Source organism: Phyllobates terribilis, unplaced genomic scaffold (assembly GCF_046119375.1).
Source record: "Phyllobates terribilis strain yellow unplaced genomic scaffold, ASM4611937v1 Scaffold_1__5_contigs__length_1240528914, whole genome shotgun sequence".
Lineage (NCBI taxonomy): Eukaryota > Metazoa > Chordata > Amphibia > Anura > Dendrobatidae > Phyllobates > Phyllobates terribilis.
In genome coordinates, this window is record NW_027362761.1 from 1113985198 (window position 1) to 1114129376 (window position 144179).

Below are 144179 nucleotides of genomic sequence, written 5' to 3' on the forward strand. Positions count from 1 at the left end.
GCGGACAGCACTCAGACCAATGTTATTCATTGGGGCAGTGCAAAGTAATATCTCATTGACAGAATCTGCATGTGAAATGAATAGCAACATGCACTAGTTTCTTCCATAAATCGAATGAGACTCACCCATTCAAGTCTATGGGTGTGCATAAAAAAACTGGATATCCATAAAGAGCTACAGTACAGCATTACTGAGTGAGTGTGCTCGTTTAACCCTATAACCGAGCACGCTCGGGTGCTTACCGAGTAGCTTCGGCGTGCTCATATATTATGTTCGAGCCTCTGCGCCTGCATGATTTACGTCTGTTAGACAGCCTCAACACATGCAGGGATTGCCTGTTTGTTAGGGAATCCTCACATGTTGAGGCTGTCTAACAGCCATAAATCAAGCAGATAAAGTTCAGATATACGTCACTCCAGATAGGTTATGGTGCACAGAAAGGAAACCACTCCTAAATATTAAAAAATATAGAATCCGCAACTCATTCAATGATAAGTTATCTGACTGGTGGTCATTTAGATACAAAGGTCGGGCAACAATTGGAGGCTTTGCAACACTTTCAATTTATGGCAAATCAAATTGTAAGGGCTAATTTGAAGAAGCTCTCAAGTTAGAATGTCAAAAGATTCGCTCATCACATCCTGTGCGGATATTATCATGTATGGTACACACGTAGCCCCTTATACATTTTTATATACCAACCGAGTTGGGATGTACAAATCGAGTAGCACCATCGGCCACAACAGTGGTTAGTGCCCGCTGCACCGGGCACGGAGCACCGCCGCCTGCTAACGTCCGCCACTCTCCTTTACATCAGTTGGCCTGACGCCACGTCACGCCGTAATGAAGAAGTCACGCCGAGCCGCGGACTTCGGCAGGCAAGAGGTGGCGCTCCCACTCCCCTACCACAGCCACAGAATGGGAGGTGCGAATCATCCAACTCTACAAACCAGTCATTGCCAAAAAGTGAACGTCCTTCCACAAGTCAAATAAATTAGTTTATTGGAAAATTGTACATTTTGAAATGTAACAGATCTAGTGATTAAGATTTGACCAGGCAAAAAAAACAAAAAAAAAACAAGAGAAAAATATGTCGAAGTATTGGCAAAAGGGGAGTAAGACATACATATCTGTAGTAGCAAAAGTATTATTAGTTTAAAAGTGGCATTGTGTATGTTACAACATGTACAAATCTCTTGTAGTAGAGAAACGAAAAAAAATCTGCAAGTTAAGAGCGATACAGGCCCCCACTGCGGTTATCAGTCACCTGGGCAGTGTGAGAGGTTTATGGCGTACAGTACATTTTAGCAATACCCATGGTGTCAGTTCGGAGCTATGAAAATGCATGTGTGTCTGTAACACTCGGACAACAGGGACCATAAACGTTACTTGTTGTTGGCACATCTGCATGCTAATGTAGTCAGTGGGTCGGCCCGAGATACAGTAATTACCTCCAACTCCAACATAGTAAAAAGTATAGCAAATCCAGTCACCCTTTGCCTGTAAACAATCCTTAAAGCACCAATCTAAGTGCATTAACTCCTGTAACGATCCACAATCATCGCTTGCATAAAAGATCAAGAGAGAGCCCTCTTGTTATATAATATCTACATGTATCCTACAGCTCTGTGAAATCACAGTGAAAGCCCTGGAGAAAGAAAGAAAATTAAAAAAAAAAAAAAAGAAAAAAAAATAACAATAAAAACACTCTTTACAGCAGGATGTCAATCTGTAACAGTAAGGATAGGTGAATCTAAGCCTCCCCCATACAAAAATGTATGAGTGTCTTCTTCTGGAAACAGTGTCGATTAGAAACTCTAGGCTCTACTTAAAAACCCACTTGAATTAAAACCCTCTTATCTGTCATTTTACAAATCTATAACTATTTCACTTGCAAATTTCATTAGGTTTTTTTTTTTCCCCCTCCAGTCTTGGGAGGGAAAAAAAAAAAAAAACCTCAAACAAACTGTAGTGCAATTAGTTACTTAGTCCGCAATGTAAAATGTCCTAGCTGTGTGGAAAGATAAGAAGATGCTCCAGTAAACAAGAGATTGGGTGAGCCCCGACGTAGGCTAAAGTAGTCTTGTTAGTGCTGGGAAGTCCAAAGTGGCTTCTTCACAAAATGAAAAAAAAAAAATATGAAGAACTAAAAACCTAAAAGCAGAAATAAATAGACAAAAGTGACTGTAAACAGATCCACTTTCCGTTCAACTTCAGTGATTGGCATTGACCTTCACAGTCGGTAAAAATGGTAAGACGAACCTCGGAGCATCACACCCAGAACATCCAAGTCTTGAAAAACTCCACAAGGAGTTACATTCTTAAAACGTTAAGACGCTTCATCCATTGTCTTTAATCCCTTCAAGTCATTTACTTTGAGATTTTCTTCAGCAGGACTTTAATTTTCGATTGATTTTTTTCTCGCTTTCGGTCGATTTTTTTCTCGCTGTTCTGAGAAGAAAGGTCGTGTGGCGTGGTCTTTAGGACAGGAATACCATGAACTTCTTGAACTGGCTTGCTGTCATTTGACGTAGGAAATGAAGGATGGGGTGGCTTGGAGATGGGTAAAACACTGGAGAGTTGGTGAAAGCTGCAAGATTTCTCCAAAATACCGTTGTATACTTTACTGGCTGGGCTAAAGACCATGCTTTGGCTTTCTGTCAACCCTGTGGTGTCAGGGGAGGAGGCTTTAGAAACATCTGGGCTGACAGGAGAGTCTGTGGAGAGAGACTCCTCGCCCGAGGTTTCTTCTTTTGAGATCTTCCGTGAAGGCTGCTGCTGAACCTCCAGACTTGATGGAGGTGACTGTCTTCTTCCAATCGAAGAGTTTAATGAATCACACTCTGAGCTCGTATCTTGAGCTTCCCTGAAAATACAGGAGAAAAAGAAAAAACATGAAATTTCACCAACTTTACAAAAAGTTTACATTTTTAGAGTAAACTGCATAGACGATCCCAATTCTGCAAACAGGATGTAAACTATGGAATGTTAACCCCTCAGAATTCTACGACTTAGACATTTTTCATGTCATGAACGGAAGTTCATTCCTGCTCCATGAAGGATATATACATCATGCTGATACATGCAGTTGGGCTGCCATGTTTGCAACTCCTATTAGATCCCAAGTATGGACCTGTTCTAATTAATGGGACCTGTGCACAATACTCATTGGGCATCGGATGCCTGCACTGCCAGTGTGCTATAGCTTCTCCCCACGCCTGAAGTCGGAGTATGGGAGAGAGTGGGTGGACGCCCTTCTAACATGAAGAAGCATAGCAAACTCCCACAATTGGCTGGCCGGATATGTTTCTGTATTACGATGACATCAGCAAGGGCTCTAATGGTTTCCACTCATCATTAAGAACTGCTGATTTCTGGAACAGGGAATGCTGCCTGCTCAGAATTTATTTTTATTCTTCACATTGGGGGAGCATTTCCTACAAGACGCTGGTCATTTGGTGTGTAGGGCATCCCATCCCACCTCCTCCCCAACCTCATCACCACACACTCATCCCAGCCCTAACCCATATCTTCAACTTATCACTAACTTCTGGTACCCTCCCTTCTGCTTTCAAACATGCCACAATTACAGCAATCCTGAAGAAGCCATCCCACGACCTGACCTCTATATCCAGCTATCGACCCACACATCCAACTAAAAAATATTTCCAAAATCCGTCCCTTCCTCAACCCTCAATCTACTAAAATACTAGTGCATGCCCTCATCATTTCCTGCTTTGACTTCTGCAACATCCTCCTCTGTGGCCTACCTGCTAACACTCTCGCACCTCTCCAGTCTGTCCTCAACTCTGCTGCGCAACTTTTCCACCTCTCTACTATCTAATACTTCGATTCTCCCCTCTGCAAAACCCTTCATTGGCTCCCAATTCCCCAACGTATTCACTTCAAACTACTAATACGGACCTACAAAGCCGTCCATAATCTGTCTCCCCCATATATCTCTGAACTAATCTCCAGATATCTCCCACCATGTAATCTCCGGTCCTGCCAAGACCTCCTCCTCTTCTCCATTCTCATACGTTCCTCCCCCAATCGCCTGCAAGACTCCACCCAAGTATCCCCGGGATTCTCCTCCATCCTCTGGAATTCTGTGCCCCAACACATCCGATTCTCCGCTATATTCAGAATTTTCAAGCGGAACTTGAAAACCCATGTCTTCAGAACAGCTTACAGCCTGCAATGACCCCCTCAACCTACTGCTTCCTTCCACATTATCATGTAAGGCTGCAAGGGCAGGGTCCTCTCTTCTCTGTCACTATTGGTTTGATCATTGTAATTTTTGTCTGTGTTTTGTCTGCAACTCCCTTCTCATGAACAGCACCATGGAATCAATGGTGTCCTAAAAAGAAATAATAATAAGGCAGCGCATCACAATGCCAACGTTCATTAATAACTTTACTTTTTTTTGTATCATAACCCCACCCACTCTCTGCTGCTTAAATGCTTGCTTGGCCCCTTCTTGGCAACTCCATCCAAGCCAGGAAGGGGCTGCTCCCGTCACTGGAATTAATGGGGAATTATGTAGAGAGGCACAGGAGCCAGATAGGCACTATATACCAACAACCTATGGAGAGTTGTTGAGGGAGAGCACAGGCCACCATGCCATAACCTTCCCCAAAGAGGGAGGGCACAAAGACTGCCAGGCACAATCACTGTGCTGGGCTTCGGACAATTATATGGGGCACTAGAATAGCGGGGCACATTAGACATTTATCATGCACAAATTTATATTGTGCTCTTAGTGTGTGTGCGTGTGTGTATACACTTTGGAGACTGGTGTATTATAGGGCTATTTACTGAGGGGTAATTTAAAGGGGTTGTACCAACTCGAGAATGGGGCTCTGAAATGCCATTACACATTACATGTCCAAGGTACTGACATAAATACAGTTCTTGGTAATCCCCAGCCGTCCTACAGACGATATATGGAAAAGTGGGGCGCATGCATTGCCACCACTTTAATTCTAACAGGACATTTCAAAGTCCTGTTCAGACAATTGTTGGTGGTGCCAGAGGTTGGGGTCAGAAAAGTAGTATTTACAAGGAATTGTAAATTGTCACCTATTCTGTGGATAGGAAATACAAGTAACTTTGGGACAACCCCTTTAAAGGAGTAATGGCAATATTTAGTGCGGGTCCCATTGTTTGAAGACATTTACTGTGGCGCTTTAGGGGTAACTACTTGTATGGCAGTATTTATTGCAGGGGTATGTAGAGGGGTATTTACTGTATTTGGCAGTATTACTGAAGCACAGTATGCATGTGCTATTATTTTAGGGGACCCTTGGTGTATTGTAGCAGTTTTTTTGTACTATGGTTATTTGTTCTGTAACTTGGCAGAGGCAAGTTGTAAATGGAAGAAGTTGTGGTGGCGGTCTGGGCCATATGGAGAAGATGGAGAAAGTGAATGAATCCAGTAAGAGAAAATATCAGCTGCAAGTTGGATGTAATAGATGTTTATTTGTAGTCTGGGGGGTCCCATGTAAAAGTCGAAGCAGTCAGTGCTCTCCCGTGATGCGGCTGATGTGAGGCGTCATAACAGTCACAGCAAGCTTCCACTGTATTGTTAGAAAGTCATTACAAATGGCGTATTTTTGGACTCCTGCCTGACTTCATCTCATCAGCTTCGTTCCTATTTGCCCAGCTCTACTACTCTGGCAGTAATAATAGCCTTCATATACGGTTTTCTTTTTCTTAAGCCACAGTATGAGAGTAATGCTCGCATAGTAATACTATTCAGTGGCATTATGGGAGTGTTATTCAGCACTTTATTGTGTATTGTAGTATTTAGAGGTGTGGCGGTATTATTCAGTTATTTTATGATAACACAATTTACAGATCGTGCTTCTCACAATTATATCTGCAGTTGCAGTAGCACAACTGATAATGATCATTTTATTGCTAATCCCTCATTTCTTTTCATTGACCGGGAGCAAATTAATGCTATAGATGCCCAAAATGAGCAAACCGTGACAATAATTCCCCAGTGGATCTTGTAGTAGCACGCTGGTCTGAGATCCTAGGGCAGCATAAGTTGTACATGGCCCTGATCAAGATGAACAGATGCAGCAATGTAAGAGCATTGGACCCGAGTGCAGCCTGTTCTAAATAGCCACGACAAAAATAGGCAGCAAATCTGATTTATAGCAGGATCTTGGGAAGCTGTTGGCACCTGAGCAATAAAATCTACACCATGCCCCAAAGTTTGACCAATATATAGCAATATAAGTGTTTGTTAGTAGTCATGCAAGTTAGAAGTTTCACATTAGTGAGGTTATATGGTTACTAGAAAACTTTGATACAAATCATAGATCATTAGAAAATGCCAAAGAAGGATCCTAAATGTTTGGCAGGACAGAACGATGTGAACAAGGATTAGAAAAGGATCTGCATGATCGCGGTTTGATATTGCAGTTCATCTCAATGCAAGAATATAGGACGGCTCTGCAATCCAAAACACAGAACGTGGAAGGGAGTCCTGCCGTACGGGGAACACAGCAGAGCGTTCCTTTTCTAATGCTTGATCACACCCTTTATGTCTTGGCATACTATCTTATAGGAGTATTCCCAAGATGTCTCTTGAGCAGCACAGAGCGATGCAATCTCCTTACTTCCTTGTTTCTGTAGGAGCAGGCACTCCTAATTAAGTGAGGTCTCTGGTGAGCAGCAGCGCTGTAGTATTAGTAGAACTATAAAGCTCAGCACAAGTTCTGCTATAACACATTCAGCTATCAGTGATTTGTTATGGAAGCTACACTGCTATCACTACATTTACACAAAGATAACAGGGAATTTTGAACAAGCACACAGCTCCAGAAAATGAGAGCCCTGATTAGGAGATCTGCTCTAAACGCTGGCGATTTTGCAAAATTAATAAAAGCATGCTGGCCAGGAACTGAGAGGGAGGGAAGTGAGCAGCTAAATGCTGTATAGAAATGAATGGGTTGGAGAGAGATGGCTGATATGTTCGAGGTTAAGCGCTCTTCTGGAATGTAACTACTGTGCTCTCTTCTCCAGGGTCAGGGCAGGGTCTAGTGGCCGAGCTGCATGGAAACATCTGTACACCATGTAAGATAAAAGCTCTCATTGAAGCAGAATGAAAGCAATTAGACAGACAGTTAACAACTGACTTGCTTTTTTATAACTAAAGCAATTTAATAACTTGAGAATACCCCTTTAAGTAAAAAACCTAAGTGATCAGAAACTTAGAAACTAGTATGCACATGCTGTAAAAACTTTCTGCAGTAGATCTTGCTACAGATCTGCATGTGTACATTATTCTTCAGAATCAACAAAGGTTTTATTCTGCCACATTGAAAAGAATGACATTTGTAGAAAAAATCCACAACAAAATTTTACATGCTACAAATTGTAAAATCTTCATGGCACATCTGCACCATATAAAAGGAGAAATATATCAAATCTTCCCCACTGGTGACTGGTACTGTAATACTCAGATTATTTTACCTGCACAAATGTGCAAGTATTATCTGCAGAGGTACTATCTGCAAGTTAAGTACCACACAAGCAATTGAGATTTTTCAGACTTCATTCACAGGCTGTGGACTTTTCATGTGTGGATATAAACTTTGCTGTGGATTTGTACAAAGATGTGCGGCTGAAAATATGTCTCCTAAACTGATTTTAATGTTAAGGTCAGGAAAATGACAGAACACAGGTGCAGTACAGACCAAACGTTTGGACACACCTTCTCATTTAAAGATTTTTCTGTATTTTCATGACTATGAAAATTGTACATTCACACTGAAGGCATCAAAACTATGAATTAACACGTGGAATTATATACTTAACAAAAAAGTGTGAAACAACTGAAAATATGTCTTATATTCTAGGTTCTTCAAAGTAGCCACCTTTTGCTTTGATGACTGCTTTGCACACTCTTGGCATTCTCTTGATGAGCTTCAAGAGGTAGTCACCGGAAATGGTTTTCCAACAATCTTGAAGGAGTTCCCAGAGATGCTTAGCACTTGTTGGCCCTTTTGCCTTCACTTTGCGGTCCAGCTCACCCCAAACCATCTCGATTTGGTTCAGGTCTGGTGACTGTGGAGGTCAGGTCATCTGGCGTAGCACCCCATCACTCTCCCTCTTGGTCAAATAGCCCTTACACAGCCTGGAGGTGTGTTTGGGGTCATTGTCCTGTTGAAAAATAAATGATGGTCCAACTAAACGCAAACTGGATGGAATAGCATGCCGCTGCAAGATGCTGTGGTAGCCATGCTGGTTCAGTATGCCATCAATTTTGAATAAATCCCCAACAGTGTCACCAGCAAAGCACCCCCACACCATCACACCTCCTCCTCCATGCTTCACGGTGGGGAACAGGCATGTAGAGTCCATCCATTCACCTTTTCTGCGTCGCACAAAGACACGGTGGTTGGAACCAAAGATCTCAAATTTGGACTCATCAGACCAAAGCACAGATTTCCACTGGTCTAATGTCCATTCCTTGTGTTCTTTAGCCCAAACAAGTCTCTTCTGCTTGTTGCCTGTCCTTAGCAGTGGTTTCCTAGCAGCTATTTTACCATGAAGGCCTGCTGCACAAAGTCTCCTCTTAACAATTGTTGTAGAGATGTGTCTGCTGCCAGAACTCTGTGTGGCATTGACCTGGTCTCTAATCTGAGCTGCTGTTAACCTGCGATTTCTGAGGCCGGTGACTCGGATAAACTTATCCTCAGAAGCAGAGGTGACTCTTGGTCTTCCTTTCCTGGGGCGGTCCTCATGTGAGCCAGTTTCTTTGAAGCGCTTGATGGTTTTTGCAACTGCACTTGGGGACACATTCAAAGTTTTCCTAATTTTTCGGACTGGCTGACCTTCATTTCTTAAAGTAATGATGGCCACTTGTTTTTCTTTACTTAGCTGCTTTTTTCTTGCCATAATACAAATTCTAACAGTCTATTCAGTAGGACTATCAGCTGTGTATCCACCAGACTTCTGCACAACACAACTGATGGTCCCAACCCCATTTATAAGGCAAGAAATCCCACTTATTAAACCTGACAGGGCACACCTGTGAAGTGAAAACCATTTCCGGTGACTACCTCTAGAAGCTCATCAAGAGAATGCCAAGAGTGTGCAAAGCAGTCATCAAAGCAAAAGGTGGCTACTTTGAAGAACCTAGACTATAAGACATATTTTCAGTTGTTTCACACTTTTTTGTTAAGTATATAATTCCACATGTGTTAATTCATAGTTTTGATGCCTTCAGTGTGAATGTACAATTTTCATAGTCATGAAAATACAGAAAAATCTTTAAATGAGAAGGTGTGTCCAAACTTTTAGTCTGTACTGTAGGTGTAGGAATTGTTAGCAGTAAGAGTCCACACACAAGCAAGCAACTGGTCCTAAAAATTTTTTTTTTTTTTTTTTTTTAAAATCGCTGCATGTACAGAAAAAAAAAAAAGTGTTCAAAATACTAAACATGCATGTAATGTCCAAGTACTAAAAAATGAAGCACGGACAATTTTTTTGTTTGTTTTTTTTAAAGTTTCCCAACAATACCGTTGGCGCCCATAACCATTAACCAGCTCGTCCATGTGACCACACATGGCCGTCGGAGGTGTACTTGCTTCTGCGTCGTGTGGTTTCCAGGTAGAGGGTTGCTACTCTAATCTAGTATTTGGGAATACAATCTACCTTTTCGGCACGTTAGCGTGACTTAATTTCTCATACCACTGCTTTTCTGCAATGAAATAGATGGCATCCTCCTCCTCCTCGGTGCGGTAGAGAGCAGGACAGCTCGAAACTGACAGAATGTCTGGATCAGGCGACTGCAGGACGTGCTGAGACTGGGGGGAAGGTGGAATTACACTACGTCGAGGACGACACATGCTGCTGCTCCGTGCCAATGTTCCATGAGTTTTCAGAATGGAACCTACACAGACAGGAAGGAAATTTTAATCAGACAAAAGAAAAAAAAAAATTCAATACACATTAGATCATATGATGAAAACACCCAGGAAAGTAATACACCAGCGACCATTAAAAGAATGACACAATGTAGATATTAAAAAAAAAAAAAAAAAAAATCATTAATTCTTTACTGGACCATCTCCAATACATTTTCAGTGTAGTTTGCATATGTGGACACTAGAGGGCCCTCTAAACAAGGTAAACTGAACACATGGCATTGTTCTCTATTATGTGCTAAAAGTCGCAACTTTTGAGTATAAATCTATTACCTGCATCATAGCATAATAGTAGGGGATGCAGAGAGTAAAACTGCAATTACAAAGGAAGTTGCACTCAAATTTTTAGAAAATTAATTCCAAAAGAAAAATATAAAAAAAAAAAAAAAAAATCTACAAAGGAAATAAAATTGAAGAAAAAAAAAAAACGTCTTATTGTAAGTCTCAACATCTACACTCAATGTCTGCAGCTAGGATGGGAAAATGGCGGAAAAATAAAATATAAATATTTTAAAAAGTCACCAGTTAGATTACTTTCCTGGTGTTTTAGAATATTTGGAGACCTCAATGATGCCAAGAATGGAGGAGATGTAAACATTAGTAATGCGCCCCCTTATACTCCAGCCTTTACCATTTACAGGGTTACAGGATTATTCGGTGAAAAAAAGTTATCCACCACCCCTGGAATCGGTGGTAACTTACTGATTGGTGGGTGTCTGACCACCGGTACCGTGATCGGCAAACCGAGGACTTACAGAACCCGTTACAGAATGAAGCAGCAGGTTGGACACCCGGACGCCACTCTATTCTTTCTCTATGAGGATCCGAAAAAGTCGAGCACAGCCCGTGGCAGCCCCATAGGGAATGAGTGGCGCAGGGGTCTGGGATGCGCACGGTCACTCCATTCCCTAATCTGCCGATCAGTGCAGGTCCCAGCAGTCGGACTTCACTGATCAACATGTGAACACCTAGAAGTCTTAGCAAGTAGAGGTGTGCAAAGGGAAAAGAGCGGTGACCTTCTAATCACAAGCTCTGGTTAGGCTCCAGATGACCATATGCCATACTGTGCCCCCTCCTATACCCATTCTGGCCATACAATCTGCGCATGCACTTTTTGTAATAGGGTTTTTCATTAAATAAATATTTTGGACCATTTGGATCCTACAGGTTCTATGTATCACAGTGCCTAGCTGACAGCAGAATGAGTTACCAGTGAACTTTTATCTATCCATAAATCAGCTTAAAAGTGTTCAGGAGAAGACAGATGACCGGTTTAGACTTCTGTCAGATGAGCTCACTGACTGATCTACTGTACACACAGTGATACATAGAGGCAGGGGTGTACATAGAAATCATGGGGCCCCATACCGTATTATAGGCCCCATAGCCTAGCCCTCCATACAGTATTATGGGCCCCACACCGTCCTCCATACAGGGTAATGGGCCCCACACCGTCCTCCATACAGGGTAATGGGCCCCACACCGTCCTCCATACAGGGTAATGGGCCCCACACCGTCCTCCATACAGGGTAATGGGCCCCACACCGTCCTCCATACAGGGTAATGGGCCCCACACCGTCCTCCATACAGGGTAATGGGCCCCACACCGTCCTCCATACAGGGTAATGGGCCCCACACCGTCCTCCATACAGGGTAATGGGCCCCACACCGTCCTCCATACAGGGTAATGGGCCCCACACCGTCCTCCATACAGGGTAATGGGCCCCACACCGTCCTCCATACAGGGTAATGGGCCCCACACCGTCCTCCATACAGGGTAATGGGCCCCACACCGTCCTCCATACAGGGTAATGGGCCCCACACCGTCCTCCATACAGGGTAATGGGCCCCACACCGTCCTCCATACAGGGTAATGGGCCCCACACCGTCCTCCATACAGGGTAATGGGCCCCACACCGTCCTCCATACAGGGTAATGGGCCCCACACCGTCCTCCATACAGGGTAATGGGCCCCACACCGTCCTCCATACAGGGTAATGGGCCCCACACCGTCCTCCATACAGGGTAATGGGCCCCACACCGTCCTCCATACAGGGTAATGGGCCCCACACCGTCCTCCATACAGGGTAATGGGCCCCACACCGTCCTCCATACAGGGTAATGGGCCCCACACCGTCCTCCATACAGGGTAATGGGCCCCACACCGTCCTCCATACAGGGTAATGGGCCCCACACCGTCCTCCATACAGGGTAATGGGCCCCACACCGTCCTCCATACAGGGTAATGGGCCCCACACCGTCCTCCATACAGGGTAATGGGCCCCACACCGTCCTCCATACAGGGTAATGGGCCCCACACCGTCCTCCATACAGGGTAATGGGCCCCACACCGTCCTCCATACAGGGTAATGGGCCCCACACCGTCCTCCATACAGGGTAATGGGCCCCACACCGTCCTCCATACAGGGTAATGGGCCCCACACCGTCCTCCATACAGGGTAATGGGCCCCACACCGTCCTCCATACAGGGTAATGGGCCCCACACCGTCCTCCATACAGGGTAATGGGCCCCACACCGTCCTCCATACAGGGTAATGGGCCCCACACCGTCCTCCATACAGGGTAATGGGCCCCACACCGTCCTCCATACAGGGTAATGGGCCCCACACCGTCCTCCATACAGGGTAATGGGCCCCACACCGTCCTCCATACAGGGTAATGGGCCCCACACCGTCCTCCATACAGGGTAATGGGCCCCACACCGTCCTCCATACAGGGTAATGGGCCCCACACCGTCCTCCATACAGGGTAATGGGCCCCACACCGTCCTCCATACAGGGTAATGGGCCCCACACCGTCCTCCATACAGGGTAATGGGCCCCACACCGTCCTCCATACAGGGTAATGGGCCCCACACCGTCCTCCATACAGGGTAATGGGCCCCACACCGTCCTCCATACAGGGTAATGGGCCCCACACCGTCCTCCATACAGGGTAATGGGCCCCACACCGTCCTCCATACAGGGTAATGGGCCCCACACCGTCCTCCATACAGGGTAATGGGCCCCACACCGTCCTCCATACAGGGTAATGGGCCCCACACCGTCCTCCATACAGGGTAATGGGCCCCACACCGTCCTCCATACAGGGTAATGGGCCCCACACCGTCCTCCATACAGGGTAATGGGCCCCACACCGTCCTCCATACAGGGTAATGGGCCCCACACCGTCCTCCATACAGGGTAATGGGCCCCACACCGTCCTCCATACAGGGTAATGGGCCCCACACCGTCCTCCATACAGGGTAATGGGCCCCACACCGTCCTCCATACAGGGTAATGGGCCCCACACCGTCCTCCATACAGGGTAATGGGCCCCACACCGTCCTCCATACAGGGTAATGGGCCCCACACCGTCCTCCATACAGGGTAATGGGCCCCACACCGTCCTCCATACAGGGTAATGGGCCCCACACCGTCCTCCATACAGGGTAATGGGCCCCACACCGTCCTCCATACAGGGTAATGGGCCCCACACCGTCCTCCATACAGGGTAATGGGCCCCACACCGTCCTCCATACAGGGTAATGGGCCCCACACCGTCCTCCATACAGGGTAATGGGCCCCACACCGTCCTCCATACAGGGTAATGGGCCCCACACCGTCCTCCATACAGGGTAATGGGCCCCACACCGTCCTCCATACAGGGTAATGGGCCCCACACCGTCCTCCATACAGGGTAATGGGCCCCACACCGTCCTCCATACAGGGTAATGGGCCCCACACCGTCCTCCATACAGGGTAATGGGCCCCACACCGTCCTCCATACAGGGTAATGGGCCCCACACCGTCCTCCATACAGGGTAATGGGCCCCACACCGTCCTCCATACAGGGTAATGGGCCCCACACCGTCCTCCATACAGGGTAATGGGCCCCACACCGTCCTCCATACAGGGTAATGGGCCCCACACCGTCCTCCATACAGGGTAATGGGCCCCACACCGTCCTCCATACAGGGTAATGGGCCCCACACCGTCCTCCATACAGGGTAATGGGCCCCACACCGTCCTCCATACAGGGTAATGGGCCCCACACCGTCCTCCATACAGGGTAATGGGCCCCACACCGTCCTCCATACAGGGTAATGGGCCCCACACCGTCCTCCATACAGTGTAATGGGCCCCACACCGTCCTCCATACAGTGTAATGGGCCCCACACCGTCCTCCATACAGTGTAATGGGCCCCACACCGTCCTCCATACAGTGTAATGGGCCCCACACCGTCCTCCATACAGTGTAATGGGCCCCACACCGTCCTCCATACAGTGTAATGGGCCCCACACCGTCCTCCATACAGTGTAATGGGCCCCACACCGTCCTCCATACAGTGTAATGGGCCCCACACCGTCCTCCATACAGTGTAATGGGCCCCACACCGTCCTCCATACAGTGTAATGGGCCCCACACCGTCCTCCATACAGTGTAATGGGCCCCACACCGTCCTCCATACAGTGTAATGGGCCCCACACCGTCCTCCATACAGTGTAATGGGCCCCACACCGTCCTCCATACAGTGTAATGGGCCCCACACCGTCCTCCATACAGTGTAATGGGCCCCACACCGTCCTCCATACAGTGTAATGGGCCCCACACCGTCCTCCATACAGTGTAATGGGCCCCACACCGTCCTCCATACAGTGTAATGGGCCCCACACCGTCCTCCATACAGTGTAATGGGCCCCACACCGTCCTCCATACAGTGTAATGGGCCCCACACCGTCCTCCATACAGTGTAATGGGCCCCACACCGTCCTCCATACAGTGTAATGGGCCCCACACCGTCCTCCATACAGTGTAATGGGCCCCACACCGTCCTCCATACAGTGTAATGGGCCCCACACCGTCCTCCATACAGTGTAATGGGCCCCACACCGTCCTCCATACAGTGTAATGGGCCCCACACCGTCCTCCATACAGTGTAATGGGCCCCACACCGTCCTCCATACAGTGTAATGGGCCCCACACCGTCCTCCATACAGTGTAATGGGCCCCACACCGTCCTCCATACAGTGTAATGGGCCCCACACCGTCCTCCATACAGTGTAATGGGCCCCACACCGTCCTCCATACAGTGTAATGGGCCCCACACCGTCCTCCATACAGTGTAATGGGCCCCACACCGTCCTCCATACAGTGTAATGGGCCCCACACCGTCCTCCATACAGTGTAATGGGCCCCACACCGTCCTCCATACAGTGTAATGGGCCCCACACCGTCCTCCATACAGTGTAATGGGCCCCACACCGTCCTCCATACAGTGTAATGGGCCCCACACCGTCCTCCATACAGTGTAATGGGCCCCACACCGTCCTCCATACAGTGTAATGGGCCCCACACCGTCCTGCATACAGTGTAATGGGCCCCACACCGTCCTCCATACAGTATAATGGGCCCCACACCGTCCTCCATACAGTATAATGGGCCCCACACCGTCCTCCATACAGTATAATGGGCCCCACACCGTCCTCCATACAGTATAATGGGCCCCACACCGTCCTCCATACAGTATAATGGGCCCCACACCGTCCTCCATACAGTATAATGGGCCCCACACCGTCCTCCATACAGTATAATGGGCCCCACACCGTCCTCCATACAGTATAATGGGCCCCACACCGTCCTCCATACAGTATAATGGGCCCCACACCGTCCTCCATACAGTATAATGGGCCCCACACCGTCCTCCGTACAGTATAATGGGCCCCACACCGTCCTCCGTACAGTATAATGGGCCCCACACCGTCCTCCGTACAGTATAATGGGCCCCACACGGTCCTCCGTACAGTATAATGGGCCCCACACGGTCCTCCGTACAGTATAATGGGCCCCACACGGTCCTCCGTACAGTATAATGGGCCCCACACGGTCCTCCGTACAGTATAATGGGCCCCACACGGTCCTCCGTACAGTATAATGGGCCCCACACGGTCCTCCGTACAGTATAATGGGCCCCACACCGTCCTCCGTACAGTGTAATGGGCCCCACACCGTCCTCCGTACAGTATAATGGGCCCCACACAGTCCTCCGTACAGTATAATGGGCCCCACACAGTCCTCCGTACAGTATAATGGGCCCCACACAGTCCTCCATACAGTATAATGGGCCCCACACAGTCCTCCATACAGTATAATGGGCCCCACACAGTCCTCCATACAGTATAATGGGCCCCACACAGTCCTCCATACAGTATAATGGGCCCCACACAGTCCTCCATACAGTATAATGGGCCCCACACAGTCCTCCATACAGTATAATGGGCCCCACACAGTCCTCCATACAGTATAATGGGCCCCACACAGTCCTCCATACAGTATAATGGGCCCCACACAGTCCTCCATACAGTATAATGGGCCCCCACACAGTCCTCCATACAGTATAATGGGCCCCACACAGTCCTCCATACAGTATAATGGGCCCCACACAGTCCTCCATACAGTATAATGGGCCCCACACAGTCCTCCATACAGTATAATGGGCCCCACATAGTCCTCCATACAGTATAATGGGCCCCACACAGTCCTCCATACAGTATAATGGGCCCCACACAGTCCTCCATACAGTATAATGGGCCCCACATAGTCCTCCATACAGTATAATGGGCCCCACATAGTCCTCCATACAGTATAATGGGCCCCACATAGTCCTCCATACAGTATAATGGGCCCCACATAGTCCTCCATACAGTATAATGGGCCCCACATAGTCCTCCATACAGTATAATGGGCCCCACATAGTCCTCCATACAGTATAATGGGCCCCACATAGTCCTCCATACAGTATAATGGGCCCCACATAGTCCTCCATACAGTATAATGGGCCCCACATAGTCCTCCATACAGTATAATGGGCCCCACATAGTCCTCCATACAGTATAATGGGCCCCACATAGTCCTCCATACAGTATAATGGGCCCCACATAGTCCTCCATACAGTATAATGGGCCCCACATAGTCCTCCATACAGTATAATGGGCCCCACATAGTCCTCCATACAGTATAATGGGCCCCACATAGTCCTCCATACAGTATAATGGGCCCCACATAGTCCTCCATACAGTATAATGGGCCCCACATAGTCCTCCATACAGTATAATGGGCCCCACATAGTCCTCCATACAGTATAATGGGCCCCACATAGTCCTCCATACAGTATAATGGGCCCCACATAGTCCTCCATACAGTATAATGGGCCCCACATAGTCCTCCATACAGTATAATGGGCCCCACATAGTCCTCCATACAGTATAATGGGCCCCACATAGTCCTCCATACAGTATAATGGGCCCCACATAGTCCTCCATACAGTATAATGGGCCCCACATAGTCCTCCATACAGTATAATGGGCCCCACATAGTCCTCCATACAGTATAATGGGCCCCACATAGTCCTCCATACAGTATAATGGGCCCCACATAGTCCTCCATACAGTATAATGGGCCCCACATAGTCCTCCATACAGTATAATGGGCCCCACATAGTCCTCCATACAGTATAATGGGCCCCACATAGTCCTCCATACAGTATAATGGGCCCCACATAGTCCTCCATACAGTATAATGGGCCCCACATAGTCCTCCATACAGTATAATGAGCCCCACATAGTCCTCCATACAGTATAATGGGCCCCACATAGTCCTCCATACAGTATAATGGGCCCCACATAGTCCTCCATACAGTATAATGGGCCCCACATAGTCCTCCATACAGTATAATGGGCCCCACATAGTCCTCCATACAGTATAATGGGCCCCACATAGTCCTCCATACAGTATAATGGGCCCCACATAGTCCTCCATACAGTATAATGGGCCCCACATAGTCCTCCATACAGTATAATGGGCCCCACATAGTCCTCCATACAGTATAATGGGCCCCACATAGTCCTCCATACAGTATAATGGGCCCCACATAGTCCTCCATACAGTATAATGGGCCCCACACAGACCTCCATACAGTATAATGGGCCCCACATAGTGCTCCATATAGAATATAATGGGCCCCACATAGTCCTCCATACAGTATAATGGGCCCCACATAGTCCTCCATACAGTATAATGGGCCCCACACAGACCTCCATACAGTATAATGGGCCCCACATAGTGCTCCATATAGAATATAATGGGCCCCACATAGTCCTCCATACAGTATAATGGGCCCCACATAGTCCTCCATACAGTATAATGGGCCTCACATAGTTCTCCATACAGTATAATGGGCCTCACATAGTTCTCCATACAGTATAATGGGCCCCACATAGTCCTCCATATAGTATTATGGGCCTCATTTAGTCCTCCATAAATAAAAAAAATAAACAAATACTCACCTCTCCCCGTTTTCCTGCTGCTCCGGTCTCTACAGCACGTCTTCTGAGCCTCTGCACTGCTCAGCACAGAGGACGCTATGTAGTGACATCATGAAGCCCTCTGTGCTGAGAAGTTACAGAGCTCAGAAGCATTAGGGAAAAGATGGGAGAAGGAGCGTCAGCTGACATCTACCTCGCCCATCATTGTTTTCTACTGTATCGGCATGCAGGATGCCAAAACAGCTGAAAGTATGATGCGGGAGGAGGGGGAACAGTGCCGGCGTTGGCACCGGGCCCCTCTTGGCGGTACGCCACTGTATAGAGGATGAAGAAGCTAAGAACAATACCCCTGGAATAGTCACAATGGTGGAGTTCTTTCCAAGTCAGTATTATATGCCATTCCTCTTGAAAGTCACAAATTGACAAATGGGTGTATCCTGTTCTCCTTGTCAATAAAACATATCCCTACTGTACACACTGTCCTATCAGCGTAGACCAGATCGGTGTGAGAGGGCATCATACTGACATGATAAAAGGTTACACCTAGTCACAGGAACAATCAGCACAATGCACAAGAAAAGACCATCCAGAATTCTTACATTATGGGACATATAAGGATTTATTTAAAAAAGAAAGTGTATAAAAAAAATAGCCAAAAAGCTTTGTTTTTTTATCGATGCAGCCCCCATTGCAAAATAAAAACAACAGATACTCATGGCCCGTACCGTGGCTGTTACAGTGCTGTAGGTGCCAGGTCTCCCGAGGATAGCATAGCACTGTGGTGCTACGTGAGCCCTGCAGCTAATCAGGGGCCACTACTAGGCTGCTGAGATGTCACTTCCTTCAGGGATCACAACGTTACTCCAGCCTCGGTACACCCGGTCCAGACATACCTAGAACTGCGCCAGTATGGGAGGGGAGCAGAGGGGATTTTTATTCTACAAGGGGCACTACTTCATTTAAAAAGGGGGATTGTCTAGGTAATGGACAACCCCTTTAAAACAAAAAAGAAACATTTCTGAAGCGCTGAGTAACTCGATACTTAAAATCTCACACACAACCTGAATACGTGATATGGTCACAGCGAAATCCTGTGAGCGCAAGTCTCTCGTCAGGTAGAAAACTGTATTAATAATAATCCCTTTGTCTACAGACGACAGCGATCCAACTCCCCGACCCTCCCAGCGGGTACGTGACTAACCGGCTTTTCTCAGGAGAATATTAGGATTAGTAATTACCATTAACCCCTGCTGTAGGACTGCTGAAGAAAAGAAAAACTTGAGTAATAAAAAAAAATAATATTTCTAAAAAAAAAAAAAAAAAAAAAAATGCTTTTACTGTTTGACTGCTTTTTTTTCTGTACACGGACAGCAGTCCGCTCACAAATCCTTTAGTGTGAATGTTCCCCGAGAAAGAGGATCTGTCATCTGCAGCCTCAGGCTTGGGCTGGTAACAGAAAATCATTATCTCTCCACAAAGGAAGGAAGGAAAGAGAAAGTGCACATTTCTACTCTATACTAATTACAGGCAGTTTAATGACTGATTTATTGGGGTAAGTGCTAGAAATGGGAGTTCAGCGAGACTGGACATGTAGCAGATACAACATGCCCTGCCCGAAATGATGTCATCTCTTTCAGTGACATGACATCACTTCCTGTCTGTGATCGCGGTCTCATCTCACCTGACCTGTAGCTGGCCCTATACATCAGATCTCTAGCCATCCTCCCATAAACAGGCACATGCATGCTCAGGGCAGTGTGCACGATTCATTTACAGGGAGACATTGTCTCTGGCGGCAGCTACCTCCAGGAAATAAAGGATTGTCGTGTGCCCGTCTACATTTTGGACGGACGCCTGCCATTTACTTGCACAACTTTTGTCTGTAATTTGGGCCAGACTAGTACACATTCTGAGTTTTTCTTTCCATTTGGACTTTCTAGGGCTAAATTATTTTTTTACTATGAGCCAAAAAACTAAACAGGCAGGCAGTTGCTAACTAGTTACCGCACCTGTCGACGATTCAGCAGTCCCACGTCAGAGCAGCGCCTCTTCAGTCAACAGGACGTGACTGCCACAATCCTGACAATTGACAGCCGTCTCCCAAATGCAAACTTCAGGTGAATGTACCCATAGGGTTAATCATTTCATCATTCTTGTAACCAACATAAGGGTAACACTATATACATAAATATATTCTGAAATCTTTAAAATTAGAAAACCAATAGTAGCTAAAGTGCAAAGTATGATACCACATGCCTGTGTGACACTACACGTGGATAAAAGAGTTAACTGTTCAAATACAGATCATAATAATAATCTTTATTTTTATATAGTGCTAACATAGTCCGTAGCGCTTTACAAACATCATCATCACTGTCCCCATTGAGGCTCACAATCTACATTCCCTATCAGTCTTTGGAGTGTGGGAGGAAACCGGAGAACCCGGAGGAAACCCACATAAACATAGGGAGAACATACAAACTCCTTGCAGATGTTGGCCTTGGTGGGATTTGAACCCAGGACCCCAGCGCTGCAGTGCTAACCATTGAGCCACTAAACAGTGCTAACCACTGAGCCACAATGCTTCCCTATGTAAGTATATAATTAAATTACTAGATATATAAGAGATATTTCTAAACAGGTAAAATGTCTCGTGTAAAAGTTTTAGGAAGGTGTGAAAAAAAAACCCGCTGCAAAGTAAGAATGCTTTCAAAATAAGAAGTGTTCATCGTTTATTTTCATCAATTAAAATGGAAAGTGAATGAACCAAAGAGAAATCTAAACCCAATCACTATTTGGTGTGACCACTCTTTGCTTTCAAAACAGCTTCCATTGTTCAAGGTACACACAGCAACAAGGCAAGGAGGAAGCTCCAAACATCTTGGAGAACTAACCACAGATCTTCAGTAGATGTAGGGCTTTTGTAAAGCCTTGTCTCTTCGTGTAATGCCAGATAGACACTTTGCATTTTGTTACATGATAAAAAAGAAACGATGAACACTTCGATTTTTTTAAAGAATTTTTTATTTGCAGCATTTTTTCCCACACCCGCCTAAAACTTAAGCAGAACTTTGCATGTACTGTGCAAATCTCCAGATGGGCAGTGAATTTGCTGCTTATGGAGGGAGAACTTCCTTACCGTGGAACTGGGAAATAATTGGAGGTGTATCTTCATCCAAATCATCCACCCCCCCAGCTATCGGGTAAGGAGGAATGGAGACTCTGGGCATGACCACCCAGCTGTGGTCAGAGTAAAGCGTAGACGTCAGGTTCGGCAAACCAGAATTGTGCACGATCTGAAAACCGCACATTTTCTCAATCTGTTGCCATCGGTAAAGTCGCTCCCGCAGACACGTGGTTAACTCAGAAAGTGCTTTCCTGTAGGAAGAAGATTGAAATGTCATTGTAGAAGACTAACATGGCAATGTAGTAGAGCAGAGTTTGTCATCAGGACGCCAAGGAACTCCAGGTCATCTCAAAACATAATCTCAGCTGCGAGAATCACCAGGAAGCAAAAAGGACACATGATGGATACAGCGTTAACAGTGCATGTCATTCATTCATTCATTCATTCATTCATTCAATGACACTCCTGGGATAGGTCATAAATGTCTAATACATGGGGGGCTACTATTCTGTATTTTTGTTGGTGCTGAAATTTTTCCTTTAGTTGAATGCTCAAATATTAAATCCCCATCCTAATAACAGGCTAAAAACTGCCTTAAAGGAAAGATACAATCAGAAAATGACCTATGGTTTATATCAGATTTGTGTCTTAAATATGTGTTTTCATCTTTTGGAGGAAATTTTTTTTCCCCATACCATAAGTTGTATTAAAAATTGAGATATTGAAATTTTTACCCTGGAGCTATTTTACACTAACTTAGTTTTCAGGAAACACATGTACATAAGCCACAACGATCAGGCTCTGACCAAAATTTTTCTATGGAAGCATCTAATGAGCGTGTGCAAGGAGGGGGAGCAGGGTGAGGAGCGGTCTGGATCCTGTGGTATCAGCTGTGTATAGAGGTGTTACCGGTCACTATAATCCTGCATCTACTGACAACTGTCATTGCTGACAACTCTTCTAGAAAGGGCAAGAAAATAGTCTAAGAAAAGCCCCAGTGGCCACTTTGAAAATTGCAGGATTACTCTTTTTTTAACTTAAGATCGTGACATGGAAAAAAAAAATATTTAACAATAGATAATTTTCTGATGATGGCTTCCTTTTCAATACAGACATTTAGAAAGCTGGTAATCTGCATTCCTGAAGCAAAGATGCATTAAGAAAAAAATTCAGAGCAAAGGGATCCACAGCTTTAAATAAGGCCATTAACTTATAAGGGTAGTTCGGTTAAAACAAGTTATCAGCTATCCACTATATAGATGATAACCTGCTGATCTGACCACTGGGGCCTGCACCGATCAGCAGAACAGGGAACATTTATAGCAATGAGCATGCTCAGGTCGGTGCGCTCTGCAATCTCTATGGGGCCGCCCTCTGCTGTGCCGCTCTGCAATCTCTATGGGGCCGCCCTCTGCTGTGCCGCTCTGCAATCTCTATGGGGCCGCCCTCTGCTGTGCCGCTCTGCAATCTCTATGGGGCCGCCCTCTGCTGTGCCGCTCTGCAATCTCTATGGGGCCGCCCTCTGCTGTGCCGCTCTGCAATCTCTATGGGGCCGCCCTCTGCTGTGCTTGGCTTTTCCCGGCAGCCCCAAAGTGAATGAATGGAGCAGAGGTCGGACATCCAACCTGGTGCTCCATCCTGTAACTAGGATTAAAGTTCTTTGTCTGCTGATCAATGCGGACGACAGCGGTCGGGCTCACACCGATCAGCAAGTGGTTACCTGTTCTATGCATAGGTGATAACTTGTTTTAATCTGACAACCCTTTTAACGGTTAAAAATAACCCAGGTAGAGGTTCACATTAACCATCACCATGACTGAACATACTTTGCCTCAAGAATTTTATGGTCCACCTCATCCAGCGACGAGCTGTGTGCGACATGTAATGTTCCAAAAACTGTGCTCCTCTTCTTCTTTATTTTCTCTGCCTAGAACACAAGAAAGAAACAAAGGGATGGAGTATTCAGGAGCCGCAAACACACACAGCATTTTAGATATAAGCCTAAAAACATTGGGATTGATTCATCAAGACTGGCATGGTGCAAGCTCATACGCCAGTCTTGACAGAGTGAGCGGTGCGCGCCTCTGTGCGCCGCTTCAGAAATGCTACTCCAGTCAGGGACAGGAGTATAATTTGTGGGGTAAAAAACGCCAGCAGATTTAATTATTTTGCTATGTAGATGGCAAAACAAAAAGGCAGAAGCAGTGCGAGGCCGCTTCAGTCTTCTCATGGTCCCCAACTCACGCACGCTAGAATGTAGAGTATGATTCTCTGTTAAAATCGAATGCCACATGGATGCCATCCGATCATGACGTGTGTAAAATTATGAAGCCCCCATTACAACTTGTGATTGTCATTCACCAGTTATGGGACAAAGGCAGAAGAACTCATTGTGCCAGTCATTATAACAAGTCGTCCTGTACAATCACACCGCTGTCTGACCCCATAGATGTCCCTGTGTAGAGGCGGCAGATGTATGGGATAACAGGTCTACGCTCCGAGCCCTTACCTCATCTTTAGCTATCGCCAGCTGCATTTCTGCGTTCTGCTTCTTGATGTTATAGTACTGTACTTCCACCTCATGCGTTAATTGCAGCCATTTCTGAAGTGTATCGGGCACAGACCAATTACTCCTCAGCTCAAACTCCTTTTCGGCCTTCTTTAGGGCCATGCGAACCTGCAAATATCAAGTATTTATCTCCACGTTATACAGTGAGCTTCAGCGGTAATCTCACCCCGGCCCACCTAGAAGAAGCTCCTTCATTATGCACCAGAGTTTCTTCTGGATACCAGCTCCTAGAAGGGTCAGGTCCCACCAATCTCATACAATCATTTCCCCACTGATGTAAGGCTCTGGTCTACAGTGAAATACTTTTAGAAAGATTTTACTGGACTCGAATAATAAAAAAGCTGGACTTGTCCCTATGGTGTTTATGGTCACAGCTAGTCCTTTTGGCCATAGGCTGAGCCAGGCCCTGAAGAAGGAGAGCCACTCTGTAGAGATCCTCAGCTCAGAAGTGCACATTGGGAAAACTTCTTCTCGTACCAGTTGGGATATATAGACAAGACTGTCTATGTGACAACCCCTTTTTAAGAAGCTTTCCAGTGCCAATACGATATCCCAACACTAGGATTCCCACTGATGCCGAGAACAAAGGTGCCCAGTGCTCCCCTGCCATGGAGGAGGTGGGTACATGTGTGCGGTCGCTCTATATCAATGAATGGAAGAGACGGCTGATGTATCCTGATGTGGAAGCGTATATACCTGAACCAGCTCCTCTTCTGCATACTTCAGTCTGCTGAGCTCACATTCTGCTCCTTCCCTCAGTTCTCGGAGACGTTGAGCTTCTCGCTTGGCGTCGCTGATCTCGTCCATTAACTTGCGCTCCAGATTTTGTTTTTCTACAGCTACGGTCCGGTTCTCTTCCTGAGCTTTGTCTAACCTTAAAGAGGATGAACAAATGTAAAATAATATTACACTTACAGATGCTCTCGGTATGAATATAGTGAACATCACAAAAAAATCCTCTAGTCCTGCAGAAATATCTACAGCCAACGATCACAGCAGTCAAAAGTAATGTGCTGTGGATGTGGACGGAAAATAAGAAAACCGTTCAAAATCAGTATCTTGATATTAAAGAGGTAATCTCCAAAAGACAACTCCTGGGCATATGACCCTCATAGGGGAGGTCCCGGCAAGAGCCCAATAATGTACATAGTAGTGTCACAAAGCGTTATGTTGCAAAGCCTACACAACGTGCAGCAGTAAAGTGTGTCACCCGGTAAGTGAATAACATATCCAGCGCTTTAATAGATTTAGCCATCTATATCTATATACAATAAATTACCAAAATTTGTAGTCCTAGCAAATAATGTGTCCCCAAATGGCACTCATTATAAAACAACCAAAGAAAAAATATGCCAGGACAGAAATAAATCAATATATGAAAATATCAAAAGTTTATTAAATATAAATTTAAGAACAATCGGCACAGACAGTCCCAAAATACTAACAAAAATTAAAATTGATGTGGGAAACCCCTACAAAAGTTATATACAGTACAGACCAAAAGTTTGGACACACCTTCTCATTTAAAGATTTTTCTGTATTTTCATGACTATGAAAATTGTACATTCACACTGAAGGCATCAAAACTATGAATTAACACATGTGGAATTATATACTTAACAAAAAAGTGCGAAACAACTGAAAATATGTTTTATATTCTAGGTTCTTCAAAGTAGCCACCTTTTGCTTTGATGACTGCTTTGCACACTCTTGGCATTCTCTTGATGAGCTTCAAGAGGTAGTCACCGGAAATGGTTTTCACTTCACAGGTGGCCCTGTCAGGTTTAAAAAGTGGGATTTCTTACCTTATAAATGGGGTTGGGACCATCAGTTGTGTTGTGCAGAATTCTGGTGGATACACAGCTGATAGTCCTACTGAATAGACTGTTAGAATTTGTATTATGGAAAGAAAAAAGCAGCTAAGTAAAGAAAAAGGAGTGGTCATCATTACTTTAAGAAATGAAGGTCAGTCAGTCCGAAAAATTGGGAAAACTTTGAAAGTGTCCCCAAGTGCAGTTGCAAAAACCATCAAGCGCTACAAAGAAACTGGCTCACATGAGGACCGCCCCAGGAAAGGAAGACCAAGAGTCACCTCTGCTTCTGAGGATAAGTTTATCTGAGTCACCAGCCTCAGAAATCGCAGGTTAACAGCAGCTCAGATTAGAGACCAGGTCAATGCCACACAGAGTTCTAGCAGCAGACACATCTCTTCAACAATTGTTAAGAGGAGACTTTGTGCAGCCGGCCTTCATGGTAAAATAGCTGCTAGGAAACCACTGCTAAGGACAGGCAACAAGCAGAAGAGACTTGTTTGGGCTAAAGGACACAAGGAATGGACATTAGACCAGTGGAAATCTGTGCTTTGGTCTGATGAGTCCAAATTTGAGATCTTTGGTTCCAACGACTGTGTCTTTGTGCGACGCACAAAAGGTGAACGGATGGACTCTACATGCCTAGTTCCCACCGTGAAGCATGGAGGAGGAGGTGTGATGGTGTGGGGGTGCTTTGCTGGTGACACTGTTGGGCATTTATTCAAAATTGAAGACATACTGAACCAGCAGGGCTACCACAGCATCTTGCAGTGGCATGCTATTCCATCCGGTTTGCGTTTAGTTGGACCATCATTTATTTTTCAACAGGACAATGACCCCAAACACACCTCCAGGCTGTGTAAGGGCTATTTGACCAAGAGGGAGAGTGATGGGGTGCTACGCCAGATGACCTGGCCTCCACAGTCACCAGACCTGAACCCAATAGAGATGGTTTGGGGTGAGCTGGACCGCAGAGTGAAGGCAAAAGGGCCAACAAGTGCTAAGCATCTCTGGGAACTCCTTCAAGATTGTTGGAATACCATTTCCGGTGACTACCTCTTGAAGCTCATCAAGAGAATGCCAAGAGTGTGCAAAGCAGTCATCAAAGCATAAGGTGGCTACTTTGAAGAACCTAGAATATAAGACATTTTCAGTTGTTTCACACTTTTTTGTTACGTATATAATTCCACATGTGTTAATTCATAGTTTTGAGGCCTTCAGTGTGAATGTACAATTTTCATAGTCATGAAAATACAGAAGAATCTTTAAATGAGAAGGTGTGTCCAAACTTTTGGTCTGTACTGTATGTATGTATGCACAGGGCAGAGTCTGTGCATACATACAAATCATACAGACAAATGAAAAAAAAACATACATATACACATATAAATAATCCAAAAATATAATAAGGGTTAAATACCATCATGAATAATAAGCTCACCCACCAAACACCTGACGAGCGTTTCGCCAACGCTTCGTCAGGGGTTTATCTATATACAATATAATCATATATCATTTCAATAACATCTTCTATCTATGAATACCAACAGCAACAAGCAAGTCAAGCTACTAAAAGAAAGAAAACAGTCCAGGTAGAAGAAAGAACATTAAATCTTAGGAGAGAAAATGGAAATATTCGTGCAATCATATGGCCACAATGGACAAAAGGTTAAAGGGGTTGTGCAGATATACGCTCCTGCTCCATCTGCCCTCAGGCGTGGAGAGAGGCTGCTGTACACAGGTGAGACATGTGCAGAGCCCTAGCAAGTATTGTGCAATGGTCCTAGACAATCATACAGGTGTGGTGTGCAGTACTGGCTGGTGTCAGACTATCCTCCCCTGGTGCAGGTGCGTCTCCATACTTTATGCCAGATAGTGCAGGACACTATACACATCACTGTCCGCAGCTCATATACTGAATTTACATGTGAATGTAGAGCGGCGGATGCTGAACTGATGATTTGCATTAGGATGGATTTTTTTTTTTTTTTTTTTAAACACAACTTCACTTTGCTTTTTTTAACATTCAAGGAGGAAGCTGAAAAAGCAGCGAGACAAAAAATGAGAAAAAGCAGGTTTTCTTTGGATCTCAGTAAGGCCAGGACCAGATGAGCATATTTGCGGTCAGTGTGCCATCCATGTGTGCTACAGATGGCACACTGACCAACAAAAAATCCTGCATGCGCCATTGTCATCCATCTTAAACATGTAATGGCAGCCTGGACAACCCCGGCCCGCACACTACACTCACCTGATGACATAGGTCCTTACCTTTCCTGTAGCTCCAGCAGACTCAGCTCGGCTTTCTGCAGCCCTTCCAAGTCTTTCATCATCTGTGCTATATGCTCCTTGGAAGTTTTGTTCTGTGTATAGGCAAACCAGCAGCCACCAATGCCAATCACTATAGATATGGTCAAGACAAAATCCTTCACCCAGTTATGAGGGGGGCCTGAAAAACAAGGACCTCCATAAGCCACACTGATAAAACGCTCACTGGCCAGTCATTAGGAGCGGAGCCCCAATACTCACGTGTTAACGGTCCGAAGAGGACCACATCCAACGCCTTCAGATGAAGCTTCTGTCGGTGGCTTCGATCAATGATCTTCAGCTGCGAGATCATGAATAGCGGCTCGTTCACAGCTATTCTGTTGGCAAAACAAAAGTAAACTTTCCATTTCCATTAGAATTTATCAATAGAACAAGATAAGTTGTAGCAATGCTGCCCATACAGCCACTATTACCCAGGCTGGAAATAAAAAGCAAAACACATTGCAGTTTTGATAAGGAGCGAAACAATGTCAGTGCCATCTCTCCTTACAGAAGTGGCCCGAGACTGGTGCAAGAGGCTACAGATCAGCACCCAACCGGTCAGAAGAGGGCGCATCGTGGAGGAGGAGAAGACATGGAAAAGTTCTACTGAACATCCGAGAGAAGGGGTGGGTAGTCCTGTTGTGACGACACTGCTGGACAGGAGATCAAGATATGCTCAAATAGAGCCTGTCAGCACAAAATGACTGCAAACAAAGCACAGAAGCTTGGTGCACCCTCAGAGTGACACCTTCCCATTTTGAACAGAGCACCATTCCAAAGAGGTGGCAAAGTGCACTTAACTGGTCGGCTACTCCAAGGGTGCACTGAGCAACTGTTTTGGTTTGAACAGTCATTTTGAGCTTCTGGATTTCCTCTGGCTATGTTCACATGTCCAGTAGTTATTTCCGGTTTTGAATCCATTTTCGGATGACAAAAAATACAAAATAAAACATTCGAGTGCAGGATCTAATCAACTTGGGGCCCAATATTTGATCGATGAGGGTGCAACACCCGGTACCCCTGTGAATCAGTTACTCCTGATGCCGGATGAAAGCGCTGCATATCCGCCCCTCAAAATCAATAGGGAGCAGATGTGCAGTCCCCGGCTGATGCCACACTACAGCAGACGGAGAAGCTCCACTCTGGCCACTTCCAGCGTCGGGAACAAGATAGGCCATCAATGGAAAATTCCCAGACAACCTCTTTAAAATAGAAAGACTGGAAGCTTTTCAGAAAATTTCACAGAATATTAGTCCACAAAGCAAGCCACTTATTCATCTGTTCACGGGATCAGGAAACTATGAGGCCACTTTACCTTGGTACAAACAATGTATTTACCTCCTAAGGGACTGCACAAAGGATGATCACAATCACCTGCCCGTGCTGGACAACCACCTGCCCGTGCTGGACAACCACCTGCCCGTGCTGGACAACCACCTGCCCGTGCTGGACAACCACCTGCCCGTGCTGGACAACCACCTGCCCGTGCTGGACAAACACCTGCCCGTGGCGGACAAACACCTGCCCGTGGCGGACAAACACCTGCCCGTGGCGGACAAACACCTGCCCGTGGCGGACAAACACCTGGAATGTCTTGTTTGCCATCTGTCAGACAGATACAATGAGGAGCACAAGATTGGCGTATCCGAAGAAAATACTCCCTTCTCCGCTAGTGTGGTCAAGTACATAATTGGTGGATGAGGGAGAAATCATGGTTTGAGGTCACTTTCCATGGTTTGGGATTAAGCCTATTAGTTCCAGTAAATGGAACCGAATGTGATGCAGTTATAGATAATTGCCTACACCTTAATGTGCTTTCACCGTAAAGTTAACAATTTAGGAAAGGCAGAGGACCAGGCGGATCTACTCTGTATCATTCATGAAATTCGATGCGATATAGAGGTGTCCATGTGTTTTAGGCCACGATGTGCACGCCCTTCAGTTGGGCTCTTATGTCAAGCAATTAGGTTACTTGGCTTTATTACATGACTTTCACCAACAGCCCTAAATAGTAAAGGTTAAGAAAACAGGCAATAACAAGTTAACTTAGAAGAGGTTGTCCACTACTTTTACATTGATGGCCTATCCTTAGGTCATCAATGTCTTATCGGTCAGGGCCCGACATTCGGTACCTCTGACAATCAGCAGCCGAAAGTACTTACTTGTGGAGCTGGCCATCTATAAGTAGTGGCCGGGGCTTGTTACTGCACATTCGCCTCCTATTCAAATCAATAGGAGGCGGATGTCTAGTACCCTGCAGCGGCCACTACAAGTAGACAATCAGCTCTGTAAATAGGTACTTCGGGCCAGCAGCTGCCAGCACCGATAGCAGATGATCGGCGTGGGCTGCCGGGTGTCGGACCCCGGCCGATCAGACATTGATGACCTGTGCTAAGAATAGGCCATCAATCTAAGAGTAGTGGACAACCTATTTAACATCCTCTAAATTTTTGCAAAAGTCTCAAGACGTTTCCACTAGAGGGAAAAGAATGAGGTCGTAGTAACCAACAATTTTACAGCCACACTCGCAAGGCCAGTAATTACCATGAAGCACTATCTTCGGACACCTCCCACACATCTCACTTTTCGATTTCAGATAATATGCTCATTAATAGCAATATAATATTTTATTTATTTAGAGGCAATACAGTTAGGTCCATATATATTTGGACAGACAACATTTTTCTAATTTTGGTTCTAGACATTACCACAATCAATTTTAAACAAAACAATTCAGATGCAGTTGAAGTTCAGACTTTCAGCTTTCATTTGAGGGTATCCACATTAAAATTGGATGAAGGGTTTAGGAGTTTCAGCTCCTTAACATGTGCCACCCTGTTTTTAAAGGGACCAAAAGTAATTGGACAGATTAAATAATTGTAAATAAAATGTTCATTTCTAGTACTTGGTTGAAAACCCTTTGTTGGCAATGACTGCCTGAAGTCTTGAACTCATGGACATCACCAGACGCTGTGTTTCCTCCGTTTTGATGCTCTCCCAGGCCTTCACTGCGGTGGTTTTCAGTTGCTGTTTGTTTGTGGGCCTTTCTGTCTGAAGTTTAGTCTTTAACAAGTGAAATGCATGCTTAATTGGGTTGAGATCAGGTGACTGACTTGGCCATTCAAGAATATTCCACTTCTTTGCTTTAATAACCTCCTGGGTTGCTTTGGCTTTATGTTTTGGGTCATTGTCCATCTGTAGTATGAAATGACGACCAATCAGTTTGGCTGCATTTGGCTGGATCTGAGCACACAGTATGGCTCTGAATACATCAGAATTCATTCGGCTGCTTCTGTTCTGTGTCACATCATCAATAAACACTAGTGACCCAGTGCCACTGGCAGCCATGCATGCCCAAGCCATCACACTGCCTCCGCCGTGTTTTACAGAGGATGTGGTATGCTTTGGATCATGAGCTGTACCACGCCTTCGCCATACTTTTCTCTTTCCATCATTCTGGTAGAGGTTGATCTTAGTTTCATCTGTCCAAAGAATGTTCTTCCAGAACTGTGCTGGCTTTTTTAGATGATTTTTAGCAAAGTCCAGTCTAGCCTTTTTATTCTTGATGCTTATGAGTGGCTTGCACCGTGCAGTGAACCCTCTGTATTTACTTTCATGCAGTCTTCTCTTTATGGTAGATTTGGATATTGATACGCCTACCTCCTGGAGACTGTTGTTCACTTTGTTGGCTGTTGTGAAGGGGTTTCTCTTCACCATGGAGATTATTCTGCGATCATCCACCACTGTTGTCTTCCGTGGGCACCCAGGTCTTTTGCATTGATGAGTTCACCAGTGCTTTCTTTCTTTCTCAGGATGTACCAAACTGTAGATTTTGCCACTCCTAATATTGTAGCAATTTCTCGGATGGGTTTTTTCTGTTTTTGCAGCTTAAGGATGGCTTGTTTCACCTGCATGGAGAGCTCCTTTGACCGCAAGTTTACCTCACAGCAAAACCTTCCAAATGCAAGCACCACACCTCAAATCAACTCCAGGCCCTTTATCTGCTTAATTGAGAATGACATAAAGAAGGGATTGCCCACACCTGTCCAGTCCATGAAATAGCCTTGGAGTCAATTGACCAATTACTTTTGGTCCCTTTAAAAACAGGGTGGCACATGATAAGGAGCTGAAACTCCTAAACCCTTCATCCAATTTTAATGTGGATACCCTCAAATGAAAGCTGAAAGTCTGAACTTCAACTGCATCTGAATTGTTTTGTTTAAAATTCATTGTGGTAATGTCTAGAAACAAAATTAGAAAAATGTTGCCTCTGTCCAAATATATATGGACCTAACTGTATATCCCATAGCTCATGTACAGACAAAAACATTGCAGAGTAAGGGTATGTGCACATGTTCAGGATTTGCAGCAGAATATTACAGCCAGGGTCTACACATATCCAGATAAAAAGTGCTACTAGGTGCATGGCAGGAGTGGGAACAGATGATAGAAAGGACCAAATTCTGACAAAAAAAGAAAAGGGAGAACTGAGAGCACTTAGCGGTTGATGTCATAGGCCATTACCATATTGAGTATGGTAGTGCATTCCAGAGAACAGGTGCAGCACAAGAAAAGTCTTGGAGACAGGAGTGGGAGAGCTGGATTATAAAGGATGTCAGATCATTAACAGAGCAGAAATTATGGGTAGGATGGTAGACAGAAATGAGGGAGGAGATGTAAAGTAATGCAGAACTATAGAGAACTTTGTGATGGAGTGTGATAAGTTTATGATGTATTTTGTAGCAGATGGGCAACCAGTGCAATGACTGGAACAGGGTGCAGTCATCGGTGTAGTGGCTGGACAAGAATTTGAGCTTAATTGTTGCAATCATGATGCACTGGTGAGTGGCGATTTTAGTAAATGATTCATAGAGAGTTGCAGTAATCCAGACAAGAATGAATCAAAGCGATGGTAAGAATATTTGCAGTTTAACAGGTGAAAAAAAATGGGTAAGATTCTGAAGGCGGATATTTTTGAGGTGCAGGTGACAAATGATTGATGGGATACAGGGAGTGAAGAAAAAATCTGAGAAAAAATATAGGTCAGTAAGAGTGCTCTCTGGAAGCTACGGTAGATCCTAATAACACGTGGAAATATCAGGTGAACGTAGGGTAGTAAAGGGAAAAAACACAAGAAGTTCCATTTTGGAAAGGTTCAATTTCAGGTAAAAGGATTACAGACAAAATCATTGGTATTTTGTATCTAATGCAAGAACACAAAGACCAAGACTTCTGTAAATTAATGATATGTACCAAGTCAGAAGTATCTAAAAATACCAAGAAATCAATAAGTAACTGGAATTTATAAAGGCCCTTTAATATGCCTACACACCATCTTATCTTAAAAAATGGAGAAGTGTATGTATATTCACACACAAAACCAATATAATATTTAGCGTCACAACAAAGATGAAGGACAGTACCTCACTGCTTCAACGAGATCTGGTTGTGGCACATTTTAGGATCACCAAATGGGCATGCACAACTTTGCATAACTTACACAGCCCCGGAGTAGCGAAGTCTAACTAACATGGTAACAAAAACTGGGCATGCTGCCCCCAAAATACTGCAGGATTTAATTTACCAAATGGTTTAAAAAAAAAATCTAAATATCAGCAACAGGTGTTATGTCGGCCAAATGCTCCTTCAGCTGATGGTCATCTCTCCTGAATCCCCTATACATGAGAACTTGGCTCACCTAACCAATGCTGTATTTTTAAATGTGGAAAAGGGATTAGAGGTGTCTGACGGTGGCTGATCTCTGGCAACAAGAGGGTTGGGCAGATCATTGTCTCCTATGAGGATTATGACGAATCCTACCTTGGTAGAGTTGTTCCTTTGACTGTGTTTTCCCGGAAGGTCCTCTCATACTGCGGGAGCTCCACAAACTCAAATAACCACTGCAGAGTCTCTTCTTCTGTCCAGTTGTGAACTGTGGGAAAAGTAGAGTCAATGTTATGGCTAATCCATCTACTTTTAGCAAACTTTCATTATTTTACACTCATACCTTTGTGTCCAACTACTCCATTTTACAGCTGACGCCATACAATACAGGTATTTGCTCAGTGATGTGGGTGTAGAACCCACCACCCACAAGTTAAATCAACACATCGCAAAGTTAAGGATGACAAAGGTCACATTTACACTTCAGACTTTTGCACGCCTGGGAGACTTTACATATTCTCATATTTCACTACAAGGGGTAGAAAACAACTGTCAGCGCCTGCATCCATTTTACCGTGAAATTCATCTGCACACTTACTTTCACACAAAAATGAATGGTCGTCTTTAGCTCTTCCGTGTTTTTACAGATCCACTGATATAAAATGTAAATGATCATTACTTTGCATCGTTAATCTAGCTGTGGGGAGATTTATCGGCCAGGAAATGCATCTTGGGAAAACATGTATGCTAATGTGCTCCTCTGGTAGGACGCAGTCTACCTATTGAAGAAGCTACCCAACAGGTCAATGTCCGAAGGTTGACGGAGCCTTGCCACTCCCAAATTCTGAAAGTTACACAAAGGACTCAGCCCCAATGCAAATCATACTAGTAATATACATTTTTGTGCATTAGTGACCAAGAAATCAACTTAATGTATATGCAAATTAGAGAGCTTCACCCAGAAGTGCAGCAAGCGCACGGCTTCAGTGACGAGGAGAAGGTGGAGAACATCAATTACGTGCGGCTCCTGACGTCATTCCATCAGTGGACAGGTAAGCAACGTCTGACAATCGGGATCAGGAGGGGTGATCAAATGTAAATGGAGATGCAAGGGTGCACTGAGGCCCTGGCCATGGCAAGAGTAAACTAAATCCTAATTTGTATACGAATACATTAATGCATTAAAACGTGTAATGTTGGTATGATTTTTTTCTTGGGGCCAAGTCCTCCACATAAAGCAAACAAAGGTATCCACCCCATTTGGATGATCTCTGCTCGGACAACACAATAATTCCCGAAAATGTCATGGTCCAGATGACTAGGATTAGTAACAAGTAATTTGTGCAAACATGGATATAGTTTTTAGGTGTATTAGTAAACTTTCTACGGTTTGCAAGAAAACTAGAACAATTTAAATAACTCATCACAACTAATATAAAAGGTTGTTTCTCCAAATTCAGTCTCAGAATTGTTCAACTCCTTCATGACAAGAGTCCTCAGTACTTCGTAGAGCCGCTTTGGCTGTTATGACCTGCTGTAGACATGATGCATAGCCAGATGCCAGCTACTGAAAGCGTTCCTGAGGAACCTTGACCCATGTTTGTAAATTTTGCTTATACCTCCAATTTGCAATGGGGGTGAAAAATTTTGATTGCATATACACATTCATGGCGCAAATAAATACATTTATAAACACAAAAAAGTACATTTTAGTAAAACAGGGAGTACTTTGAAGAATCTAAGGTTTAGCACATATTCCAGTTAGTTTCACACGCGTTTCTTTACTTCTTGTTTCCATTTGTGCTCCTTTGTGGTTTTGCTGCCTTTAGTGTGAATCTATAAAGTGCACATTCCAATAAAAACAAAGAAAACCATTAAAATGAACAAAGACGTCCAAACTTTTGACCAGTACTGTATGTATTATTCATTTTATTTTATTTCTTACAATGTGAAGTTTATGTAAAAGCTTGGAGGTTTATGGGGCGTAAATCACCTGACAATTCCCCTTTAAAAAAAAGGTACAATCTAAAAAGTCAACATTTACTCCCGATACTGTAGGTGTTAAAAATCCATATCACCAAGCCCATCAGGAATGTGAAAAGTATAAAGTGAGGCTGGACGCCTTGGCACGGGGACCATATAAGGTAGAAGAGTTTCTCCTGTTATTCAATTAAATGGTCTACAAGGGAGATTACCGCTGGAGCCGTTCTGCACGGGGATTAGGATTTTTTTTTTAAGCTTTTCCCTTTTCCAAACTGTTTTAAAAATATACATGGATTCCAAAACTGAAGATGATTACCTCTATGAGTGAATATTCCATTATGTCAAAGAGGGAAGATCACAATTTTAGGATAGCTGATGAATTTCACATGTAAAGCCCCATGGAATAAATGGCGCTATCACAATAAATAATAATACAAGAGGAAAACAGAATACCCAACATCATTCATTGGGGTGAGTCGGGCACCCGAGAAAACACCATGACATACAAAAGAGTACAGATAAAGTCACTCAACAAATCAAGCTATACAAACTGAGATACAGCACTGTACCTCTATTCAATTAGACTATGGTCACAAACCTAAAAAGGTGTTGTCAAGAAAATATAAATTATTGAACCTGTCACTAGGTTCATGCTACCCCTTACCCCTACCTCAGGCAACGTGAATCAGAGCCAGATTATACGACATGTACAAGTTGAAAAGCCGGCCGGGGACTATAGAACTTGACTATAGTGGTGTGGAACCAGCCGGCTTCTTCCAGCCCCAGTGTAACAGGCCAGAGTACACCCCGTCCAGACTATACCTGGGGATAAAGAGGCCTAGGCTGGATTATACCCCAGGGTATAATCTCTGGACCTGATGTCACCTCCTTACTAACCTGAATCCCACAATGTCTGTCCGCTATTTCATCCTTCTTCTCTGACAGATTTCTAAAACTTAATATGGATAAAACTGAATTCATCATCTTTCCCCCATCTGACCTATCCATCAAAATCAATGGCTGTCCACTTTTCCCAGTCTCACAAGCTCTCTGCCTTGGGATAACCCTGGATTCTAACCGCTCCTTCAAACCAAATATCCAAGCCCTTTTCAATTTCTTGCCGACTCCAACTCAAAAACATCTCCCGGATCCGCACATTCCTCAACCACGAATCTGCAAAAACACTAGTGCACGCACCATTATCTCCCACCTCGACTACTGCAACGTCCTGCTCTGTGGCCTCCCTTCCAACACTCTCGTACCCCTCCAATCTTTCCTAAACTCTGATGCCCAACTAATCCACCTGTTCCCCACTATTCCCCGGCCTCTCCTCTCTGTCAAATGCTTTACTAGCTCCCCATTGCCCAGAGACTCCAGTTCAAAAATGTAACTATAGCAGACAAAGCCATCAACAACCTGTCTCCTCCATACATCTGTGACCTCGTCTCCTGATGCATACCTACACGCTACCTACGATCCTCACAGATCGCCTTCTCTACTCCCCTCTCATCTCCTCTTCCCACAATCACATACAAGATTTCTCCCGTGCTTCCCCCTACTCTAGAACGCTCTACCAGATAGCATCAACACTCTCGTCTACTGTGGAAACCTTCAAAAGGAACCTGAAGACTCACCTCTTCCGACGAGCCTACAACCTGCAGTAAACATCGTTCCACCATACCGCTGAATGACCAGCTCTACCCTCACCTACTGTATCCTCACCCATTCCTTGTAGATTGTGAGCCCTCGCGAGCAGGGTCCTCTCTCCCCTGGTATCAGTTTGCGGTTGTGTTTTTGCTCAAGATTATGGTAATTGTTTTTGCTATGTATGCCCCCTTTTTCACATGTAAAGCACCATGGAATAAATGGCGCTATAATAATAAATAATAATAAACTGACCTAGGCCAAAACTATACCCCTCCAGAATATACCACTCTATTTTCTGAGCCCTTGTAAAGAAGATAGATTTTAGATCCCATTTCTTAATAACTTCAAAAGGACTTCCCTGTAGTGGAAAGGTATTTGTGTTAATCACATGATGAAGATTGATCTCACAATACAATGTGACTGGGAAGTCTAACATCTGAGGTGTGTGATGTTTGTTGTAATGACTCAGATGTTAGAGTTCCACAAAGATAAAAGATGACTTGCACACTTCTCAGTAGTATTTAGGCTGTGTTCACACGATGCGTATTTCATGCGTTTCCGCGGCGTTTTTGCAGTTGCGTAAACGCCGCGGAAACGCATGAAAAACGCATGGTAGAAGGGCAGCAATGTTCCCCAATGGAAATCCGCATGTGCTGTGCCCATGATGCGGATTTTTCCGCAGCGTTAACGCTGCGGTCAAAAATCCGCAGCATGTCAATTAATTTTGCGGAAACGCGGCGATTTCGCCGCCATTGACTTGCATTAGAACGCGCCAATTCCGCAAGACAGCATTTGTACTTGCGTAATTGGTGCGTTCTAATGTGCGGATGGTACCCGGGTGTGGAGGAGAGGAGAGTCTCATCCACACCCAGGTACCATTAAAAAAGCTGTAAAAAGAAGAATAAAATAAAAAATAAATAAATGTATTCTTACCTTCTGTCGGCCCGCGCAGCGCTCCCGCTTGGTTCCCGGCACTTGCAGTGAGTTGTAGGACCTGCGGTGACGTCAGAGTCATGTGACGGGTCACGTGACGCTGACGTCGGCAGGTCTTTCAATTCAAAGTTGCCGGGAGAACGGAGTGAGTAGGACAGCGCGGGCCATCGGAGGTAAGTATATACACTCTCTCGGTTCACACTGTATAAATCCATGCTGTTTGCATGGATTTATACAGTGTGACCTAGTTATCAAGCACTTTCCAGGTGATGCTAACATCGCCTGGAAAGCGCTTGTCAATCTGCATGCGGAAACGCATGTGAATCTGCATGTGGATCCGCATGTATTCTGCAGGAAAAACGCATGCACAATCTGCATGCGTTTTTTCTGCCAGGGAGATGCAGAAATGATGCAGAAATTTTCTGCTTCATTTCTGCATCGTGTGCACATACCCTTACTTATTAAATTAAAAGTACTTCTCTAAACCCTTAAGGCCCTGTCACACATAACGAGATCGCTAGCGAGATCGTTATTGCGTCACCAAAACAGTGACTCATTAGCGATCTCGCTAGCGATCTCGTTATGTGTGACGGGGCCTTTAGAATGCAATTGTAACTTGATCTGATCACTTCACTGGTTTTCTCACCTCGTCTCTGATTGGGTGAAAAGTGTGCAGATCTCTTTCTAGCATACTCACACACACAGCTGCTTTCTCCAACACCAAACTCTTTAATTTTGCCTACCATGGAAGACCAACTGTATGACCGGCTTTTGAGATTCTTCACTGCAACAGAAAATCACACTGTGGACCCCACACCCATTTCAGATGATGTAAACCCTGATGTGCTAAATACACGGACAATCATTTATAAAAAAAAAAACTCCACTCAAGTCAACCGTCAGCATTAACATCCACTCTGCCCAAGAACACCAGAAGCGTGCCTTTGATCGCCGACACACCAATAAAGAAATCACTGCTGGCACCATTGTTTATATCAAGAATCAGCACCAAATTCATCGCATGGGTTCAAAGATGGAACCACGCTGGATTGGAAGAAAGTATCTTAGCACAACTCTTGGCCTTACGTTTGGTAAGGTTGTATACCATGGATGCACAAGGGACCTTGGACAACCATGGCGTATATAAAAAACCAAAAGGTGATGGGAACTGCTACTTCCGGGCTATCAGTTACATCCTGACAGGAACAGAGGACAACCACTTCCTTCTCAGAGATGAAGTCATCCACTACCTAAAAAATGACTTGACACAAAACCTGCAGAACTACTTGAGCCAAAATGTGAGTGAATATATTAACACCTCTGGCACCACTCATGATGGAGTCTGGGCAACTGATACAGAGATCATGGCCACAGCTAATCTGTTGAGTTGTGACATCGTTATCCACACAAAAGTTGGTGACTCCATGGATTGGTTGACCTATCCTGCAGGCTTCAATCTGCAGTCCTCAACAGAACATGCACTTTATCTTGAAAACAAGCAGGATAGTTTTGATGTTATCAGTGTTTAACTTTGAACGTTTCTATTGTAGAGAGGACTTACTAGTCTTAGAAGTTGAAGTTTCAGGACGTCATGACTTTTATATTATGAGCAGTCAAATTAGTTGAATATTACGTTACAATAGCATTATAATGTTCTAGATATGTGCTTTTATTTTAATGTGAAGTTTTTGTGGTTCAATTAATAAAAGTCTATGTGTTTAGAACTTTAAGATTTAGGTCAGTTATTTTCTCGCACAGCTTATCTGACAAATCCGAACCCCCATTAAGATGTTGGAAAATTAAGTAATTCTTGTGTATATAACTCAACGTTGCTGATATCAAGGGGGTATAAAATGGCCTAGGCCAGTTTATTCCCTGGGGTATAATCCAGCCTAGGACACTTTAACCCTGGGTATAGTCTGAACTCTGGGTATACTCTGGCCTGTTACACCGGCTCCAGTTGATTGACTTGTCTCTTCCAAGAGTTTACATTGCAAATTGTCTCGTCAGAGAGGAAGAGGACCAGAACTCTAGTGCCACCTACAGGAAGTAGCAATCCTAAAAGTCAATAGTGACCCTTTAATGAGCCTTGTCACATGACTTCAGATAAAAGCCAAGACCAGAAACTCAATTTGCAGACACTGTGTTGTGGGGTACTGCCCCTTGTCAGTGCAAAGTGTGAGTTGTGGTTTGGCTGCGTGAGAGGGGTCAGACCGGTATCTAAGGGGTAACATTTCTCCTTGTGGAGAGTGACATGCTAAGCATGTCACGGTGAGGAGACTTAAAGCCGCAATGCTTCTCTGAGAAATATGCAAACTGTCTCTTCAGAGAGGAAGAGAACCAGAACTCTAGTGCCACCTACAGGAATAAGCAATCCTAAGAGTCAATAGACAACCTTTAACGAGCCTGATCACATGACTTTGCACTGACGAGGGGAGGGGGGCAGTACCCCGAAACACAGTGTCTGCAAATTGAGTTTCTAGTTCTGGCTTATTTCCCAAGTCATGTGACAAGGCTCGTTAAAGGGTCACTATTGACTTTTAGGATTGCTACTTCCTGGAGGTGACCCTAGAGTTCTGGTCCTCTTCCTCTCTGAAGAGGCAATTTGCATATTTCCCAGAGGAGTATTGCAGCTCCTCACTGTGACATACTTAACATGTCGCTCTCCGCAAGAATTGTTACCTCTTAGATAAAAATTTACATCGAGAGAGACCTGTCAATTGCCTTGTGAGGGAAGAAGCAGCCAGCCAGGGGGCACACCGGACTAGATAATGCTAAACATGGCTTCAATCAAGAAGCCAGGCTCTAATTAATGCTGACTGTGATATGGGCGGCCTCAATCTAGTGACATGTTCCCTTTAAAAGCAATATACTATACTATAGTATACAATATACGATACTCATACATGACAGTTTTCTCCACATCCAAGAAAAATTTTCAGATGAGTTTGGTTAGAGTGGCGTCGGTTTTTCCAGGTGTAGAGGGAAGAAAAAAAGAAAAAAAAAAACTCCACCTTGTCCATTCTGTCAGTCTGTGAAAAGCGGACTGCACTCTGATATCATCAGAGTGCAGCCCGATTTTTTCATGAACACACAGATTCGCATTGCTGATTTTGATCCGATATTTGGATCAAAATCAGACCTGTCTCTGATTTTTTTTTTCCCACGGACCACGCAGTCCAAGGAAAAAAAAATATAACTCCAAATAAGATCCTTGTGATTAGTGAGGTGGGCATTTCTGGCCATTTATGGTGTGTCGAGGACAGGAGCAGGAAGTAGAATCTATTAGGGGCTAGGCAAGCACCGGCGGTAAGAGGTGACCGTGTCTGATCCTTTTTGTTGATCATTTATATTCCCCGCACATCGCTCTCACATCAGTAGCGCTCGTCTGAAAACTTTTTTTCTCTGTTTTTTTGGTGTGGAATTAATCCCACAAGAACACAAGCCACAGCTTGCCCAGATTTAGTCACTGGATAATGACTACAATCATTCATTGTGCCCCATTTATCCAGATTAATATCAGAACATTGCTGTGGATCACACTTACAGGCTGTACTTCAGTGCGGGATGTTTGCCTGCATGGATTTCCTTTCATGTTGGACTCCATAGTCGGATTCTTTACTAGAGCAGTGTAATCCCTTGTTTATTTGACCCTATGTTAGGAGGAGCGGAGAGTTAGGAAGTGCGATATCCAGACACGTTTTATGGTGACATTGTGGAATAATATTTTCTGGGGATCTAAACAAACCCTCAGCTCTTGTGGAACATGACTAAAACGCAGAATAAACCATTAATGGGCTCCTCCCGCTCATAATAATCAGCATCAAGAGCCAGCAAAGCTTACAATAAATGGGGGTCCAATCCCTTATATCACATGTCAAATTCTGGCTCGCGGCCCAAATCTGGCCTGCAGACAGAGTATATCTGACCCACGACGCCGGGCGGGCTATCCGCCAAACATTGCACTTTCACCTGGTAAAACACTTTCAACTATATCATCCTAGAAGCCAATACAGTTAAAAGCAATGATGGAGAGAGGAAGGTCAGCCGACGCTCCACCCCATCATCTCACCTCTCCACCTGATGTCTCAGTGCAGCGGGCACGATGACCAAGAGGAGATCGGAGCAGCGGGGAAACGGCAGAGATGAGCTGCGGGACCCATTATTCTGTATGGAGGACTATGTGGGGGGCCCATTATATTCTGTATGGAGGACTATGTGGGGCCCATTATATTCTGTATGGAGGACTATGTGGGGCCCATTATATTCTGTATGGAGGACTATGTGGGGCCCATTATATTCTGTATGGAGGACTATGTGGGGCCCATTATATTCTGTATTGAGGACTATGTGGGACCCATTATTCTGTATGGAGGACTATGTGGGGGGCCCATTATATTCTGTATGGAGGACTATGTGGGGCCCATTATTCTGTATGGAGGACTATGTGGGGCCCATTATATTCTGTATGGAGGACTATGTGGGGCCCATTATATTCTGTATTGAGGACTATGTGGGACCCATTATTCTGTATGGAGGACTATGTGGGGGCCCATTATTCTGTATGGAGGACTATGTGGGGGCCCATTATACTGTATGGAGGACTATGTGGGGGCCCATTATATTCTGTATGGAGGACTATGTGGGGGCCCATTATATTCTGTATGGAGGACTATGTGGGGGCCCATTATATTCTGTATGGAGGACTATGTGGGGGCCCATTATATTCTGTATGGAGGACTATGTGGGGGCCCATTATATTCTGTATGGAGGACTATGTGGGGCCCATTATATTCTGTATGGAGGACTATGTGGGGCCCATTATACTGTATGGAGGGCTATGTGGGACCCATTATTCTGTATGGAGGGCTATGTGGGACCCATTATTCTGTATGGAGGACTATGTGGGGCCCATTATATTCTGTATGGAGGACTATGTGGGACCCATTATTCTGTATGGAGGACTATGTGGGGCCCATTATACTGTATGGAGGACTATGTGGGGGCCCATTATACTGTATGGAGGACTATGTGGGGGCCCATTATACTGTATGGAGGACTATGTGGGGGCCCATTATATTCTGTATGGAGGACTATGTGGGGCCCATTATACTGTATGGAGGGCTATGTGGGACCCATTATTCTGTATGGAGGACTATGTGGGGCCCATTATTCTGTATGGAGGACTATGTGGGGCCCATTATATTCTGTATTGAGGACTATGTGGGACCCATTATTCTGTATGGAGGACTATGTGGGGGCCCATTATATTCTGTATGGAGGACTATGTGGGGGCCCATTATACTGTATGGAGGACTATGTGGGGCCCATTATACTGTATGGAGGGCTATGTGGAGCCCATTATTCTGTATGGAGGGCTATGTGGGGCCCATTATATTCTGTATGGAGGACTATGTGGGGCCCATTATACTGTATGGAGGGCTATGTGGGACCCATTATTCTGTATGGAGGACTATGTGGGGCCCATTATATTCTGTATGGAGGACTATGTGGGGGCCCATTATACTGTATGGAGGACTATGTGGGGCCCATTATACTGTATGGAGGGCTATGTGGGACCCATTATTCTGTATGGAGGACTATGTGGGGCCCATTATTCTGTATGGAGGACTATGTGGGGCCCATTATATTCTGTATTGAGGACTATGTGGGACCCATTATTCTGTATGGAGGACTATGTGGGGGCCCATTATATTCTGTATGGAGGACTATGTGGGGGCCCATTATATTCTGTATGGAGGACTATGTGGGGCCCATTATACTGTATGGAGGGCTATGTGGGACCCATTATTCTGTATGGAGGACTATGTGGGGCCCATTATATTCTGTATGGAGGACTATGTGGGGCCCATTATATTCTGTATGGAGGACTATGTGGGACCCATTATTCTGTATGGAGGACTATGTGGGGCCCCATTATACTGTATGGAGGACTATGTGGGGGCCCATTATATTCTGTATGGAGGACTATGTGGGGGCCCATTATATTCTGTATGGAGGACTATGTGTGGGCCCATTATATTCTGTATGGAGGACTATGTGGGGCCGATTATACTGTATGGAGGGCTATGTGGAGCCCATTATTCTGTATGGAGGACTATGTGGGGCCCATTATATTCTGTATGGAGGACTATGTGGGGCCCATTATACTGTATGGAGGACTATGTGAGGCCCATTATTCTGTATGGAGGACTATGTGGGGCCCATTATTCTGTATGGAGGACTATGTGGGGCCCATTATATTCTGTATGGAGGACTATGTGGGACCCATTATTCTGTATGGAGGACTATGTGGGGCCCCATTATACTGTATGGAGGACTATGTGGGGGCCCATTATATTCTGTATGGAGGACTATGTGGGGGCCCATTATATTCTGTATGAAGGACTATGTGGGGGCCCATTATATTCTGTATGGAGGACTATGTGGGGCCCATTATTCTGTATGGAGCACTATGGGGAGCCCATTATACTGTATGGAGGACTATGTGGGACCCATTATTCTGTATGGAGGACTATGTGGGGCCATTATTCTGTATGGAGGACTATGTGGGGGCCCATTATATTCTGTATAGAGGACTATGTGGGGCTCATTATATTCTGTATGGAGGACTATGTGGGGGCCCATTATTCTGTATGGAGGACTGTGTGGGGCCATTATTCTCTATGGAGGACTGTGTGGGGCCATTATTCTCTATGGAGGACTGTGTGGGGCCATTATTCTCTATGGAGGACTGTGTGGGGCCATTATTCTCTATGGAGGACTGTGTGGGGCCATTATTCTCTATGGAGGACTGTGTGGGGCCATTATTCTCTATGGAGGACTGTGTGGGGCCATTATTCTCTATGGAGGACTGTGTGGGGCCATTATTCTCTATGGAGGACTGTGTGGGGCCATTATTCTCTATGGAGGACTATGTGGGGCCATTATTCTCTATGGAGGACTATGTGGGACCCATTATTCTGTATGGAGGACTATGTGGGACCCATTATTCTGTATGGAGGACTATGTGGGGGCCCATTATATTCTGTATGGAGGACTATGTGGGGGCTCATTATATTCTGTATGGAGGACTATGTGGGGCTCATTATATTCTGTATGGAGGACTATGTGGGGCTCATTATATTCTGTATGGAGGATTAAGTGGGGGCCCATTATATTCTGTATGGAGGACTATGTGGGGCTCATTATATTCCGTATGGAGGACTATGGGGGGCCCATTATATTCTGTATGGAGGACTATGTGGGGGCCCATTATATTCTGTATGGAGGACTATGTGGGACCATTATTCTGTATGGAGGACTATGTGGGGGCCCATTATATTCTGTATGGAGGACTATGTGGGACCCATTATTCAGTATGCAGGACTATGGGGGGCCCATTATATTCTGTATGGGGGACTATGTGGGGGCCCATTATATTCTGTATGGAGGACTATGTGGGACCATTATTCTGTATGGAGGACTATGTGGGGCCCATAATACTGTATGGAGGACTATGTGGGGCCCATTATTCTATATGGAGGACTATGTGGGGCTCATTATATTCTGTATGGAGGACTATGTGGGGGCCCATTATATTCTGTATGGAGGACTATGTGGGACCATTATTCTGTATGGAGGACTATGTGGGGGCCCATTATATTCGGTATGGAGGACTATGTGGGACCCATTATTCTGTATGGAGGACTATGTGGGGCTCATTATATTCTGTATTGAGGACTATGGGGGGCCCATTATATTCTGCATGGGGGACTATGTGGGGGCCCATTATATTCTGTATGGAGGACTATGTGGGACCATTATTCTGTATGGAGGACTATGTGGGGCCCATAATACTGTATGGAGGACTATGGGGGGCCCATTATTCTGTATGGAGGACTATGGGGGGCCCATTATTCTGTATGGAGGACTATGGGGGGCCCATTATATTCTGTATGGAGGACTATGGGGGGCCCATTATATTCTGTATGGAGGACTATGGGGGGGCCATTATTCTGTATGGAGGACTATGTGGGGCCCATTATTCTGTATGGAGGACTATGTATGGCCCATTATTCTGTATGGAGGACTATGTATGGCCCATTATTCTGTATGGAGGACTATGTATGGCCCATTATTCTGTATGGAGGACTATGTGGGGCCCATTCTGTATGGAGGACTATGGGGGGCCCATTATTCTGTATGGAGGACTATGGGGGGCCCATTATTCTGTATGGAGGACTATGGGGGGCCCATTATATTCTGTATGGAGGACTATGGGGGGGCATTATTCTGTATGGAGGACTATGTAGGGCCCATTATTCTGTATGGAGGACTATGTATGGCCCATTATATTCTGTATGGAGGACTATGTGGAGCCAATTATACTGTATGGAGGGCTGTGTGAGGCCATAATACTGTATGGAGGATTATGTGGGGTCATTATACTGTGTGGAGCACGGTTTGTGGCAATTATACTGTATTGTAGGGGCTGTGTGAAGCAATTATACTGTATGGAAAGTAATGCAGGGCCCGTTATACTGTATGAAAGACCATGTGGGGCCATTATACTGTATGACGGGCTGTGTGAAGCAATTATACTGTATGGAAGGTAATGCGGGGCCCCGTTATACTGTATGAAAGACCATGTTGGGCCATTATACTGTATGGAGGGCTGTGTGAAGCAATTATACTGTATGGAAGGTAATGCGGGGCCCCGTTATACTGTATGAAAGACCATGTTAGGCCATTATACTGTATGGAGGGCTGTGTGAAGCAATTATACTGTATGGAAGGTAATGCGGGGCCCCGTTATACTGTATGAAAGACCATGTGGGGCCATTATGCTGTATGGAGGGCTGTGTGAAGCAATTATACTGTATGGAAGGTAATGCGGGGCCCCGTTATACTGTATGAAAGACCATGTTAGGCCATTATACTGTATGGAGGGCTGTGTGAAGCAATTATACTGTATGGAAGGTAATGCGGGGCCCCGTTATACTGTATGAAAGACCATGTGGGGCCATTATACTGTAAGGAGGGCTGTGTGGGGTTCACAGTTGGAGAATCATACTGGGATGGGGTTACCATTCTTTATTGAGGTTGGATTGATTGAAGGAGTAGGGTCATCATACTGTGCGTGTGGATTGTACTCTGGAGGAAACGGTAGAGGTATCATACTGTGTTGGGGGAGGGGGGGGCACTTTTGCATCATACTTTATTATCAATATTATTCAAGGTTTTTTAGCCTTTATTATTACATTTAAATTAGGCCATTGGCCATATGCTTTTTTTTTACTGCTCTTACATAACATATTATATTGTTCCAATATTCTATTCTAAGATCTATTATTTGTTCATGGGGCAACTAAGTTTGTTTCCATATGAAAAAGTTCATTGTTAAATTTGATAAGGAAAAACTCCTCTATTGTAAAAAAAAATTTCAATAGATATCAAGGTTGGCCTGCAACTTTGTCCAAGCTTTTAATTTTGGCCCTCTGAGTATTTGAGTTTGACATCACTGCCTTATATGCAGGTGCAGATACTTACAATAAGGGGTGTTAGAGAACTTTCTTTAGGGTATGTACACATTATGTATTTTAGATACAAAATTTTTCCAGCAAAAAAAAAATTCAGAAAAATATTGGTGGACTTTTTCATTTATACAGCTATTCAGTTTTTTGTGTTGGCTTTGCGGTCGTAGTTTTCCTTCTTCTATATTTTTTATACTGTATGTATTAGTAGTGAGCGGCAAGTGGGCGCTGCCAGAAGTGCTCGAGTCACTTCATTTAATCGCTTTGAAAAACCTCAAAAAAGACGGAGCAAGTCATTTTTACATTGCTCATATTCCCCAACACACTGTCACACGGACATGATGACTGGTAATGACTGCAACCAAAAGAATGCTTCTACCTGCAATCAATTTTGGCCCCATCATGGGCACATCTTGACTGTAGAGCACCATGACCCAAGTCTTGAAGATCAATCATCAGAACAGCCCTTTAACAGCACCCCGCTTCCTTGCCTCCTGGATTCCTGCTTGCTAGAGGCGGTGTGATCCTGCATCGTCGTGCAGCGAGCCCAAAACTGTGCAGCGAGCCCAAAACTGTGCACTCTCTGATGCTGCAAGAAGCGGCAGCTTTGCTTCTGCAGCACCACAGGATCAGGGGGACTCTGAACCGGGCTGGATCCAGTGATCTGGACAGTTTCAAAGCAGCGCTTGCAAGATCCGTAGCAAAAAAAAAAAGCTTGTAAGTGCTGCACTCTATGCCTAGGAAACCAGCAAACTCTTACACTGCAGAATGGCCGGTAACCCGGGCAATGAGCAATAAATAAAATAAAAAACTGGGTTCATGAGAATGAAGAGGATTTTTAATAAGAGGTAAATTACAAAGTTGCATGTTTAACAAGCATTTCATTTGATTAGGAGAAAAGGCCTTTTAAGGTTAATTTAGTCAAGTTATTCAGGCTTGCAGAGCGGCATTTTCAATATTAAAGGACAGATCTCTGGCGTGTTATGCCAAAATACACAAACATTGTTTTAATCAGCTCCTAGGATGATATGTGCACTGGATTACTATTAATCAGGAAGATTACATATTACCTTCATATTTGGAAATTATTTTTAGCTCTTTTGCCCCTCCGCTGACCCACCATACACCTTTGTAAATCACGCATTCTTCAGCTTAACTCTTCCATTTAGAGGAACCATGATACAGAGTTTAATGTATATGCATGTTTTATTATAATAAATCTTTCATTACGTTACAGTTGCTCCTGTGTACCGACCTCTGGCTATTTCTGCCTGTGTGTGCCCCAAAAGTAGGGAATAAGGCCAGACTGTCCTTATGTGACGCCCGTCACGCATGAGGAAGCTAGGGTGTGTGAAAATATATATATATTTTTTATTATTATTTATTAGCAAGGACAGGATGGTGAGGGTTAAGTCCTAGCCCTGCAACTCTTGATTAGGCCCTGCAGTGCTTTGCGAAGAACCAGGAAATGAGTTCAGCGTGCTCTGCTGCAGGGGAGTCAGTCTGCTGGATGTAGAAGAGGAGAGTGTGTAAGCTCACGAGTGACCAGTCAAGATGTGAGCTGTAGCAGGGAGACAACTCTGAATGGAGTGACTGAGGAGTAGTCAGCTGAGGAGCAGAGCAGTGTTTGGTCCTAGAGAGGAAAGAACAATTTAAAGAAGTTGTGCACTACTGTAGACTACCCCCCCAATGTATCCCCCAGGGGCCCCTAAGACTTTTTGTAAACACCTTCCGTTGCAGATAATGCCTATGAGCGGCGCTATCAGTGGCCGCTCACAGGCATCACGTGACCCCGCACTGATGTCACGACAAGTGAGGCGTGACTCAGAGCTGGGGTCACCACGGTGACTGCTGGGTTGTGGGCGGGGTTAACCCCCCGTGTCACACCCAGCATCCACCGCACGCTTTCCCAATTAATGAGGAGAGGCAGAGCGCGCAGTGGATGCCGGGTGTGACGCAGGGGAATTACCCCGCCCACAGCCTGGCATCCACCGTGGAACCAGGAAGAAAAAGACCCCCGGCTGCTGCCAGCACTTGTCGTGACCTCAGCGGATATCAGAGCCGGCAGCAGCCGGGGGTCATGTGAGTCACAGGCATTACCTGCAACAGAAGGTATTTACAAAAAGTCTTAGGGGCCCCGGGGGGATACATTGGGGGGGGAGGGGGGGGGAGGGGGAGGTGGGGTAATCTAAAATAGTGGCCAACCCCTTTAATGGTGAACAGTCTTTCAGAGTGTGGGAGCTGGAGAGATCTCATACGGATGGGTTTGTGGGTGGACGTGCACCTGCCAAAGTACTGACCTGACATATGTACTGTACTTTTACCGCTGTGCATTCCTTTGTGCCGGAACACCGCTGATTTGTGTTAAAGTCCCTCGGTTCATGGAGCTAATAAACCTTGGCTAGTTGGATTAAAAACATTGCCTGTGTGAACACTGCCTAATGTCTACCTCAAGCACTACTTAAGCAAAACCCTACAAAATAAATTTTATAATACACACACACATAAATATACATATTTACATACACTGCTCAAAAAAATAAAGTGCACATTTAAGCAACGCAATGTTACTCCAAGTCAATCACACTTCTATGTAATCAGCCTGTCCAGTTGTGAAGCAACCCTGATTGTGAATCAATTTCTCCTGCTGTTGTGCAAATTGAACAGACAACCGGTAGAAATGATAGGCAATTTGCAATATGACCCCTATAAAGTAGTGGTTCTGCAGGTGGTGACCACAGACCATTTGTCTGTTCTCATCCTTTTTGGCTGTTTTGGTCACTTTTGCATTTTGTCATTGCTCTCACCCCTGGAGGTACAGTAGCATCAGGCAGTGTCTACAGTACAACCCACAGAAGTTGCTCAGGTAGTGCAACTCATCCAGTATGGCACATCAATAAGAGTTATGGCAAGAGGGGTAGCTGTATCTGTCAGCACAGTGTCCAGAGCATGGAGCAAATACCAGGAGACAGGCCAGTACACCAGGAGATGTGGAGGGGGCCGTAGGAGGGGAGCAACCCAGCAGCTGGACAGCTACCTCCTCCTATGTGCAAGGAGGAACAGTGCCAGAGCCCTGCAAAATGACCCCCAGCAGGCCATCAACATCCATGTGTCTGCTCAAACTGTCAGAAACAAACTCCATGAGGGTGGTATGAGGGCCCGACGTCCACAAGTGGGTGTTGTGTTTACAGCCCAATACCGTGAAGGGCAATTGGCATTTGCCAGGGAACACCAAGCTTGCTAGATTCCACATTAACGCCCTGTCCTCTGCATGGATGAGAACAGGTTCACACTAAGCACATTTGACAGAGTCAGGAGACACCATGGAGAACGCTCCGGTGCCCGCAACATCCTCCAGCATGACCGGTTTGGCAGTGGGTCAGTAATGGTGTGGGGAGGCATTTCTTTGGAGGGCTGCACAGACCTCCATGTTCTAGCCAGAGGTACCCTGACTGCCATTAGGTACCGAGATGAGATCCTCAGACCCATTGTGAGACTATATGCAGGAGCACTGGGCCCTGGGTTCCTTCTGATGCAGGACAATGCCAGACCTCATGTGGCTGAAGTGGGTCAGCAGTTCCTGCATGATGAAGGCATTGAAGCTATGGACTGGCCTGCCCATTCCAGAGACCTGAATCCAATCGAGAACATCTGGGACATCATGTTTCGTTCCATCCAACATCACTTTGCACCACATACTGTTCAGGAGTTGACTGACGCTTTAATCCAGGTCTGGGAGAACATACCTAAGGAGAACATCTGCTGCCTCATCAGGAACATGCCCAGGTGTTGTAGGGAGGTCATACAGGCACGTGGAGGACACACACTACTGAGCATCAGTTCCTTGTCTTGAGGCATTTGGATCAGCCTGTAATTTGATTTGTCCCTTTGATTTTGAGTATTCATTTTGATTTACATTGATCATTCTTATGGTTTTCAACAAGTGATGCGCGAATGTGCTCGGATAAGGGGTTAACCGAGCACACTTGCATCCTGAGTATCTTCGGCGTGCTCGGAAAACATGCTGGAGTCGCAGCGGCTGCATGATTTGTGGCTGTTTGACAGCTGCAACACATGCAGAGATTGCCTGACAAACAGGAAATCCCTGCATGTGTTGCAGCTGTCCAACAGCCACGAGACATGCAGCCGCAACGACACGAGCATGTCTTTCAAGTACGCCGAAGATACTTGGTTAGGACTCAAGCGTGCTCAGATAACGCCTTATCCACAATCACTATTCTCAAAGCTTTCCACTATAATGAATGAAGTTTTGCAACAGGAATATTTCATTCAGTGATATCTAGGATGTGGTATTTTAGTGGTTCTTTTATTTATTTTTTTAGAGATATATATATATATATATATATATATATATATATATATATATATATATATATATATATATATATATATATATATATATATATATATATATATATATATATATATTTATATATATATTAGCAGCACCAGAAGACACGCAACAATGCAGGATTCCATACTGTGAGGCATGGCATAAGCCAAGGTTGATTTGTACTTTGAGTGAATGTTCCTAACCCCCAAGTCTTGTGATAGATGTAATGAGATGCGTGCTACCATCATGCAGTTTTGCAGAAGTTTTGGGGCAGTTATGAACGGCCACTTTATATACCTATTACTTGCACAAAAGTGTGAGAACTTGCATTGTAGGCCTTGTTCAATCACACCATAAAGAAGCCATGCACCCTTATTTGCCAAGTCTTCCCTTGGACAGCAACGCCGCTGATGATTGAGGGGGAGCAGGAAACGGGACCCAAACCATCACCCACGTACCACTTAACGCAGTGTGCCACTTTTTCTGGGGTGCAAGCATGGTTATACCAGACCTTCATGACCTTGACAATGAGGAAAGCAGCACAGGCGCAGAAAGTTTCACTAAGATGGTTCTTTATGTCAGAGAGGCATTACATGCTCCTCCATCATCGGCCATTGTTAGGATGGGATCGGTGGTACTGTCCAGGGAAATGGAATTCAATAAGCAAAAACATATTAGGTTGCCTTTATTCTTTTGTATATAGAAAACGACCAAGCCCTTTAACCTAATAAAGGCGCACAAGCCCACACATGGCGTCACGTTGCAAATTGTTCATCACCTTCAGATGTTTTCCAGCTCTTCCACAGGTCCTCCACGGTGATGTGTTTGTCCTCCCTGTGCAAGTGGTTGTGCTTGTGAGAAGCGTCTTTGTAATTCATGTCTTCACGTAGGAACTAGAAAAAAAAAGTGATACACGTTAGAAAAAGGTAATGTAGCTTGATGGCCAAGACAGTAAGTACAGGCAGCACAGCTACACAGCGTAGTACACTTAAGACTAAATATTACAATTTAGATGCTGCTCTCACTACAGCAGGGGCTGAATTTACAACTTAAGGGAATCTGTCAGTAGGATCGTCCCTCCTAAGCCGTCTATATGGGCATGAAGGTCATAGGAAGCTGAATAAAATGATACCTTGATATCGGCGATCGGAGGTCTTGTTCCAGAGAAATCCACGCTTTTTTAAGTATGTAAATGAGCTGTTAAGATCTATGGGCCGGACAAAAGATCTCCATGAGAATCTGCCTCCGGAGATTTACATGAAAGGGGGAGTTACCAGTGTGAGACATATAATGACTAATGGTCCGCTCTTCTGATCTACATGTCTCACACTGGTAGCTCCCCCTTTTAAGTAAAATAATCTCTGAAGGTAGCTTCTAAGGAAGATCTATGTCCGGCCCATAGATCTTAACAGCTCATTTACATATTAATAAGATGTGGATTTCTCTGGTATGAGACACTGGATCGCAGATATCAATGTATAATTTTATTCAGCTTCTTATGACTTGTGTGCCCATACAGACTGCTTAGGAGGCTTTATCCTATTGACAGATGCCCTTTAAACTATAAAGTTATAACTGATGACTTAATTCTTGCAACTTTCTCACTGGCCACTTATGCTAGAGATCACACTTCTTATTCTGTACAGAGGACTTTTCAGCAGTTTCATTATCACAGACCAGATCACAAAGACACCACACTTTATATTACTAGATAAGACACGTTCCTCCATTCACAATAGGCGATGGTCACAGCTCACCACCTCCTTCTCCCTTCACAATGAACTTTCCCTGGATTAGACCATGTCTAAAAAGCTCTCCTGTAAATCAGTGAGTCAGCGCCAGTCTATAGCTGCCTGTGTGTATGTGGCTGCTGTAAAACATATCTCCAAATACTGTTAAAAGGCTCAGAAAATTAATATAAAATGAGAAGAAAAAAAAAAAAAAGAAGAATACCAAAAAAAAAATAAATCATGAATATGTAAGTGTCTGGCTTTAAAACTCAAAAATAAATATATGTGATGCATTCCTTTTAATTCATCAAAATGTGGCTTCGGCTTTTGCTACTAGAAACTTTTAGAAGGGCACAGTGCTAAACAGTCAGCTGGTGATACCAGATTGGGGGCGAGCAAAAAGTATCACACTTTAATGCGTTCAGCAATCCGGTTTTGTGGGGTGCACATAGGGAGACTTTTTATTGCGGTGGTGTGAATACTCTGACGCTCCGTCCAGACATAAGCAATAAGCAGCTGTTATTGGAAGCGAACGTCAGCAGCCTGAGAGTTAACAGGCAGGACAGTAGCGACGTGTTAATTGCAGAATGGGAAGATTTCATTACAAAATCTCGATTTTTAAAATGTGTGAAGCACAGTATTTGTGAGAAATGCACAAATCTGACAATAGGGTAAAGATGTACAAGCAAAGTCATCCTGCTGTCAGGTGCAAGTGAGATAATGGGAAACACGATGCTCTGAGCCGTAAAATCTCCCCCATTACTGATGGAAGCTCCTGTCCCTGACTGGGTGGTCCTGACTGTTTTCATTGAAGTAAAATACAAGAAAGTGAGAAAAGAATGGAAATGTTACCTACAACCAGTGTCGGACTGGGTTGGCAAAAGCCCACCAGTAACATTGATTCTTGGGGCCCACTTTTCAGCTACATGCAAAAATAATCTGACCCTAGTATGCAAATTTACTCTTGCTTCTATGTAATATTAATTTGGCTAGCATGTTTAATGAATGATTAGATTATACTTTTTCAGAAAAATTGTTGATCAAGTGTAATAGCACTACTCATTAGCACTCCTTCACAAGGGGCCTACCGGAGGATTCTCCGATTTCACCGTGAGCCAGTCCAAGCCGGCCTACAACTGTGCATGGGCTAAAAACACCAGTGTACATCTCATGGTGACATATACACTGAATGGTAAAGGCAGAAGGGTAGAAAACCCAAAAAAGAAATATCTCCGATAACAGAATATCTGTCAAGGAGATCTGTCAATCTTGCATGGGACTGCTGCTGTGGCTAATATGTAGTTTCACCCTTTGGAGGTATTGAATACAGATAAAAATGCCGGTCATGTTGTAATTTTTGATTGTGTTCATTTTTATCAAGTGGGAAAACTTAAATCCACATTACCCAGTCACGTTGGCATGAATTTTCATATAATGTTTACCTGCCTCATCAGGTCTGAGATATTTATTTAGTACTGTATAATTCGTATTGTGAAAAATGCTGACAGATTGCGTACGTACACATGACATCTTTTTCAGGTGGGCGAACCCACCAAGTATTTCAAGAGGAAGATGTTTCCAGCATTCTTTTTCCCCTTAAGTGTCTTTTTATTTGGTATCCAGAGTGGTTTTTTTACATTTGCATTTTTTCCCAGTATTTTTATGCTATTTTCCAGCCTTTACTCAAAGAAATAAATAGTGGTTTTTCAAGCAAAAAAGTTTGCAAAACACTCAAAAAAAATGCCCAGGGTGTCTTTTAAACCTTCCCACTGACTTGTACTACAAAGTGTAGAGGGTCTTCAGAGCAGAAAACACCTGAAGAATGGTCCGCTTACTTCTTTTAATCTTTGGAAACCTGAAGAGGTTAGACGATCAGAAGGATGAACATATGAACAGCAAGTCGTTGCTACATTCTTTTGAGCGTTTATGGACGCGTTTCGCAACAGACCTGATGAAAAAGATGTTGTGTGCGCATGCATTTAAGGTGCTCATACACAATCGTTTTTTAAGAAAAAAAAGAAACAGTAATCCAGCACCAAGGAGTAGATCAGAAACTCCAAATTGATTTTAAAAAATCCATTAAAAGTATGTGATAAAAGAGGAAATCCAGAACATAATAAAAACTTGTGTTTCAGACTGTAACAGGTCCTTACTCCGTTTTCTAAACCTACCAATTTCAGTATAACCAGCAAACCATTAAAGAGGTTTGTTCACACTACAACCTCTGCATGCGCCAAGAAAGTTATGTTTGAAAATCGCAAAAAAGATTCTTGCAAAGGTGAAGCCAGAGACTCTAATGAAGCATAAAAGCATTTCTAAATTTCTTAAAAAAAGAACAAAAACACATATTTCATAAAGATGGTAAGAATAGCTATGACTCCACCAAGCTTCATGTGATCCCTGTCTAGTCCCCCAACAGCTAGTTTAGGTGGAAGGTAGGGTCAGACTTGTTGGATTGCTCCACTGATTACACACAGAGCCAGATTCATCATATTCATCATCTGCAATTCACTGAAGTTACTTTTTTTTGTCTTATAGTATTTGCTGTCTTTTTGTTGTTTGTTGCTGTTCTTAATGAACACGTAGTTCATGAATTTGAAGCAAAATAAAATGTTTATTTTGCCTTTAGTCAATTTTTGTGACTTTTTAGCAGCAAAAGTCACAAACCTTAAAAAAAAAAAAAATTGAACTGGATGAGCAAAAAAAAAAAAAAAAGTGTCATTTGGTAAAAGTCACATTTCATCAATCTGTCTAAAACATCTAGATAAACAAAGTTGATAAAAAAAATAGAAAAAAGGCTTAAAAAAAAAAAAAAAAAAAACGACAACATAGAAAATTGGACATGAACATATAGAGTATGGCACGAATACAAAAACCACTAAAAAATGAAGCAAATTACTCCAGAAAAGGGGAGAAACAGCAATGAAGAATCCGCATCATACATTGCATGTGTATATCAGTAGAATAGCTGCCGGATATTATATCTGCGGACTGCACCTTCCCTCTTATGTTCATGAAAATTACTTCGTAAAACTTATTAAACTTCTATCAAGTGTCCCGCAGCCCATTGTGACCAAGGATGAACACAATTTTTGGTCGATTTTCAAAAGATAAACATTAACAAGCAATGAAGGGAGCTCTAATGAAGTCTTCTGAAAGTCATCGGATGCCTCAGTGTCTTCACAAGCTTCCCAGGAATCTCTATCAGTAGTATTCTTGTATGGACAACTGCTACTTGGGACATGTGTTTTTCCCCAGGATTCAAACTCAACCTCTATCATGGCAGACAAACTTTAGCGGTGAGCCACAAGCTGCACTGCTAAGTTTAGGTGGATTTTTTCTGCCCAAATATCTAAATAGTATTCTTCTTCCTCACAGGCATAATGTACTGGTACATAGAGATACATCTCTTTATACCAGTACATCTAAATCTACATTTCTATGAAAAGCAATTATAATAATCATTTTAAATGCACTTTTTTTAAAAAATAATCACAAGCCAATAACATGGACACATTTGGTATCCCTGTGATCATAACCTGTACAACACAATGCACAGTTTATTTACAGTAAAGGGGAAATGGTTGAAAAAAATGCTCAACTCAAATGTAACACTTAAATACGTGTTTGGCAAAATGACCTACAGCTCATCTCATAGAAGACCTTATATTGTGAAGCTTATGTAAAAAGGTTATGGCTGTTACATCTATGAATGAACAAAAGAAAAATCGTCAGCACAATTGCATCACAAAATGTCACTGTGTATATGCAAGTGCGTATTTTATTTGTGTTTTCATGTGTGTATTATTTGTGTGTGTAATGTGCAGGCACAGGTGTGCATATTTTATGTGTGAACCTAATGTGAATATGCAGAAGGGGCCTGACGGAGGGTGGGGGTCCTGACCAGTCCTGCACAGGGGTCCTTCACTGTCCGTCTTCATCCCTATAGTCTTCATGAAACAACTCCGGTACATGTAACCACAGGAAAGCACAATTCCTTTAATGAAGTATAAATGGGAGCAATAATAAGAACCATGAACTAATTTGTAAAATTAGTCAAAAATACAAAAATTAATAATGTGATATTACAAAAGCCTATTTTAACTTTTTTTTTTGCTATAGCAGTAAAACATGGTGCATTATGTCTACCGTATGTAATGCAGGTCCTAAACCTGGAAAATTAAATGAGCTGTACAGTATTCGCTTAGTAAATCAAAACCCTATTAACGGGAATGAAACACAGCAAAGAGACACGATAACGATTATTAATGGATTCTTGCGGCCACATAAAAATCAATAGCACTTATGGAAACTACGTATGAAACTAATAAAGAGCTAGTCGGAAGTAAAAAAAGAAACAGGAAAGCCTGTGACATCTGCGGGCAGGTTCTGAATCATGTCACCACACCATGACGGAAACATTAACAACCACGCACTTCCTCCTACTGTATACTATGAATGTGCATGGATACATTTTCCAGGAGCCGATAGATAAGAAAAAATAAATAAAAAATCAGAATACCGTGGTAAACATTCTCACCGGATATACGTCTGCACTGTTCGGTTATGTAGCTTCATTATTCATGCTATAGTGCACCTAGTAATCAGGAGGTATCATCCATACTGCGGTATTATATCTGAGTACAAGATGGGGGTTTTAGGAAACCAGAAGTCTGCAGGCACATAGGGTATCTGTGTACGAGGCATGTTACATCTGATAGCAGATGTCAGAAATATTCCCCCAAGTACTGCTTCTAGCAAGACGGGTCACCGGGTCATGCTTTAGGGGAAAATATGGATCCTGAGGACAAAAGGGAAAATAATCACAATGGTCCAGAGTGCTCCCTACACTAGACACCCAGCCACACACATTGTATTACCATAGGGCCTCCGGCAGACCACGCAAGAGAACGCGTTACAAGGACGACCAGCCAAAAAAAATAAATAAAATAAAAAAAAAAGGACATTTAACGAAAAGCATTGTTCACATAGTAGTTTTTCTGGGTAGTCTGCTCTCCTGATAGGTCTGTTTTAGTTCATACTTGTATTCTTAATAACAATTTTGTATTTATTTATTTTTTTTAAATTGATGTGTGTTGTTCCTCTGTTATTCCACCAGGAAACAAATACATGGTCATCAAAGCAAAAGGTGGCCGCTTTGAAGAACCTAGAATATAAGACATATTTTCAGTTGTTTCACACTTTTTTGTTAAGTATATAATTCCACATGTGTTAATTCATAGTTTTGATGCCTTCAGTGTGAATGTACAATTTTCATAGTCATGAAAATACAGAAAAATCTTTAAATGAGAAGGTGTGTCCAAACTTTTGGTCTGTACTGTATATGTGTGTGTATGTGTATATATATATTATGTACACATATATACACACATATATACACACTGCTCAAAAAAATAAAGGGAACACTTAAGCAACAGAATATAACTCCAAGTAAATCAAACTTCTGTGAAATCAAACTGTCCACTTAGGAAGCAACACTGATTGACAATCAATTTCACATGCTGTTGTGCAAATGGAATAGACAATAGATAGAAATTATTGGCAATTATCAAGACACCCTCAATAAAAGAGTGTTTCTGCAGGTGGGGACCACAGACCACATCTCAGTATCAATGCTTTCTGGCTGATGTTTTGGTCACTTATGAATGTTGGTTGTGCTTTCACACTCGTGGTAGCATGAGACGGACTCTACAACCCACAGAAGTTGCTCAGATAGTGCAGCTCATCCTGGATGGCGCATCAATGAGTACTGTGGCAAGAAGGTTTGCTGTGTGTGTCAGCGTAGTGTCCAGGGACTGGAGGCGCTACCAGGAGACAGGCCAGTACACCAGGAGATGTGGAGGGGGCAGTAGGAGGGCAACAACCCAGCAGCAGGACCGCTACCTCCACCTTTGTGCAAGGAGGAACAGGAGAAGCACTGCCAGAGGCCTGCAAAAGGACCTCCAGCAGGCCACAAATGTGCATGCGTCTGCACAAACGGTTAGAAACAGACTCCATGAGGGTGGTATGAGGGTCTGAGGTCAACAGACGGGGGTTGTGCTCACAGCCAACACCGTACAGGACGCTTGGCATTTGCCACAGAACACCAGGATTGGCCAAGTCGCCACTGGCACCCTGTGCTCTTCACAGATTAAAGCAGGTTCACACTGAGCACATGTGACAGACGTGACAGTGATCTGCTGCCTGCAACATCCTTCAGCATGACCAGTTTGGCAGTGGGTCAGTAATGGTGTGGGGTGGCATTTCTTTGAAGGGCCGCACAGCCCTCCATGTGCTCGCCAGAGGTAGCCTAACTGCCATTAGGTACCAAGAGGAGATCCTCAGACCCCTTGTGAGACCATATGCTGGTGCGGTTGGCCCTGGGTTCCTCGTAATGCAGGACAATGCCAGACCTCATGTGGCTGGAGTGTGTCAGCAGCTCCTGTAAGATGAAGGTATTGAAGCTATGGACTGGCCCGCCCGTTTCCCAAACCTGAATCCGATTGAGCACATCTGGGACATCATGTCTCGCTCCATCCACCAACGTCACGTTGCACCACAGACTGTCCAGGAGTTGGTGGATGCTTTAGTCCAGGTCTGGGAGGAGATCCCACAGGAGACCATCCGCAACCTCATCAGGAGCATGCACAGGCGTTGTAGGGAGGTCATACAGGCACGTGGAGGCCACACACAATACTGAGCCTCATTTTGACTTGTTTTAAGGTCATTACATCAAAGTTGGATCAGCCTGTAGTGTGTTTTACGACTTTAATTTTGGGGGTAACTCCAAATCCAGGCCTCCATTGGTTAATAAATTTGATTTCCATTGATGATTTTTGTGTGATTTTGTTGTCAGCACATTCAACTTTGTACAGAACAAAGTATTCAATGAGAATATTTCATTCATTCAGATCTAAGATGTGTTATTTCAGTGTTCCCTTTATTTTTTGAGCAGTGTGTAATATATTATATATATACTGTAATGCAGCGGCTTGTTACATTGCTAAATGTCCAGGGGGTGTGTTCTGGCTGACCATGTACCTCCCCTCAGGTGACTGATCACATGACTGACATCATCACAGGTCCTGTGTGCACAGAAAGATATATAAATCCGGGTGGTTTTTAAACAGTTGGAGAGGCAAGAAGCTAGATCCCTGTGTTTGGGACGCCAGTAGCCCTGGAAGGCAGGTGGCTTTGAGACCACGGCTGGGGAGCCTTAAAGCCACAGCTGTGGCAGAACAGAGCTGAGAGAAGCAGCTAAGACCCAGCAAAGGTAAAAATGGTTCTTTATATGGACATTGATGCTGTACCTTGCTGAAGTCGGTATCTGAAGCCAAGCGGGCATGGCTGCCACTGAAAGGCTCTAGGATATTACATGTGTAACATTCCTGCGAGCCACTGAGATGGACTATGTTATAAGCAGTTTATGACGTGTAATAAAGTGCTGGACTTTAGTTTACTGGAAAACGTGGCTTGTGTGCTTTAATTGACCCGGTGAAGTGAGTGCCCCCCAACATGATCAATAGCGCTAACTTACAATACGTATATACACAGACACAGACACACACACACACACACACAGTGAGGGAAATAATTATTTCCTTCACTGTACACATACAGTACATTTCCAGAAGGCATAAGAAGAACTATGCAATATAGTATTTATAAGGGAGCAGTCATGTTGAAAATAGTATCTGATCTGCAGGCAGGATGTTATAGAGTAGGAGGAGCGGATCAGAAAAACACACTTTTTTGTGGTAAAGTTTGAGGAAACCTTGCTTTTTATTCACCGACATGCCTGGAGTTTATTTGCATATGAGTCCAATGGGTGGTCCTACTCAGTGATTGGCACTCTTATCTGAGTAAGACCTCCCTCTGGACTGCTATACATACAAACACCAGGGATTTCAACAAATAAAATACAAGTTACACAGAATCTTTTCCAATAATCCTATACATCACTCTGCTCAGATCGTCCTCTATACCATGAAGCCCACAGTTCAGACTGTGGGCGGTCTTACCAGTGATTGATATGCTTAGAAGTAGGAGTCAGATACATTGACAGCTGTCAATCACTGGTAAGACCACCCACTGGACCTTTGAGTCAAGAATGACCAGGGATTTTAACGAATAGAACAAGTTATGCTGAATCTTTTCCCACAAAACTACATATAACATCCGGTCAATAGATTACACAGTATTTTGGAGTCGACATTTCCCTCTGGTAGATGAATGGGCTAACAACATTGACTCTGGCTACTAGAAGTACTATAAAAAGGTGTTTTGGGTAGAGGAACCCCCTGTACGACATCCAGACACTGAACACATGAGCAGAGGTGGTGTTATTGAGACAAGCCCTTTAATTATAATGGCCATAAACATTGGATAAATTCAATGATTTTGGCACGATCTGCCGATCATGTATCCCTCCTTGACGGTAGATAATTCCGAAAAAAAGAAGAGTCATGTATGTTTAATTTCAACAAGCCGGATAGCTTTGTTTCCAGGGGAATTTAAGCGCCACCGGAGATGTCTGACATTGACTTACTCCCCTTTCCCTATCGGAGAACACATGCACCCTCATTTGGACTAAGCATACATGGCTATCCTGGAGGGAAAGTCTGAATGCACAGCTGTTGGCCAGGGTATGGCCAATGAAACACACCTCTCTCCCTTTGCATCACACATCCAGAACATGGAAGACACAGGATTGTACTATACAGGGAAGACGTGTGTTTTTCATATAAACATCATACTAACGGCACACAGAAGTACGAGGCTGGGTGAGCATGGACATGGGAGCACATACACAACACAATGACAACTTACTTTGTAGCTAGCTGGGAAGCATGAAAGGGAAATCAAAATCATAGTTTAATATCATAAAATGCATTCACATGACATGTAAGAGCGCCTCGAGATCGGAGCGGGGGTGGAAATGGCACCAATGAAGCAGGTGGCCAAATGGTTGGGGGTCCACTGTCATCTTTACAGCAGTATCTTACTACCAATTAGATAGCGGAGGGTATAAATCAGGTATGTCAAACTCAAATACACAGAGGGCCAAAATAAAATTTGACAAAGTCGCAGGCTAACCTTCATATGTATTAACAGCCCCACATAGTCCTCCATACAGAATATAAAGGGCCTCACATAGTCCTCCACACAGAATTTAATGGGCCCCACATAGTCCTCCATACAGAATATAATGGGCCCCACATAGTCCTCCATACAGAATATAAAGGGCCCCACATAGTCCTCCATACAGAATATAATGGGCCCCACATAGTCCTCCATACAGAATATAAAGGGCCCCACATAGTCCTCCATACAGAATATAAAGGGCCTCACATAGTCCTCCACACAGAATTTAATGGGCCCCACTTAGTCCTCCACAGAGAATATAATAGGCCCCACATAGTCCTCCATACAGAATATAATGGGCCCTACATAGTCCTCCATACAGAATATAATGGGCCCCACATAGTCCTCCATACAGAATATAAAGGGCCCCACATAGTTCTCCATACAGAATATAAAGGGCCTCACATAGTCCTCCACACAGAATTTAATGGGCCCCACTTAGTCCTCCACAGAGAATATAATAGGCCCCACATAGTCCTCCATACAGAATATAATGGGCCCCACATAGTCCTCCATACAGAATATAATGGGCCCCACATAGTCCTCCATACAGAATATAATGGGCCCCACATAGTCCTCCATACAGAATATAAAGGGCCCCACATAGTCCTCCATACAGAATATAAAGGGCCTCACATAGTCCTCCACAGAGAATATAATAGGCCCCACATAGTCCTCCATACAGAATATAATGGGCCCCTACATAGTCCTCCATACAGAATATAATGGGCCCCTACATAGTCCTCCATACAAAATATAATTGGCTCCTACATAGTCCTACCATACAGAATATAATGAGCCCCACATAGTCCTTCATACACAATACAATGGGCCCCACATAGTCCTCCATACACAATACAATGGGCCCCACACAGTCCTCCATACACAATACAATGGGCCCCACACAGTCCTCCATACACAATACAATGGGCCCCACATAGTCCTCCATACACAATACAATGGGCCCCACATAGTCCTCCATACACAATACAATGGGCCCCACATAGTCCTCCATACACAATACAATGGGCCCCACATAGTCCTCCATACACAATACAATGGGCCCCACATAGTCCTCCATACACAATACAATGGGCCCCACATAGTCCTCCATACACAATACAATGGGCCCCACATAGTCCTCCATACACAATACAATGGGCCCCACATAGTCCTCCATACACAATACAATGGGCCCCACATAGTCCTCCATACACAATACAATGGGCCCCACATAGTCCTCCATACACAATACAATGGGCCCCACATAGTCCTCCATACACAATACAATGGGCCCCACATAGTCCTCCATACACAATACAATGGGCCCCACATAGTCCTCCATACACAATACAATGGGCCCCACATAGTCCTCCATACACAATACAATGGGCCCCACATAGTCCTCCATACACAATACAATGGGCCCCACATAGTCCTCCATACACAATACAATGGGCCCCACATAGTCCTCCATACACAATACAATGGGCCCCACATAGTCCTCCATACACAATACAATGGGCCCCACATAGTCCTCCATACACAATACAATGGGCCCCACATAGTCCTCCATACACAATACAATGGGCCCCACATAGTCCTCCATACACAATACAATGGGCCCCACATAGTCCTCCATACACAATACAATGGGCCCCACATAGTCCTCCATACACAATACAATGGGCCCCACATAGTCCTCCATACACAATACAATGGGCCCCACATAGTCCTCCATACACAATACAATGGGCCCCACATAGTCCTCCATACACAATACAATGGGCCCCACATAGTCCTCCATACACAATACAATGGGCCCCACATAGTCCTCCATACAGAATATAATGGGCCCCCACATAGTCCTCCACACAGAATAATGAGCCCTACACAGTCCACCATACAGAATAATGGGGGGGTGGGTGGACCAAATACAATCACCCTGAGGTCCAGTTTGGGCACGCGGACCAGAGTTTGACATGTGTGGAATAAACTTCAAAGTTTTCAATTACTGATCGATTTTTAGAAAGAAATAATTAGGTGCTCAATAATGAGCTATGGGATAAGAGGGGCCCATATACAGTTCTTGCTCAGGGGTACTCCACTGTTCGTGTCCGCCCCTGGATCACATATTATGACGGGCAACCAGAGTAGCTCATTGCCTTGTGGAGGGGGCATTTATATTGGCAAATGGTGGAAATACTCAATATAGGAAAGGAATATTCAGCGGTGAACAAGATAAGACCGTGCAGAACCATGAAATGGCAGCGTACATCATGGAGCAGAGATGAAGCTGGTCTGGGATGTTCTTGGCTTTGAGATGTATTTTAGTGACAATAAATATAACCGCCACACCATGTCCTGCAGACAGTCCCCTCTGGCTGTGTGGTTCTGGTGGCTAACATTCACAGTTGGGCTCCTAATACCAGGGACCAACAGATCGCAAAGTGTATGATGGGAGTACTAATAAACTAATTGTCCAGTATGTGTACCACAGAGTCTCAAGGGCTTGTCTCGTGACAATATCAAAGTCAGCATGCCCTCTGAAAACAAACAGGATTTCCCCCGCTCTATAAGACGGAGAGTGTATCCAAGCATTGTATGGCAGCCATTCGTGTTACATTTTCAGTGCAGCACCAATAATAATGGGGGCACAGCCTGACCATGTAACGGTTTTGTTGGACTTGAAGGAGCTACATGCACATATAAATAGTTTGGGTGAGAAATCATGCCGACAAATTCCCTTTAGGGTTAAATTCCCACTATGAGTTTTTGACGCTGAGCATAAAACTCAGTATGTTGCAGTTCAAGCAGATTGGATGGGGTTTATAGAAATCTCGTACCCAGCGCAAACTCGCCTGTAGTGTGAGAATCCGAATTCCGCAACATGTCAATTTCTCTTGTTGGTACACTGAGATTGGTGTGGATTTTCCCCACAGGTGAAAAAAACTCATCTGCAACAACAAAAACTCACCACTCATCGTGGGAACGTAGCCTGAAGTGTCACTCCAATTTCAGGCATCCACAGGATGTGCGACAGGTAACGGCCCCCCCTCCTTTAGAAGCGACAATAGAGACGACCGCCTCTCTGTCGCTGCGGCTGCAACATTGGGAGTCATCTGTCGGAGATAACGTGGTTCTGAGAGCCGGGAGCCACATCTATCAGATCTAAGATACTCTGCGGATATGACAAATGCCTGAGATGAGAATAATGTCTGAAGCAAGTGATCACTGTTACTATACTGTTAGGAAAGCTTATTGGGGTTGTCCAGTGAAAAATTGTCGCCCTTCCCAGGACAGATGAAAACTCATTTATTGGTGGGATCCGACGGCTTGGACCCACACTGAACAGCAGGATGGATCTGCAGGGCACATGCTTGATCGCCGATCAATTCATTCTCTAAAGAACTGTACTCTGCTTTTTCCAACAGCCCCTAGAGAATGTATGGAGCGGTGGTCTGGCACTCGGCTTCTTATGGCAGCCCCCAGAGAATGTATGGAGTGGTGGTCTGGCACTCGGCTTCTTATGGCAGCCTCTAGAGAATGTATGGAGTGGTGGTCTGGCACTCTGCTTCTTATGGCAGCCCCCAGAGAATGTATGGAGCGGTGGTCTGGCACTCGGCTTCTTATGGCAGCCTCTAGAGAATGTATGGAGTGGTGGTCTGGCACTCGGCTTCTTATGGCAGCCTCTAGAGAATGTATGGAGCGGTGGTCTGGCACTCGGCTTTTTCCGGCATCCTCTAGAGAATGTATGGAGCAGTGGTCTGGCACTCGGCCTTTTCCAGCAGCCCCTAGAGAATGTATGGGGGGGTGGTCTGGCATTCGGCTTCTTATGGCAGCCCCTAGAGAATGTATGGGGGGGTGATCTGGCATTCGGCTTCTTATGGCAGCCTCTAGAGAATGCATGGAGTGGTGGTCTGGCACTCGGCTTTTTCCGGCAGCTCCTAGAGAATGTATGGAGTGGTGGTCTGGCACTCGGCTTTTTCCGGCAGCACCTAGAGAATGTATGGAGCGGTAGTCTGGCACTCTGCTTTTTCCGGCAGCTCCTAGAGAATGCATGGAGCGGTAGTCTGGCACTTGGCTTCTTATGGCAGCCCCCAGAGAATGTATGGAGCGAGGGTCTGGCACTCTGCTTCTTATAGCAGCCCACAGAGAATGTATGGAGCTGTGGTCTGGCACTCAGCTTTTTCAGGCAGCTCCTAGAGAATGTATGGAGCGGTGGTCTGGTATACGGCTTTTTCCAGCAGCCCCTAGAGAATGTATGGAGCGGTGGTCTGGCACTCGGCTTATTCGGGCAGCTCCTAGAGAATGCATGGAGCAGTGGTCTGGCACTCGGCTTTTTACAGTAGCCCCTAGAGAATGTATGGAGCGGTGGTCTGGCACTCGGCTTTTTCCAGCAGCTCCCAGAGAATGTATGGAGCGGTGGTCTGGCAATCGGCTTCTTATGGCAGCCCCCAGAGAATGTATGGAGTGGTGGTCTGGCACTCGGCTTTTTCCAGCAGCTCCCAGAGAATGTATGGAGCGGTGGTCTGGCAATCGGCTTCTTATGGCAGCCCCCAGAGAATGTATGGAGTGGTGGTCTGGCACTCGACTTCTTATAGTAGCCCCCAGAGACTGTATGGAGTGGTGGTCTGGCATTAGGCTTCTTATGGCAGCCCCTAGAGAAGGTATGAAGCGGTGGTCTAGCACTCGGCTTTTTTTGGCATCCTCTAGAGAATGTATGGAGCAGTGGTCTGGCACTCGGCCTTTTCCAGCAGCCCCTAGAGAATGTATGGGGGGGGTGGTCTGGCATTCGGCTTCTTATGGCAGCCTCTAGAGAATGTATGGAGCGGTGGTCTGGCATTCGGCTTCTTATGGCAGCCTCTAGAGAATGTATGGAGCGGTGGTCTGGCATTCGGCTTCTTATGGCAGCTCCTAGAGAATGTATGGAGCGGTGGTCTGGCGTCATAAATACCATTTCGTAATTTGCAACAGAGCTAAAAGGTATCTCGTTGGGGTTAAAAGCTCCCCATTCTGCAGATCGGTGTGGGTCCCAGCAGTCGGCCCCCCTACTGGACAGCCCCTGTAACACCTCATTCTGTACATCCTATAATCCGTGGCTATGACCTCCTTTGCATTTAGCAGTCTGCCCAGTGCCAACAGTACTTTATATTCAGTATAGCCGTGCTGTAATGAATGAGTCAGTGTTCGCTCTCCCCACAAGTCACCTCCATGAGCACATTACATCACCACCTATGATTCATATGTCATGTACGGCACTGGGAACGTGGAACGAAACAAGTGATCAGAAGAATCAGTCTAAAAGCCTGTGAACGAGAAATAAAGCGTGTCAACCACAGACCTGAGCAGAAAGTGATTCAGGCCATGCCCGGTACACAAGCCCTGCTCTATACAGAATGCCAAAAATCCTGCCAGCCATTAGCAACGCTGACGAGACCCCCAGAGAAGTGGATGAATCATAGCAGATACGGCAAAATCTGCAGCCTCCTGTCACACATTACTCAGAGCTCTGAACAGGAGACTGACGGAGGCTCTCCAGAGAAAAACCTCCATATAAGAGGATATGCTGCCTCCTGCTTTTACCACCAGACAAGTACCTGTCCAAAATACAAGATGTGCGGCTCCAGCCCCCTACATGCGCCTCCCCAAACTTTCCCAAGCACTAGGTGCAAGTCACAGTACATATGAATATATCCCCCCTAAATATGTCAGGATACAACCCCCTGATCCTCCCATGATACAGAATTTCTGTAAATCTCATTTTACATCATGAAAAAAATAGTATTCAGCTCACCCAACTGTACAGTAATCCTGCACGGACAGTCGGCCGAGTGTAGTCACTCGGCGGATAAAATGCTGCCAAGGCTTTTAAAGCCGCCACCACATTCATTTATGCATTTCAGGCATGCATGGCACCCTTTGTAATAATGACGATCAGATGGCTGTGCAGGTTGGATTATAAGTCTCTGACAAACTAGCTTCTGTCTACGTGGTAAAAATGCAACAGTAACGAAAAACTCATTAAAATCCCATATATTACACCTTTGCTATGTGTCACTAATCTGGAAAGGCACATCTATAAAAAAAAACACTACAGTGATCGCAGCTATAATCCCTCCCCCAGCATCTTGATTGACAGCCTGCTCCACACACAAACTTACACGGATTTTACTTTCCACGCCTCCAGTGTCTACATTATCCACAACCTGTAGTTCCAAAAATGTGGCTGTTCTCATACTGATCGATAAACCACAGGTTCATGGGATCACTGCTCAGATATGTTATCATCAGGTCCGGTATGGCCGCCACAATGAAGGGTAAGTCGTCAATGTAGCGGCCGTACCAGACCACAGATGTCATGAAGGGATTCGCATCACAGTATGAATACTGTCTTTCCCAGTATGCCATGTGTATATTTTGCTCCCACTTAACACTACAGAAATCTAAAAGGGAAAATTCACAATTAAACTGGAAAAAATAGGTTTTTACCTTCATAAAATGACATAAATAAGATCTATTGTCCATACAAAGAAAAATTGCTCTATGGAGCAAGAAATTCCTGTGATGCTTAAATGGCGGCATCATGTGGGATGACTGTGCACAGCGAGTATGCCATAATCCATATAAACGTTAATATTTCCTATTGTCCATAGTATTGAGTACTTATGTAGTGTCCTGAATATACCCAAGAATAAAAGTAATCAACGATTGTGGAGGGGGAAAAAAAAAAAAATCTGCCCAGGAACAGAGGATTTCATTACGAAAACCTATATTGGCTGCGATAAGAAGAATAAGGAACCTGGTTTGTGAAAAGGAGCGGGATCCACAAATGTGGTGAGAAGTACGATGACTTAAGCTTGTTCAGGGGTAATGTGACCCCCGAGTAACCAGTCATCTACCACCCATTTCCCAGAGTATTCCTGTGTTGGACTGTGAGATCTGTTGCGATGTGTTGATTTCACACAACAGATTTTGACATTAAGGTCTTTCATTATGGCCATCAACTGCACCAGAACCATAATGAAAAGTTTTTCTTTTTGCCATTATGCCAATTGTAATTTTTATCTTTTTTTTTTTTTATTTTTTATGCACACGTCATGGCCAAGCCCTTTCATCCCATTTACTTGTACATCTTTGTGAGGTCCCAGTGCATAAAGCGGGCTCAGGAGCAGTGCCCGCCCAAGAGCAGGCAGATGCCAGCTGTGTTACATAGATGGTATGTAACTGTAGCGAGAAACCAGATCTTGCTCCGGTCACTGGGGATTAACCATTCAAATGCCGCCATCAATGACTAAAATGACGTCATTGCCGGTGTGCGCCCATCAGCCCCCATCATACGGTTATAGCATGGCAGTGAGGAGACTGTAGGAACCTCCAGTAACTATTTGTCGTCCTGTGAAGCTCAGCCACTGTCTGAGCTTCATATTAGAACCGTTATTTTTTTTTTAATATGGTGCAATACTTTGGTATGGCAGTAAATAGCATTAGCGATTTAACAATAGTGGGTTCAAGTCTCCTAAGACTAAAAAAAAATCAAAGTAAAAAAAAATAAATTTTAAAACATACCAAAAAAGAGAAAAAATAATTCAAATCCACCTTCCTTTATTCCAAATTTTATCTTCCCATAAGGAAACAAAAAACACACAAAACAAATGTGCAGCTGCTGTAGTAGTACGTACAGTGAGAATCTCATACTCCCAGGTCATTTTTACAGCACAATGAACACTATAGGAAGAAAAGACAATTTAATTGCACTTCGGATATTTTTTACATTTTCCAGTACATTGTATGTTAAAATGAACGGGGTCGTTCAAAGCTACAACTCGTCCCGCAAAATTCAAGTCTTCACTCGGCTGTGTCAACGCGAAAATAAAAAAAGTTGTGTCTCTTGGAAGAAGGGGAGGAAAAAAACTGAAATGTAAAATTGACCAGTGGCGAAAGGGTTAACCCAACTTATTTTACTTACTAATATAGCGCCATTAATTCCCCAGCACTTTACAGACGTGATAATCACTGACACCATTGGGACTCACAATCTAGATTCCCTATCAGTATGTCCTTAGAGTGTGGGAGGAAACCGGAGAACCCGGAAGAAACCCACACAAACACAGGGAGAACATTCAAACTCCTTGTAGATGTCGTCCTTGGGATATAATGTATATGTTTTATACCTACAGTGGTGGCCAAAAGTATTGGCACCCCTGCAATTCTGTCAGATAATACTCAGTTTCTTCCTGAAAATGATTGCAATCACAAATTCTTTGGTCTTATTATCTTCATTTAATTTGCTTGCAAGGAAAAAACACAAAAGAGAATGAAGAAAAAATCAAATCATTGATCATTTCACACAAAACTCCAAAAATGGGCCAGACAAAAGTATTGGCACCCTCAGCCCAATACTTGGTTGCACAACCTTTAGCCAAAATAACTGCGAACAACCGCTTCCGGCAACCATCAATGAGTTTCTTACAATGCTCTGCTGGAATTGTAGACCATTCTTCTTTGGCAAACTGCTCCAGGTCCCTGATATTTGAAGGGTGCCTTCTCCAAACTGCCATTTTGAGATCTCTCCACAGGTGTTCTATGGGATTCAGGTGTGGACTCATTGCTGGCCACCTTAGAAGTCTCCAGTGCTTTCTCTCAAACCATTTTATAGTGCTTTTGGAAGTGTGTTTTGGGTCATTGTCCTGCTGGAAGACCCATGACCTCTGAGGGAGACCCAGCTTTCTCACACTGGGCCCTACATTATGCTGCAAAATTTGTTGGTAGTCTTCAGACTTCATAATGCCATGCACACGGTCAAGCAGTCCAGTGCCAGAGGCAGCAAAGCAACCCCAAAACATCAGGGAACCTCCGCCATGTTTGACTGTAGGGACCGTGTTCTTTTCTTTGAATGCCTCTTTTTTTTTCCTGTACACTCTATGTTGATGCTTTTTCCCCAAAAGCTCTACTTTTGTCTCATCTGACCAGAGAACATTCTTCCAAAACGTTTTAGGCTTTCTCAGGTAAGTTTTGGCAAACTCCAGCCTGGATTTTTTATGTCTCGGGGTAAGAAGTAGGGTCTTCCTGGATATCCTACCATACAGTCCCTTTTCATTCAGATGCCGACGGATAGTACGGGTTGACACTGTTGTACCCTCGGACTGCAGGGCAGCTTGAACTTGTTTGGATGTTAGTCGAGGTTCTTTATCCACCATCCGCACAATCTTGCGTTGAAATCTCTCGTCAATTTTTCTTTTCCGTCCACATCTAGGGAGGTTAGCCACAGTGCCATGGGCTTTAAACTTCTTGATGACACAGCGCACGGAAGACACAGGAACATTCAGGTCTTTGGAGATGGATTTGTAGCCTTGAGATTGCTCATGCTTCCTCACAATTTGGTTTCTCAAGTCCTCAGACAGTTCTTTGGTCTTCTTTTTTTTCTCCATGCTCAATGTGGTACACACAAGGACACAGAACAGAGGTTGAGTCAACTTTAATCCATGTTTACTGGCTGCAAGTGTGATTTAGTTATTGCCAACACCTGTTAGGTGCCACAGGTAAGTTACAGGTGCTGTTAATTACACGAATTAGAGAAGCATCACATGATTTTTCAAACAGTGCAAATACTTTTGTCCACCCCCTTTTTTAGGTATTATATCCAATTTGGCTTTAGGACAATTCTTTTTGTGTTTTTTCATTGAAGACAAATTAAATGAAGATAACAATACCAAAGAATTTGTGATTGCAATCATTTTCAGGAAGAAACTGAGTATTATCTGACAGAATTGCAGGGGTGCCAATACTTTTGGCCACCACTGTACATGGATATAGGAAACAGACTGGAGATTACTCATTGACTTATGGGAGAGGGATGTAGGCATGCTCTGTCAACAGGTAGGGGTAGGAGGTGGGCTATGACAGGATGGAAGATCCCATGTACCTTAATAGATGATACTTTTCATTGTAATCCTTCCACTGATTATCATGAGATGACTGCTGAGAAGTGATCTCTACATAAGGAGTGTCAAGTCTATTAGGTCAGTGGTTATGGCAAAAAGTGTAAGATTTCCCAATATTTTTTATTTTACAAGACAGATATGGCGAATTGAAAAAGAAATATATAATTTTAACAATAAGTCTTGTTTGTTCCTCTACTGAGTGGAAGCAACAGCAGTAGTGTGAACACAGCCCAATACAGTCAGGTTATAAATAAATGTGTATACCTTCAACAATAAGTAAGACCAGGACAACATGGTGACTTTGGCCACGACATACTGTAGGTCAATGCCACAGTGCACTGTAATGGAAGTGAACTAAGCCTTGATGCCACCAAAAAAGTGGTGCGTCACAACCAGAGCTGCTGAGTAGTCGCAATGTCATATGATGGGCATGCAACTAGAATGGTATAACACAATGACAACAAGTTACTCATGTACAGCTGATCTCTATTAGGGAAAAAAATACTTAATATATTGGATGTTAAACACAGTTGTCAGAGGATTCAGAAAAAAATAACATCCAAAATATTATGAAGTATTAGCCTGGGTGGATTGTTGAATATGACCATCTCATTTTTCAGTTCTATTGCTTATAATTTTTTGTTTTTGATCCATGTATATTGCTAAATGAATTTCAATATAGTTTTTTCTTTTTCTAATTTATACTGTTCGTTATTATTTCATAGTTCTGAAGAAGGTCAAAATGGGCAGCACGGTGGCTCAGTGGTTAGCACTGCAGTGCTGTGATCCTGGGTTCAAATCCCACCACGGACAACATCTGCAAGGAGTTTGTATGTTCTCCCCGCGTTTACGTGGGTTTCCTCCGGGTTTTCCGGTTTCCTCCCACACTCCAAAGACATCCTGATAGGGAATGTAGATTGTGAGCCTCAATTGGGACAGTGGCAATATTGTCTGTGAAGCGCTGTGGAATTAATGGCGCTATATAAGTGAGTAAATTAAATAAATTGGCCGAAACGTTAATATTTGCAAACAGTGGATAATGTGTACAAAACTATTGATTTTTGCATCAACTTTGGAGTGCCAAATTCATCTTTTCACCATGTCCTGGATTGTGCACTGATTTTTGCCCCATTTCCACGTCCTGTACTCTAGTAGATTGACGATCTCCGGTGCAGAATCCACGGAGTAAGACAATGGCCGTAGAGTATCTGATCTATGACAGTGGTTGGCTCATGACGCAAGAAAACTCCTAAAAGAAAAAAAATGACTGTAGCGAATAAGCAAGAATATTAGATTAGTCAGAGCCAGGACCTTTCTGGTACATACATAAGGTGGACTCATGGCAGGTTCTCCACGCAGATGTGCTACCAGTACCAACCATGTGGATGATTTATGAAAGGTCATCCACATATTATGCCGCAGCTAAAATCAAGAGTGGTAGTTCACTCATGCTGCAGGGTGAAATGTGAAATAAGACTGCAGCATTTCCACAACAAAACCCACCCAATTTGGTGCGGATTTTACAGTAAAATTTCTACTGTGGAGAACCCTCTTCAGTTCCATAAAGGGGTTGTTCGTGAGTTGAAGAACTCAAACGAGCGGCAGAAATGCAATCTTATATTTATAGAAAAACAAACAAAAAGAAAACAGGGTGGAGACCACTAGAGGATTGATGCATGAGCTGGGGGTGTTGGAATTTAAAGTAATTTCAAGGAATTTTTCAGAATATGCCATCAGGTGTGTACATGAGGGTTTCTGTCCATTGGATGTCTTGTGGCCTCATTTGACACCAGTTTTCCAATCTTCAGGCTCTGGCTCTAATTTTCAGTTCTCTCTGAGCTAGAGGGTGGAGACTAGTTACTATGATGTCTCTTATATACAAATGCACAGAGACATGAGGGATTCATGCTTTCCTGTCTATTCAGCACATGTATGTCAGCAGCAGCAGCATGAAACACTAAGTTACTTACCGGTAATGTGTTTTTCCTGAACCCATGACAGCACCACAACGAGAGAGGGGATCCGCCCTTCCAGGACAGGAAACCTACAGAATAAAAGGGCGGCGCCTCTCCACCACCTCAGTTGTTTACAGAGCATGAGAGGACACTACTTAATAGTTATATATCCCATGATTTTTCCTTCTACACACCACGTGAATCAAACACCATGAAGGAAAAGAAGTGATCAACTTCTACCAGTGATGAGAGGGAATATAAGGGTGCTGTCATGGGTTCAGGAAAAACACATTACCGGTAAGTAATTTAGTGTTATCCTATCACCCATGACAGCACCTACGACGAGAGATTTACAGAGAAAAAATTCTAAAGTTAGGGTGGGACCACAGCCTGTAGAACAGTTTGCCTAAAGGAAAGGACAGCAGAAGATCCCAGATCAAGCCTATAGTGTCTATAGAAGGTGCAAGGTGAAGACTGAATCGCAACCTTACATAATGCTTGATTGGGACATCCACTTTCTTATTGTTCTGCCATGGATTCCCCTGATTAGCACAGAAAGTAGGGTGCATAATTTCCTGACTTCTTTGGAAATTGGAAGCCATCTTCGGAAGATAGGGTAGCTCCGGAACCGACCCATATACTAGGATCTGTATAAACAGAGGATTAACCGACAAAGCTTGAATGTCACTAACTCACCATGCTGAAGTCAGGGCCATTGGGATAATAGTCTTTAATGTGAAGACCCTGAATCCATGGGTTCAAGCGAAGGCTCGTTACAGCCGTAAGCACTGGATTCACATCCCAGGGTGCCATCTTTGGACTGAAAATGGGCCTAGATCCAAAGCTCACTTTCACAATCCTTGCTTATTCAATGAAGGTTGGACACTGTTCTAGTAGTCTACAGCTAAAAAGGTCCACTTGCAATTTTTTTCCTCTTTGTATGAGGTGCTGTTAAAGATAAAAGATGAGACTTCGCCATCTGAACTGATTAGACATAAACGTCATTAGGGATCTTGGCAGAGTTCCTTATATACTGCCTAAAGCTTCTTTAGGTTAGAGGAACCAGGTCTTTAGAGGCAGCCCCCAGGTGTGTACCCGTGACCATGCAACTACTAGAATGTAGGAGATTATTAACAGCAATTGCCTTGTTCAGAGTTGTGGCCAGACTGCTTATTAATTTTGACATATAGCAGGACTCCTTATTCTACCTTGGGAGACCACAACTCTTACTCACTGCCTAGTGAGTTCTGCAGCGCTCGATGGATCTGCCCATAATCCTGTAATAGTTGAGGTAAACTATTGTCAATGCCTCTTCCTTCGATATGAGAGTTGTCCTAACTACTATAATTCTCCATAAAGCCTTAAGGCTCATTAACATCTGAATGGAAGGAGACAAACTGAAAGCCTAAATCCTCATTTTATGCCAAGAACTATTCTCAGGAAATTTGATGCTTCATGTGAATTGGAATCTGATTGTAAACCTCCTTAAAACGCCTATACTACTATATCGCAATCTGGAACTGCAGATTTACTAGCAGGTCTTCTAGAGTCCATTCCCAATGATCTAACTCAGGAATCTCTACAGCCTCTTCGGGTTGTAGCAAACCCAGGAAGGACTGGGTTAAATAATATCTTTACAGGTCTTGATTAGGGCCCCTGGAGAGCTAAGCACCAGTGCAGGCTAGGCATTCACCTTAAGCCCCCGTCTCACATAGCGAGATCGCTAGCGAGATCGCTGCTGTGTCACGGTTTTGGTGACTCACCAGCGACCTCACCAGCGATGTCGCTGTGTGTGACACTTTGCAGCGATCAGGCCCCTGCTGTGAGGTCGCTGATCGTTGCAAAGTGTCCTGGACCATTTTTTGGTCGTTGGCCTCCCGCTGGCCAGCACACATCGCTGTGTGTGACCAGCGGGACCAACGATCTGGCTGGTAACTATGGTAAACATCGGGTTACTAGGGGCACGCGCGCACTTAGTAACCCGCTGTTTACCATGGATACCACTCTGCTATGGTGCGCGGAGGCTCCCGCGCACCGTAGCAGAGTGGTATCCATGGTAAACAGCGGGTTACTAGGGGCACACGCGCACTTAGTAACCCGATGTTTACCATAGTTACCAGCCTGCTCCTGCTTGCAGCAGGCTGGTAACGGGAGCAGGACATCGTGGAACGATTCTTTCCACGATATCGCTGCTCCCCTGATCGCTGGTGAGCCTGCCTGTTTGACAGCTCACCAGCGATGTATTAGCGATGCAGCAACGATCCCTGACAGGTCGTATCGTTGTCGGGATCGCTGCTGCATCGCTTAGTGTGACGGGGCCCTTAGTCAGACTGCTGGAGAGCAGAGCAGATGGTATGTGTCTTGGAGCGAATCAGAAACACAGGCCAGACTCCACAAGCATCAGTGGTTACCCTTGATAAATATTGTTTTGTTTGATCAAGCTGGGTTAGCTGAGCTGTATATGAGTAGTCAGGGTCTGCCCTATTTAGTCAGAGCTTGGACAAGACCAGAAATATTAATGTTTACGACTTCTGTGCAACCTGTAAAAAGCAATAAAACTGCGCTCGATTGGACCAAACCCACAATGGCTGTATGAGCACTACATGATGCCTTCTACCTTTAAGACTGAAACCCTACAAGGTTTATTATTAACCTGCAGAACTAAGGAAGCGCTCTTATTGTCACCTGCCTCCACTCGGCATTCCACCGAGCACCAGCCAGGAATACTGCTACCCTCTGTCTCAAAATAGAGGCAAGGATATTTTTCCTCCTGAATTCGGTAAGCTTGCCATGCACAGTTTATAGTCGCTGAACTTGGTTTTGTCAGACATAAACTTAGTTGTGGAACCAGTACCTTTACAAAGAGGGACTATGAGGCACAGACACCCTATAAAAGCACTACAAGGCACAGGGGCACCCTGAAGCACTGAGAGACACTATGAGGCCCCATTAGGTACTAAAAGACTAAAAGGCACTGTGAATCGCTATGAGGTACTAACAGGCGCTATACGGCACTATGAATGCACCATAAGGCACTATGATATGCTATGAGTCACTATGATATGTTATGCTATGAAGAGCCATAAGGCACTATGAAGTGCTATGAGGCACTATGCCATGAGGCACTATAAAGCACTATGAGACGCTATACGGCACTAGGATGTGCTTTGAGACACTATCATGCACTATGAGGCGCTATGAGGCACTGTGGCGTCATATGCCACGAGGCACTATTAAGTGACATGAAGAGCTGTGCCATGAGGCACCATGCTATAATGTACCAAGATGTGCTATGAAGTGCTGTGCCATGAGGCACTATGACGTGCCATGAGGCACTATGACGTGCCATGAGGCACTATGACGTGCAATAAGGCACTATGACGTGCAATAAGGCACTATGACGTGCAATAAGGCACTATGCCATGACGCACTACGATGTGCCATGAGGCGAGGCACTATGATGTGCTATGAAGCTCTATGCTATGATGCACTATGATGTGCCATGAGGCACTATGATGTGCTATGAAGCGCTATGCTATGAGGCACTATGATGTGATATAAAGAGCTATGATGTGATATAAAGAGCTGTGATGTGCTCTTTGAGAAGCGCAAAGAGGCTTTATAAGGCACTGTGAGGCACTGCGCTCAGATTTTTATTTAAAAGAGTAATCCATATGAATGAAGGATAAACCTTTCCTTTGGGTGGTAAATCTCAATTGTCAGACTAGCCCCACCTGAAGGAGCCAACTGATGAGACGCAGCTGGACAGCAGACCTTCACAGAGACCATGTGCCGTCCCTATGGATGGAGTCAACAGACTGGAGGACAACAGTAAAAACCTCAGTGTTAGTTTAACATTTACTGAGCTGATAGAGGCTCATTTTTGTGGTTAATTCTGAAGCCCAATCATGAGGCTCTGTGCAGCCCAGACATGTGGCTAACTTTAGCCTAGAGGTCTAAGGTCCAGCTTCCGTCCTGAAGCAAATTTTAAAGCACGATGCCCTTGGCCCAGATGGGGTCTTACAGAGCGCACACACACCCATTTTTGAGTTTTGCGCTAACATCCTTCAGCCTTTCCTAGTAACCATAACAAGGAAAGGGCCCCATAAACAAGGTAAACATTCACGTAGATCACTCACCACCAGCTGTACGGATTCGGAGGTTGGAACGAGTCACAGGCCTGTTCATTTCCATCTGTCCATGCCTTAGCAATATTGGGGTGGTCAATCCCAGGCAGGGGAGCCTCCAATAGTGCGCTGATCAAAGCTGGAGCAGCTGCCCCCCCCAGGCAGGGGCGCAGCTCAACAGGTGATCCCATTGATGTGCAGAGCTGAGCTGCTGACCCCAGACAGGGGCGCAGGTCCACAGCAGCTTCTCCACTGATGCACGGAACTGGAGCTGCCGACCCCAGACAGGGGCGCAGGTCCACAGCAGCTTCTTTCACTGACGTGCAGAGCTGGATCTGCCGACCCCAGACAGGGGCGCAGTTCCACAGCAGCTTCTCCACTGATGCACAGAACTGGAGCAGCCGACCCCAGACAGGGGCGCAGGTCCACAGCTGCTCTCTCACTGACATGCACAGCTGGATCTGTCGACCCCAGATAGGGGCGAAGTTCCACAGCAGCTTCTCCACTGATGCACAGAGCTGGAGACTCCAGACAGGGGTGTAGGTCCACAGCTGCTCTCCCACTGACGTGAAGAGCTGGATCTGTCGACCCCAGATAGGGGCGCAGTTCTACAGCAGCTTCTCCACTGATGCACGGAGCTGGAGACCCCAGACAGGGGTGTAGGTCCACAGCTGCTCTCTCACTGACGTGAAGAGCTGGATCTGTCGACCCCAGATAGGGGCGAAGTTCCACAGCAGCTTTTCCACTGATACACAGAGCTGGAGCTGCAGACCCATTCAGTCATATCCGGATCTTCAACAGGTAAGCCTGTCTAAGGTTCTCCCATTGGGAATAATCTTCTCTTCTTTCTTCTGCCGCTATATTAACAAGGTTCCCCCTCAAGGACAGGAAACCAACTGAGGTGGTGGAGAGGCGCCGCCCTTTTATTCTGTAGGTTTCCTCTCCTGGAAGGGCGGATCCCCTCTCTCGCTGTAGGTGCTGTCATGGGTGATAGGATAAAAGATATTATAATGCATCACTGAGCAGTGTAGCTGTGAATCCAGCCATAGGCTTAAATTAAGCTAGCTAGAAAGCCAAAGCACATCTGTGTGCAGTTGTGCCTTTCTTTGCTCCTTCCTCCCCTCTTTAAAGACTTCAACAAGCTGTAATCTGATCCCTCAGTTTTCATCAAGATGGATTTGACACCCCCCCCCCCCCACTAGAGAGGATGGCGAGTTCAGGAAACATGGATATAGGCAGAAGTAGCTCATATGTGGAGAAAGAAAAACATATTTTTCTTATAAAATAGATTACAAAGTTTCTTTTATTCACTTGCACTAATGATTTAAGAACATTTTCTTGATACGACACTAGCCATTTAAGGCGAGGAATAATGTTTGCTCTCTTTATTACCTCAAATGTTTAGTTGCTTGTTTAATTGTTTGTTTTCTCTTTTCTTTTTTTTTTTTTTTTTTTTTTTTTTTACAGAAACGTTGACTTTTATATGAATATAAGGAAAGTTATCTGATTTGTAAACTAAAACTCTCAGACATTTGCAGACCAGGCTATTCTAGCAAGAGAACTTTTACATACAGGTAAATATTTGTGCAGGTGAATTTTATTATGCTCTTTATTTGCATAAGCAAAAATATGACATGTCCTAAATAGATCAATAGGCCACATGACATGAGCCAGAAGTGTCGTGTCCATAGCAAACAAGAACTAATCCACACTTAAAGAAGAACACTTCCGTTAGGATACGGGAGACACACAACATCCTGCACACAGCAGACGTCTTCCCAGGTGCCTCTCCGACTTATATCTACAGCAAGGTAGACCAGGATTAGGAGCAAAAAGGAATTAATGCTGAGCTTTGCCTATGGGTCAGTCCGCAGAATACTAAAAGTATCCTGGGTGTCATTCTTCCAGAGCTGGGATGTCAACCTCAAATACAGAGAGGGCCAACTTGAAAAAAGTCGCCACCAACCTTGATATCTATTAAAAAAATGTCTACAATTGGGAAGTTTTTACTTAACAAATATAACGAAGAACTATTTCATATGGAAACAAACAAAGAACAAAGTGCATTTTAATTAATAGATCTTAGAATACAGAATAATGGGCCCCCACATAGTCCTCCATACAGAATGGGCCTCACATAGTCCCCCATAGAGAATATAAAGGGGCCCCCACATAGTCCCCCATAGAGAATATAAAGGGGCCCCCACATAGTCCCCCATAGAGAATATAAAGGGGCCCCCACATAGTCCCCCATAGAGAATATAAAGGGGCCCCCACATAGTCCCCCATAGAGAATATAAAGGGGCCCCCACATAGTCCCCCATAGAGAATATAAAGGGGCCCCCACATAGTCCCCCATAGAGAATATAAAGGGGCCCCCACATAGTCCCCCATAGAGAATATAAAGGGGCCCCCACATAGTCCCCCATAGAGAATATAAAGGGGCCCCCATAGTCCCCCATAGAGAATATAAAGGGGCCCCCACATAGTCCCCCATAGAGAATATAAAGGGGCCCCCACATAGTCCCCCATAGAGAATATAAAGGGGCCCCCACATAGTCCCCCATAGAGAATATAAAGGGGCCCCCACATAGTCCCCCATAGAGAATATAAAGGGGCCCCCACATAGTCCCCCAAAGAGAATATAAAGGGGCCCCCACATAGTCCTCCATACAGAATATAATGGACCCCCACATAGTCCCCCATAGAGAATATAAAGGGGCCCCACATAGTCCTCCATACAGAATATAAAGGGGCCTCCACATAGTCCTCCATACAGAATATAAAGGGGCCCCCACATAGTCCCCCATAGAGAATATAAAGGGGCCCCCACATAGTCCTCCATACAGAATATAAAGGGGCCTCCACATAGTCCTCCATACAGAATATAAAGGGGCCCCTACATAGTCCCCCATACAGAATATAAAGGGGCCCCTACATAGTCCCCCATACAGAATATTAACAGGCCTCCACATAGTCCTCCATACAGAATATAATGGACCCTCACATAGTCCCCCATACAGAATATAAAGGGGCCCCCACATAGTCCTCCATACAGAATATAAAGGGGCCCCACATAGTCCTCCATACAGAATAAAATGGGCCCCCACAGTCCCCCATACAGAATATAATGGGCCCCCACAGTCCCCCATACAGAATATAAAGGGGCCCCCACATAGTCCTCCATACAGAATATAATGGGCCCCACATAGTCCTCCATACAGAATATAATGGGCCCCACATAGTCCTCCATACAGAATAATGGGCCCCACATAGTCCTCCATACAGAATAATGGGCCCCACATAGTCCTCCATACAGAATAATGGGCCCCACAGTCCTCCATACAGAATAATGGGCCCCACATAGTCCTCCATACAGAATAATGGGCCCCACATAGTCCTCCATACAGAATAATGGGCCCCACATAGTCCTCCATACAGAATAATGGGCCCCACATAGTCCTCCATACAGAATAATGGGCCCCACATAGTCCTCCATACAGAATAATGGGCCCCACATAGTCCTCCATACAGAATAATGGGCCCCACATAGTCCTCCATACAGAATAATGGGCCCCACATAGTCCTCCATACAGAATAATGGGCCCCACATAGTCCTCCATACAGAATAATGGGCCCCACATAGTCCTCCATACAGAATAATGGGCCCCACATAGTCCTCCATACAGAATAATGGGCCCCACATAGTCCTCCATACAGAATAATGGGCCCCACATAGTCCTCCATACAGAATAATGGGCCCCACATAGTCCTCCATACAGAATAATGGGCCCCACATAGTCCTCCATACAGAATAATGGGCCCCACATAGTCCTCCATACAGAATAATGGGCCCCACATAGTCCTCCATACAGAATATAAAGGGGCCCCCACATAGTCCTCCATACAGAATAATGGGCCCCACATAGTCCTCCATACAGAATAATGGGCCCCACATAGTCCTCCATACAGAATAATAGGCCCCACATAGTCCTCCATACAGAATAATGGCCCCACAGTCCTCCATACAGAATATAATGGGCCCCCACAGTCCTCCATACAGACCCATTAATAAGAATAAGATCGGTACATGATACTTGTAGCGTGTTGGTTAGCTACCTCAAAGAGGAACCTGGTATGAAGAGTTCAAATCACCTGCACTCCTATAGGAGAAGTAAGGTATTACATGGTGTCAATATAATCTACTGACCATGTAAGTAATGCTTTAATGTACCACATCCTCCAGCCCTACTATGGCTTATTGATAAAGACGTACTATATGCCCTAAAAGGACATTTGAGAATGAGGTTAAAATCCGACAATCATTTTCATTTTTTTGTTGTCTTTGTAAATGCCATTTTATACTGACCATACCAGAGTCCATGCATATATCATCCGGTAGTGAAAATGTACATAGGCCTCCAGTGACCCAGTGAGGCATGTCCTTCTGGCATACTGTATTCCGAGCTTTACCATACGTTTTTTTTCTACATCTTCTTCAGAATCACTGCTAATCTGTTATATTGTGGCAGCTACTGGGAAACGTCATATGGCAGTCTCTCGGTTTTCTACCTATAGCTTCCGGAACGCCTTGCACACATTCCAAATGTAAATGTAGTCTTAAGTAAATTCCCAGTTAGGCTCCTTCCCCCTCTGGCAGCCATATAGTCCCAAAAATAAATGTATATATATAAAAATTGTATTTTGGGACTAAACAGCTATATAAAAATATTACATACATACCCATACATGTGAGCCTATTAGCCCCGCATCTTTTTGTACGCCTGCACTGATGCGACAGATATTCCGTCAAGTTGCCAAACTAAATATTATTCTTCAAGTCGAAAGCTTATCATCCGGATTAATGACACGATATACTGCGCACTGGTACAATTTTTGCTCTGTATTGTTAATATAGAGGACACTCAAGGTTATTATTTTTCTATTTCGGGGACGGAGGTTGGTCTCCCATATTAAGAAATGCTTCATGCACCTTTAATATTAAACTCAATGAGCAGAGTATTTAAACCCATAAGCTCATTTGCGAGGCTTAAGCACAAACATATTGTAGACTTGGCGACCCACACGGCAGTAATCTGTAAAGAATTCTCATTTTACCTGTCGCCGCCTGCAGAGAGACGCTTACAGCAACACATTCTGTAGGATCCCACAAGCAAGCCCCCTGCTCGCTCGCTTGCTTTCTTTCTATATGTTGAGGGGATTTTGAAGCACTCGTGTAATAGACTTGAGCTAATATCACAGAACAGTAGAAAAATTCTAATAGCCTAATATTTTAGGGGAGAAAAAGTTAGAAGAGGGGCAAAAACAGATACTTAAAGGGGCATTCCTCAACAGTGACATTACGGTCGGACGAGAGTACTTGTAGGTTTTGAGAAATCCTATTAACCACTTAAATTAAAAAACTTATATCATGACCCATATATTAAGTGGGGGTCCCAACTCTCAACTCCACCTAAACTCCAATTTTCTGTTGGGGTTACTCTTTGGGCAACTGCTTTTGTTGGAAGATTCCAGGTTCCGGTATTCTCAGCAGCAATCAGTTGTGATTGGCAGCAAAATCCAGAAATAAGTGTTTCATTTCTCTGCAGTGCCACCACTGGAGAAATTAAGTATTACACAGTTTTTCATTTAAATTAATGGACTGATGTTGTAACTCATAGACATACCAAGTCCTCCAGCAGGGTCTACACCAGGGTCCTCTGAATTAAATCAGCATCCTTTATACGGAGATGTCAGAAATTTTTTTATAAAGCAGACAACCCATTAAACTACAGGTCACCATCTAGATTTTCCTGTTCCATTTAATGTATTAATCAGCCAAGCATCTCGCTCCACCGGACAGGCCGTCTGACATCTCCCATTTCCAGCCAACAGCCAGACACCATTAAAATTGGATTTTGGCCAACTGACCAGCAAACACGAAGTGAATGCAACCAGAGACGTGTTCCTACGTCACGAATTAAAGAGCCAAGTTCTTGAACGATAAGAGTTATATCCAGTCTAGTATCCGGGCAGTGAAAACATTGCCACCGAGGCTCACCTCATCACTTTCCTCAACTTCTATGCCGCCGTCGTTATCATCGTCCATTTGTTTATGAATTGTTCTGATGGCCTCTAAGCTAGAGCGGTCCTCTTCTGTAAGACAGGGTGGACTCAGGGAAATCAATGGATCTGTGTAAGGGGAAAAAAAATGGAAATATGAAGATTGATCATAACTATTTTTGCTGAGTAATGGGTTAAACTTAGAAATATGATTAAAAAAAAAAAAGCAACGCTTCACATTTCAATTATTACAAAGAACTGGGATGGACACATTATGCCTCTGCCCTGAGGATCCCAGCAGTCAGACCCCCCACAAATCAAAACGCAAAAGGTATATTGATGTAATATGCCAGCACTTGCCATAGCCCAAACACCCCATTACATCTGTTCTCCATGCAGTTCATTGGTGGGTAGGTCAGGTCCTCAGTACATGGCAGCTTCTTCCGCGGACTTAAAGGGGTTGTCCACAACTCGGACAACCCTTTCTCAATCCCTATATTTCCAGCTTGTAAAATAACACTTATACTCACTTCCAGTGATGGCGCCATTCCAGCAGTGGTGGCGCCATTCCAGCAGTGGTGGCACTGGCTCTCCCGGGTATTGCGTTACATTATGTCACATGATCCCTGCAGCTAATCGACTCTGGCTTCACTCTCCCCGCCTTCGGACGAATCACATACATCCGGAGGATGGAGAAGATGTATGATTCGTCTGAAGGCGGGGATAGAAGCCAGATCTGATTGGCTGCAGGGATCACATGACGTAATGTAACGCAATCCCCGGGAGAGCAAGTGCTGACATTGCAAGGGGAAATGTAGAGATTGAGATGGTGTTGTCCGAGTAGTGGACAACATCTTTAAGTCCCCCATACACAGTAGACTAATGTAAGCCACACCCACCAATATGGATGGGTTCAGCCAACACACTAAGGTGTATGGGGACGCCAGTCAACTGATAGTCGGGGGAAGATGTTGATTGGAAATCCAAAACGGACGTATCCAATTGCTTTGTTCCCCTGTTGATAAGAGGCCACCAGTTATGTCTAGCAGCAGCTCTCTTATAGAGAACACAGGCGCGCTCGGCCAAACAAGTGCTCCTGTGTATGGCAAAGATGGACAGGATGACTGTCAGCCAACAGCCATCTAATATGTATGGGGGCCTTGAAGAGTCTTTCCCACAAATCAAGTTAACATACAGGCTATAAACTATTGTCTTAAACTACTATACGCTATTTCTACACAAAAATATACCAGTTACATTTTTCTTCTTTGAGACTACTGCAATATTGTGATATTGTTGTGGCTGCTGGGTAGTGTCATATTGCCTATTTCTTGGTTTTCTACCTAAAATTCCAGAACCCCCTTGCATACATTAAACATGTAAATATAGTCACCAGTAACTTACCAGTTAATCTCCTTCCCCTTCTGGCAGCCATAAATATAGTCCCCTAGATAGTTCCCCTTTTGCTGTACTGCTGTAGGACAAGCTTGTTTTTTGTGTGGAAAGCTATTTTTATTAAATTTGGGGTTCATTGCTTATTTTTTTTTTTGTGGGGGTGATTTTTATTTGTCCTCTCATTACGGAATTTACCTGGAGTTAAATAGGTTTATATTTTGAGAGATCGTACATTTATGGATGCACAAGATAATATGCTTTATTTTTTAAATCTTAATTTTTACATTGGGTGGGGGATATTAAAAATGTTAATTTTTTTATATTTTTTAAAAAAACTTTATTATTTCGAACATTTGATTTACTATACCTGTTTGTACCAGCATATATTAAATTTGTATATATAGTATGTACTAGTACTATATACTGCAATATATTGCATCGTATAACAGTATAAAGTAAAACTAGTATAAAGTGAAAAATCACGGTCTGCTATGAAGCCCAGCCAGACGGGCATGGCGGCCCATCGCACTGCCCCAGCAGGATCATTCCACTTATCCTCTTAACCTACAATGTACATTTACAGCATAAGACTAAGGAATGTATGAAGCAGCCTCAGGAGCTGAGCCTGCGTCATACCTGGCAGACGCTCGCTGTGTTACATAGCCGGCATCTGCAGAAACCGGAAATTTCTCAGATTGTTGCAGTTTAACCACTTAAAGGGACTGTCAACACAGAATGACAGTTCAAACCAAGTACAGGTGGATCATGGTGTGGCCAAACATTTAAGTGCACCTTCACACCTATGTGTTTTCCACCTATCTCCGTCCTTCTCTGGCTCCATCAAGCCAGAGCTATCAAAGGAGAGGTGGAGTGGAGACAAAAAACAAGCAGGTGGAAGGTGTATATAATTGACTGGCCACACCATGATGCACAGAGCGCCTGTACTTGGTTTGAACAGTCATTCTGTGCAGACAGACCCTTTAAACGCTGTCAATCCCTGGCTGCAGTGGTGTTGGTGCGTGCACTGACTTCCAACGGCCGTGGGGGACTGATGAGTTACCATTGCGGTAGAGGTCACTGTAACGGCCATCTTGGTACTCCCATGAAGCTCCAAAAGAGACCCGCGATTTCTTTATATATTGCAACTGCAGCATATAGTATGAGATAACCACTTTTCAGTCATCAAATAAAGTCAGCCCAGCAAGCAAAAAAAAGTCCTTATCCAGCTCCATGGACCAAACAATAAACCACAGAAATCCCGCAGAAAAACAAGCCGAAGTCAATGGGAAAAAAAAGAAGATAATTATGGTAATGAAAAAGCACAAGTTGAAAAGGAAAAAATCCTGGGTCGTTAAGGGGTTAAAGACTCCTCCCTCCTCTTCTCCTCCCTTCTCCATAGAACTTTATAAGCACCAACTGCCATCTCTCTCAGTAATGGGAAAGTCTGTGTTCACTGAAGACTGATTTTACCCATGAATTGAGAATTTTGAGACTGAAAGATCAGTCCAGGAGGAGGAAGAAGCAGATTTCTCTGATAAGGTGGGAGTACAAGTGAAGGTAAGCAACTTTGTAAATAATAAAACGACAATTATTCTTTAATTGTCACTGTCAGATTGAGAGCAGCAATCACGTTGTTAAAAAGCCGTGATTGGGGATAGTCCCGGTCTTTGCTGTTATAGGCATAAGGCGGCTGAATAAGACAGCCCGGCACCAGCCCTGCGCCGAGCAGACTCATGTCCTGCGCCGAGCAGACTCATGTCCTGCGCCCGCAGCATACACCCGCACCCTCTCCACAATGGTTAAATATGGAGGGGAATGGGATTAATCGATTTGTCATAAAAATCAGTAGAAAAGATCATGATGTATAGACTAAACAGATTCAGGTAACAAAAGGAAGGTTGTACAGCAGCATTTAGCCAGTACGATGGGAACTTCAAGCTAAAAGTAAAAAATAAATCACGGAGCTTGGACCTTCCAGTCGATTATTAAATGTCTTGTTACGTTACATTACAATAACAAAATCAGTCAAAAGTCACTTCCATGCTGGGAAATATACGGTGACCTGGACATGCAACAAAGAACTGATCCAGAAACTTCTCCTGTTACTGCCAACCAGCAAAATGTTAATGGAGACACATGGGGGGTGACGGGACGAGGTCACCTCAGCTCACCTTCCTATAGCTAATGGTAGAAATACTGAACGCTCACAAGTGGAAGAATCAACCCATTCACAGCCCAAACCAGGAAGAACAGAGGGATGGCCGAGCTCCTCTTATACACGCGAGGGGCGAGAAGCCCGGACGTGAGGCCTGCAGGTGGGGGACTTTTAGAGGAGAATCTGGTTTGGATAAATATCCCTAGTCATGTTCCTTGGCTTGTTATCTGGTCACGCTAGGACATTGCGTAGGGTGGCAATAGAGAGGACGCACTCTTCAGGTTGAAGAGAGTTAAAAGGAATGTGTCAGCAGATTTTTGCTATGAAATCAAAGCAGCACAATCTAAGGGCAGAGACCCGGATTCCAGCAGTGTCTCACTTACTAGGCTTGCATTTTGCGGTTTCAATAAAATCAGTGTTTTATCAGCCAGAGATTATCTTCTGTGCATTCGGGCAGCCCTAGGGTCCAGGCCTAGGGTGTAGGGTCTTCTGTTTATTGGGGCGGGCTTAGGGTCTTCTGATTCTCCGCTCCTCCACCGGCTCCCTGTGTTTCTTTTACAGATCACTAATAATTCAGTAACCTGTCTCGTTTTTGAAATTCCAATAAAATGGAGCAGGCGCAGTTCGAGATTTCAGCTCAATGACTTCTTGATTAAGCCGAAATCTCAATCTGCGCATCAGTCGCCTCCAGCGACATTGTATTGAAAAGCGGCTGTACAATAACACTGCGCATGCGCCGCCCACATCAATGATAGCCGGCGGTGCGGAAATTGGAAAAGGAGGCTGAATAATTAGGGACATGCAAAAGAAATAGGAGGCTGGTAGATGGACAGAGTAGCAGAATAACCCTACCCCCTAGGGCCGCCCCCTACCCCCTAGGGCCGCCCCCGACGCCCCCTACCCCCTAGGGCCGCCCCCGACGCACAGAAGGACCCTAGGGCCGCCCCCGACGCCCCCTACCCCCTAGGGCCGCCCCCGACGCACAGAAGGACCCTACCCCCTAGGGCCGCCCCCGACGCACAGAAGGACCCTACCCCCTAGGGCCGCCCCCGACGCACAGAAGGACCCTACCCCCTAGGGCCGCCCCCGACGCACAGAAGGACCCTACCCCCTAGGGCCGCCCCCGACGCACAGAAGGACCCTACCCCCTAGGGCCGCCCCCGACGCACAGAAGGACCCTACCCCCTAGGGCCGCCCCCGACGCACAGAAGGACCCTACCCCCTAGGGCCGCCCCCGACGCACAGAAGGACCCTACCCCCTAGGGCCGCCCCCGACGCACAGAAGGACCCTACCCCCTAGGGCCGCCCCCGACGCACAGAAGGACCCTACCCCTAGGGCCGCCCCCGAAGCACAGAAGGACCCTACCCCCTAGGGCCGCCCCCGAGGCACAAAAGAACAAAATGTATTTTATTTTTAATAGACATCTTTGGTTTTCTAATCTGGCCACTGATCAATCCTGATGGTCACTGAGGGTTTGTCAGCCTGATGACACATGGCTGATACTCCTAACAACTGGTAGTCCGCACAAAACTCCATCATGGACCACAGAAGGGCAAGAAATGGAGAACTATTTGGGATGTGTCAGGAGCTTGTACATCAAGGGTATGTGTAGGCCCCAAAAGTGCATACGATAGATGACGCCACCAGTGTTATACAAGATATTTGTCTGGGACGACCTTTAGACTAATGTATATAACGTTTCCGCAGGTTTCCAGGTGCTGGCTTTCCCAGCCCATTAGCAGCTAGGTACACTACAAACCATGGAGTACAAACGCTCATTATCTTATCGGCCTTTGCCAAGATTCTTTGAAACTGTTTCTCGGGGCCAGTTCTCAGGATTATGTGTCACAAGAAAGCGAAGGGATTTGTCAGAGGGACACAGTATAATGAGCGCACATTCATAGACAACAGTGAGGAGCGCTGGCTTCTATCAGATGGCATGAAATTGCAACATTGATCATCTGGAAGTAAACTGGGGGGCAATAATGAGCCACCACCACCACAAGTCCCCTCCATAGAGACTGTCTCTGCACTCCGAAAGGAATTAGTGAAAATTACCTGCTAAATTAGTCTCATTTTTAGACTACATTCACATGTACAAATTTTCAACTCTGCATGTGTTCCTTAATTTGTCGCATATTTTGCCGGAAATGTCACCTTAATCAAAAGGGGTAAAATCCGCAGAATAAGACCTCATTCACACATCCACGATTTGAATCACACACAAAAACACTGATCTGATTGTCAGTGTTTCATCAGCGGGTCAACAGTGTTTAATCAGTCACTGGTTAAAAAAAAATTTATTTCTCCTGTTGATTACAATGATAAGGCGCATTCAGACATCGGTGCGAATCAGTCCGAGATCAACGGGTCTCCCAAACTGAGCATGACAGCCTCATAGAAATATATGACTGATTTGTACAGTCTTCTAAAGGAGTCATTAATAACGGACAGCATCAATTACAGTCAATGGGTTGACCATGTTGCAACAAAGCTTGGAGAAGACTTCGTTCAAGACAAGCAAGTCAATAGAAAATAGTTGGAGCAATGCATGCTGGGAAATGAAGGTCAAGAAGTTCCAGCACCTATGATTCTGGCAGGACTCTGATGAACAGGAACCACCCAATTGAAAAAAAAAAAAAAGTGACAGCGCATGAGAATCAGAACAGATCCTGAACATATTAGGCTGGTATGTGCATAAAAAGCATGTTAATTTGTTGTGAAAAGGGGCAGATTTTCTACAAGTATTCTGTTAAAGAGAACCAGTCAGCAGAATTTAGCACTATAAAGTAAAGCCATAGCCATAATGGCGCTGTGATGCAGATGAATCTGACAGCTGCTGTGAAGGAATCCGATCAGTCGTCGTTGAATAATCATCCTCTAAAGTGTTGTTGTAATGACGTCTTCTGTGCATCGGGGCGGACCTAGGGGAGGGGGGGGGGGAGGGTCTTCTGTGCATTCGGACAGGCCTAGGGTCCAAGTCTAGGGTGTAGGGTCTTTGTTTATCGGGGCGGGCATAGGGTCTTCTGATTCTCCGCTCCTCCACCGGCCCCCTGTGTTTCTTTTACAGATCACTAATAATTCAGTTACCTGTCTCGTTTTTGAAATTCCAATAAAATGGAGCAGGCGCAGTTCAAGATTTCAGCTCAATGACTTCTTGATTAAGCCAAAATCTCAAATCTGCGCATCCGTCGCCTCCAGTGACATTGTATTGAAGAGCGGCTGTACAATCACACTGCGCATGCGCCGCCCACATCAATGATTGGCGGTGGTGCGCAAATTGGAAAAGGAGGCTGAATAATTAGTGACATGCAAAAGAAATAGGAGGCTGGTAGATGGACAGAGTAGCAGAATAACCCTACCCCATAGGTCCACCCTGACGCACAGAAGACCCTACTCCCTAGTGCCGCCTCCGAGGCACAAAAGAACCCTACCCCCTAGGCCCGCTCCCGAGGCACAGAAGAACCCTACCACCTAGGGCCGCCGGCGAGGCGCAGAAGACCCTACCCCCATAGGACCGCCCGTGAGGCACAGAAGACCCCTACCCCCTAGGGCCGCCCCTGATGCATAGAAGACCCCTACCCCCCTAGGGCCACCCCCTGACGCACAGGAGACCCTACCCCCTAGGGCAGCCTCCCGACACACAGAAGACCCTACCCCCTAGGGCCAACGCACAGAAGACGTCACGAGAACAAAACTTTAGAGGAGGATTATTCAACAACCACTGATCGGTTTCCTTCAGAGCAGGTATCAAATTAATCAGCATCACAGCGCCATTATGGCCATGACTTTACCTTATAGTGCTAAATCCTGCTGACTGGTTCTCGTTACAGGACAATTATGCTTTGACAGCAAAGATCTAGATATCAATAAATGTTACTAATCTGTACAGATGCCCATAAGGAAGAACTAAAGATGGACAAGACACAAGACACTGACCTACATTATCATAGCTACAGTATATTACATTAGTGATAATCCTCTCGGGGTCGGGTCTCTGTGATACATGGACAGATGGCAGGAGCACAGAATCTGGAGAACTCTAACCTTACAAGACAGGTAATCAAAATGTGACCAGTTTTTAAAATAAGCATTAGATCCATTATTTACACTACGATTTTGGCCCTTTTTAGGGTGCTGTGGGGACAGGAGTATAAAACTAGGCGATGAGTATTGCCAGCTTCTGCTGCCAGTCTCAGGCACATTTTATGCCCATGAACGACTCCCATTAACCACAACAATTAGATATGAAGGAATTCACTCTCGCATTATCATCCCATACATAATGAACACATTATTCTGCAGAACCAGACACCCGTTGCAGAAACACACGGCCCCGATGCCAAGCAGCGCAGGTCTCCAAAACCATGAAAGGAAGCACAGCGATGCAAAGCGTAAGAACGCTGTTCAGTTCGTGTAGCCGGGTAGCCAAAGAAAGTAAAAAAAAACTCATCTTTACCCTATTTTCAATGATTTCCATCCAAAAAAAAAAATGTTATCTGACTATATCCTGCTGGTACTTATGATCCAACAACAGGTTCACAACTGGGCATCAGCTGCCGAGAAGGAAACTGGAAGGTGATAACAGTTAGGCTGCGGCTGCAAGGTTTTAGCTGCAACGCAGGTCACTCGGCCAGCGATCACTCTAAAACGCAGCAGAAAAAAAATAAAAAATAGAACCAATTGGAATTTTTGTGACTTTCAGATTTGCTAAAATTGCTATGTAGCCCCTGTCTTAGAGTGGATCCATGTCACACGAGGTTGCAGAGGATTTTCACCACAGATTTCAACATGAGAACTGGAAGAAAAATCCAGATTTAACGCTTTAACACAACTTAGTGTATTACACATTATAGTTCGGGATCCAAGGGGTAATATTTCTTGTTATGGAAAGTGACACGCCTAGCCTGGCATGCCAATGTGAGGAGGGCTTATAAGCCTTGCAATGCTCCTCTGGGAAATTGAAACGCAAATTGCCTCTTTAGAAAGAGGACTAGAACTCTAGTGCCACCTCTATTGGAAGTAGCAATCCTACAAGTCAATAGTGACCCTTTAGCGAGACTTGCAAGGCTTGGCATGTTACTCTCCACAAGAATAAACTTTACCCCTTGGATCCCGGTCAGACTCCTCTCACCCAGCTAAACCAGATCTCATACTTTGCACTGATGAGGTGCAGTACACTGAAACACAGTTTCTGCAAATGGAGATTCTGGTTTGGAAGTCTCGTTAAAAGGTCAATATTAACTTTTAGGTTGCTGCTTATCAGCACGGTGGCTCAGTGGTTAGCACTGCAGCCTTGCAGCACTGGGGTCCTGGGTTCAAATCCCACCAAGGACGACATCTGCAAGAAGTTTGTATGTTCTCCCCGTGTTTGCGTGGGTTTCCTCCGGGTTCTCCGGTTTGCTCCCACACTCCAAAAGACATACTGATAAGGGAATGTAGATTGTGAGCCCCAGTGCGGACAGCAATGATGATGTCTGTAAATTGTCTGAATTGTAAAGCGCTGCAGAATATGTTGGCACTATATAAATAAAAAGATTATTATTATTATTCCAATAGGTGGCACTAGAATTCTAGTCCTTTTCCTCTCTGAAGAAACAATTTGCACATTATAGTTCACCACCAACATCATGGTCTATGTGAACTGTCAGCTGCACCTGTACAAAGAAAAACATTAGGGAAGACAGGACCTATCCCTACTATAATGAAGGACACCGATGCCTGGCAGGTGTTCCCATGTGTTGAGCTGATGGTACATTACCTTGTCAACAAGCAGAGTTCTTAAAGAACTTTTCAGAAAACTGAAGGACGCGCTGCTCCCTAAAAGAAGGTTAAAGGGAGTCTGTCAGCACCGAATAGCTGATCAAACCAAGCACAAGCGCTCGGTGCACCCTTGGTGTGGCCAAACATCTCAGTCCTCATTCTCACCTACTTGTTTTCCCATTATCTCTGCCCTTTTCTGGCTCTATAAAGCCAGAGCTGTCAAAGAAGAGAGGGGAAGAGGTAGATTGAAAACAAGTAAGTGGGAAGGTGCACTGAACTTTTTGGCCACGCCGAGAGTGCACCGAGTGCCTGTGCTTGGACTGACTCCTTGTAAAGTTGGTTAAAAAAAAAATTTGTAACGTGAAAATTTTCAACCAGGGCCATCATGGTTTCCAGTAGAAACATTAACATATGAAAAGTGGGTGGGGAGCTTTTCCTGATGTATACATTCATAGTTACATAGGTTGAAGAGAGACCTAGGTCCATCAAGTTCAACTTTTCTTCACCATTCGGCCAAGAACAAGTAGTGCGCACTTAGCACTGCAGAAGAGTATAGTAAGACCCCATGCACATCTATGGGAAATATACAGTGGGAAGGAAGAACCAGCTCATCCCACCAGATAGACATTGGTGCTCCATGGATCCTGCCCCAGCAACAGTATGTGCCAACACTTTACACGTCTCGGAAACCATAATCATAATCTGACAGGTAACAGTCACATTGGCAGCAGAATTTACAGATTGGGTGGACAGTCCGAGCCAATTTCTGCACATAGATGTATATTGTACAGTGCCTATAAGCTTTTATGGGATAAATGTATGGGGCAAGACATACAATTCTGAGTGCATCATCACGGTCACAAAGTCTTTGGTATATGCACACGTTTAGTATTTGCAACAGAAAAATCTGCTGCAAATACTGATGTGTTGGCAGGAAAAACAAACCAGAAAATAAGTGCGTATTTGATGAATTTGAAAATCTGCAGTAAAAAGGCTGAAAGAATTGACATCTTGCAGATAGAAATCTGCAAAGAAAGAATAAGCAACGTGTCAACCTGCAGTAAAAATATTGAAAAAAATTGCATTGAATCTGCAAGGAAAAAATACGCAGAGTGTGCATGAGACTACAGGAATCTTATTCACTCACTTTGCTGGTGCTAGGAAATTCTTCAGGCTTTGTGACCAAACTGCAGAGAATAAACGTGACAAAAACACAACGTGTGCACAAATAGTGCGTTTAGATTCCCCACTTTTGGCCTGTCAATGCACCAGAGCAGGCCGATTATCAATGATGGGAACAGGTCAATCATTAATATGATCATCCTCTCCCCATACAGGATCATGGACTAGGCAGCCTCCTGTTTACACGGGCCGATGTGCTGCTGATTATTGTTTTGCCAGCATCAACGACCTAATCACCAAAAGAACAAGTGTTCTGCTGGTTCGTCGAGTGATCGCCAGCAGGCTGATAATCGGGACGAGCGGTCCTATAAGCGTTCATTATCTACTGATTTAAAGGCAACAAACATATGACTTGTGTATGTGTAGTTATGGGTAAGGCTTCACTGGAATGGGGCATGGCCTACAATGAGATGGTGCGCCAAAACTAAGGCCAAAAAAGTGGGACTAAATATTTAACGGTGGCGTCACGTGAAGCCCCAATGCAAAGTCTACACCAGGACCAGCAATCCTTCAAGAGTCTTTAATACTTGGGGGTCTCCAGATACTGGGGTCTCCAGACACTGGGGTCTCCAGAGTGCACCCACAATGCTGACGCCCCTGTACAACACCTCCCCCAGTTCTCCGCCGCTCTCAAGACCATTTCATTCTCAAGATTGATTGAGGTGTCAGAGGCCAGACCCTCACCCATCATACAGCCATGGGCCCCCAGTTACAACCCTTTATAAAGCAAGGCTCAAGCCCTTTTGATACACTGTGACATGGGTTTGGTGAAAAGACAACATGGCTCCTGCTCCTTTCAGCCTTGTGTAATCCCACCTTACCCTGCAGCTCTGTGTTGAAGAAAAAAAAAAACTAGCGAATGATCAAGTTACAATATCCTGCAAGTGCGAGCTCAGTGCCCCTATAGAGAGCGTATACGGCCACACATCTATATACAGATACTCCGCTTCCTGCCTGGCCTGACACAATAGAGGAAGCCTGTGTGAAAACTTCTCATCCACCCCAAGCAGAGAGCCTAGAAATGTGCCACCAGACATTACTAGGCCTCCCGACAACACACAGAGGCCTAAATGCCCTAAAAATCCATCCAGGCACAATTTTTGAAAACGGCTTTTTGTTGCCCATAGCAACCAATCACAGAGCAGCTTTCAATTTAACAAAACCTGTTTCCAAATTAAAGATGCGCTCTGATTGGTTGCTATGGGCAACAAAGACCATTTTACTGTTGAGTCGAGTCAAAGGAAAACAGCATTAAGTCATTTGGCTTAAAAGGATTGTCCATCTTTGGGGACAATTTTTTTTCCCTAAATTTATCTATTTTGGACTGAAAATCGTTTTTACAAAATGAGTTTCATTAAACAAAAAAAAAAGTGCCATTTACTTTCTATAGGCTATACAATTGGTTATTGGCTGCAGAAAAGCCGATCACAGACCACACCAAAGTTGAGCATGCAGGAAGATAAAAGAAAAAAACAGTGCTACATTTTTAATGACAGCCAACTGGAAAAGTGATTTTTCGCCTGATATACATGAATCTAAGTATATATAGAAAAAATAATAATTTGTCCCCAAAAGATGACAACCACTTTAAAGGTCTATTCCCATTTCATACATTGGTATATCCACAGGATAGGCCATAAATGTATCGTGCATGCAGGTCCCAACATCCGTTTCTAGGATGGGGCACAGTCGTGTGCATCAGAATTGTGACCACCTTTCCCCTGACAACAACGGAGTCCCAGAAATCGATGAGATTCGCATGGTGGGATATGTTCTACTACACATGTATAGCAAATCCATGTAGAGTGATTTAATGTACATGTAAAGGGGTTATCCAGGACCATTACATTTTTTCACTATGGGCCAAAGAACTAACAGGCTGGTTGTTGCTAACGACCTGCCTGTTGTGTCCGGCACCCATCTCCAGACGACTCCCGCCGACGTCACGTCGACAAAGCAGTGGCTTCTAATCTGTCGACGTCATGCTGACTTGACAGTGGGCTCCCCGCTGCTTAACTACATGGAGCCGGCTGTCAATTAGCGTGATGTCAGCAGTCACTAAAATGGTCCTGGACATCCACTTTAAGTACAGAGATATGTGCTGCCATGTGTGCTCCGCTATGATCCTCTAGAGCGGTCATTTCAGTAAGTGAGGAATAACACTTTTTCCGGTCATATGACTCGTATCCTAAATTTTTCCCACTTGCAACCTGCAGGCTCTCTCAAATTTTCAATTGTTTTTGTGCAAGTTGTTGGAGACTGGCGTCTATGTCATCTCCAAGACAGACATGAGGGATTCCTGCTCTCCTGTCTATGCAGCACGTGTTCAGAAGCAGCAGCAGTATGGAAGAAATCAAAGCAGTGCTGAGCAGTGTTACTGTGAATCCAGCTCTAGCAGGAGGTAAAACACTTAAACAATTACTTATTTTGTGAATCCCAATAATGGGTGAAGACCTCATCCTATCAGACAAGCTTACACAAAGCAATCCTTCCCATGCACAGTTAATAATCCTTAAAGCCATTAGGGGAACAGTATCTAGGATGCCCTACTACAAAGCAGTACATGAATGCTATAGAGGGAGGAGGGCAGACAAATTGCAATAATGATGCTGTCCAAGAGGATGCTGAGTGATTGAATTCAGAAATTGTAGGTCGTCATCAAATGAGATTAGAGACAGTTATCGGGATGATATCACTTGCTTAGGCATCAATCACAGCTAAATTATGTGTGTTCTCTGTACAAAGCTGCTCGGACCAGACAGGAGCCGCAATACTAACTTCATTACACACATTTATTTACTACTAGAGCTGACGATGATGGACCAAGAGTGTAATTAAAGAATTACGAGCTCATGTACATGTCAAGATGGAGAGATCGAGCATGGGGCTGCTACGCAACACAAAGACGACAATATTGACTACTGCCAGGTACGACCGGGACACATCTGAGATGGACAGTGACAAACTGGAAGTTGTAAAGGGCTTCAACCTACTCAGATCAATGATAACTCAAGATGTAGTGACGACTCCGGAAGTCAATAGAAGAATAGCTATGGGCAAAACAATGCAGTCACTTAGCAAGATCTTCAAATCGAGGAACATTTCACTGGCAATGAAGACACAGCTCGTACATTTTTTGGCGATTTCTGTTGTATCAATTTTGGAACAAATCAAGCTAAACATGTCACTCGAAGTAAGGATCGCCAAGCTACGACTTGCCTACTTTGGACACATCATACATAGAGAGCAGTCACTGGAGAAGGACATCATGGTCAGAAGAATAGAAGGAAAAAGATGAAGGGAAGACCAGCCACCTGACGGCTTGATACTGTCAAGATAACAGCGGAGAAGACCCTGGTGGTCCTATCTTGGCTTGCACAAAATTGATCTTCCTACAGTTTGTTTATCCGTCAAAACGCCATGGCTCGAGATCGAACTGAAGGCCATTAATTAATAATAACATGGCTTAAGTCAGGGACCTATGTACAGAGCAAATTTCCCCATGAAAAAATGATTCTAGGGATGCTAAAAAGTCCTTCTCCCAGAGGAAGAAAGCTGGCTCACTGCTTCCAGCTACAGGAGGTAGCTACCCTATTAGACAATGTAAGACCCTTTAACGAGCCTTGGCATATGACTTAGGACATTAACAAAACCAAAATCTTCTCTAAAAAGAGAAAGACCTTCACCTGCAAACAGATGTTTTGTGGTTCTTGCCAATCATCAGTGCCGAGTAAGGTATTGGTTGGATGGGTGAGAGGTCTAGTGAGCACCACTTCACCTCGAGAAGACCATCATGCTTGCATCTAGAGACTTATAGGAATGGAGATTATCTCTTTAAGCAATTAGGTCTGCATTTAAGTAATCTTGGGGGGTGAAGCAGCTCGTTAAGAAGAGAAGTTTTGTGAAACAGTTTTCCAGGATCGTAGGACAAGAAAAGCCAAATTCAGAGAACATTTAGCAGAACTAGAGACCGGGAAAAGTATTTGCTACGTACCGGATCTTTGAACTATCGTTATCAAACTTAAGTGTAGGAGTCGGTGTAAGGTCCTAGTTGGTCAGATTACTCCGATACTAATAATGTGTCATCCACACATGACGTGTGTCCAAAGGCATTAGTAGCACTCCATATTACCAGCTAAAGCCTGCAAATGGACCAACATGATAAAGTGGTGGTGAGAAGTTCTGGTGAAAGAAGTGGCTACAAAATTTCCCAAAACTTCACACAATTTTTAAAAGGGAGATTTTTACTAATCACATCACTGTGGGGGCTGTATAGGAAGTAGAACAATAACAATGATACTTATCTTCTAGCATCTAGCTGAGAAATCAAGCTTTAAAGTCACATTCAAATGAGCCTGGAAGTGCACTGGAGGCGTGTCACTGCATCAACACGCCCCCAATGCACATCCAGACTATTCTGCATGTGGCTTTAAAGGTCAATTTCCCATCGATAGCACATCGGATTACTACAAAACTGGTACAATTGTTATTGTTGCGCTGGGACCTCTACAGTCAGGGCGCTAGTTTCAGCAGTAATACTGTCCCGACAGGTTCCCTTTAAGAACTTTCGATATGCGAGTTGAAAAAAAAAAAAAAAACACAATATGAGGAGCAGCTTTAGCTTTTACCAACTGTTATAGGATATGAAACATTGTGAAACGTGCTGTGCCAATAGTCAGTCTTAATGGGACAAGCAGATGGCACGCATTCCCTGACAGAGCTTACTCATCACAAGTCATCTCGCTGCAGAACACAACCAAACACTTGGCTTGTATCTAGTGCTGCACGCCAAGCCAGGATACCACAGCAAACAGCAAAGCTGAAGGTTTCTGCTCACAATGGTTAATTGACGAGTAACTCTGGTAAGACTAAGTCATTTCATATCTTTACAGCCATTCTCCCCACGTTATATCTTCCATTAATGAATGAATAACTTATAACAGGTGCTCTGACATTATCAGTGGGACCTCACTGCTGGGACCCTGTTGATCACAAGAACAGGGGTGCCCGGTCTCTGGTGTGAATGAAGTAGTACCCCACTGTAGTCACTGTGTATGGGATCAGTGGTCACACATGCACGCTATCTCTGCTGTGCATCCATAGGAGAGAGCAGTGGTCACACCGGCCCAATAGCGCTTCATTCACATGGGACCCTCGATTTCATGATCAGTAGGTGCCCCAGTAATCGGACTCCAACTGTTCATATATTTAGCAACTATCCTGATAGCTTTTGGCTGGATAACTCTTAAGAGTTACTGCCATTTTATTCTGGTTTGGCATTTTGCCAAGTCATATGGCAAGGCTCGTTAAGGGGTTGATATTGGAAGTAGCAATCCTAAAAGTCAATAGGTGGTCCTAGAGTTCAAGTCCTCTTACCCTCTGAAGAGGCAATTTGCATATTTAATTTCACAGTGGAGCATTGCATTGCCTATAAGTCTCTTCACTCTGACATGCCACGCCTGGCATGTCACTCTCCACAAGGAGAAACATTACCGGATAAAAATTTTAACATGTCACATGGGTTTGGTGCCATGATCCCCCTTAATTTCACAAAAGGAAGGCGCAAAAGCATACAACTGGGCAATATGCCCCTTCCACTGTGCTCAGCATCGGGTAGACAAGTGTGCAGAGTAAGGGATTAAAAAAAAAATTGCACACTCAGCTGTTTTTAAAACTCCCATAAAATAGAATAGAAAAATACACACATGCCCGCGCCCACACATACACCTTTCTGGGAGTCCTTGTTCTGGAGAAACTTCAGGTTGAATAAAATAGAAATATTAAATAAAAAAAAAAACAACAATCCAAAATAATTGCCTCCGATCAGAGGGGGTCTTGCTGCTAAGACCCCTACTGACAGCTCTAAACACTGCCCTGATGTGCGCTGCTCTTGTGTGCAGCGTCTGGACATCATCCCTCTCCTGTGTGATTCATTACAGATAAAAGCATAATGGATCCCTTTGCATCTTTAATAAGATCTATCATGTTTCTGTGTTTTATGAACTTTTTTTGGGGGGGGAACACTATAGAGATAGTGAACTGATCCCAACGAGCTGAAAATGAAAATCAGACCGAAATCAGAGCAAACAAGCAACAGCCGCTGATACAGGGCAGAAAATGTATATTTCCAGGACATGAATCAGTTTTCCGGGGATAATCAGCAGTTATTAAAGTGAGTCCGACTGAGTTATAGTAACATAATCATCTGAAATATTGTAATGTTACATAACCGATCGCACCACGAGGGCCATATCAGACACGGAGCAGAACTAGAGGATGAGACACCGATACATTTATCACTTTAAAAACCAGAAGAGGTGGGTGATCCCGAGGACAGCGGGCGAGCAGGCAAAGAGGCCTTCATCTGTGCCGCATACACTGGCAGAAAACAACATTTATTCACCTACTCTGCCTGATAAGTCATACACCGCTCTGCTGTGTGGGTGCACCGCAGTATATAGAATATTACTGCCACTTGTTATATGACGGGAGGACGACTGCGTCTTATGCTCTTGCAAAAAGTGTACAAATGGCATATGCTCAATTATGAACAGTTACCAATGCAAGCACATTCCTTTTCAGGGGCACTGAAAACAATGACATTCAGTGTGAAGGCTTTATGTATCACCCTGACAATTTTATTATAAATAAGTAATATCAGGAAAAGTATTTGGACACCACAAGGAGCTCCACTGATTGCCATAGACCTCCTCGAACTCTATGCAAAGCCTTCAGCTCGGCGTCCCACCACCCCGCCGAGGCCTTCAGCTCGGCGCCCCACCACCCCGCCGAGGCCTTCAGCATCTGATCCTCAACCCAGTAGAGAACTGAAGCCATTAGACTCCTCCCGGTTATGCTGGATCATTCCCCATGATACTAGGCTACCAGAAAAAGAAGCAGCATACCATTCCAAGGCTCTTAGCCTGTCATGGCCCTCAATTGGGCCAAGAAGTGAGACTCCAGAGATGGGAACCAGGACTTCTATGAAGGCAAACCTGGCACTAAGCTCTTGATTATTAGAGGGAGAGTCATTTTGGTAAGCACTGACCATCCTCTTTAGTGGAAGAAATCAGCAAGCATGGGCTTTGCGATTGGTCCATAGTGCCCATAAACTTTTCTATCACCTTGTAACCAAGAAGTCTTTCAGCAAGTTACATAAGTCTTTTCCTACTTTATATCTCGTTTCCATCAAATTCTTACTCCCACTGCTCTAAGTGTACAGTTTGCGGGGTCAAGGCATCCCCGATAATCTTCCTGAAAGTTTGGAGCTTTATCTGGATCAAAAACTGTAAGAATGTCCTGGCTGCTAAGTGAAAGTCAGCTGTCAAGTACAACAAATGGTGGGGTCTAAGGAAGTGGCTGCGCCAAGACATTCTTCTAAGGAAGGGAGGGCGATTGCAAATATTCGACATTAACTCTTAAATGTAGCCATCCTTCCAGCTCAGGGTTAATTCTACTAGGCTTATATGACACTGAACAGTGTCCTGTGCCCTCAGATGCCATTCTCACCATTCTTGCTAAAAGTCAGGTAACAGAGATCCGGAGGAAAACACTGCCGAGTGAATGAAGCCTCAGTTTGTTTCTTGCACACTGGCCAGGACAGAGGAAACGCAGGACGAGGACTCTCAAAAGACGAAGTGCGGACCGGCATACAAACAGTAGCTTGTGAAGCTTTTCCTGATCCCATTTCCACCTCATTCCGGTCTATTTTCTCCCATAATGGCAGATTCCCCCATCCCCAGGTTGGCTCGTTTGCACAAACACGGACACTCATTCTTTACATGAACACTTATTTTTAGTAAAAGTAAATACAGGAAACCCAAGAAACTCAAAGGGAATCAGTCAGCAATCTCAACGTGCTTCTCTTAGCCAGTACACGTCTTCTCTGTGAAATCAGTGCGCTGCTCCTGGAAATAGTGCAATAAAAGGGTTATGCCAACCCCAGAAACACACACGTGACTACAACATGCAAGAGAAGGAGCAGCCATAGACGCCGAAGTTCTACAGAGATGGAGATAGCGATACAGAGAGACATATAGATACAGAGAGACAGAGAGACAGATATTTTAAGTGGACACCCCCTTTAAACCTGTTTGCCATCGTTCTCCGTCAGTGGTGTGCTTCCCACACAATCTGACACGCTCATTCCCACATTGTACTGTGTATTCCTCCTGTCAACGTACTAAGACTTGATCCACAATTGTTCTTATGCATTAACTAAATCAGGCCCTTTTTAATCCCTTAAAGGGCCAAGCAAATTTATATCTCATCCGCCACATAAAATTTGGAGATTTTTCTGCTTATTGGGAAGCTGTCTGCCCTTTTTTACAGTGGAAGTAGTGGTATGGCTGCATATGCGCTCCTCCTCCAATCCAAACCTTTCTTATAAGGATCCGATTTTCCAGCCAATAGAAATCTAGTGTAGAAGCCAAATAAAAATCAGGCTGAGTGCACTGGGGGCGTGTCATCTGGAGGAAGATGTCCACGTGCAGTGACACGCCCTCCGTGCACCTTCAGCCTGATTTGCATATGACTTCTATGCTAGATTTCCCATGACTGGCACTTCAGATCTCTGCAATTTTTTTTGTGTAACAGATAACTCTTTTTTAATTTGCATTAGTGCACCAATATGAGCTTCTGGGGGACGTGTTCGCGTTATGGTTTGAGCAACTTTAACTGCTTTTGTGCAACTATTTTAGAGCTGAAATTTTTCTTTAAAAGAAGCCTCAGGCAACTTCCATTGAAGTCTGTGGCAAGAGGGTCCTGTAGTACACGCAACCATGGACAGAAAACCCAACAATTTGCAACATTTGTGACTGTTGCAGCCGACATATCGCAATGTGACACCATAGGAAATAATTAGTTGCGATGTCACGATGCAACGCCACCATCTAAATTTCACTGTGTAGTCCGAGCCTTAAAGTGACACTATCAATATCTAACCCCAGTTTGTCCAGTACAGGCCAAGCACAAGTGGTCCTACTGGACCTGGCGCCGGGGACTATCTGACAACACACTTCTGTCACCCAACAACCTTATCCGTTGTGTTTTCCCGTCTTTCGGGAGCGTGTTAATTACCGTACATACTTTCTAACTTTCCCATGACTTTTCACAAATATTCTCCGAAAGGCAGATGTTCTTTTGGCGAACTCCATGACTTTAATCCTTCCTCCAGTCTGTAATTCTTGGATACAAACCAAGAGATCAATTAGGAAAATCGCTATGGATTATTGCAGCACAATTACACCTTAATAGAAGGTGACCCCCTATAATGCGGCCGGTAACTTCTCTCAGCTATTAAAGCGGTGAATATACTTTGTCCTTACAGGAAGGAGATCTACAACTTTCCAATATACATCTGCTTACTGTCAATGAATGAGAACATTAGTTTATAACCGGAGGCTGCAGAGACCTGATCACCGCTGATTACAACAGCCCCAGCCCCTGGTAAGCAAAAAAACACATCCTTTTGTCAAATGGGAGAAAAACAGAAGGCTACTTAATGGATCCGTTTTCCATAGACTTCAATGTAAAAAAGAAAAAAAAAACATCCAGTTGAAATCAGTTTTTTCAGGAGGATAAAAAAGGGGTGTCTGCACAACAACTTTATTGTCAATGGATTACTGGACATGTGAACATAGCCTTAGCCTAAGACAAGGCGAGAGACAACGAAATGGATTACTGCTTACCGGCAAAACAGAGAGGCTGCTTTTAGTTCACAGTGGGCAAGACATTGGACAATGGCAGGTGCAGCACATGCTGAGAAGTGAGGGAAAGGAAGTTCTAGCTCATATAGTGCTGGCAGAATACCAATGAAGAACAACTAGTCAATTTAAAGAGTGTATTGTAAGCTACAGAGTATGAGAATTGGGACTAAATATGTAGTAGCGGTGGCCAACCATGATTAAAGGAAAACGATCATACAATTCATGCTGCCCAAACCAAGATTACAGCCACGTATGTGCTGGGGACTATAGGGAGAGATGAGAGTGGTCAGGCACCACCGCCGGCAGGCTTCTCCACACCCCGCTCCAGTTGATTGACAGGTCTCTGCCTAAGAACAGACATGAGAGAGACCAGTGATCAGGGCAGTGTGGTGAGAAGCCGACCAGGGGGCAGCACCGGACTAGTCTCGTCTCGGATCTCCCTACTTGTCCCCGCTGGCTTCTCCACCATAGTTTTTTTTCTAAACCGCTTGGGCATTTCAGAGAAGAACATACCAGGCTGCAATGGTGCCTATGACTGTGAATCATGCCGCCCTCAGTTTGGCTTTTGCAGAAAGGTTCCCTTCAAAGCTTTGTAAAACCAACAGTATACACTGCACGTAAACTACAGAGAAAAGGGACCAAACCCCAGGGGGAAAACGTATAAAGTCATATTATAGATTTCCTTGGTCCTCGCTCCAATCATTGACAAAGGAATAGGGAAATCTTAACCTTCACATCAAACATTTGCTCCAGATTGAAGGTTTGGGGTCTTTGTGACGAATGGCTCCAGATAAGTGATGCCATCACAAGCGCTCACGTCCTTGTCACAGGTCCAACCTTGGAAAGACTCGGTGACTGTGAAAAGCAGGACGTCGCCTTCCTTTCCGGAGGTCAGACCGCACAAAGGACAAGCCCCGAGAACAAGGAGACCCTTCCATGTAAACGTCAGTAATTGTCGGAGGTGCCGCAGTCAATGTTCCCTCTGCTCAGGACTTCAGGAGCCAAGAAAGCCCAAATGCACAATATACTATATATCTATAGTAATGGGGCAGATTCATCAAACTAATCCAAGTGATCAGTATGGTGGCCACCCAGGGGCCTGCTCCAGCCGCCAGCACAATGCAGGGAGTGGGGAGCACGTCATCCGTTGGGACCCCCTATCGGAACTGCAAGAAATCTTCATTTTGCATTTACGCTGCTGTCAATATTGTACACAAAGGGATAATTATACTCCCCTATCTAGTGAGTCCATGGACAAAATAATGGAGAACAGCAAATTTTACACCTTCACTTACCCTCGTCCCTTCTCCAAGAACTGTCCAGTCTCAGAAGTAAGATAAGTGACTGTTCTGCTCCTACATTGGTTTGTTTTGGTCCAATTTGAGCATTTTGCTTAAATAAAAAGCTCCATATGGTAAATATGAGGGAAGAATAAGATCGGAACGAAATCCGACTGACATCCAGTACAGGAATGTATTATATATGGGGGAGGGGAGAAGATTTTAGCTGCGACTTCCTGTGCAGCAGAGACTGTGAAGGCCACTTCACTTCAGTAATGTGTGACATGCTAAATGCAGCAGAGCCCTGTGCACAGAGGTAGCAGAGCCCTGTGCACAGAGGTAGCAGAGCTCCTTAGTGCGGATCATAAGGCCTCCGCTACCTGTAGGACGGGCGCTGCCTCCAATCTCCTTGTTGAGCGCCGTACAAGTCGTTTAATTGGCTAAATAAAAAAGAAACTGCAGGTGCAAGTACAGTGAAGGCCCAATGCTCCACAATGCAGACATCTGCATGATGCCGAAAACTGTGGAAACGAATAGTGACCATGAAAGTAAAAAGACCAGCAATAAAGGGGGAAAAAAATTACCGGTAATACAGAAAGTGCAGAATGATGCAGATCTCATTCCCATCAGCACTAGCAGTGCGGTCGTCAGTCTCAGCACTTCTGTGCACCAGGCTTGTATGGCTCCGTGCCCCCTAGCCTTGTGTTGCCCCATGGGACTCATGTACAGCACCGTATTACTCAGATATGGCCCCACTGTGTTTTATACTTGGCACTGTCCACTATTGATCAACCCCTGGTCAACCACTTCAAGGCCCATTTTAAATAAAAACAATGTATATTCCCAGCTGCACAGAGGGCGCTGTTCCAGCTATGTAAGCAGCGATATTCCCAGGGGGTCACATGACAGTGTTGTGTAATGCGACCGCTGCAGCCCATCAGTATACAGTTAGAGAGAACATCCGCTCTGACAAAATAGTCAAGGCTGCAGCCACTGATAATAGCTGTGCAGAGGTGGCCGGTGTCCTAGGCAAGCTGTTTACTATAGAGCTTGTAAGCGCAGCTCTCTGAATCTTGGCTGGATCTTCCAAAGTCAGAGTCCATGCACTTCTCCCACCCTGCAGAGACAAAGCTTCCTCTGCTTGCAGCATGGGGGAGAGCAGAGCTCAGAGTAGATGTGCCACTTTGCTGCAGGTGTGAACTGGAACTGAAAGCAAGCAGGAGGCCAGGACAAAGAATGAAGATGATACATACAACCCCTTTCATGGCCATTAAAAACCACATAACCATGGAAGAAAAAAACAAGTGTTTCAGTGTAAGGCCACGACCTCACTATCCGTATTCGGTCAGTATTTTTTCTCAGGAGTGGGTGATAAATGCAGAATTGGTGTTCTTCTTTCTATTATACCTTTTCTCTGATTGTTCCTCACCTGGTTTTGGCTCCCACCCCTGAGAAAAAATACTGACCGAATACTGACCAAATACTGATAGTGGGGCCGTGGCCTAAGAGTCTCTCACTAAGAGGTAGTAGATGTTCCCCTATAAGCCACAACCATTAACCACTCATTTCCTGTAACTTCCTTTTTGGTAAAGCGTGCATACACTCAATTTGGGTTAATAGGTCCCAATTTCACAAACTTTAAAAACAAAAACTTTTCTTGAACATTTTATGGATCACTCAAGAGAAGTTGTATTTTAAAGTTTATCAAATTAGGACCTGCTAACCAAATAAGTGTGGTGTCCTCACCGTCCAGCAAGAACATGGGGAGCCATGACACTGAAGGCTTAGAAATACTGAGGGTCCTGCAGATCCTGATGTAATGATTGGTATTGATTATTGAGATACTCTGGTAACCCATCCTGGTGATTTCTAGCAGAATCATTGCTACTGTCGATATCTTCCATGCTCGGCCACAGAAATCAGTAAGAAATACATGGGTCAGAGGTTAATCGTAGACGGAGGGGCCAGGGTTTACCAAGCTTTCTGCTCCTGGGTCAGGAACACCAGGAAAACTTTAAAAAGTTTTTCAGTTCCTCTAGAGTTTTCAGGCACCGGTCCGATGACTCCCAGAGACGATCTGGCTGATCAATATGACATTTGAAACAGGAAACACAAAATTTAGTGTCAATTTTTAGATTAAAAGAGTAATCCGTCATTCCCAAACACAAAGCCGATTATAGTTGCCTTGTGCAGAAACAAGCACTGGACTGGCTGCTTTATAGGACGTCACTCAATGTGTGGGCTCAATCCATTGCTCATGCAGAACGCAGAAATAGCTACTCGTATCAAGAGATTTGCAGGTGTTGAAAGCCGAGAGATCGTCCAGTGACATGCCAGGTACGATGCCCTTTAGCCGATAGCTTTATAGAATATGCGTAAACTTAACTACAGTGTAAAGTTGTGAAACTTTGTAAAAAGATTACTTCTCTTCTAACTGATCTAGCTACAGTCCATATTGTAGGCCAGAGCTGCAATCACAATTCTACTGGACGGTACTGAAAACAGGAGCAGAAAATATACTCAGACAAGTTGCAAAAGCTGGAGATACACCTTCGATAACTGCCGGCTGAACCTGGCGATATTAGGGGCACGCAGACCGCCTAAAGGCAGCTTCATATATACAGCACTCACTGTAAGCACACAGGGTGTACACTGCAATCCTGGAAAAACAGGATTTTCATTGAAAACCACGAGAACCATTTACTAAACCACGAGAACCATTTACTATGAGGCCGACAGTCACCTGGACTCCATACGGCCTCCGTCCCGGTACAACGGCCATACAGTCACCTGGACTCCATACAGCCTCCGTCCCGGTACAACGGCCATACAGTCACCTGGACTCCATACGGCCTCCGTCCCGGTACAACGGCCATACAGTCACCTGGATTCCATACGGCCTCCGTCCCGGTACAACGGCCATACAGTCACCTGGACTCCATACGGCCTCCGTCCCGGTACAACGGCCATACAGTCACCTAGACTCCATACGGCCTCCGTCCCGGTACAACGGCCATACAGTCACCTAGACTCCATACGGCCTCCGTCCCGGTACAACGGCCATGCAGTCACCTAGACTCCATACGGCCTCCGTCCCGGTACAACGGCCATGCAGTCACCTGGACTCCATACGGCCTCCGTCCCGGTACAACGGCCATGCAGTCACCTGGACTCCATACGGCCTCCGTCCCGGTACAACGGCCATGCAGTCACCTGGACTCCATACGGCCTCCGTCCCGGTACAACGGCCATGCAGTCACCTGGACTCCATACGGCCTCCGTCCCGGTACAACGGCCATGCAGTCACCTGGACTCCATACGGCCTCCGTCCCGGTACAACGGCCATGCAGTCACCTGGACTCCATACGGCCTCCGTCCCGGTACAACGGCCATACAGTCACCTGGACTCCATACGGCCTCCGTCCCGGTACAACGGCCATACAGTCACCTGGACTCCATACGGCCTCCGTCCCGGTACAACGGCCATACAGTCACCTGGACTCCATACGGCCTCCGTCCCGGTACAACGGCCATACAGTCACCTGGACTCCATACGGCCTCCGTCCCGGTACAACGGCCATACAGTCACCTGGACTCCATACGGCCTCCGTCCCGGTACAACGGCCATACAGTCACCTGGACTCCATACGGCCTCCGTCCCGGTACAACGGCCATACAGTCACCTGGACTCCATACGGCCTCCGTCCCGGTACAACGGCCATACAGTCACCTGGACTCCATACGGCCTCCGTCCCGGTACAACGGCCATACAGTCACCTGGACTCCATACAGCCTCCGTCCCGGTACAACGGCCATACAGTCACTTGGACTCCATACGGCCTCCGTCCCGGTACAACGGCCATACAGTCACCTGGACTCCATTCGGCCTCCGTCCCGGTACAACGGCTATACAGTCACCTGGACTCCATTCAGCCTCCGTCCCGGTACAACGGCCATACAGTCATCTGGACTCCATACGGCCTCCGTCCCGGTACAACGGCCATACAGTCATCTGGACTCCATATGGCCTCCGTCCCGGTACAATGTCCATACAGCCACTTTGGGTCCTATCGGCCTCACAACACTGAATGGCTGTTTTTGGAAACCCCAATGGAAACCCTGGTGCAGTGCTCAGCAGAGACCACCATGTATTGTGTGACCCTGACCATAGCGTAAGGGGGCCCTACTTTTCCCTAATAGATTTTGGGGAAAAACAGATTGAGCATTTCCATTACAAGAGACCTAACCTTTTTGTTCTTAGGAAGAAAAGTCGCTGGCAGGTGTCTAACGCTGGCTGACTTCCCTCTCCCCGTGCAGGACACATGCACTCTCGGCTACAATGAGCATCCATGTATATGTGAGGGGAAGAGACAATCATGAGGGATTGCGTATTTGGCCCATAGCTGTGTGAAACGTACGGCCGGCATATAGGGGTAATCACTGGCACATAGGGAATCGAGCGGGGCCCTGTGCCATCACATCTACAGACACCTGCTGGCATGTGTGCACGATACCTTCAACTCACAAATGCGAGTCCCAACTCACCTCCCGAAGTGAGTAGAGCTGGATTACCCCCATAAGACACTTAACATTTTCCAAAACCCACACTGGATCCAACAAATAGGAAAACACCTTGACATTTATTTTTTTACGGTCTACCTTTGGCTGCACTGTGTGAACGACGCCTGATACATTTCCTACACTGAGCAAAGCGCAAGCCCTCTGTAGCCACTTAAGCAGGAGATAAATCTAGGGTCGCTTTTGGGCAAATTTTTGGCAGAATTGAGAATGCAGCTCTGCAGCATAATCCAGGCTGCACCTGAAGATTAGCACCGCATAGGTAATGCGATATATTTACAAAGTGGCTCAAATATTTACGTACATGGCTTCTATATGTAAACTGTCAGAAGCCGTGAGCAAATACCCTGCAGGTAATCCCATTTTCCCATGGCGGATGGCAGCGCCGGGTCCAGACGCTCAGCACTTTCCCTGTGAAACCTAATCATTCGCCTCTGTCTCTCCGCCTGCTTCTTCCTCATTCCACCAGGAGGATGCTGACAATTACAGCACCGATGACAAAGGGGATGCCTAAGAAGGAGGAATCCTGCACACAGGGAGCCTGGGAACACCCGCTCGGCTGTCAGGGAGCCCCCATCATCCATCCCCTCCCTCTCGTATGCCGCTCCAGCACTCAGTATGTGCAGCAGTTTGCTGAATACCGCAATGCTGCTGCGTTCCTCTATGCAGTGTCCCCTACAGACGTTCTGCCATCGAGGTGCAGCCTAATAACACAGACGCTGCATCGTTCAATCATCAAGGAGAAAAAATGGGAAAATCCATTAATACAGCAGGAGGTTTCCAGGAAGAGCAAGAAAATCAGAAATACTGAGCGGGGGCAGAAGAGCCATGCCGCACTCACAGCGCCACGGCCCCCTGATGATCAGGAGACCACCGAATGCACCTTTATTAGGAGGGAGAGCATTAAAATCTGATCTGTACAGGAGATTCCATTACACCGGCCCAAACATAGCAGCCTCGTCCTATTAGTGCTCCCATGGCACATTAGTAAAAATAAAGACGGCCACATCGGGGAGGGGGGGGGGGGGGGGGGGATCATTAGGATTGGGGGGGGAGGGGGATTAATGATTTTACCCGGGGGAGCACAGTACACAGACTCGCACCATCGGCGGACGCCACATGGACATGGCTGGTGGCAGGGTCACATACCAACAAGGGCCCGGGGTACGTAGGGGCAGATATTCATTCCAGATGTGTGTGTATTGGAGACAGGTGCCTGATCTAGGCTTTGGGCACATTGGTGTTGCAGCCCTTTCCTCCCCGCATATATATAGGGGTCAAATACTCACAGGTGTATATATTGAGGACAGATACCACCACTACCCTTGTGGGATCCACTTTACCCCATGTGCATGAGGACAGATAACCGAAAATGGGCCACTCACACTATAATGTGGGGTCACGTCCCCTCGGCCAGGAGGACATTGGGGTCAGCCCCCCGAGGTCCCGTATATATGAGGTCACGTCCCCTCGGCCCAGAGGACATTGGGGGTCAGCCTCCCCGAGGTCCCGTATATGTGAACTACTCACAGCTGTCTATGTGCGGGGTCAGACGCCATTATGTCCACATCTATCTCTGGCATAGCTGAGCCACTCTTACAGATTTCTGTCCAATCCAACTAACAGCAACTTAAATCTGTTTCTCTATAAACATCCTAGGAAATCCGTCAGGACGATTCTTGTCCAATCACAATGGCGGCATCAGCCCGATATAGGGCGACCATGAGAAAAAAGTCTGAGGGGGCAATCACCAATGTCATCCTCTGTCAAATCAATCTGATTGGTGACAAAATCTGCCCAAAACTGGAGATACTAGTCTCCATCGCATAAATATACGGTTCCAGGGGAGAAGACGCTACCAGACCCCATATTGGGGTCCCCATAGTGGGCGCACATCTGTAGTATCCGATCTCCTATAGTTCTCTGTGACTAAAAGATTCAATCGCCCCATTGACCGCGGCAGAGCTGGACCTACAGCCCACCAGGGCCCATACCCTGCACATAGAACCAGTTCTGGGGTCCCCACTGGATTGGGGGCAGCAGGAAGCCCCCACAGACCAGGCCCCCAACACGAGGAAAGTCCGGCCCATCGCTGGGATACAGGTAATGGAGGGTCTGGAGGGCACTGCCAGTCTGGGACCACCACACAGGGCTGTGCCAGGCTCCTGCCCTCCCACCATCAGCACCTGCTCCCTGCCCAGAAAGGAGGCTCCGACCCCGACTACAGAGGAGGAAGCCGGCCCGCTCACCTGCCAGCAGCTCCGGGGTATCCCGCCTCCTCCGCGCACCGTCCGCCTCACACAGCGTGCACACCGAGGCCGGGGGCAGCAGCAGCAGGACAGCGATGAGCAGCGCCAGGCACACACCGGGAAACTGCCTCCAAGCCCCGGGAGCAGCCCCATGCAGCTTCCTCCTGCCTGCCGCATCCCAGCTCCTCATGACTGCAGCCCGTGTAGCCGCCGCTTGGGTCATCACATCTCGAGCACCGGGAACAACTCCGCTCTCACACACGCACACCCGCCGCCGCTGCCAGCACCGCGCTCGTACTCCTGGCTTTCCCACACGAACGCGCCCACACACACGTCAGCAGGAGGGGCGGGGACACCGCAGTATGTGGGCGGGGAGCATGATGTTAGAATGCAAATACATAGGAGGGGCGCTCACTGGGAGTGGGCGGGGCTTATACGAGTTACTGACTGCTTGGCTGAAGGGCGTTGGAAGAGCTAGCTGAAAGAGGCGGGGTTACTGGGGCAAAGGGCGGGGCTACTGAGGCTGCCAGCCAGAGAACTCTGCCATTGCCTCAGTCACTGGAGCTGGAGGTCGGGGGCGGCAGCGCTGATGTGACGCTCCTGCGGTTGAGTAATAGCAGGGGGAGGAGGAGAGGTGTGAGAGGAAACATGGGCGGCTCCAACCTGAAACTAAACCCTCAAAGACTGAGAAGTTCTTGTACCGGGACTTTACACAAACCGCAAGCACTGGGGGTGAGAGAGAGGTGCACGGAGCAGCGGCAGTGCCCTCACACCACTGCCAGGCAGTGCCTGCTTGAGGTAACCAGTCCCAGTACCTCCACATCAGTGCCAGTCACTGTGCCCCACATTCCAGGATAGTCACAGTACCTCCACATCAGTGCCAGTCACTGTGCCCCACATTCCAGGATAGTCACAGTGCCTCCACATCAGTGCCCGTCACTTTGCCCCACATTCCAGGATAGTCACAGTACCTCCACATCAGTGTCAGTCACTGTGCCCCACATTCCAGGATAGTCACAGTACCTCCACATCAGTGCCAGTCACAGTACCTCCACATCAGTGCCAGTCACTGTGCCCCACATTCCAGGATAGTCACAGTACCTCCACATCAGTGCCAGTCACAGTACCTCCACATCAGTGCCAGTCACTGTGCCCCACATTCCAGGATAGTCACAGTACCTCCACATCAGTGTCAGTCACTGTGCCCCACATTCCAGGATAGTCACAGTACCTCCACATCAGTGTCAGTCACTGTGCCCCACATTCCAGGATAGTCACAGTACCTCCACATCAGTGCCAGTCACTGTGCCCCACATTCCAGGATAGTCACAGTACCTCCACATCAGTGCCCGTCACTTTGCCCCACATTCCAGGATAGTCACAGTACCTCCACATCAGTGTCAGTCACTGTGCCCCACATTCCAGGATAGTCACAGTACCTCCACATCAGTGTCAGTCACTGTGCCCCACATTCCAGGATAGTCACAGTACCTCCACATCAGTGTCAGTCACTGTGCCCCACATTCCAGGATAGTCACAGTACCTCCACATCAGTGCCAGTCACTGTGCCCCACATTCCAGGATAGTCACAGTACCTCCACATCAGTGCCCGTCACTTTGCCCCACATTCCAGGATAGTCACAGTACCTCCACATCAGTGTCAGTCACTGTGCCCCACATTCCAGGATAGTCACAGTACCTCCACATCAGTGTCAGTCACTGTGCCCCACATTCCAGGATAGTCACAGTACCTCCACATCAGTGTCAGTCACTGTGCCCCACATTCCAGGATAGTCACAGTACCTCCACATCAGTGCCCGTCACTGTGCCCCACATTCCAGGATAGTCACAGTACCTCCACATCAGTGCCCGTCACTGTGCCCCACATTCCAGGATAGTCACAGTACCTCCACATCAGTGCCAGTCACTGTGCCCCACATTCCAGGATAGTCACAGTACCTCCACATCAGTGCCCGTCACTGTGCCCCACATTCCAGGATAGTCACAGTACCTCCACATCCGTGTCAGTCACTGTGCCCCACATTCCAGGATAGTCACAGTACCTCCACATCAGTGCCAGTCACAGTACCTCCACATCAGTGCCAGTCACAGTACCTCCACATCAGTGCCAGTCACTGTGCCCCACATTCCAGGATAGTCACAGTATCTCCACGTCAGTGCCAGTCACAGCGCCCCTCATTTTAAGACAGAGTACCTCCATGTCAGTGCCAGGACAGTCACGTTGCCGCCACATCAATGCCAGTCACTGTGTCTCACATTCCGGGACAGTCACAGTACCCCCACATCAGTGCCAGTCACTGTGTCCCACATTCCAGGACAGTCACAGTACCTCCACATCAGTGCCAGTCACTGTGTCCCACATTCCAGGATAGTCACAGTACCTCTACCAGTACCACAGTACATTCCAGGACAGTCACTGTATCCCACATTCCAGGACAGTCACAGTACCTCTACCAGTACCACAGTACATTCCAGGACAGTCACTGTGTCCCACATTCCAGGACAGTCACAGTACCTCCACATCAGTGCCAGTCACAGTACCTCCACATCAGTGCCAGTCACAGTACCTCCACATCAGTGCCAGTCACTGTGCCCCACATTCCAGGATAGTCACAGTATCTCCACGTCAGTGCCAGTCACAGCGCCCCTCATTTTAAGACAGAGTACCTCCATGTCAGTGCCAGGACAGTCACGTTGCCGCCACATCAATGCCAGTCACTGTGTCTCACATTCCGGGACAGTCACAGTACCCCCACATCAGTGCCAGTCACTGTGTCCCACATTCCAGGACAGTCACAGTACCTCCACATCAGTGCCAGTCACTGTGTCCCACATTCCAGGACAGTCACAGTACCTCTACCAGTACCACAGTACATTCCAGGACAGTCACTGTATCCCACATTCCAGGACAGTCACAGTACCTCTACCAGTACCACAGTACATACCAGGACAGTCACTGTGTCCCACATTCCAGGACAGTCACAGTACCGCCACATCAGTGCCAGTCAAAGCGCCCCTCATTCCAAGACAGTCTGAGTACCTCCACGTCAGTGCCAGTCACATTACCTCCACATCAGTGCCAGTTACTGTGTCCCACATTCCAGGACAGTCACAGGACCTCCACATCAGTGCCAGTCACTGTTACTCACATTCCAGGACAGTCACAGTACCTCCACATCAGTGACAGTCACAGTACCCCACATTCCAGGACAGTCACAGTACCTCCACATTAGTGTCAGTCATAATACCCCTCATTCCAGGACAGTCACAGTACCTCCACATCAGTGCCAGTCACAGTACCTCCACATCAGTGCCAGTCACAGTACCTCCACATCAGTGCCAGTCACTGTGCCCCACATTCCCTTACAGTCACAGTATGTCCACATTCAAGGACAGTCACAGTACCTCCACATGTGTGCCTGTCACAGTGCCCCTCATTCCAGCATAATCACAGTACCTCCACAAGATCGCTGTTGGTCTAAGCACCAAACCTAAAACGAAAAACGGTAGGAAATGCTACTGCACTAAGCAACTGAGCAAGATTGGTCAAAAGAAGCTCCAACAAAACAAAAAGCATGTGAAACTTGTGGGCTAATGCAAGGATGTGACCTCTGGTGACCTCATTGAATAGTATCTACTAATTGATATCCAGAGTGACTTCATTAGTTCATATCTAGTCTGGGCTTACTTCTGAATGAAGGGGTGAAGTTCTGAGAAATAATTGGGATAAAAGAACTGTGGCTGAACGTGTTGGCAGCCTTGAAATTATTCCAGAAAATGAAGCATTTCTACCAGAAAATTATTTACACAAGTTTTGTTATACCCATGTTTATTTCCTTTGTGTGTATGTACTGGAACAACACCAAAAAAAACAGAAAAAAGACAAATTGGACAGAACAAAAACCCCAAAAATGGGCCGGACAAAATTGTTGGCACCCTCAATTTAATATTTGGTTGCATACCCTTTGGAAAAAATAACTGCAATCAATCGCTTCCTATAACCATCATCAAGATTCTTACACCTTTCAACTGGAATTTTTGATCACTCTTCTTTTTCAAACAGCTCCACGTTGCTCATATTTGGAGGCGCCTTCTCCCAACAACAATTTTCTCTCCACAGGTGTTCAATGGGATTTAGATTCGGACTCATTACTGATACTTCAGATCTCTCCAGTGCTTTGTTTCCATCCATTCTGGGTGCTTCTTGAAGTGTGTTTGGGGTCATTGTCCTGCTGGAAGACCCATGACCTAGGACGCAAACCCAGCTTTTTGAAATTGGGCAATACGTTGCTTCCCAAAATCCTTTGGTAATCTTCAGATTTCATGATGCCTTGCACACAGTCCAGGCACCCAGTGCCAGAGGCAGCAGAATGACCCCAAAACATTTTTGAACCTCCACCATATCTGCCTGCAGGTACTGTGTTCTTTTCTTTGTAGGCCTCATTCTATTTTCAGTAAACAGTAGAATGATGTGTTTTACCAAAAAATTCTATCTTGGTCTCATCTGTCTACAAGACGCTTTCCCTGAAGGATTTTGACTTACATACATTTTGGCAAACTACAGTCTAGCTTTTTTATGTCTCTGTGTCAGCAGTGAAGTCCTCCTAAGTCTCCTCCTGCCATAGTGTTTCATTTCATTCAAATGTCGACAGATAGGTCGTGCTGACACTCATGCACACGGAGACTGCAAGACAGCTTGAATTTCTTTGGAACATGATTGGGGCTGCTTTCGACTATTCTGTGTTTCAACCTTTCATCAATTTTTCTTTGCCATCCACATCCAGGAAGATTAGCTACAGTGCCATGGATTGGAAACATCTTGATTTATGTTGCACACCATGGACAAAGGAACATCAAGATCTCTGGGTCAAAGGAACATCAAGATCTCTTGAGTACCAAATTTATTGAACTATATCAACAATCTCAGGGTTACAAGTCCTCTTTCAATGTTCAGGGAGATATTGACTATGGAGTTGCTCCCTTCAAGGGGCATAACTATAGTAGGTGCAGGGGTTGCAGTCACTCGCGGGCAGTAAGGTCTAAGGGGCTCAAACAATCCCTGTCGTCCATCTGAGAAGACCAATTCTGTTACAGACCAGTGATAGGGGCCCTATTGGAGATTTTGCATTGGTGTCCACGAGTTTCAACTTAAGCCACTCACCATAGTTTCCTTACTTGGATGATTAGGGGCATTGTCAAGAAACCAAAACAGAGTAGGACCTTCCCCAGACTACTGGTCCGAAATTGCAAACACGTTTTTTCAATGCATGTGTAACGTGGCGCAGGGCGGTAGCCGTGGGAGAGGTACTCGACTCTTATACCCCGTTACATGAAGGTAGGAGTCCTGGCTCGGTGTGTGGACTTGTGTTGTGGGGGTGCTACACCCTTGTAGGCCACATGTAACTGGTGACATTGGTTTGCCCAGCTCAATACTACAGTCCAGTTTGTAAGAGTCCTATGCTCAACTCGCGTTTCCGCGTCCTTTTCCTCTTAGGGGAGCTACTTACATTATGGCGGTTACTTATCTTATCTGTCTCTGACGCTCTGGAACTCCCGCCCGGGGCACTCTCTTTACCTTACGTACTCTGTCCTGTCTAGGAGTTATAAACTCTGGGCCACACTGAAAGGCGTCTTGTTCTTCAAGGGGGAAACGCGGGTCATATGTCCATCTCCTTACACATGGGTCCAGACTATACTATGTAAAACCTGCTCCACCATATTAGTCTTCATTCTATACAATCAGGAAGTAACAGTTCTCCTGGCAAAAGCTGATAACGCCAGATTTATCCATCAGACCAGCAAATTCCTAGTGACAGAGATCATATCTACTGCCCCTGTCCTTTAAAGGAGTACCCCCATTTTAGCCATTCATTGAAGTGGCATTCTGTATTGAAAGTTACTAAGCACCTTATTATGACCTACAGCATTTATATTTTACATATTTTTGCCACTGTATAAAAATTGCAGATGTGTGCATAACTCTTCACTGGTGCTGATCTCTGCTGATAGAGATGGTAAAGATCAGCTCTGGGTTAACACTGTGGTCTTCAGACTAGGCTCAGGAGCTCACACAAAAAAACAGCAAATACCGGCTGTGTAACACAGACAGCATCCTACTGTAACAGCAGGAACCAGAGATTGCTTCAATTGCTGGTGAGCAACCATTTAAATGCCATTGTCAGTCACTGACGGGCATTTCTATGACATGATTGCCAGTGATCATGGGGTGCAGATGCGCTACTTGACGCCATGGGCCTGCTGAAAAGTTTGCTTTGCCTGCCATCTTAATCCTTCTGTGAAGCTCAACCTGTAGCTGGGCTTATTTTTGCACTGTGCGATTTATACATCTACTTTCAGTTATTTGGGTATTTTTCTTGTTCTTGTTTTCTCTCTGTTTAATGGCCTTGTGTGAACATGCATTTACATTTTGCATGCACATCAACTTACGTTTCAGTTCAGACCTTCAGGTTTTTTCTTTGCAGTCAGTATGCTTTAGTGCATATAAAAGGGTGTGGCCGCCCTTTGTCTGGGCTGAGACGCTCATTTTGCCTCGGTTTTATGCTTACACTAGGGATCAGTCTCTCTGCCCTTGTCCATATGTATGTCACTTGACAAATGGTAAGGTTTTTAATATTACAGTTAGGACTGTCCCATAAGGGTTGCCTTGAAGTGGCGGGATGGCTTTCACATTATTTTGATCAAAATTATGTTAACTAAATACCCTTTTATTATTTATTATTATTTTTGCACTGTGCGATTTATACATCTACTTTCAGTTATTTGGGTATTTTTCTTGTTCTTGTTTTCTCTCTGTTTAATGGCTGTAATGCACACGCCCCGACTGACTGTGCACCAGGGAGGAACCGAGCAGAGGGACCAGGGTCTACTCCAGGTCAGACTCCGGACACGGCTGTTGACCCACACCGGGGAATACAGGAACAGGCAGACTAGAGCACAGGCTGGGTAGGGTCCAGTACAGACTGGGAGACAAATTCGGAGCCGCAGATGCGGTAAACAAACAGAGCAAAGCGAAACCGCAGACGCGGTAGTCAAGGCCGAGCAGAACCGCAGACGCGGTAGACAAGGCAGAGCAGAGCAGAACCGCAGACGCGGTAGACAAGGCAGAGCACAGCAGAACCGCAGACGCGGTGGACAGGGCCGAGCAGAGCGAAACCGCAGACGCGGTGGAGAGGGCCGAGCAAAGCGAAACCGCAGACGCGATGGAGAGGGCCGAGCAAAGCGAAACCGCAGACGCGGTGGAGAGGGCCGAGCAAAGCGAAACCGCAGACGCGGTGGAGAGGGCCGAGCAAAGCGAAACCGCAGACGCGGTGGAGAGGGCCGAGCAAAGCGAAACCGCAGACGCGGTGGAGAGGGCCGAGCAAAGCGAAACCGCAGACGCGGTGGAGAGGGCCGTGCAAAGCGAAACCGCAGACGCGGTGGACAGGGCCGAGCAAAGCAAAACCGCAGACGCGGTGGACAGGGCCGAGCAAAGCAAAACCGCAGACGCGGTGGACAGGGCCGAGCAAAGCAAAACCGCAGACGCGGTGGACAGGGCTGAGCAGGCAAGAACCGCCAAAGCGGCAAACAAGGCAGAGCGGAGGGGACAGGGCTCTGTTCACACGGAGCAGACTGGAAGGGAAAGGCAGAACCAGGTACACACAGGATACTTGCAATGAAGTAGCAAGTGGACTCTAAACTCACAAACGGGAGTACAGAGACAACGAGTAGGAGATAGGTACGGAATCAGATTCTGCAAGAAAAGGGAAGGTACGGACATGGAGAAAAACAGGTAACAGGCTAGGAGAGTATACTGTCAAGAACAGGCAAGATACAGGAACAGGTCTAGGTATGCGGCCCCTAGAAGGCGGAAAGAACAGGCTAGGAGCGTGTTCACACGGGCCTGGAAATACAGCCTCCAGGATAGGCAGAAGACAACAGGCTAGAGAGCGTGTACAGACTGCAGGTTAGCGTACACAGGTAGGACACAGTACAGACACGGGAACAGATACTGCAAGACAGGTAACATACACAGGACCTGGCATGTCAGAGACAAGAAGCCAACTGACAGGGCAAGATGCTCAGGCATGGGTTAATTGGAGCAGCTGGTTTAAATACCAGGTGACAGACAGCAATAGGCTGAGGACGCACAAGGGGTGTGCCTGCAGCAGGTACAAAAAGCAGGAAGTGATCGGGCGCCGCCCTTAAGCAGCAGAAACGGAAGCAAACAGACAGCATGGAGGGAAGCCAGAGAGACATTCTGGATTGGAGATCAAGTGCGTGCTCTTGCACAGTGGGAGATGGACCACTATGCAAGGACGCCGCCAGGTATGTTACAATGGCCTTGTGTGAACATGCATTTACATTTTGCATGCGCATCAACTTACGTTTCAGTTCAGACCTTCAGGTTTTTTTCTTTGCAGTCAGTATGCTTTAGTGCATATAAAAGGGTGTGGCCGCCCTTTGTCTGGGCTGAGACGCTCATTTTGCCTCGGTTTTATGCTTACACTAGGGATCAGTCTCTCTGCCCTTGTCCATATGTATGTCACTTGACAAATGGTAAGGTTTTTAATATTAGAGTTAGGACTGTCCCATAAGGGTTGCCTAGAAGTGGCGGGATGGCTTTCACATTATTTTGATCAAAATTATGTTAACTAAATACCCTTTTATTATTTATTATTATTTTTGCACTGTGCGATTTATACATCTACTTTCAGTTATTTGGTTATTTTTCTTGTTCTTGTTTTCTCTCTGTAGCTGGGCTTTGTAGAAGTACATAATTTTGTCTATATATTGCAATACAGCAGTATATAAAACAAGCAATCAAAGTAGGTTCAAGTCCCCTAAGGGGAATAAGAAAAAAACTTAAAACGTTTTTTTTAAAAAATGCATAAAAATTCATATATAATTCCTATATTTGCCTGTTAACAAATAAGTAAAAATTACAGTATTTTTCGGACTATAAGACGCACCGGACCATAAGACGCACCACAAATTTTGGGGTGGAAAATAGAAAAAAAATATTTTTTATAAGATGGGGGTCCATCTTATAGTCTGTTGCTAGCGGCAACAAAATATGGTTAAATCGATGCCCAAATAATGCCCAATAGTGGGCTATTGCGTAACGCATAGTAGGTACAGCACCAGGAATCGTGGGCTACCCTCTCTCATGCTATCTGGCTGTAAGTAGTTTACCCCACTGTCTATGTTAAACCTGAGGTCTGTCTTGGATTGACACTTGTGTGAACCAGCGTCTAGTTATTACCTACTATGCGTTACGCAATAGCCCACTATTGGGCATTATTTGGGCATAGATTTAACCATATTTTGTTGCCGCTAGCACTGTCACTTTAAGAGTCCATAGTCTGGTTCATATTTTCTAGGCTGGCATTAATCTACCTTTATTTTGTTGCTGCTAGCACTGTCACTTTCTAATCCTACTACCTCTGACTATTTAGGCATCAACCTGACTACAAATTGTTGCTGCTAGCACGGTCACTTTAGAGCACATAATTTGTGCTTTTGCCTATACTGCTGACACTGTCACTTTATGGCAATGGACACTTTAGACCGATGTGGAAACTACAAATTTATTGACCATTTTCATTAATTTTATTATCTTTGATCATGCTAAATTATTAAATGCAGCCGTTACCTGAGACCCACATGTATAATCCTGTGTGCTGATAGATTGCTTTCCTGCTTAAATTTTAATTATTGTGGTGATTGTTTTAATTATGATTCAATAAAATATATAAGAATTTTAAACTTTCATTTGTGTCCAAACTCCAGTATACTCCTTAATGTTGCCTATAAGGATGTAGGTGTGTTGTCATGTACAATCAACATTGCCAAGACACTTCATCGTGATCATCGCACAATCAAGAAGTATGTAGCTGATTCACAGTACACACGTACAGGCAATTATGTCAGGTTAAAAGAGCAGCGGCAAAAAAGCCTTATCATAGCAGCAGACAAGTTTTTGAAGCTGCTGGTGCCTCCAACGTCCCCCGAACAACAAGATGCAGGGTCCTTCAGAGGTTTGCAGCTGTGCGTAAGCCATCCTGTCGACCTCCTCTATCCACTGCACACAAGCAGAAACGGCTCCAGTGGGCCAAACAATACATGAAGACTGACTTCAAAACTGTTTTGTTCACCGAAGAGTGCCGTGCAACGCTCGATGGTCCAGATGGATGGAGTGGAGGATGGCTGGTTGATGGACACCCCATGCAAACACGGCTACGGCGCCAACAAGGAGGAGGTGTAGTAATGTTTTAGGCTGGAATCATGGGGAGAGAGATTGTCGGCCCCTTTAGGATCCCTGAAGGGGTAAAGATGAACTCCATAATGTATGTTGAGTTTCTCAAACAGCACTTCCTGCCATGGTTCAAGAAGAAGAACCGTGCATTCCGCAGCAAGATCATTTTCATGTATGATAATGCACCGTCTCATGCTGCACATAACACATCTGCACCTCTGGCTGCTATGGGCATAAAAGGGGACAAACTTATGGTGTGGCACCCATGCTCCCCTGACCTCAACCCCATTGAGAACCTCTGGAGCATCATCAAAAGGAGTGTCTATGATGGCGGGAGGCAGTTCACATCTAAGCAACAGCTCTGGGAGGGTATTCTGTCCTCATGCAAAACAATTGAAGCAGAAACAATCCAAAACCTGACAAATCCAATGAACGAGAGAGTTCAGAAGCTCCTTTCGAACAAGCGGTCCTATGTGCAAATGTAACATCACCTAGAATAAAGTTTTGAGTTGAAAACTTTGATTTCAGTTTGTAATAACCTGCTAATGCTTATAATTTCAAAAATGACCATTTTTTTGTTATTTATTAAAATGAAAAGGTTGAAAACTCTGCTGTGCATAATAATTAGGAACATGCATTTTGAGTGCAGTTTGAGTGTTTTATTTTTTAAAAAATATACTGTTATCATAGGCAGTTTGTACAAAAAACTTTCAATTGTACTCTAATAGTTATTTGACTGGAAAATTACAATGACTGCAATTCATATAGGTAATTTGGGAAAATCTGAGAAAATATTATTTGCATAATAATTTGGAACACAGTGTATATAGGAGTGCCACGTAATCTCTTTGATCATATATTTACTGGAGCAGCAGCTACAGGAAGAAGATGATGTTTAATTCTCCCTGCCACCGCTTACTGCCAGTCATCGGGGCGGTGCAAGGACCGGTTACAGTCACCGCTCATTACACTGTGAGCGTGCTATAGTCACTCCCCAGCACTTTGACAGTGTGCTTTGCAGTGTGTGTGTGTGTCTGTGCAGCGTGTGTGTGCAGAACAATTTATCAATCATAGTGCTGGGGAGTGATTACAGCTGCGCTCACTGTGTGCTCAGCAGTGATAGTAACTGCTCACTGCATTGCCCCAATGAGTGGAAGCTGCAGGGAGGATAAAACTGGATTTTCTCCCTGTAACCGCACACTTCCAGTAAGTTGGCTGCACAGGGTTTAAAAGCAGATTACTCTTAAATCTGCAGGGTTATAGGTTTTGGGGACATGACAGGTGCTGAAGAGTGACAGGAGGAATAGGAAGTTTTGCTTCTGCATCTTCAACAAGAAGCTCTCAGAGCCTTACTCTTCATTAGTCTGTGAGTGTCTCCTTTTCTTTAGCATGTACTTTGGTTGCACTAATTAGCATTTGCCACTTGATACTTGAACTTTCTATTTATTACTAGTTAGTATCTACATTATGTACATTATTATCCCCTCTCTGCTGTGGCCTATTTTGGATGTTGCACTTTTGTGGTTTACTCCTCTTCCAAGAGCCATAGCTTTTTTATTATCCTGCCATGTAAAGGCTTTTTTGCAGGATAAGTTGTAATTTTGGAGGACACTATGGTCACGTTACCGTACAATGTTTTGGAAACAAGGAAATAATCCAAGTGTGGTGAAATGATGAAAAAAATGCAATTTCACCATTGTTTTTTGAGTTTTTTTACGTTGTTCATTGTGCAGTAAAAATGACAAGACAACGTGATTGTTTAGGTCAATACGATTACTGCGATTCCAAATTTGCTGAATTTTTTTTGATTTCATTAGTGAAAAACAATTCTGAAATTTGATATTTGTAAAAATAAATGTTTATTTCTGTTGCTATTTTGCAAGATCCATGACCTTTTGTCCATCAATATTGCTGATAGAGGGCTTGCTTTATGAGTGATGGGCTGAAGTTTTCATAGGTACCGTATTGGGTACAAATGAGATTTTGTATGCAAATTTTTTTTTAAAAAAAAAGCAAAGCAACTTGGCACAATCTGAGGAAATGGATGAAGAAAAAAACTGAAGCCATGATATATAACAGTGCTCTGCTCGGCTTGCTCAAAAATATTGCTTTTTAAGGTGTTTTGCCCAAATTTCTGGTGTAGGCTCCTTAATGAATCAGCCCTGTAGCGTTTATTGAAGTTCTGTTAAAATAGAAAAAGCAGCCCGGGAGCTCGCAATGTGCGGCCAAACGACGATATGTCGATATGCTTCCACGGGTCTGAATGCAGCATGACGTCGGCACACTTCCTTTGAGCTCTCCACCATGTGCAATGACATGGTAAGCAATAAAGAAAGTAAGTCACACAATAGAAAACTAAATAACAGATTACTGTATTTTTAAAATTATAAAACACACTTTGTTCCTCAAATTTGGGAGAAAAATAGGCGTGTGTCTTATGATCCGAATGTAGGTTACTGGCTGTGGTGCTGCGGGGTCACAGGAGGCAGGGTCGCTGCTTCAGGAGGCCGGAGTGGGGCAATGCTGCGAGCCCCGGGCTGGGTTGAGGGGGTGGCCCTGCAGTGCGAGGCTGTGGGCTCTAAACACTATTGAATACTATCATACTATCACAGCATGGAACGACTACTCTTCCAGCAGCAGCGCTGTTAACCAGAAACGTCCGTCTCCTTTTACTCCTCATGTTTAGAATAAAGCTGCTTTGTTTTGGATACTTCCTGATATGTGACTTTATCGATGCAGTCATGCGAAGCACGGTGGCTCAGTGGTTAGCACTGTTGCTTTCCAGTGCTGGGGTCCTGGGTGCATATCCCAGCAAGAAAAATATCTGCAAGGAGTTTGTATGCGCTCCCTGTGTTTGCGTGGGTGTTTTTCAGTTTCCTCACACACTCCAAAGACCTACTGATAGGAAATTTAGATTGTGAGCCCCAATGGGGACAGTGATGATAATGTCTGTAAGCGCTGTGGAATTAATGACGCTATATAAATAATTGTGTGGATTATGTCAAAAACTCATCAGGGTGAGATGACGGTGAGCGCGGGCACCACAACTTGTGTACTTGACCTAAAGTGCCAACCTCCGCGGCTAGGAAGGGAAATCAATTAGGGAAACTTATTAGGGAAAGGATTTAGGTTCCCCCCTACCTACTAACCCTGATATGATACATATGCCTTAATGTTACGCACATGCCGCTAGGTTCATATAAGGGCGAGACAAGTTACATTCATTCTTTGGAATCCTGGGGGAACCGTTACTCATGTCGACCATAGACCATGTGCTGCTGCTTCTCTCAGGCACAGAAACGTAGGTTGTTTCACTTGCTGACCAGACCCACTTGACAAGAGTCCTCATAAACGGTAGAACAGTAGCCTTTAATAAGAGGCTGCACAGCCAGTACAAGTTAAGTCTTATGAGCAACAGGCTCCAGTGACAAACAGTAAAGTTTCCTTAGCAGAACAGCAGTTCACAGTCTTCCAAGTAGTACAGGACAGCACAGGTCTAATGCAAAGGCACATTAATGAACACAGCATTCTTTACAGCACAGTAAGAAGGAGGGGGGAGAGGGTTTGCTGAGGAAGATGATCCCTGTGACACCACTTCTTACAGTCCTTATCTTGCTGCTTGACAATACTCTGCACTGCTAGTTCAGGAACTCTAACTGACCTATGCTTAGCTTCATTCCTGACTTGAATCCTTTTCACTTGCATGGGCGCTTCTGTCAGATGCAGAACAAACACACCACCTTTCTCTTCGGCTTCAGCCAGACAGTAAACAACTTCCCCTCTGTGTTAATGCCTCTACTGTAGTTGCTGGACGCTTTTAAAGCACCAGCACTACTTCTGCATGTCACACTCTGCAAAAGCACTACTTCTGCATGTCACACTCTTCCCTCCTCTTTGAATGTCGTCCTCGACATTTGTCTTAATTGGTCAATCTGGAGAAAGATGGATAACTTTATATACAAATTGGCATTGTGAAATTGGTATAACGTTCATAAACATTGATAACAACTTAATCTTACAACCTTTTTCTTGTAAGATGCCTGTAAGAAATAAACAATTAACACAATTAAAACAATCAGCATCTCTTCAGCTGGAGCTTTTCGTATGTCTTCAACCAGCTCTCTCTCTCTCTATGCTTTAACAGTTCTTTGTTTCTACAAAGTCTTTTAAGGAAAATCAAAGCATGAAAACAAGTCTTTCCAGTAGGCAACATCTTCCATACTGCCTCTGAGTGGTGAATACCACTCAAGTGGGCTTACCTGGTCCGCAGGCAGAGATACCTGTTTCCAATAGACAGTCTTTGGCACTTGACTCGGTTCACCAAGTGTCTCATACATCAGCATCACGGGCCTCCTCACTTCTCGAGTTGACATCCTCCTGGTGGGTTGTTCCTCAGAGAACACGGGTTCTTCAGTCACAGAAGTTTCTTTTGCCGTACTCCTTTCCCGTGCTTCCTCAGATGCTCTAGGAGCTGCCTCTGTAAGTTCCTGTACTTCTCCTGAGTCGCTTGTTTTTCCGCATGGTCTAGTAATTCCTCTCCTCCTGAGTGTTGATCGGTCTCTTCAGGGGCCAGTGTTCGATCATCAAATCTGAATTGGACTTCATCTGTACTCCTTGGTACAAACTCTGGAGCCTCAGGACTTAGTTCACTCTCCTGAGGATGGTTCATCCCTCTCCTTGCCGCTCCGTGAAATACAATGGTGTGCTCTTCTTCATCGGAACTTTCAAGGTCACTATCCACCTCCGGAGCTTCAGTCTGTGGTGGTCCCTTAGTCGATCTCAGACGATGTCGGTCTACTTCTGGGAAGTCTTGTTGTGGTGGGAGATAATCACAGGGTAGTAGTAAATTCTGATGGACTATTGTCACGGGTGTGTTGCCACGAAGATCGTCACGAGTACACAGCCTGACTTCTCGCAGCTGACTTGTTGGTGCTTTGTGTCTCTCGGCAGTGAGGGAGTTAATTCTCTCTCTCTCTGGGCTAGATGAGGTCCAGCCTCGCCCAGCTGCAATCAATACTTCTGTAGTGAGACTCCTTCATATACCTGCTGGTCTGTTTGGGAGGTGTCGGTGAAAGCATTTCATTCAGACTGACAGAGCGGATCGTGGTGTTTGGAGTTGCTGAGATAAGTGTATTTGGAAGTGTTTTTCCCTTTCCTCGCTTTATCATTTATCTCCTTTCCCGTTGGTTTTCCCTCTGTTGTAGTTGAGTAGTTGTTTGTATGCAAGGTGGTTTTGGTTTTTCCCTTGTACTGTCTCGTTCGTCTAAGTATTGTGTTTGGGCATATTATGTCTTGTTCCCTTTGGTTGTGATCGGGGTCCTTCTCAGGACTAGATTACTGTGGTGCAGGGATCTTCAGGAGGTAGGGGTTACGCTGGCGGCCTGGACCTCTGTACCTTTAACAGTACCTCCAGGTTGAGGGATTAGTCAGGGCCCCAGCTTAGGGTCAGCTTAGGCCCCCTACCTCCAGTATACGGAGACAGCGTGACAACTATTCTGGTTTTCTTGTCTCCCATTTCCAATCAGATTTCATACACTGAGCTGTCATCAGCTTTCCTCCTTACGACCACATACACCTTGTCTTCCCAGTATGAACGAAGTTTTCCTGGACCGTCTTTCTCACGCACGTTCACTAGCACCCAGCTTCCCCGTGCCAATTCTGCTCCATAACATTTTCGATCATAGTACTCCTTACTCTTGCTCTGTCCTTGCGTAACCACTTTGGACGCTATGTTGTATACCTCTGCCATCCATTCCTTCCATTTCCAAACGTACTCCGGATACGTTCTGTAAGTCTCTGACACCAGAGTATCGAACATGATGTCTATAGGCAGCCTTGGCGATCGTCCATACAATAGGAAAAAGGGTGAGTAACCCGTTGCATCGCTCTTTGTACAGTTATAGGTGTAACGGGTCTGGGAGGCGGAACCTCTGAGCAACTATACAAGGGGGCGGTCCTTGTAAGGAAGCGGGTGGCTCCCAGGGAAGACGGGCAGGTAGTCACGGCAAGTGACAGGGACAGTCTCTGGGTAAAAGGGCAGGTAGTCACGGCAAGTGACAGGGACAGTCTCTGAGTAGAAGGACGGGTACTCACGGCAAGTGACAGGGACAGTCTCTGGGTAGAAGGACAGCAGGCAGGTGGCTCGTGAGTGCTCCCAGGTGAGCGGGCGAGAGTCTTTGGACAGGCAGGTGGTCACGGCAAGTGACGGCAGAGCCTCCAGGTAGGCTAGCAGACAGGTAGCAGGTGAGCGCTCCCAGGTGAGCAGGCAAGAGTCTCTGGACAGGCAGGTGGTCACGGCAAGTGACGGCAGAGCCTCCAGGTAGGCTAGGCAGACAGGTAGCAGGTGAGCGCTCCCAGGTGAGCAGGCAAGAGTCTCTGGACAGGCAGGTGGTCACGGCAAGTGACGGCGGAGCCTCCAGGTAGGCTAGCAGGCAGGTAGCAGATGAGCGCTCCCAGGTGAGCGGGCAGGCTGGTCCATAGACAGACTGACAGGTGTCGGAAGGCAGACCGTCGGACCGCAGGCTTGCAAGCAGGTAAACGGATATCAGGCAGGTATCAAGCAGGAATCTGGCAGGTAACAGGCAGGAATCTGGCAGGTGACTGGCAGGTAACAGGCAGGAATCTGGCAGGTAACTGGCAACGGGACCTGAGGGCTGAAGCAGAGTGAAGGCTTTGCAACAACATTGCTCGGGCACCTCCATTTTGGAGGAGGTGCCTTATATATGGTGAGGTCCTCCGGCCATTGGCCGGGGACTCCTTAGGACGGCGCGCGCGGCCCCTTTAAGAGAGGGGGAGCGCGCGCGCGCCCTAAGCACAGTGGCCGGGAAGCAGCGCGCGCTGCCAGCAGAGCGGGAGGAGGACGCCGGGCACGGAGTGGAGAGGTGAGGGGAACAGCGTCCCTGCCTAGCAGGAGGCAGGGACGCCGACGCTACAGTACCCCCCCCTTTAGGCCCCTCCTTTTTTAGACCAGACAGAAATTTATCAAGGATGAGAGGGCATGGATGTTCTCCCGGGGCTCCCACGTTCTCTCCTCAGGACCAAACCCCTTCCAATCTACCAGAAAAAAGGTTTTTCCTCTTACCCTTTTGGTGGCCAGAATGTTCTCTACCTCAAACTCGTTTTCAGCGGAAACCGGAGCAGGAGGCATACCTGTAGACTTGGAAAAAGAGTTAAGTACCACGGGTTTGAGGAGAGATACATGGAAGGAGTTAGGGATCCGCAAGTTGGCCGGGAGTTTCAATTTATAGGCCACTGGGTTGATTTGTTTGATAACTTCTAGTGGGCCGATGAACCGAGGCCCTAACTTGTAGGAAGGAATCTTGAGCCGGACATACTTGGACGAGAGCCAGACTTTATTTCCAGGACGGAATTGTGGAGGATCCAGGCGTTTTTTGTCAGCGTGTTTTTTCATCCGCTCGGACGATTGAAGGAGTGTGGATCGGGTACTCTCCCAAATAGAGGAGAATTCGCGAACGAGAGATTCCGCAGCCGGATTGTCCACCAAGGTGGAGACGGGAAATGGGATCCGAGGATGCTGACCGAAGACTACAAAAAACGGGGATCTGGAGGAAGATTCGCTCTCGTGATTATTGTAAGAGAATTCGGCCCATGGCAGGAGATCCACCCAGTCTGAATGGTGGGCATTAACGAAGTGCCGGAGGTAACTGGTCAGGATCTGATTGATCCGCTCCACTTGACCATTGGACTGTGGGTGGTATGCGGAGGAGAAGTCCAGGGTGACGTCTAGCAGCTTACATGTGGCTCTCCAGAAGCGTGAGGTGAACTGAACCCCACGATCCGACACGATGTGGAGGGGCAGGCCATGGAGACGGAAGATGTGGCGGATAAAGTCTTTAGCCAGCTCTGGTGCAGACGGGAGGCCTGGCAGGGGAATGAAATGAGCCATTTTGGAAAAGCGGTCAGCGACCACCCAAATGACCGTACAACTGGCAGAGACAGGGAGATCTGTTATGAAGTCCATAGCTATATGCTGCCAGGGGGCAGCAGGCACTGGAAGAGGAAGGAGGCGACCGGCTGGCAGGTGTCTCGGAACCTTGTTGTGGGCGCAGGACACACAGGCAGAGACAAAGTCTATTACGTCCTTGTGCAGGGTAGGCCACCAGTAGTGCCGGGAGATAAGCTGGAGGGTCTTTTTCTGACCGGCATGGCCAGCAAGCTTAGACGAGTGACCCCAGTGTAGGATCTTCTCTCGATCAGGTACCGCTACGAACGTCTTACCGGGAGGGAGACGATTTAGACTCACGGGGGCCACCTGCATTACTCTGGCGGGATCGATGATGTGTTTAGGTTCCTCCTCAAGATCAGACACCAGGAAGGATCGGGACAAGGCGTCAGCTTTGATGTTTTTGTCAGCCGGGCGAAAATGAAGAACAAAATCAAAGCGAGCAAAAAACAAGGACCACCGGGCTTGGCGCGGGTTAAGTCTCTGGGCACTCTGGAGGTAAGCCAAGTTCTTGTGGTCCGTGTAACTTATTACCGGGTGAAGAGCCCCCTCGAGCAGGTAACGCCACTCCTCCAATGCCAGCTTAATGGCCAATAATTCTCGGTCTCCTATAGAATAGTTGCGCTCGGAAGAGGAGAAGAGTTTGGAGAAGAAGCCGCAAGTTACCATTCTCCCGGAAGACGATTTTTGGGTAAGTACCGCTCCGGCTCCAGAGGAGGAGGCGTCAACTTCCAGGAAGAATTGCTTGTTGCCGTCCGGGCGATGCAGCACCGGGGCGGAAGAGAAAGCCTGTTTTAAGGAAAGAAAGGCTTCCTCAGCTTCGGGCGGCCATTCTCTGGGATTAGTGCCCTTACGGGTGAGCGCAGAGATTGGGGCAGTCCGGGAAGAGAAGTGCGGTATGAAGAGGCGGTAGTAGTTGGCGAAGCCCAGGAACCGCTGAATAGCCTTCAACCCCTCTGGTCGAGGCCACTTCTCGATGGCAGACAGTTTCTCAGGATCCATTCGTAGGCCGGTCTGAGAAATTATGTAGCCCAAAAACGGAAGCGAGGTCTGTTCAAAGAGGCACTTCTCATACTTAGCGTAGAGGTGGTTCTGCCTGAGCCTGAGCAGAACCTGACGAACATCCCTCCGGTGTGTGGGGAGATCCGGAGAGAAGACCAAGATGTCGTCCAGGTACACCACTACGCAGGAGTAGAGAAGGTCCCGGAAGATGTCATTAACCAACTCTTGAAAGACGGCGGGAGCGTTACAGAGACCGAAGGGCATTACCAGGTTTTCATAGTGGCCGTCCCGGGTGTTGAATGCCGTCTTCCATTCATCCCCCTGATGGATACGGACCAGGTTATACGCCCCACGGAGGTCCAGCTTGGTGAAGATTCTAGCCCCCCTCAGACTGTCAAATAATTCCGGAATGAGCGGAAGGGGGTATTTATTCTTCACCGTGATCTGGTTAAGGCCTCTATAGTCTATACAGGGACGGAGTGTGCCATCCTTCTTTTTGACGAAGAAGAAGCCTGCTCCCGCCGGGGAAGTAGATTTTCGGATGAATCCCCGGGCCAGATTTTCCTCAATATATTCTGACATGGATCGGGTCTCTGCAGCGGACAAAGGGTAAATGCGCCCACGGGGAGGAGTAGCGCCGGGCATCAGGTCGATTGGGCAGTCGTATGGTCTATGAGGGGGTAATGTCTCTGCCTCCTTTTTATTAAAGACGTCCGCATACGACCAATAAGGAGCCGGAAGACCAGGTAGATTGGCTGGAGTAGGAGAAGGACGGACAGGATGGACGGGAACTAAACAAGTCTTATGACAGTCCTGTCCCCAGCGAAGGACTTCTCCGGTCTGCCAATCAAGCACGGGTGCATGTTTCTGAAGCCAAGGTAGGCCTAGCAATAGGGCGTGAGAGAGTCCAGGCAGAACATGAAAGAAGATGCTCTCAGAGTGCAGCATTCCCACCTGCAGGGTTATGGATTCGGTGATGAGTTGGATGGGATGTGGTAAGAGACCCCCATCCACGGCAGCGACAGATAAGGGTACAGCTAGAGGTTTGGTGGGAATGCGGTATCTCTCTACCAGAGACTGAGAAATGAGATTTCCGGCAGCTCCAGAGTCAAGTTGGGCTAGTTCAAAATAACGGTTCTCCCCGCAGATGATAGAGACCGACGGCAACAGAGATGAAGAGGGTTTACTCTTGTCTAGGACAACCTCTCTGAGCGATCCTAGACACAGGCGTTTCCCAACCTCTCCGGGCAGGAACGGATCCGGTGCTCCTTACTGCCACAGTAGAAGCAGCTCCCCTCGGCACGGCGTAACTCTTGACGGGTTTTGACCATCTTGGTCTGGTCGACCTGCATAGGCTCGGGTGAGTGCGCCTGGGGAGTAGCAGGAGACGTGACAGGTTTCTGAAAGGTAGGGGCTAGACGTGGAAACCTCCTCTCACGGGTGACCTCTTTGGCGCGTTCCTGGAACCGGATGTAAATCCGGGTGGCAAGAGTTAAGTCGTCGAGAGTGGTAGATATGTCCCGACCGGCGAGTTCATCTTTAATACGGCCGGACAGACGCTCCCAAAAGACAGACACCAGGGCGTCGTTATCCCAGGCCAGCTTCGAAGCAAGGGTACGGAACCGTATGGCATATTGGCCCATGGTGAGATTTCCTTGATGGAGGCGTAGCAGAGATGATGCGGATGAGGTCTTCCGTCCGGGTTCGTCGAAGACTTTCCGGGAAGCCGTGAGAAAGGCTGGCAGGTTGGACACCAGGGGGTCTCCTCTCTCCCATAGAGGATTTAGCCACGCCAGTGCCTCCCCCGTGAGATGGGACAAGATGAAGGCTACTTTGGCCCGGTCGGAGATAAACTGGTGGGAGAGGAGTTCAAAGTGCAGGGTGCACTGGTTTATGAAGCCCTGAGCTTGAGCGGGGTCGCCTCCGAAACGAGGAGGTGCAGAAAGCCGGGGTCTGGGGCAGGATGCCATGGTACTGGTGGGCAGCGGCGCTGCCGGGCTGCGAGTCAAGACACTAGCGGTGGTTGCTGGTGGAGCAGTCAGAGTGTCCAGGCGAGAGTTGACATTCCGCAGATGACTCAGGATGGACTCCTGTTGGGACCTCTGACGGGACAGTTCATGACATAGGTCCGAGAGCGAGGGAGCTTGGGTGCCACCGGGTTCCATGGCCCGAGCAAACTGTAACGGGTCTGGGAGGCGGAACCTCTGAGCAACTATACAAGGGGGCGGTCCTTGTAAGGAAGCGGGTGGCTCCCAGGGAAGACGGGCAGGTAGTCACGGCAAGTGACAGGGACAGTCTCTGGGTAGAAGGACAGCAGGCAGGTGGCTCGTGAGTGCTCCCAGGTGAGCGGGCGAGAGTCTTTGGACAGGCAGGTGGTCACGGCAAGTGACGGCAGAGCCTCCAGGTAGGCTAGCAGACAGGTAGCAGGTGAGCGCTCCCAGGTGAGCAGGCAAGAGTCTCTGGACAGGCAGGTGGTCACGGCAAGTGACGGCAGAGCCTCCAGGTAGGCTAGGCAGACAGGTAGCAGGTGAGCGCTCCCAGGTGAGCAGGCAAGAGTCTCTGGACAGGCAGGTGGTCACGGCAAGTGACGGCGGAGCCTCCAGGTAGGCTAGCAGGCAGGTAGCAGATGAGCGCTCCCAGGTGAGCGGGCAGGCTGGTCCATAGACAGACTGACAGGTGTCGGAAGGCAGACCGTCGGACCGCAGGCTTGCAAGCAGGTAAACGGATATCAGGCAGGTATCAAGCAGGAATCTGGCAGGTGACTGGCAGGTAACAGGCAGGAATCTGGCAGGTGACTGGCAGGTAACAGGCAGGAATCTGGCAGGTGACTGGCAGGTAACTGGCAACGGGACCTGAGGGCTGAAGCAGAGTGAAGGCTTTGCAACAACATTGCTCGGGCACCTCCATTTTGGAGGAGGTGCCTTATATATGGTGAGGTCCTCCGGCCATTGGCCGGGGACTCCTTAGGACGGCGCGCGTGGCCCCTTTAAGAGAGGGGGAGCGCGCGCGCCCTAAGCACAGTGGCCGGGAAGCAGCGCGCGCTGCCAGCAGAGCGGGAGGAGGACGCCGGGCACGGAGTGGAGAAGTGAGGGGAACAGCGTCCCTGCCTAGCAGGAGGCAGGGACGCCGACGCTACAGTACCCCCCCCTTTAGGCCCCTCCTTTTTTAGACCAGACAGAAATTTATCAAGGATGAGAGGGGCATGGATGTTCTCCCGGGGCTCCCACGTTCTCTCCTCAGGACCAAACCCCTTCCAATCTACCAGAAAAAAGGTTTTTCCTCTTACCCTTTTGGTGGCCAGAATGTTCTCTACCTCAAACTCGTTTTCAGCGGAAACCGGAGCAGGAGGCATACCTGTAGACTTGGAAAAAGAGTTAAGTACCACGGGTTTGAGGAGAGATACATGGAAGGAGTTAGGGATCCGCAAGTTGGCCGGGAGTTTCAATTTATAGGCCACTGGGTTGATTTGTTTGATAACATCTAGTGGGCCGATGAACCGAGGCCCTAACTTGTAGGAAGGAATCTTGAGCCGGACATACTTGGACGAGAGCCAGACTTTATTTCCAGGACAGAATTGTGGAGGATCCAGGCGTTTTTTGTCAGCGTGTTTTTTCATCCGCTCGGACGATTGAAGGAGTGTGGATCGGGTACTCTCCCAAATAGAGGAGAATTCGCGAACGAGAGATTCCGCAGCCGGATTGTCCACCGAGGTGGAGACGGGAAATGGGATCCGAGGATGCTGACCGAAGACTACAAAAAACGGGGATCTGGAGGAAGATTCGCTCTCGTGATTATTGTAAGAGAATTCGGCCCATGGCAGGAGATCCACCCAGTCTGAATGGTGGGCATTAACGAAGTGCCGGAGGTAACTGGTCAGGATCTGATTGATCCGCTCCACTTGACCATTGGACTGTGGGTGGTATGCGGAGGAGAAGTCCAGGGTGACGTCTAGCAGCTTACATGTGGCTCTCCAGAAGCGTGAGGTGAACTGAACCCCACGATCCGACACGATGTGGAGGGGCAGACCATGGAGACGGAAGATGTGGCGGATAAAGTCTTTAGCCAGCTCGGGTGCAGACGGGAGGCCTGGCAGGGGAATGAAATGAGCCATTTTGGAAAAGCGGTCAGCGACCACCCAAATGACCGTACAACTGGCAGAGACAGGGAGATCTGTTATGAAGTCCATAGCTATATGCTGCCAGGGGGCAGCAGGCACTGGAAGAGGAAGGAGACGACCGGCTGGCAGGTGTCTCGGAACCTTGTTGCGGGCGCAGGACACACAGGCAGAGACAAAGTCTATTACGTCCTTGTGCAGGGTAGGCCACCAGTAGTGCCGGGAGATAAGCTGGAGGGTCTTTTTCTGACCGGCATGGCCAGCAAGCTTAGACGAGTGACCCCAGTGTAGGATCTTCTCCCGATCAGGTACCGCTACGAACGTCTTACCGGGAGGGAGACGATTTAGACTCACGGGGGCCACCTGCATTACTCTGGCGGGATCGATGATGTGTTTAGGTTCCTCCTCAAGATCAGACACCAGGAAGGATCGGGACAAGGCGTCAGCTTTGATGTTTTTGTCAGCCGGGCGAAAATGAAGAACAAAATCAAAGCGAGCAAAAAACAAGGACCACCGGGCTTGGCGCGGGTTAAGTCTCTGGGCACTCTGGAGGTAAGCCAAGTTCTTGTGGTCCGTGTAACTTATTACCGGGTGAAGAGCCCCCTCAAGCAGGTAACGCCACTCCTCCAATGCCAGCTTAATGGCCAATAATTCTCGGTCTCCTATAGAATAGTTGCGCTCGGAAGAGGAGAAGAGTTTGGAGAAGAAGCCGCAAGTTACCATTCTCCCGGAAGACGATTTTTGGGTAAGTACCGCTCCGGCTCCAGAGGAGGAGGCGTCAACTTCCAGGAAGAATTGCTTGTTGCCGTCCGGGCGATGCAGCACCGGGGCGGAAGAGAAAGCCTGTTTTAAGGAAAGAAAGGCTTCCTCAGCTTCGGGCGGCCATTCTCTGGGATTAGTGCCCTTACGGGTGAGCGCAGAGATTGGGGCAGTCCGGGAAGAGAAGTGCGGTATGAAGAGGCGGTAGTAGTTGGCGAAGCCCAGGAACCGCTGAATAGCCTTCAACCCCTCTGGTCGAGGCCACTTCTCGATGGCAGACAGTTTCTCAGGATCCATTCGTAGGCCGGTCTGAGAAATTATGTAGCCCAAAAACGGAAGCGAGGTCTGTTCAAAGAGGCACTTCTCATACTTAGCGTAGAGGTGGTTCTGCCTGAGCCTGAGCAGAACCTGACGAACATCCCTCCGGTGTGTGGGGAGATCCGGAGAGAAGACCAAGATGTCGTCCAGGTACACCACTACGCAGGAGTAGAGAAGGTCCCGGAAGATGTCATTAACCAACTCTTGAAAGACGGCGGGAGCATTACAGAGACCGAAGGGCATTACCAGGTTTTCATAGTGGCCGTCCCGGGTGTTGAATGCCGTCTTCCATTCATCCCCCTGATGGATACGGACCAGGTTATACGCCCCACGGAGGTCCAGCTTGGTGAAGATTCTAGCCCCCCTCAGACGGTCAAATAATTCCGGAATGAGCGGAAGGGGGTATTTATTCTTCACCGTGATCTGGTTAAGGCCTCTATAGTCTATACAGGGACGGAGTGAGCCATCCTTCTTTTTGACGAAGAAGAAGCCTGCTCCCGCCGGGGAAGTAGATTTCCGGATGAATCCCCGGGCCAGATTCTCCTCAATATATTCTGACATGGATCGGGTCTCTGCAGCGGACAAAGGGTAAATGCGCCCACGGGGAGGAGTAGCGCCGGGCATCAGGTCGATTGGGCAGCCGTATGGTCTATGAGGGGGTAATGTCTCTGCCTCCTTTTTATTAAAGACGTCCGCATACGACCAATAAGGAGCCGGAAGACCAGGTAGATTGGCTGGAGTAGGAGAAGGATGGACAGGATGGACGGGAACTAAACAAGTCTTATGACAGTCCTGTCCCCAGCGAAGGACTTCTCCGGTCTGCCAATCAAGCACGGGTGCATGTTTCTGAAGCCAAGGTAGGCCTAGCAATAGGGCGTGAGAGAGTCCAGGCAGAACATGAAAGAAGATGCTCTCAGAGTGCAGCATTCCCACCTGCAGGGTTATGGATTCGGTGATGAGTTGGATGGGATGTGGTAAGAGACCCCCATCCACGGCAGCGACAGATAAGGGTACAGCTAGAGGTTTGGTGGGAATGCGGTATCTCTCTACCAGAGACTGAGAAATGAGATTTCCGGCAGCTCCAGAGTCAAGTTGGGCTAGTTCAAAATAACGGTTCTCCCCGCAGATGATAGAGACCGACGGCAACAGAGATGGAGAGGGTTTACTCTTGTCTAGGACAACCTCTCTGAGCGATCCTAGACACAGGCGTTTCCCAACCTCTCCGGGCAGGAACGGATCCGGTGCTCCTTACTGCCACAGTAGAAGCAGCTCCCCTCGGCACGGCGTAACTCTTGACGGGTTTTGACCATCTTGGTCTGGTCGACCTGCATAGGCTCGGGTGAGTGCGCCTGGGGAGTAGCGGGAGACGTGACAGGTTTCTGAAAGGTAGGGGCTAGACGTGGAAACCTCCTCTCACGGGTGACCTCTTTGGCGCGTTCCTGGAACCGGATGTAAATCCGGGTGGCAAGAGTTAAGTCGTCGAGAGTGGTAGGTATGTCCCGACCGGCGAGTTCATCTTTAATACGGCCGGACAGACGCTCCCAAAAGACAGACACCAGGGCATCGTTATCCCAGGCCAGCTTCGAAGCAAGGGTACGGAACCGTATGGCATATTGGCCCACGGTGAGATTTCCTTGATGGAGGAGTAGCAGAGATGATGTGGATGAGGTCTTCCGTCCGGGTTCGTCGAAGACTTTCCGGGAAGCCGTGAGAAAGGCTGGCAGGTTGGACACCAGGGGGTCTCCTCTCTCCCATAGAGGATTTAGCCAAGCCAGTGCCTCCCCCGTGAGATGGGACAAGATGAAGGCTACTTTGGCCCGGTCGGAGATCAACTGGTGGGAGAGGAGTTCAAAGTGCAGGGTGCACTGGTTTATGAAGCCCTGAGCTTGAGCGGGGTCGCCTCCGAAACGAGGAGGTGCAGAAAGCCGGGGTCTGGGGCAGGATGCCATGGTACTGGTGGGCAGCGGCGCTGCCGGGCTGCGAGTCAAGACACTAGCGGTGGTTGCTGGTGGAGCAGTCAGAGTGTCCAGGCGAGAGTTGACATTCCGCAGATGACTCAGGATGGACTCCTGTTGGGACCTCTGACGGGACAGTTCATGACATAGGTCCGAGAGCGAGGGAGCTTGGGTGCCACCGGGTTCCATGGCCCGAGCAAACTGTAACGGGTCTGGGAGGCGGAACCTCTGAGCAACTATACAAGGGGGCGGTCCTTGTAAGGAAGCGGGTGGCTCCCAGGGAAGACGGGCAGGTAGTCACGGCAAGTGACAGGGACAGTCTCTGGGTAGAAGGGCAGGTAGTCACGGCAAGTGACAGGGACAGTCTCTGAGTAGAAGGACGGGTACTCACGGCAAGTGACAGGGACAGTCTCTGGGTAGAAGGACAGCAGGCAGGTGGCTGGTGAGCGCTCCCAGGTGAGCGGGCGAGAGTCTTTGGACAGGCAGGTGGTCACGGCAAGTGACGGCAAAGCCTCCAGGTAGGCTAGCAGGCAGGTAGCAGGTGAGCGCTCCCAGGTGAGCGGGCAAGAGTCTCTGGACGGGCAGGTGGTCACGGCAAGTGACGGCAGAGCCTCCAGGTAGGCTAGCAGACAGGTAGCAGGTGAGCGCTCCCAGGTGAGCAGGCAAGAGTCTCTGGACAGGCAGGTGGTCACGGCAAGTGACGGCAGAGCCTCCAGGTAGGCTAGGCAGACAGGTAGCAGGTGAGCGCTCCCAGGTGAGCAGGCAAGAGTCTCTGGACAGGCAGGTGGTCACGGCAAGTGACGGCGGAGCCTCCAGGTAGGCTAGCAGGCAGGTAGCAGATGAGCGCTCCCAGGTGAGCGGGCAGGCTGGTCCATAGACAGACTGACAGGTGTCGGAAGGCAGACCGTCGGACCGCAGGCTTGCAAGCAGGTAAACGGATATCAGGCAGGAATCTGGCAGGTGACTGGCAGGTAACAGGCAGGAATCTGGCAGGTGACTGGCAGGTAACAGGCAGGAATCTGGCAGGTGACTGGCAGGTAACTGGCAACGGGACCTGAGCGCTGAAGCAGAGTGAAGGCTTTGCAACAACATTGCTCGGGCACCTCCATTTTGGAGGAGGTGCCTTATATATGGTGAGGTCCTCCGGCCATTGGCGCGCGCCCTAAGCACAGTGGCCGGGAAGCAGCGAGCGCTGCCAGCAGAGCGGGAGGAGGACGCCGGGCACGAAGTGGAGAGGTGAGGGGAACAGCGTCCCTGCCTAGCAGGAGGCAGGGACGCCGACGCTACAATAGGCATGTACCACTTTTGACAGAGAACTCTCCCAGTCTTTCTTCTCATCAGTGCGCAACATCAACAATAATGTCCAGTTAAAACGTTCCACTTGTCCATTACCCTCTGGGTGATAGGGCATTGTGTGGGATCTCTGAATTCTACAGTACTTTCCTAGCTTGGCAAATAGCTGGTTCTCAAATTTTCTTCCTTGGTAATGGTGTAAACTCGTAGGGAACCCAAACCTCAAAGCAAAATCATTGAAGATCTTCTCTGCCACTGTTCGACCTGATTTATTGGTGGTGGAATATGCTTGAGAAAATCGAGTGAAATGGTCCATCACCACCAAGATGTATTCGTAACCACCCTTGCACGTCTCAAGATGTAGAAAGTCTATTGAGACCATCTCAAATGGATACGTAGCTTGGATATTGCCCATAGGTGCCTGGGTTGATGTGTTGGGACATTTATCTTTCAGACACCCAAACTCCCTAGTCACGTACCTCTCAATATCTCTCTGCATGTACGGCCAGAAGAAACATTCACGGATCAAGTTGGTTGTCCTTTCCACTCTCAGGTGTCCCATGTTTTCATGGAGTTCTTTCGGTTTTGTCCTCCTTTACGATACAGGATACCGTCTTCACTGTGGTAGAGCTTCGTCCATTCTTTAATTAAAACAGATACTGCTGGTGACTCATTGACTCTCTCTTGTTTACTTGGAAACTGATTTTAGTCCACATAAAGTAGTATTCTACCAATTATCTGATCTTCCCGTTGTGCTCTACGGATTTTCCCTTTTGGTAGTTGTTGAATAGAACTGGGATGATCTTGTTCTCTCGCTTTTATGGTGGTTTCCACCGTTAACGGACACAACAATGGTGTGTCTTCCTCCTGATAAGTTTGTACTACTTGGGTAGTGCTCTCAATTGATTCCAGACTGACTTCCTCCGAGCATTCTTGCATGAACTCCTCAGGCTCTAGTGGCATTCTTGACAATCCGTCAGCATCCGCATTGCATTTTCCTGGCCAGTACTTGAAACTTGAAGTCAGCTAGTTCAGCGACCCATCTCTGACCCATTGCATTCCGTTTGGCTGTAGTAAGGACATAGGTCAAAGGGTTGTTGTTAGTGTATACCTCAAACGCTTTGCAGAGATAATCTCTAAATCGTTCACAGACAGCCCATTTCAGTGCCAGGAACTCCAATTTTCCGGAATGTAGATGATAATTCTTCTCGGCATCTGTCAATGTTCTAGAACCGTAATCGATGACTCTCAATTTTCCATCTTGATGCTTATACAAGGCAGCTCCCAGTCCAACTTGAGAAGCGTCACAATGAAGAACAAATGGTAAATTAAAATCAGGATATCCCAAGATGGGTGGTTTCACCAGGTAGTCTACTAGTTTTTTCCAATACCTCCTGGTGGTCTGCTGTCCAGAGAATGGGCTGTTGGGATGAAACGGCGTTGTTTCTTTTAAGCCCGGTCCTACCCACGTTCTTCTTTTTCTCTGTCGGTGTTGGTGTCTCTGTCGGGGGCCCCAAGTGGAGGTATAGTGGGGCGGCAATCCTAGAGAAGTTCTGAATGTAAGTACGATAGTAGGAGAGGAATCCTAATATCTGCCTCAACTCCCCGATGGTAGAGAGCTGCTTCTATTTTAAGGCCAGTACCGGAGCGATTTCTGCTGGGTCCATGGTATATCCTTCTCCAGACACAATTTTCCCTTGAAGTCAGACTTGCCTTTTGGACAGTTCACACTTCTTTGGGGTCAACCTAATTCTGTGTTGTTGATACCGTTGTAATACGGTCCTCACGTGTTCAACATGCTCCCGGAAGGTTTTGCTGTGTACCACATTGTCATCCAAGTACGGCTGGCAGATATTGTCCCTCAGTCCTTCTAAACATGTCTCCATGCTCCTCTCGAATTCTGCTGGAGCTGAACTGAGCCCAAACGGTATGCGGATCCACTCATATAATCCCCACGGTGTGATGAATGCTGTCAAGGGTCTACTGGACTCTTCGACAAACCCTTGGTGGTATGCCTTACCCTGATCGAGGACAGAGAACTAGGTACTTCCTGATAGGCTATCCAGCATATCTTGAATCTTTGGTATTGGGTGCCGATCAGGTACTGACTTTCGGTTTAGTTCCCGGTAATCACAGCAGAGTCTCAACATACCGTCCTTCTTCCTAACACAAACAATAGGTGAGGAATAAGACGACTTCGACTTTTGGACCCAACCTCTGTTGATTAGGTCTTGTAAATATTCTTTCACTTCACGGTGTAATGGTTTCGGCACAGACATGTAACTTCTGGTTCCTGGGGTCTTCTCTTTCAAATTGATTTTCAACTGCAACGATGGGATACAGCCTATATCCGAGTCATCTTTGGAGAATGCATGACACTTGTAGCATCGGCGTCTCTGCCCCCTGCCAGGCAGAGACGCCATCCCACTCACCTCCTCGCTCCCCGCGCTCCCCGCTCTGCGTTCACCAGCGCTCCTCATCCTGCGGCCGGCGCGCGCAGCTCCCCGGGCACTGTGCTTAGGGCGCACGCGCGCTCCCTCTTAAAGGGGCCGCGCGCGCGGGCCTAAGGAGTCTCCGGCCAACAACCGAGGGTCCTCCCATATATAAGACACCTCATCCAAAATGGAGGTGCCCGAGCAAAAGTTGTTGCACAGTGTTTCTGACCTCTGCTTCAGCCCTCAGGTCCCACTGCTAGCCTGACTACCAGTCTTGCCCGCCAGCCTGTTACCTGCCTGTTACCTGCCTGTTACCTGCCGTGCCAGCCAGCCCGCTCACCTGGGAACACTTGCCTGTTACCTGCCGTGTCTGCCAGTCCGCTCACCTGGGAGCACTTGCCTGTTGCCTGCCTGTTACCTACCGTGCCTGCCAGTCCGCTCACCTGGGAGCACTTGCCTGTTGCCTGCCTGTTACCTGCCGTGCCTGCCAGCTCGCTCACCTGGGAGCACTTGCCTGTGACCTGCCTGTTACCTGCTTGTTACCTGCCGTGCCTTCCCGGAGGCTCCTGCCGTCACTTGCCGTGAT

The 144179-nt window shown here is 46.1% G+C and overlaps 1 protein-coding gene across 2 annotated transcripts; it reads right to left on the reverse strand.

Annotated features, from left to right (window-relative positions):
* Positions 1-985: 985 nt before the first annotated feature.
* Positions 986-113836, reverse strand: STIM2 (stromal interaction molecule 2). 2 transcript variants are annotated; one of them, XM_073646391.1, is made up of 12 exons: positions 113479-113836; positions 85167-85297; positions 52984-53098; positions 33909-34020; positions 28308-28423; positions 28050-28227; positions 24664-24841; positions 23908-24075; positions 23225-23325; positions 21411-21649; positions 9712-9913; positions 986-2866 (listed from the first exon to the last, which is right to left on the reverse strand). In XM_073646391.1, exons 1-12 carry the CDS (start codon positions 113699-113701, stop codon positions 2371-2373), a joined length of 2259 nt encoding a protein of 752 aa, XP_073502492.1. In that variant the 5' UTR covers positions 113702-113836; the 3' UTR covers positions 986-2370. The 2 variants fall into 2 exon arrangements, with proteins under 2 accessions (XP_073502492.1, XP_073502483.1); XM_073646382.1 differs by having other exon boundaries at positions 9676-9913.
* Positions 113837-144179: the final 30343 nt, after the last annotated feature.

Excerpts from the sequence above, each read along its gene's own strand:
- STIM2 (XM_073646382.1), bottom strand. The coding sequence starts at position 113,701 with ATGACCCAAGCGGCGGCTACACGGGCTGCAGTCATGAGGAGCTGGGAT. Across the intron at positions 34,021-52,983 it reads GAGCTGGAAAACATCTGAAG|TTCACAACTGGACAGAAGAA; the intron begins GTGATGAACAAT and ends CTTTTCCCACAG. Across the intron at positions 9,914-21,410 it reads AATTATTTCCCAGTTCCACG|GTTCCATTCTGAAAACTCAT; the intron begins GTAAGGAAGTTC and ends CTGTCTGTGTAG.